Consider the following 121,896-nt stretch of genomic DNA (forward strand, 5'->3'; position numbering starts at 1 on the left):
GATCTAACAGAACTTTAAAAAAAGAGTTTTTATGGGTTTGTTTATCTTTTCATTCACACAGCATATTTTTATTTTCTTGAAATGACTGCTTGTGGAGTGAGGAGGGAAATTTGTCAGGGCAGTTTCAACACAAACAAGAAACCAGATGCACGTGTTTTATTGTCTTACACATTAATTTGCATATTTCCTTTTACGGAGAAAGTCATATTTAATTGGCAATTACCTTATTTGGCCAACATTGTAATATTTTATAATTTTGGACCTGGTGATTTATTTGCCATGAATAATAACGATTGCTGAATTGATTTGATGTCATATTGCTAGCCGTGCATTTTCCTATGGAACGTTGAAGATCAGTAATCTGTTGTTGCATGTCGGCTTATCATAACGTCATTTTAAGGGTATCTTGCACCTATGTTATAATGCGAACGCTATCTGAATAAAAACAGCCTTTACTAAGACATTTGATAATTTATGACACTTCACATAAATTAAAGAATCAACAATATACTAAAGATCTGAAAGCAAACTGACGTTGAACAGACGCAGGTATTTTTTTTTCAAATGGATAACTACCCGCTTCTATCTTATCCTTCTGTAATCTCATCAGTAACACGATACAGGCACTGGTATGGCTTTCATTGTTAGGCTGTAAAATAATCATCCTTACCTAATATCATAATCTAAGATTACCAAAGACTTTAATAGCTGATACGAGTTCCTCTGATTCCAGATATTACCTGGTTTGTTTTTGTGAAACCTTATAAGACTCTTTACAAGGAACATCATTTTCTTGAATTACACAGTCAGACAGATAAGATGATAGCGTTGAAGTGCTATCTATGAAGGTTGCTTCAGATTTCTAAAGGTACTCCTGGAGTGGACCACAAAGTAGGGTATCTATATTAAAGCACTCGAAACAAAATTTTATGTCTTAGTTACAGTTAATCAGTCTGTAAAATACATCTTCTTTTTCGAGACAAAAATCGCGTTGAATGCTACTGTTTAGTTTGTTAGTATGTGTGGGATGTAAAATGTTAGTATTGGTAAATGAATGTTTGGTCCGCACTGGAATTAAAGAAGCATTTGCATTTTGCAAACTGTAGTGTATTGGCAAGTCTACCACTGAATTTGTATCATACAAATCTGGGGACGCAGAAAATGTTTTCTGGAATGAAGTCAATTAAATTATTAGCCCACGACGCTGACATCATACTTTTAATAATAACGAGAAAGACGAAGGTTACGAATAACAACATCATCATAAAAAATAATAACAGGGAACAATGAAAATTAATAAATAGGACATTTATATGATCTCATTTATATTATATTAAAATTGGTTTTTAATTATTTTCTCTCATTCACATCACATTAGAATTGATCCTTCATTATGTGTTCTCACTCATATCATATTAGAATAGGTGTTTTGTACTTCAATGAGTTCTCTTTTACCATAATTGCTGTGGCTTAGATGATCAATAACGGATCATTGGAATATTTGAATTAGAACTCTTTGCGACAATATAATTCAAAATAGAGATTTATTTACGCGAGATTACATTGCTGGCTTGACGCAGAATCATATTCTTACAACGTATATATATATATTATTAATACATATATATATATATATATATATATTATATATATATATATATATATATATATATATCTATTATAAATTCATAAACGTGACGAAAGAAGCAACGATGCTCTTGACCTAACAAGGTCACTGATACTTACTGTAGTACTTTGTAAACGGGCAGTACCTGTTGTATCTCTTGATAGCTTTGCATACCAAGCAGATAATGACGATGAGCAGAAATGTAGTGCAAGCCGTTATTATGCCAAGCCTTTCTCCATAAGTCAGATTCAACATACCTTTATTACTGGAAAATAAGTGAGACACAAAAAATAAGTCTCGTTGGATAGCATGGGACAGTAATCATATGATCACTGTATCTACTTGTTTCTAAATATGTGTGTATGCATATACACACGTACGTGCATCCGTCCATCCATCAATCCGTCCATCCATCCATCGATCCATCCACCCGTCACCCATCCATCCATCCATTCATCCATCCATCAATCCATCCATCCATCCATCCATCTATCCGTCCATCCATCCATCTATCCATCCATCCATCCATCCATCCATCTATCCACCCATCCACCCATCCATCCATCAATCCATCCATCCATCCATCCATCAATCCATCCATCCATCCATCCATCTATCTATCAATCTATCCATCCATCCATCCATCCATCCATCAATCCATCCATCCATCCATCCATCTATCTATCAATCTATCCATCCATCCATCCATCCATCCATCAACCCATCCATCTATCTATCCATCAATCATCCATCCATCCATCCACCCATCCATCCATCCATCCATCCATCAATCCATCCATCCATCCATCCATCCATCAATCCATCCATCCATCCATCCATCCATCTATCTATACATCAATCCATCCATCCATCCATCCATCCACCCACCCACCCACCCATCCATCCATCCATCCATCCATCCATCCATCCATCCATCCATCCACCCACCCATCCATCCATCCATCCATCCATCCATCTATCCATCCATCCATCCATCCATCCATCCATCCATCCATCCATCCATCAATCCATCCATCCATCCATCCATCTATCTATACATCATCCATCCATCCATCCATCCATCCACCCACCCACCCACCCATCCATCCCCATCCATCCACCACCAACCCACCAACCCATCCATCCATCCATCCACCCACCCACCCACCCATCCACCCACCCACCCACCCACCCACCCACCCTCCCTCCCATCCATCCATGCAGAGAAACAGACAGACAGACAGACAGACAGACTTTGTTTCACATACGTTTGAATGCACGGGGGAACTGACAATGACACGTAGGTGGACAAAAGAAAATGACATTTTACTGTTTTTGCTCGGCGTTGGAGCCATGTAAATAACCGTATCATTACAAAGAGTGTAACAGTTATTTTTTATCAATTACTGGAAATATATTTGTCACAGTCTTTCTTTTGTTCCAAAATCTGCCACCAGCAGACTGCATTATTTGGGTTGGCTGCAATATGTATGGGATCAAAATACACAACATAGTTAAAGTTAGAGGGTCGTCGGAACTGCGCATGTGCAATTTTCTTGTTTACAAACAACGTATTGTATGCGTGATATCTAGGATGCATCACGTCAACATAGCTGCAACATTACAATTTTACGAGACTCATTTTTAACAAACATCTTTCAACTTTCATCAATCACCAATGTACCCTAGATACAGTTTTTACGTCGGTCTTAGGGGTCCCTGGCAACCTTTGAGCAGAGTTCCGACGACCCCTTCCCTTAATATATGTGGCAAGGTGTTTCATAGTTGTATTGATGCTAAAATTTGCAGTGAATGATTTGCGTCTGAGAATTCGTCTGAGGAACAATGGATATACCATGAGGGTCTCATCCATAGCTGTATGAATTACTTAGCCCCTTATATTTATGTTGATTTGTAACGTTATTCAGTGTGGGCCCAGTGTCCTGCAGTCCTGTCCTCTTGGTTTGAACCATTCTGAACGGGGATTTTAAATATCCGATCGATTGGACTTCAATTATAATTTCATCGAGTTTAAACAACTGCCGATGAGGTGAAACGGAAGGTCATTGATTTTTTTTATAAAACATCTGCAATATCGCCATCTGTAGATTAGTTGCTACACTGTACACGATTACCTGAACGCAAGCTGAATAGGAAATGTTATTAAAAGCGAGCTTGTTTCACCTCGACTAGTATAATTTCCCATATGAAGATCACTAAATATGTGTAACACGTTCTTTTAAATTGTGAATTATTGATATATTGGCAATGAGTTCGTGCATGTGTCGTGTTTTATATCAGCAACTGATATCATGGATGTTGCTTCTGTCAACGTTGACCTCGGTGTCATGTATGTCATCGAGGGGTCATACGCAAAACGAACATGTGATGTTAGGTTGCGGATAAAATGTTACGCGGCACAAGACATCAAGAAATGCAGAAGTTAATATCATAGTTCTTTGTTTATTCATTGGAAAATGCGACCATTCAATCAAAGTTTGCCGCCAGCAATAGATATGTGGTCGCATATACCTAGGAAACTAATTGGGATCTAAAATATCATAATTCTGTGCCCGTCTAAAGCTGTTGTAGACTCTCTACGAAGACTGCAGAGACGTCTTTGTAAAAAGTAGAAATTCCATATTTCCGTAGAACTAACGTAGAGAATGATAGCTATTTTGAATAACTGGTAATGATACGAAAAGGAAAAAAAATATTACGCCGTCCAGTGGCCCCGATTTTATTCTTGACTAAGGATGTGAAAGACGGTTTAAAGTTTCCGTGGGCACAGCAGGAACAAAACTTTCGCTTTTGAGTTGAGTTCAACATGCGAGCTTCCTGATCTAATTTTTACTTTATGTTCACAGCGAATGTAAGAATCAAGAAAACACACATTAAGCATCGTGTAACAACGAAATTGAATCCTCTATGTATATCCGTCTTGTAATTTATATGAAATATGTTTTCCTATGATTTTACGTCTTGCCATCAATATATTCTGGACTAATCTGCAGACTTTTACAAAAATTATTGCATCATTATATTAATTTACCTATAAATTTTCAGCTTTTGCTTTATGGCCAATACTAGCGTTATATTGCGTTTTTATAGTCAGTTAACAGAATTTGCATATTATTTATTAAAAATTGTTATTCTCTGTTTGAACATCCACATAGAAGTTTTCAAGAATTATTGTCAGAACACTTTTCTTTGAATGCTCAGAGTGTATGATGAATACTGAAGAAGCAGCTGTCAAAAAATAAAACAGGAAACATCATTTTAGGATTTCTTCATTGCATGGTGTAATCCCTTGAAATTTATAATATTACACCTCGGCACATTTTGATGCAAACTGCGTCAAATTTCAACAGTTCGGAAATGGCATTCACAGATTCCTTTAGAGTCTGTTAATGCGAACTGACACGAAATTCCTCTGAGACCGAGATGAAATGCAAACGCGGTATATCATTATTACTTCAGGGAGTCATAACCATGACAACGCTGATTGACCCGAAGACGGAAAATTCTGATAACAGCATAACTGTTGCAAATGCTACCAACAAGGCTGACAAAGATTGAATGGAAGCCATATTTTGATTTTAAATTGAAATTAAGTAATTTTGGATCTGGAAAATAATTATGTGAACCCATTTGCAGCTCTTTGAATCGCTTTTCTAGACTCTTCTTACAACTAGAATGTCTTGCAGTCTTCAAGTGTTTCTAAAAATGCTCTCTGGCCTAGCTACATACCTGCATATGGACGCTAAGATGAAACAACTTCCTAGGATGGGTTACAATGCTGGATGAAAGTAACGTCTAAAAAGGTGATCGAATCAATATGCATTGCATGCATATGTTGATATAGCATTCGACTTCTGACCGCAGTGGTGACGATCACCATGCGATGGTATTATCTGGCGTCGCTATCAAAGGAATCTCGTCACTGTCTGATCTCACAGAGACAAGGCTACACGGTGAAACGATGTGAATTCAGACATCAGTGTTTGTTAAAGTTCACTTCTCGCCCCGAGCGGTTGGCTCCTCCATATCGGTTGTCACGTCTGTGCCTTGATAAAGTCTACGTTTGTCACGAATCGCAGCTGGCAAGGATATATCTCGCGCTTGAAATCCTCAAAGAACACAACTTCCGCTCAGAAGACTTCTCAGTCGACCCTGGTCAAGACAAATTGACGTCGTACCAGAAGATTCAAGTTTTTTTTTTGCGAGAACAACGAAACAGCTGACGCAGTTATCGGTTAAATATAGCGATTGAAAGGAAAGCATACCCCGGGAGAACCATAAATATTCAAGAGACCCCGGCGCAACAATTATCAGCCGAATGCGGTTGATTCATTAGGGGGCCAACTGACAATTCTACAGTTGAAAATACATAGCATACGAATGCCTTTCTGATCCCCGTAGTACAGGTACGGTCGACTACTGCACGTGAATCTAAATATTTGGAATATTCATAGGCCGGTGATATGGTGATTGCATGCTTTTCAATGATTAGCTACTGCAATCACAGGAAACGGATCTAGCACACTCGATTGAGCGGAGAGTCATTCGAACAGATAATTAATAGCACGCTCTGCAAATGCATGATTAAACGAATTGAAGTATTTAGATAAAAAAAAAAAACGTTTGTAGGTATACATTGCGTATGAGTCATCCCTACTTCGCATTAATATACATCTGTTGCTTTTACAATATCACGTGATTAAAGGGCATAACCGGACTGGCTTAGAGAAAAACAGGGAACAGATGTTTCAAATAGGTTTATTGAGACAAGCTTGCTTAAAATGAAAGCTACATTGTCTATATATTTTCTTCAATATCTTACTAAATGCGTCTCCTTTCTTGCACTGCCGTGTACGGAGAAATTATGGACATGATTATATACGAAAAGTGCCTGTAGTATTGATTATTCTGTTGCAACGGTATATTTCCTTCTAAATAGAACCTGTCAAGGATTCTACACTGCGTTTAAATCCTATCCGTTGAGATGTCAAGATATCATCTTAACCCTTGTATCTTCTCAAGAACACCGCCGACGAGAGAACGCACGCCGTTTCCTCAGTGGCAGTGGTATCATCCTGGCGATCATGATATAACTAATTACTTTAACAGACAAATTTATCAGTGGAAATATGAAAAACCGCTCATTATAGGTACATTAGAGATTTTTTCATTAGAATTGGCAATAATATAATATCAAATATATCAACCATTTCGCTTCAGTTATCCAAACCAATATTATAGTGACCGTGTAAGCCAACATATTAATTATTCATGATTTGCTTTTAACTGAAACCTATCCCTTGATGCCCTTCTAGATATGCTAATCAAATAGACCATTCAAACATAAACAATTCAAGACACATGTCTACAATTATCATGGGAAATAACCAACCAGTGCAGAATATTTGATCACTTTCCTTAGGACCTCGGAAATATGTGTGAACAACGTTAACTAGAATTTGCTAAGGACATTTGGTGTATTAGTATTTTGAAATATATATTTCAACGCTCGACGCTTTACCCTTTGACGTACAGACGTTCAAGTAATACGGTAATGCTCAACACTGAAACCAAATATTTCAAAAATAATATATACTTGGATTTAAACCAGGTAATTGAATCCGAAAATCCCTTTTTGTGTGCTGTGTATGCATGTATGTATATGTGAGTGTATGTATGTGTGTATGTCAGTATGTATGTCAGCATGTCTGTCTTTCTGTCTGTGTCTGTCTGTCTGTCTGTCTGTATGATGTATATATGTATGTATGTATGTATGTATGTATGTATGTATGTATGTATGTATGTATGTATCTTTGTATCTAAGTACAGAAAAATAACTTTAAAACAGAAAAATCAGGCAGAGGCCAAATGGTTTTTTATAACATGCAGAGTGTATTTGAAAGGTTGCTCTATCTTTAAGGCATCATGAGATGACAGCAATTCGCAGACGTGACTTCTAGTTTATTTTAAGGTCATCAGAAAAGAAAAATTGTGCTGAGAGACATGTGTCCGATAACTCAAACCAGGGAGATTATGAAATGAAATGTGACCAATATATCGCATGTCTTAAACCCGAGATCAATCTCTTGACAACGGGCTGTGAAGTCCATTAGTAGTCAGGTCTACGCCACAAGTACTTTTTTTGTGTCGGGAATTTTCGACAAGTACATTATCTCGACTTTGTACGTTCGAATTTCATTATAAAGCTTGGCTGTTTACCCATACGCCGTCCACGTGCCTTCAATTGGCGGGCGCACTCCCCTGGGACCGACCGTTTAACATTTCCGGGGTACCTTTGGCGATGTCAGCGGCAGAGATATTTATAGCATTCTTGGAAAAAATACAAAACAGAAAGTGCGTTTAGAAAGTGCAAAACACCTAGATGTGTGAAAATACTTGCATTTTCAAGCTCAGTCGTATCTCTTGTATATCTATATAGCTCTATATAGCTCATAGAAATGTAATAAGAGAGAGAGAGAGAGAGAGAGAGAGAGAGAGAGAGAGAGAGAGAGAGAGAGAGAGAGAGAGAGAGAGAGAGAGAGAGAGAGATCATATGTCGATGCAGTACAGAGACTTTGTAAACATTATATGTCACCAAGAACAAATAGATCTGTTTACCAGTCCATCGAGTCATGAGTGTTTTTTTCGACTTTCATAAGAGCGTGAGAAGATAAGTGCTGTTCATTCAGGCGTCCGATGGAATATTGATTCCCATTGGAATGATAAGGAATTGCCTTTAATCAACTCCAACGCTGATACATGTAAAAACACTGAGCCAACTGTTCCGAATAATCCGAATGGTGTCGAATTTCTGCATTGTGTAAGCATCGAATTTTTCAAAGCTTCCTGTCTTTTTTTTTCACTGTCATCTTACAGAGAGAAGCATGGTACCATGGCAACATTATTGGACATGATAGACAAGCGCTTTCATCAAATTGAATGCCCGATACGATTAACCAGTTCCATTAACATCTCAAGGTTATAAACCATGATCGGCACGAGTCTTCATTTCATTACCTTCACAATGACTAGACTGTATTACCCTCTGCTCAATGTACTCTTTTTCAAAATTCTTGCGCCTTCATTTTGGAACATTCTGTCACTGCAACTGAACTTGCAAATTAACTTTCGATCTCTTATTAGGTTGATATAATATTCTCAGCTCTCACAGATCTTCGCAATGTTATGGGAAAACCACCCTATCGTTAATAATCAGCAAATGAATGCAAAGCAGTATATACTTTAATTGCAAAAATTTAAATTTCTAAATTTAAAACGTCGCCTGCACATCTTGACAATTGGACAATATCGATCAGCTACATTGGTTTCACTCTGTTTTTGTTCATTCAAAATCAGCGAAGGCCATCAGAGTTCAATGCCATATAGTTTCCAGTCACGTATTAAGTCACGAGTGAAAATTAAATTTTATCACATATATAATGAAATGAATTATTGAATCCATGTGATATAAAGAGAGATAGAGAATGAAATACTGAGCCAACGACCTCAATCATAAAACTCACACGCTACAGCGATTTGCATCTTGCATGCAAAAGGAACCCATCGAAATTAAGGATTCACATTAACCTGCAGCAGGGCCAGTCAAATAACCCAGATGACTTGGGTTCAGAAGTTCATGGTCATGACCGAGATGAGATGGAATCCGGGAGTAAACACACTCCGTTGTTTGACCTTATTTTGAAAGGTCAACCACAGTTCCTGTACAGTACAGCAATAATTACATCACCTGCTGATGTGTGTTTCTACTTGGAAAAGCTGCCTACATCGCCTTAGATATTTGACGGTAATTGCAAAACTGAAATAGACTTGGTTGACTTTAGAAAGCCATCAGAGGCAGTTACGTCAATAGTTCAATTTATCAATGCAGATATTGTGACGTAAGAATCATTAATGAAAGTGTTTCATTGTTCCAGAGATTATAAATATGTAACCGGGTAAAATTGCTTGCCTGTCGTATGCAACGACTATTCCTTAGAGAAGCCGACATATTTTCAGGAATGCAGCTTTCATTATGTAGCAATTTGTTCTGAAACTTGTAAGTCAGTAATAGTCAATGTGGCAACCTCTATGCGCCCACAAAAGCTAAAAGCCATAGTAATGTGACCCTTAACAATTCCTTTCAAGATTTCTATTCTACAGTTCCTTCGAAATTTTCTTTTTTGATTGGTTCCCCAGAGCGAAATACCCGGTATTTTTGTGTGCCACCGGCAATGAATATCCATTTGGTGCGTCATTTATGTGGACAAATTGAATTTCTGTGCGGTTTTGAATACACTGTGAAAATTCAATGCATTTGGCGGGTATGCCCATTGCTTTGATAACCTAATAGAAAATGGAGTTAAACATTCGTCGGGCAATACATAAGAGGATAGTGAATACAAGAAAGAAAATCGAATAATCTGTAAAACCTGACCATCATAACTAAAATGTCTGCTCTTGATTTTTTTTGCCTTTAGTGCTCATAAACGTTCTAATGGCTGACGAAAGCACAGCAAAATAGCGCATCATTATCAATCAACATCACATTTGTCAGACGAGATGTTGCTACAAGTTGATTTGGATGGTTCATATGATTGTTAGTTCGTCCTGATTTCACTGAATCATTTCAACTGTATTTTTTCCAAAATTTAGTGAATTGTTCGCTCTATTTCGCTCGAAGGACAATTTACAGATGAATCGTCTGACGTTTTCTGTTACATTGGTCTATAGCTAGGCAGCTATTTAGTTATTGCGTCAGCAATAAATTCAGGGTCAACTCTATGGCCATTACAGTAACAAACTGGTCGTGTTGTAGTCATCAATGGGTAATTATTTCAATCTTCACTGATATGCAAATGTTCAGAGATATCATGCTGCTGTGAGCTTCGCATAGTTTGTACGATTACTGAAATGAATTACAACTGCTTGTCCCTTGTGGCGGAGCTTATGTAACTTCATTATTTTAATCTGTAGCTTGTCAATTTCATCGTCACCGTCGCCAGGACAACAATCACGATGACATCATTCATCAACTAACGGAAATGATCTTTTACAGATATGCAAATATTGAGTTTGTCATTGACATTCACTTTGTCCGGTAACTGACATGGTTGAATTGCGTATGACGTAATCTTACCCGGATGTCAATTATCTTATCACACACTACGCCATTTTTATCTTTTGATATAATAGGCCCTCTTGAGTTGAAAAATATTTCTTCGCTTTTAAAAGTTCTTGTTCAGCTGTAAGGCTATTAAACTGCGTAATTTAATATGGCGAAATGTGATGAAATTATTTTCTTGTAAACAGAGGAAACATTGTAATGGCTATGACAGCTTTTGCTCATCGCATAATCCTTATGGCAGCCCATGAAAAAGTTTCATCTAAACAGAATGCACTCTTGGTAATTATTAGAGGCTACCTGTACTTCAGATAAAAGGGATTCCAAATGTTATTTTCGCTTACAAATAAATAACAGTGCACACGCCAGTGAAGCATGCAACAACAGTGAGAGGCAGAGAATATGTAGTAATTATGTTCATACTATAGGTATATGGTTCGTATGTCGAGCTTACCGTAGTACCGACTCTGCTATTCGTATTGTAACATCCCTTCGGGGTCTAATACTATAATCGCTTTAGGTTTTCCGTCTAGAAAATGTATCTTCTCTCTCGGCTGCCGGGCATCATTAGCCAGTGTTCATTACTGCATAGACAACAGTTGGAGACAACGCCTGTCCGAAGTCTATATAATTACACACTCGCGTCCTCAGTAAATACAATGAAATAACAACGTCGACGAAACACTGTTGCAACATTCAAACTTTGTCGTTCTTATCAATCGGAAGATGGTCACCATGGCAACTATATTTGAGGTAATTCCCTCTTGTCAAATCATTTATCATTGAGTACAATGAAGACGAGGCTGAAAGGAGCACATTGCACAATGTGTATCGAGGAATGCCGTAAAACGATACACACTCAACACGTCAGTTCGTCGTAAATGACCTAATGGTATCCTGGTAAAGATTCCATCTCTAACTTTGTAAGATATATATATATATATATATATATATATATATATATATATATATATATATATATATATATATATATATATATATATATATATATATATATATATATATATATATATATAAAAAATAAATTAAACGTTCCTGTCCACTAACCTATCTCATACTATGTTTAACATATATATATATCTTATATAAACATAAATATAAGTTTCGAAAAGCGATAATCGGATATATACACGTCTGATAGCACTTTGGATGCCTTGCCTGCATGAAAAGCGCCATCGCGCTGAAAGTATCTTTAGCACCGTGACAAAATGCATTCCAATTTCAGTACTGGGAGTCTCCCGGATGTAAGTCTGCAAATACAGTTACATATATCTCTGACTATAATTTTACTTATTGGTCGAAATATGAAGATTATTCCACAACCGCATGCAACTCAGAAGCCTCGTAGTAGGTGGTCTACTTTTACATGTAATTCGTGGTTAATCAAGCAAGAAGTAATCTATTTTTGTGTGTAATGATGCAAGAAAAATATCAGCAATTTGGCGCTATCAAGTTTGTTTTAAAGCGTAATGAGGAGCGGGCCACTGTTGTTTTTCTCACAAACTTGAAACTGGGATTGACATTTAAGGTTTTTATCAGAGAAAAGCAGCCGAGAAATATATTAAGCAATTCGTCGAATGACACATTTATAAATGAAAGATTTCGTGAAAAAAGTCAAAGACGGAGTGTATTATTATATTTCATAACTCTCTTGCTGTTATATGTTGGTAACACGTTACTGTTAAAGGCTACATAAAAAGGTTAAAAATATATTTAGATTACCTAATTACGTTTCACACGTCTTTGTGCACAACATTTGTGTGTTGATTTTCCACGCTATCAAAACACTTTATGGGATATGGCAAAAACATGATAATTTCAGTTTCATGGTGGCGCTTAGTATACGTTGTAATGTTCTTAGTTAAGATTTAATCTGCGAATAAATTATAATTTGTATCTTCGATATTACTTCGAACATTCTCCGAGTTGCAGGCTTGTCTCCCAGGTTAGACTCGCGCGTGTTTGAAGAACTGCGGTCCAAAACAAGTACACATACCTTCTGATTTTGTTTTGAATATCAAAATGTTGGCATTCATCATTCTGAAATACTGGAGTCATTTTTCTTTTTCATTTTGTCCACGGCATTTGAATTTAGTAAAGGTCACAAGTATTCCCATTTTTTTAAGTCAACATTTTTAAATGTCTTCCAAATACCCATTTATTTTCTGTGATTCGTAATTCGATTTTGATCTATATAGAAAGGAAACCCTTTCTTTAAAGTTCGTAACATTTAAAAATGCACATTTTGTCGGGAATTTAATTGAAAACTGCCGTGGGGTATATCATTTTAGCTGAGAAATATTCTGTTATAGAACCTTATTTTTAGTACATTTATGATCAAAGAATATTGTAGTGAATTATATATCACTATCATAAAATTTGTCAATGCTGTTTTGAAAACACCACTTAAATGTCACAGTATTATGTGTGTACGTCGTATAAGACGACGGGAGAAAAAGAAAGAAAGCAAGATCTTGCTCAAATTATGTATACACCCACATGTGCTAAAGGTAACCGGTATCAGTTCCTTGATATTTGCGGTGAAGACTCGGAGAAGACTCTGCTCTCTAGAAGCGTGCTAATGGCGCTTCGCACCTTGCAGTAGATTTGATCGGTTGCCGAGATACCACGGTAAATTCATTGCTCAATCTCAGAGATGGCGACGCCTGTGTAACAGAGTCACCGTGTTTATCAGTTAGTCCACGGCAAATTCAGTCTTTAGTCATCATTATCAATTACCAGGCTATTGTCAATACATCAATAGAGTCAAGTCGTTTTTTCCGCTCTCTGTTGAATTGTATTGTTACCCTGTGGAGTTGACTAGCTTACCGGATGTACAAGGACATTTTAGACATGTAACAAGTGTATTAGATATGAACCCAATGAGAGGGAATTCTATTTTGAGAATGAAGAAGTTTATATTCATAAGGATCCAATTCAGCGTGTAATGTATAGATATTCGTTGTTGATATGACATCTAATAACCTGACTTTTGTCCACAGAATGTAACTCAATGATCTTAGCAAATAAAACAATCAATTTTTGAAGTAAGATATCCCGTTCTTAAACTACCTTCCAATTTGTACAAGTGCACACGTTTGTTCGGATATTTTTTCCGTTGAGCGGAACACCGGCGAGCAATATTAGACATACTACAGTGTCTATCGCGCTTTGGATGGTGTATCAATATATAGCCAAGAACCATCATAATCGGATTGCGAATACCAACATACTGTAATTAGCTGCGCAGAAATAATAGCGGAAAAATTAAAATATATGGAAAGTTTAATGACCTGAGCAGCACTCGTTTGAATAACCACCTGTTAATACTTTACACGCGCGACAAGATTGCCTCTCGTTGTTGAAACATTAAAGAGTACTGGACAGATGATAAACTGAAGTTTTTAAGATTCCTATTGTGGGCGTACAATAATGAAAATATTCCCAGTCAATCATCCAATACTTCCATGCAGGTCGGAATAGGGCCTTGTGTTCGTCATATGTACCTTAATTGCTGAAAATTGTTTTGCAAAACGAACGATTAACTAAAACTTCTTCCCTAATCTATAATTTTACGAGGCAATTGTACATAGACGATATCTTCGATGCATTGAGAGTCAAGGGATCGCAATTTTAGCCAATCAAAAAAAACCTGATGACGTGGCATGATGCATTTGAGCCATACAAGCGTACGAATGTGCCAAATAGCAAATCAGCGCCCGAAACCGCCATCTATTATAACTTCAAAATGAGAAGTGTGAAGAGGTTTTGCGCACACATAATGTGTGACTAGAGCTGTGAATGTGTAGATCTTCCTGTTATAAGGATTGAATCGATGATATTTGATTTTATGTTGTTTTTTTTAGATATCCCGATCGGCTCCATGAGAATGCTAAATAATGGGCTTTGATACTAAGCCCTGCCATTGTAATCAATGCGGCATGCCTGCGGTCCTATCTTGATCACGTGACACGGCTTAAGATTTATGTTTCAATAATTTACATGCAGCTGACGATACCGTGTTTACTGCAGGACTACGTCAGATGACTGTTTTCTGCCGATTTTGCAGTTTTTCAATTTTCATACAGAAAATTTTACAATAAGGCAATGTCGCGGCTATAAAAAATGCTTTCTTCGGTTCAACACAAGTAACATGCAAAATTAATTTAAATCAGAAATAGAGAATGGTGCTCTTAAAATTTATATTAATACAAAATCAATACATTCAAATCGGACATCTAACCAGTGTATTGCATGTTAAAATCCTTGAGTCAAGCAATTCGGGAAAATTGGAAGTTCCTAAAATGAATATCGCTTGTTACTGAACATACAGGTAAATTGGAGCCATTGTCAATTTTGTTTCAATGATATACTTCATATTGTGTAACGGACAAAATCGGCATGGCCATAACTGACAAACTGGTTGTTGCTATAGCTACTCGTTCGAGAAAAGCTGGAATTAGACATCATCGATTTTCAATAGTTACGGAAATTGTTGTAATTGATGATTCCAAAATCGTCTCATCCATATTTCTAATGATTTTATGTCTGAGAGTGGATGGTTTGCGCACATATACGATCTCCCAAGGGACGACGATGGCAACAATTGGTAAAGGCATGCGAGTTGAACCTGACAGATGTCGAAGATGGCACCTTCGACGATGACAGATATTCAGAGGATGGAAAGGTGTCAAAAAACAGATAATGAAACTGGTTACATAATCACAGATAAATCACTTATATATCACCATCTCAATTAATTTGCCGCTAGGTGTAACAGCGTGTTAATCCCGCTTCGAATGCGACCATATGGCTTGTGGCACGTACGTTCATGGTTGTACTTGCCTATCTGTTTAATGATCACGACGATATTCGCACAGGTTGATTGAAAAACAATCTCCTTATGATTTTCTCATCATGAATGCTAATAGGATGGATAGATTAAGCATAGCCACCTTGAACGAGGTCATTTTCGCTATGTACTACATTATCAGGAAAAATTTCATCAAATTTCATTTCAATAAAATCGTCACAAGTACCTGCTTCCTGCTAGCTATGCATCTTATGGCATGTATAATACAAGAACTTCATCAGCAGGGAATAGTTGTAATGCAACGGTGTGTCAGAACATCAAAGCAAGGAATGCACTGCCTTCGCCTGCGTAAAGGCTTAACGTGTAACAGCTGTTCGTCTCTGCACACATTCGACATTCTGTCGAGTCCCGCAGTGCAAGTCAAGAATATTTCGCGCGCAAAACTGTGCAGTTAACGTGTCATTCGTTTTTCGCTCGGTTTGCAGAATCACTTGTCCTCCTAACCGAATATACGAAGGAGGCACATTCTTGATCGACCGTCGCGCTTTTCAAGAAGGCGGGAAAATTTGATTAGGCGCGCAAAAAATGAGGTGCTACTGTGAAATATGCATGCCGTTAAGAACTTACCCTGGGCTTGATTTTGAATTTCTGACTATACCCATGGTTCGTGCGATGTAAGCGAGCTCAACCTTGCGCTTAGGCTGTCATTAGCTTTCTCTGGACTGTCGTCTGTTCTTTCGCGCCAGAAAATCGCAGCTTCTTCTCAACAGGCACTGCCGTCTGTTTACAATCTCCCGTGCTTCTCAGTAATTTTATTGACCCAGATGCAAGGTCAGAGTGCCGCTAAAATTTAAATATTAAAATTACGTGAGAAAAAAGTGGTTCGCCACAAAAGCCGATCGGACCCTTTAGGTTTCTGTTCTTTGTATCTTGTCGATTACCAAACAAGAGCTCTTTATGTATGGAAATTTTATTCAGAATATTGCTCATGTGTTTCAGGTATATGACACTATTACGAAAGTAACATAAAGAGACATTAATGCTTACATGAGGACATTCTATTTAAAATTTTAAGACAGACCATTGCATAAAAACGTTATGATCGGATATCGTAATAACGCTTTATCACTTTTCATTCGTCACAACTGGTGAGCGATGTTGCTCTTAACGTTAAGTAACAGGCCTGGTATAAATAGATAGTTTGGTAAATACCTCAAAACGTATTCATGAAAAATGTAAGTGTCGTCTGTAAAATGAAAATAATATACCAGAAACAGATCCTGAAGTTTTTAAGCATGGATGATTTCATTTTAGTGGTTATCCCTACGACTTCCATAGCACTGTATATGGTTAGCATTTTCAGTTCAATCACGTACGTTTACTTGAGGACTAGCGTAAGTGAGAAAAATTTTCAGACTGACATTTCCCGCAAGACCATTGTATGCGAAGAACGAAAATAAAAATAATAAACTTAATTTTCTACCCTGGGTAGGTAACACTGCTGGTGGACAGAATTGTCCCCGAGGTTATCGTTCGCCCAGTTAAAGCGATGAAATTCGTTTCTTCGCTTCGATAAAGTGTGTATGTGCGATGTATGATAGTGAGCATGCGTGCGTGAGTGCTTCACGAACTCTACAACGTGTTGAGCGGCCTCAGTCAGAAAAATGTAACAACTTAGCCGGCTATTGAACCACTCTTTTTTGGGAGTGGAGATTTAGCCGACTGGTTCTGTCTGTGGCCTTTCAGCTAGGCGACTGATGCCGTATGTTGTGGGTTCGAATCCGACTGAAAACTATCCGAATTTTCTACCCTGGGTAGGTAACACTGCTGGTGGACAGAATTGTCCCCGAGGTTATCGTTCGCCCAGTTAAAGCGATGAAATTCGTTTCTTCGCTTCGATAAAGTGTGTATGTGCGATGTATGATAGTGAGCATGCGTGCGTGAGTGCTTCACGAACTCTACAACGTGTTGAGCGGCCTCAGTCAGAAAAATGTAACAACTTAGCCGGCTATTTAACCACTCTTTTTTGGGAGTGGAGATTTAGCCGACTGGTTCTGTCTGTGGCCTTTCAGCTAGGCGACTGATGCCGTATGTTGTGGGTTCGAATCCGACTGAAAACTATCCGAATTTTCTAACCATAAAACATATAATGATGATGATATATATATATATATATATATATATATATATATATATATACTTCCCGGTGTATTCTTTCAGTGCATATCATAAGGAAATCCTAACATTGACTTTTTCAGGTCCCAAATATAAGTTTACAGTAATTCTCTTCCTCGATAAATAATAATTCATTGTTGCTTGATGCTTCCACTATATTATTATTTCCTATTCCATATTACTGGAATTACATTTATGTACTATGGTTTTATTGTGACGTTCTCATCTTGACTGATTTAGTATCAATTTTTTATATGTTATTTCAATTTTTATTTTATAATTCCAGTCATAATATTAGATTGGCCGTCAGGATTTCTGTCACTGTGTATAGTGAATATTATATTACCATGCCCTGCCCGTCGCATTTTGATTGGTCGAGCTGAACCACGTGACTGACCACAACTACACAGTAATGGTTTGTTTACATGCACGTGAATATGAATAATAAGATTAACAACTCAAAGTATCGTAACTTTACAGCTCAAACGTAAATCATAATCAATCACAAAATAAAATGGAGCACTTGTAGGTCAAGTTGAGATACTTTTTTCTGGAAACATCTCCGGATTTGCCAATTTTTTTACAGCGCGCGTGACAGTGCGTCGCGTATTACTCAGTTTCTGGGGCCCAGTTGTCGTTCGCTCCTGAAATTTTCGGAAATTTTGACGGTTTTCTTGGGTTCGCTGATAATATAATGGAAATAACAGACTCCGCTCTGACCATTAACGTTTATTTGTGGGCGCAGGCTCGAGGAAAGCCAAATTAACGGGCTCGGCAAGCCTCGCCCGTTAATTTTTGGCTTTCTTCTCGCCCTTGCCCACAAATAAACGTTAATGGTCAGCGCGTCGCCCGTTATTTCTATAGTATCTTTTTGTTTTGTCTTGTTTGAAACACTAATATATTATTTTCAAGATTTTCGCTTGTTTCCTTGGTGATTCTTTGGTTCAAACATTATTTAGAACATACTAGCTTTTTGTGGGAAATATTGTAGAGGGACTAACTGGCTGTATACATATAGGACATTTGTTTTGTCCAAAATTCGAATGGACTTTGCTTTAAATACGCTTGTCACCTGATAGCTGTGTCAACTATATTGTACATCAGAGATCTCATAGTTCTCAAAAATGTTGCCAAACATACATATCTGTAGGAGAAATGTGATATTGAAAATATCATCATATTTATATCTGGACCCTAACTTTCTATCAAAAGGACCCTACTTGTTTTCATGTCTGATACCGTGACGGCCCTCATCAGTTTACTCATATTTACGCATATCCTAGGGCCAAATCTTAAAGTTCTTCAGAAACCATTAAATTAATGTTTAAGTTCTCGCTTACTCATTTATATCAGAGAGCTTCAATCAATATCTAATCGCACAGGATAAGCCGTTGCGACACCCACCATGTATTAAATGCTTGCTGACCCTCTCCCTCTTACTGGACATGATATGATGGTGTTGAGAGAATATTGAAGAAACTTAATGAAATTAATAACATTCACAGTCTCAAATGAACGATAACAGTTAATTGTAGGAACACTTATATTGCATAACAAGTTGTTTGGGTTTGTAATCTAATTCAATAAAGCTGTATCTGACAATAGGAACATGCCACTTTCACGAGAACGGACGCTAAAAAATCGACTTCAAGTAACCCGTCGTCATCTCAGAACCTTCTTTCTTCGTTTGTCAACAGTCTCTCATGTAGTTACAGTGATTTAGACGCGCGAGTCCCTTGATATCATGGCATCCATACTAAAGGATCATTGGCGATTACGGCACGCCTGAAGTGAGTCACCATTACCTGTTTTGCAGGAACTTCAGAATTTTTGTCATGCTTAGTTACCAGACACGCTAATGACAATATCCCTGTTTGTATTCTCTTTAAATGTTTTCTTTCTGTTGAGCTGAAGGGAATGCTGTCTGAAGCACTATCTCCCCCCCCCAAAAAAAAAGTCAGGAGATCTAGAAAACCACGTTTGTGACATGTCAAATATTACAAGAATAGACAAAGAATTCTACCCTGATTGCCACGTTTCGAAAGCGCTTCAACACTGCATTGCAAGTAATGTTCTATGGCTCTTCTATTCATATTGAGATATCTTCTAGTTACTGTATTTGCTTTTCGTTGTCTTTAGATAGAACTACATTCTACAGATATGCCACTGTATCAAATAAGTATAGAAGTATACATAGGTCTATTCTATTCAGCTTTCATATACACTGCTGAAACAGCTTTTATTTATTTTATCCGTTCTAATTGCAGATTTAACCATTCAGTGTATTTTTCTGAGAAGATAAAAGGTAGTTTTTCTTTGTTCGTGCAACTGGGGGCAAGTGCTAATTATCTTGCAAACACCCACACAGTGTCCATGAATGACATATCGCAATCGACGCCCACGGGTGAAGATTTCGTGTAATGACGGACAGGAATGCAATTTCTATCGGTGAGGATCGTCGGTCTTTGCTTTTTTATTGTTATCGAGTCGTTCAAGTTCCTCTCGGGTTACGTATTGGCTCATGAGGTTGTATTTTATTTCGGGTGCTTCATCAGTCAAAAATATGTGAACGCAACAAAATGGTGTTATCAGACAAAGCTGCACCCACATGACTTGATTTTGTTGTCAACATAACGTTTAAAAGGAGTAGCATTTAATTACAATGAATCCTTTTCATTTCTGGGCATCAGACAATAAAGCATGCAGCTTTATTAACACACTAACCTACCATTTGGCAAGTGCGTCAATCAACAACCGGTTGACCATAACTTTGATAAACAATCCTGATTTATAATGAAATACATTTTGTCAAACTGTTGACGATTTTTACATTATCAGTAGTCACGCACAATGTCTGAAAAGTGGATTAATTGCTGTGGTACTGTTCATTTTCTTCGAAATGCATAATGACAATTATCGACTTGTATCGTATAACCCATTATCATAATTGATAATTCAGCAAGAAGAAGAAATCATAGACAGTATATTACGAGTATTGTATCTTCATAATTGCAATTCACGATACTTGCTTGTTATTGGGCTTCAACTGATGAGAAGTAAAAGGCCGTGGTCTCATTTTTTTGACCCTTCAACAGACAGCGGTATGATATTTCCAAAATCCATCAATCTGAAGATACGTTGCTATTGCAGGCTTCGTTTTTTAATCCTAAATAAATTGATACCTTAATCAAAAAATATAATTTCTTTTTGAAGGAAACATTAGAAGTGAAAATAATTTTACGAAATATTTCACAAAGAAAGTAAGGCCGCCATGGTGTCAATTATCTGTTACAATATCACGTTGTGGCTATTTGCAGGTCATCCGTGAGGGGATAAGTGACCGTTAAGATAAAAGCAGCTTGCGTCCCCCATGTGGCATTGGTAAACGTCCTACTTTTGACGGTCAGACCATCTGTCTCCAGTTGTCGCATCATTATATCCTCGTGTCAGGATATATTAATTGTCTATTCCATGACCGGATGTTTTTATCGCAATTTCAGGATGGCAACTAGTCAATTCCTAGTTGCATCTAAGATTGCTACAATACATTCGGTTTCACCTGTTAACTCTGATTTTTTGTAAACAGGACCACAATCGCTATTGATAACAATGGCTGTAGGTCAAACCAAGGGGGTGAAAGGACGACGTTCTTGACGGTATTTAGCAAGCACATAAGTCAAAGTGTCAATAAATGCAACTTTTCTCATCTCGAACAGAATAGTATTACCTGAAAGACACAAGCTCTACGTTTTTGGTGTGTTTTTTGCTCAAAAAATACCATCAAATTTTCCTCAAACATACTTTCAATTTCTCCCGACAAATCATTTATCTCTAAACGGCCTTGTATGTCATTCTTTTGACAACATTTCAGTCGAGTGACGACGGGATTGTGACACATGAGCGTTGAGATACTCCCTACCTCCATGCAGAGTCTCTTCCTACCTCCATAAACTGAGCGACAAGATCATGGAATCTTCAGATTCGTCACGAGTTGCTGCATCTGGATGACCGGAAACTAAACAGGAGGCACTGGTTGAACTTTTATGAGGTGACAACTCAAACTCGACAGTGGAAAAATGATACCGAGTGATCTGTTCAGCGTATTGTCGTTGTGTAAACATAATCCCTCGCAATGCAGTTACTTTCAAGGAGAGCTTTAGAGATGTGAAATACTTACTAGATAAGCCTTCGTGTGAACTTCGGAAAGGCGAAAAAAGTCGATCGAATTGGCTTTGGGGGGCCCATCCATCTGCAACTTTCACTTGCTTATAACTATCTACAGCGCGCAACTCTCGATGTCAGATATGGGTAGAACTTATCTCCAAGGTATGCAGATTGATTTTAAAAGTAGTTGTTTCGGCACGGCATAGACACTTTAAGTGAATTATGCAAACACGTAAAGATATGCGCATATATTAAAATTCAAGTGAGTTAAATTTCAAAAAATATAAACCAAGCGGGTCACTTGTATGCCTGTATAATTTTGCAAGGATATTTACAAGGGGCTCAATGACTTTAATACTTTTCAATTTAGGAGTTCGAAAAGTTCGGATAAGCGGAAAAAAGGTAATTGTATCTATTCTGAGACTCACGCCTATGTCCAGCTTTGCCTTCACCGTATATTCATCGATAGCACGCTTTTAAAGATTGCCACAAGGGAATATCAGATATCAAAATATGAGAATCAGAAATGAGGACTGTAGAGCCTGTGGAACATTCTAATTTCGTGATTCATGAACATCTTCCTTTAAGTCTTTCATTAGGGATTATCGGTGGCTGATTGTGTCTAGGATTTGATAAAACCAGGGACTGGCATTAACGAATGCCGCTATGTTGCATGTCTTGCGACACTCAGGATTGCCTGGATTGATGAAATCTGCAGACACTCATAATCTTTGTGTAATGATATCATTCGTAACTTTTAACCTTTCCATTACAATGGAATGTCCTCCACCCTTTATGTTTAAATTATTGTGAATGTGAACCTGTGTGCATGTAAATATGGGTGCGGAGATGTGAAAAGGTGAAACTCCCCTTGGGCCCTCAGACCACTTGTTATTCAATTTTACCTCGCCAACATTTTACGTCAGCTGGCACAAAGGCATAATCATTATTCAAATTACGTTTATGTTCGTTCATCTATTTCCGTTAAATATAGTTTTACTTCCTTTCTACTTGGAATAAGCTCTTCACTTACCAAGAAACTGCTCGACAACAATTGTTTTCTCAGTAGATGCAGTAGTTTTCTTCCACCCTACGTGTAATGTTAAATGATATTTGACAGTCCTGACCATTTTATAAATAGTTTGTCCGCCTATTGTTCTTCAGGTCCCCCCGGCAAACTGGACTCGGAATCAACCGAGAACCCCTTTAAAATACACTTAAATGTCAAAAACATGACACCTTATTGAAATGTTCTCTTTTCCGAGGGTCATGCCTTGATAGAATAGAAAACCAAGCAAACTACCTGCATATCTATCTTTAATAACAAAGCCATTGGGCTATCATGGCTTCATATTGAGTCATTGATTTTTCTCGATAATATCAACCGATGTATACATACGCAGACCTCTAGCTATGCTACTGACTCTAAACTTCATTCCCGTGATGCCAAATTCCTTTTTGAGCGGAGATATACCAACATATAGGCATCTTCTCACATGTCATAATCAATGCTTTGCGTGTGAAGAACCTGGTCTCGTTCTCAAAAGCCCAGGATAGAACTGAATCCCACTTTAGAGCGTCTTCTGTCCCAATCTTTTTGAGATTGGGGATTTATCCGAGCGGTTTTGTCTGTGGCTTCTCTGCTAGGTGACTAGGTACCGTACGTTGTGAGTTCGAACCCCAGTGAAACCACCATATTTTCTATCCTGGGTTGATAGCTCTGCTGGTGGACAGAATAGTCTTTGAGGCTATCTTTCGCTCAGTTTAAGCGATGTCTCATTGCTTTGCTTTGATAAAGTTTGTGTGTGATAGTGAGCGTACAAGCGTGAGTGCTTCACGGGCTCTACAGCGTGTGGAGGGGTCGCAGCCAGAAAAATTGTATAACATCTTTAGCTCGGTTATTAAACCAATCTTGTTGAGATTGGGGAGTTGGCCGAGCGATTTTGTCTGTGGCTTCTCTGCTTGGTGACTAGGTACCGTACGTTGTGAGTTCGAACCCCCGTGAAAGCACCATATGCGTAGAAGTTTTAAAACCAGTGAGCACTGACTATAGATACATGCTTCACTATCCAACATACGTTGATTATAAACAACAATTGGTCTAGCTTTGCTAAACGTTTACCTTTGTCGTCATGTAGGAAGGGCTTGACCTTATATTGTTTGATAGATTTTTTCTGGCCTATACTTCATAAGTATCCATGCATGAGTTTGTTAATACGTTTACATCTTCCAATATTCACACTGGTCTAAGTGCTGATTCAAAAGCACATATCTTTGGGCACATAGTCTTATTTTGGGCCTATAATATAATGTTAACCTTATCAATCTTAGACAAGATTGATAACGATTGGTATAGGTCGATCAATGGTGGTGAAGTGTTTGTGTTCTTGATGGTTCATTATGAGAGAAGTGAAAGTTTTAATGAACTATTTATAATCTTATTCATAATACCTCTTTATTTACACACTGTATTCTGGCAACCTGTGGAGATAAGCACGTAATATATGTCAAAATTTGTGTTATACCTGCAAGTTACAGAGCTTAGCATAGTCCTTCTTATAGCTTAAACTAATTCAGTCACCAGTATGGCTACAGAACTTTGAGGGTATTCACGAGAATTTAACAGACTCACTGAGAAAAAAATACAATTTCACCAAACATCAAAACGACAAAAGTTTATGGAATCGGTATTTAGGACTGTGAAACACACTTATCTCGCGATTCATAACCGGTATATTTACTGTATATCTGGTATATTGGTGATCATCGACTAGCATTGACTAATGGCTGTATTGTTATCGTTTTAAACATTTAGGATGGACTGATGTGAAGAAAAAACCTACGTTCGTTCATTATGCATAACTTATTAACTTTTTATCACGGTCTTTTGGCCTGCTCTGTCTGCATTTGAATGGGAGGGGGCGGGGGCGAAATCAGTTTAACCTCGAAAAAGGTCATAAGGCCATGTCTTATTGAATGGTACCTATCCATGTTTTTTTTTCCTCATTTAGCTACGAAAACACAATGACTCATATGTAAGTGCTCAGTGCTCTTTCATCAATTCCAGAATTTTTTTACTTTAATTTTATTTGAATAAGCTTTTCGTTTACCAAATTATTCAACAACAATTATTTTCCCGGTACAAAAACTAAGTTCTCTTCCACACTACGTGTAATATAAATGATATTCGACAGCCCTGGCCATTTTATAAACGATATGCCCGTTAATTATTAGTCTGACCTCCAGCAAATCAGAAGAACCGACCCCGGGATCCCTATACAATACACTTAAATGTCAAAAACGTGATACCATATTGAAATTTCCTCTTTTAGTGGATTCGAAGCTCTGCTAATAATACAATATAATGCTATGAGCTGATTTTTACTCAATAGCTCAAAAGGTTAATAGCAGAAAGTATCCTTAGTAATAAAGTAAGTGGGTTACCCTTTTTAGGCGTCCTCTCATGTGTCAGAATCAAAGTTTGCATGTAATTCTCCTGCCCTCATTCTCAACAACCTCGGATTGCAGGAATTGAGGTCAGGTAGAGGTCGTTCGTTGCAAACATCTGTTATTCCCACTTTTCTTTCAGCATGTATAATGATACTCAGAAGTTTTGAAAATCACATGACACGCCTGTCTTCGCATTTAAGCACTTTCGCCGACAAATTCTCACCCCGCACATCATGTTATGTCCTCATATATTGTCTCTTTTTGGATTCATTGACAAAAGCTTTTAATGCTTAGTTGCCTTCTAAACTCGCAGTTTTTTCTCCATCACGTAAACACAAATGTTACATAAAAATGGCTAGAATCTAGAAATCACCTAACGTGTTCACTACAGTACAGGGGTTTTCCTTTAAGACCATATGTTTCAAATATACAGTTATCGATATCTATCCACACATATGTAGTTTTAAGAAGGAAGCTTGTTTTCAGACAGAGTAACTATCAAAAAACTATGGCGTATCGCGTTAAGAACTCTTTATGATTGTATCATCTGCAAGTCTAGAAGGATATTATGACGTGTTGATATGGCGGTAAACGTGTTTTTGAAAAGGGAATTCTACCTAAACATTGTTTAGTGGTATCCTGCTTGAAGGGGTTCTGAAATGTTGATTTTGGAAATTCTTGACTTATGATGCTTCGCAATGAGCAGCTCAAGGAGTGCTTTGAGGACGACTGAACAGACTATCCCGAAGAGTAGCTAATGATGTGTTTGTAGCCGCGTTTGAAGAAACTCTAATACCAGAAATGCAAATTTCAAGAGTTATGGATCATATTCTACCAAAGTATTGTACTTGTCTCAGATTGTGATCGCCGACAGGTTTGTGCCTGTGGAGGGAATATGTCGTCCTGATATGAACACAGTAATTTGAAACTTGGGCTCCACGTGTTCCAGGATCATGTGCACAAGCTTCTACGCCCACTTTCTTCGTTTGATCGACCGGTAAATTCTCCTCACCCATTCATAGTTTGGGTGGAAAACTTAAGAGACTCGCCTTTAAGACTAAAGCAAGTGTAATAGGATCAGCATTTAGAGAGAATACGTCTCGAGGACAGATATTCGGACTCTCAAATTTTACAATTCTTTTCTGGTCTACAGTTTCGGGGGGGGGGGGAGTAGGGGCATTTTTAAGCTCTTGGATTAAGTTAACTTTTCGCGGTCTTAGTTTGTTGAAATCAAAAATTTAATTTTTCCTCATAGATTTCACACAGGGATGACGGCCATTTTGCATATCGAATTTCGGTAAATATTACAAGGTAATTTGTCTTCTAGTATCAAACTTTGCACAGTTAGGCCTACCTCTAATTATTATGCTCCATTTGACAAAAGAACGGTTGAAATCTTCGGAGGGGAAAGTTTGAGCAAATGCTTATAAGGCAAAATATCGAGAAACGTACTGCCTTAAAACGTTTTTGCAGGACGTTTTCTTCAAACGACACGTCATAACGAGGTCAAGAATGATGCTATTCTAATCTCGTCCATAATATGTTCTGCTGCATTTACGTCACGATTACCATTTAATACAAAAACATCTCCGACCATTATACAATAAGATCAAAGTATTTATACAAAACAGCACATTCAATTTGCGTTTTCTATCGACTTGTGATGTGAACTACCGTACAAATTTCTATTCAAACTTAAACATTTTACATGTGATAAAGTGAGAATCGCGATTATGTTACCAGTTGTGACAAGAGATTGGCAGGCTTACACAGCTAGAAAACTACAGGCAGATTTCAGGACATGCCTGTAACAGGGTCTGTGCAGTACCTGTAACAGGCCCTGAGAAACAACCTCTGTTACAGGACCTGAAAAACTGGTCAGATTTCAGGGCTGTGTGGACAGGTCTGATTCAGGTCTGGTAGTACAGGACTGTATACAGTGCGAAAATTTCTGACTGTATCCAGTACTGTGAACACAGCACTGAAACATGGATGTATGCACATGAATGTGCCCAGTGCTGAGTTCACAGGGCTGTTACAGGACCTGAAAATTCGCTAGATTTCAGAGATGTATCCACAGGTCTGAATCAGAACCGGTACTACATGACTGTATACAGAGCGAAAATTTCTGACTGTATCCAGTGCTGACTTTGACTTTGATAGTGGCCATTTCCAGTAGGTTTACATGGTTTGTTTATTTGAAAATTACCAAGATATTTATCGAAATTCCAATCAATATGATGTTCGTTTTTTAAACATTCTTCGGTTTGCCTGTACAGATAATGCAATCATGTTCAGTACAATGACCAATGTAAAAATAGATCATTTCATATGGAACTCCCAACACTCACATTTGCACTCATCACACATTTTGAATGTTAAAAAACATCGACCATCAAAGGTATTGGGAACAATAATAAATATTTATTAAAACGTTACAAATTACAAACTATAATCAAAATTAACATCAAACTGGAAGAACCTTTCCAGGTCAGTAACACTGGCGGCCAGACGCGCTCTCCAAAGGCTATATGAACTGAAAAACCCGTGGTGGCGTGGGCTTTCCTCTCTGACGAACTTGCGCTAGAAATGAGAATGAAATGGAAAATATTATGCAAACCACCAACAAAGGAAGGTCACATTGTTTCATGCATAATTGTAGAGATACCTAAAGGTAATAATCAGTGGTTATTACTGTGTGAACATGATGCGAAAGTTTATATACATTCATTAATTTTGTGGAATTTCCTGTTTAAAGATGGACAATCGGTGAAATTGAAAGTAATGTCATTTCTCTGAATCGTAATTATTATCAAAATGTGTAATAAAATTTGGGGTTGCCGTGTTTGTGAGATTCAAGACTATGAATTTTAACATTTATGAGAAAAAATGCCGAGTCAACTAATGCATTTTTCATGGACGAAATAATTCGATGCCGTTTATCTCAAAATCAAGCGCGGTGATCATATCATTTTATTTGATGACTATTATTTCTTTTTTTGATTGAGCTTTGTACAACATTTCATGAAAATGACAATAGGAGAAGTTGCTTTTCTAGGAATTTTCAATATAATCCTATGGAAAGGGACAAATTCCATGTGCGCGTAACGATCGTATATCCTTAATGCCTTTTAAAATACATTGTCTATAAACCTGACCGCAAGTTATGCCTTCATCAATTTAATCGTCAGTTATTTTTAGATTAATATCAATTTCAAGTGCATACAGAATATACAATCTGCAACAGTTTTACTTACCAATAATGCAATCTCAATTTCAGCATTTCTGTCTGCTTTTACAAATTTTTGTGCACACAAGTTCTTTGTTAGTTTTTTTGTTGTCATCTTCAGATACTTGGTGCGTCCTGCTTCCCCAAGAAGCTGCAATTGATAAGAAAAGAAGATTGTTATATGTCAAGCAATCATATGTCAGTCAGCTATAAAAACACCATTTCCATAATAACATGTACATATTGCCTTAGTCTTTACTTCTGCTGATTCTCTGTAAAGGTTGAGTTAAACAGACATATTTAATTGGCCCTAAACTAAATTCTGTGCAAACAGCTAGGCCTCACCAAGGGCACTGTCGAGTGATAGTGACCCAACCTACCAAAGATTAAACCCCAACCCCTTTTCCAACTCAAAATCAAACCTCGCAAGTTTTTGAAAAAATGTAAACCACAACTGATTTATGATATGTCGTGCAAATAATTCGTACAAAAATAAATGTACATGTACATTTTTGTGACATCATGGATATCACTTGCATAAAACTTACATTTGCATAAAACTCGTTGACCATTTTGGAAAATGCTGCATTTTTATCCGTTAATTAATTATTTTTAAATAATCAGTCATACGTTAAAAGCACGTTAGAGGAAACACAATAGTTTAGACCTTATAACCAACACGTGTTTCAATTCAAAATTGTGTCTCTTCTTGGATAACAATGTCCCATACAGTAATCCTACAACCTAGAAAGTTCAAACTGAAACGGTTAGTGTGTAGGGGCCAATTTCACACATTTAAGTGTTCCTGGAAATTGAAGGATTTCTCTTCGCTTGTATCATGATTTACATTAGGACCCCATAGTTCATAATGCCTTTCTTTGCACAATGTCCAACGATTTTAATCATTAAGACATATCCAAAGATTATATTGCTATATGGAATCATTGTACATGTTTTATGAGCTCTTTGTTTTACTTACTTTTCTGATTTCTTCCTGTCTCCAATCTCCCAATTTTCTGAGGCATAGGCTTGTCAAATATTGCATCTTTGACAATGATGCAGCTGCTGCAGGCATAATGCTCTGAATAATTCTCTGAAAGATGAGTGGCAGAGCAAAATAAAATTTATTTTATTTTTCACTAAATCTGTAACTTGTTTACATGTACTTAATGTTAACTATATGGTCACCGCGCTAAACTTTGAGATCAATGGCAGTGAATTATTTCGCCCATAGAAAATGCATTAGTGGAAAAATGGTGACTTGGCATTTTTTCTCATAAATGTCAAAATTCACAGTGTTGTATCTCAAAAACAAGTTTGGTGACACCCATATTTTATCACAAATTTTGATTATAATTACAGAGAAGAATCCAAAAATCAACAATTTTACCACGAATTCGGACGCATACGCGTTTTAGAACTTGTCTGTGCCGCAATGGATTATTTTGTAGTGCACATGTTTGACATCACCTGCCATTGTTGAAATTGCGCTTTTACCTAATTTTTGACCCAATCTCTTAGAAATACACGTGACCTATAACCTTGTCATATTTTTACCCCTTAGGAAACTGTTTTTTCTTAAATATGAGCGAAAAATGAAGACAAATTAATTCCTCTCTTGGAATTTCCCTCCCCGAATGACAACAAAACTTAAAGACTGCTTATTGATATAATTGAATGTCTACATTGTAAAATACCATGCGACCATGCCCTGTACATGCACAAAATAGAACAACGGAAGAGTTACCACTCTGAAGTACTCTTAAATGCCATGCTACCATACCCTGTGCATGCACAATAAAGACAATGGAAGGGTTATCACTCTCAAATGCCATCGCTGTACGTGGCCAATAAAGAACAATGGAAGAGTTACCACTCTGAAGTACTCTCAAATGCCATGCTACCATACCCTGTGCATACACAGATCAATGGAAGTGTCTTGAGAACGACAATTTTCAGAGAGTTGCAGCTCGACGCTCATGCGAATTTAAATCACACCTCATGTCCTGTTGTATGTTATCCAGCAGTATAACTTAGTATTCAGCATACATTGAGTACAAATGAGAGTAAATGGAACCCACAGTTTTGTTATCATTGAATCACTACAATTTGCCAACATTGGGTATTATTACCTGTATTTTTTGTCTAGAAATATCCCTCAATGTACTATGCACATACTCTTTTCCCAGAGCTCCCATGAGATGAACCTGAAGACAAAAAATAGATCTTGGTGAGATTAAATAATTGCATACAGTCACTCTCGGTTAATAGTTTTAAGTCCTGGTCACTAATTTTGGGCCTTTTTAAAAAGGTTTTTGTATCTTTTAGCAACTATAGTTTCTTGTTCAACTCCGAAAAGTATTTGGGTGGGGTGGGGCCCGGGCGGGGACAGGCTGGCCGCGGTCGCAACTTGAGTGAAGCATGGAATACTACTTGAGTACGTTAAAATATTCCTGATGTTTTCATGTTTTATTTTGATGCAGAGTAAAACAAAATATCGCCGTAGGATTGCAATTCCATCAACCTGAATTCAAGCGGGAGTACATCGCTACACCCGAGTTTAATCAAATTGCATACAACGTTCGACAAAGTCATCCATAATTTCGACAATACCATACTTGTATCTAAGTGTGGCGGGCTGACAAACCCACTGCATAAATATTTTTGCGTATTTCAACCAGGTTCAAATAGATAGTCGAGAAAGCGATTATCTATATGGTTCAACACAATAAGATCGGTATCCGTGAGAAATTACTGCGCATGTGTTACGGCGGATGTGGGAACCTTACAACTGAACTTTGGTATCCATTGTTATCCAGCTATTAATGTGCTCGAAAATGACGACAGCTTCGTGTCTAACCTGCGCGTCTGTCGACGTTATGGGATAGAAGTTGTTATAATAAAAGTTTGTCACCACCCTAGGGCGTACGTTTTATCGTAAGACAAGTTGAGACTTTATCTATCCTGAGACACTGAAAAAAATATTGACTTTGTATTATAAACCCTCTTTCTTCTAACATTCGCATTTGCATTGTTATAAATGTATTTGAACTTTACAATATCGAAAACCAGTCAACGGCCACAGATGCTTTGTGACTCACAATTGTTTTTAGGTAGGATTTTTATGTGCGCCCTATATGATAAAATGTGTGACATCGGGCCCTGGACTAAGGCAACACCGTACATTGTGTGTAGAGAAAATAATTCTCACTCTCACCTGGGACGAATATACCTAACATATTAGCGCTCCTCGTCAATGAGATAACACAAATTTTATTTTATTCGTTACCAACAATTTACATTTATTTTATTAAATTACTGAAACATTGCCGGTTACGATTTCAGATAAACCCTTTCAAAAACATGAATGAAAAAAGTTTGTGAAAAGGGTCGCCCACTTACGATTATTCCTTTGTGAATGTCAAGTCATTTGATCTACATGAGAAAAGGCGGGTCACGACCTACTTTTGCAAACTACCATTCGCTCCCAAGAGTTCTGAATATCAAATGAGATGTTGATTTTATGTTAATATATTCTCCTTATATGGTTTCAGGGCGGACCGGGATCCATCTAAAATTTAAACTGCGCAACCTCAGGGATCGTCATCCACATATTTGGTTCTCATTTGCATAACAATACCCGAGAGGCACATCTTCGTTCTATTCGCGTCGTTTCCGATCCCTGTTGGTATACTAGTCCCAGCTCTCACTAACTAATTTCGGGGAGAAAGCAGCTGCAGCCGCCCAGACAGGAAACGCTGGCTGGAAAAAATGCCGTCCCCCCTAATACACTCGACTGACAAAGCCAAAAAATATGTTTTATGCTTTCTATTTGTTTGTGACTGTCATGTTACACAAGCAGTATGGACAAACTTACTCGCATTGCGCTTGATTCTGTCGAAATCGAAGCAATCGCACACCACCAAAAATAACTGTCCTATTTTCGCGCTCCCCAAAATTTGTTTTTCACCGAAGTTTATCTTGTAAGTCTAGGGTGTAGGATAACGCAGGTCTTCATGATAAGTGCATTAGTTACTTACGTATTCTGGATCTTCTTTAGTCAATTTAAAGTCTTCAACGTAGTCTTTTTTTGTCGTTTTTTCGATTCTTCTTAGTCTTTCTTCCATCCGCTCTTGATTTTCTTTCATTTCATTTAACATGCTGATGATTTTTTCATTCTGCTTTTTCAGCTCTTCGGAGCATGTGCAACTTTCTGTATTCAGAGAAACAGGAATTGCGGGTTAATCAAGACATGCGGAAAACTACCGTATCTTTTTTTGGCCATGGTCAATCACTTTCTATAAGCTAAGTCTCGATAACCATTGAGTTTTCATGTCAAACTCTTTTCGGACAAGTCGAGAAATAAAATCTGTATGGCCTATCTACCAAAATATTATCAAATATAAAAGCATGGTGTTGACAAAATAGACAACATTTAAAAAGTAAAGTGCTCGAAAAGTTTGTTTGCAATCTGAGATAAGAGTTTTGCTGCCGCCATTTCGTAGGCCTAGATGGTATGACCGTATGTATTGCCAAGGGACGTGATAAACAGGGAAATAATTGATGAAAACGCTAATGCAAAATGCTAATAGCCTCTGCTACATACATTTAAATTTTGTCGAACCCCGGTCACATACAAAAACACACATCCTATTTTTTAAATATTTTAGGAAGATGCGAACAATTTTAAGTTTAGCTACGGTCGGGCGCTGTTTTATTTTCTAAATCATGGGTCGGGATACGTAAAACATAATTTAGGCCTACCACAAACAAGCCACGATAGGCAAAAAAAGAAATGTTTCAGGTCATTGACATGTGGCAAAAATGATACGGCGACGCGTTTTTTATTTTTCTGAAATTCTCAATGGAATTTGATATATTTTTTTCTTCTTTCCAAAAGGGCAAACTGTAAAAGGAAAAAAGGTTGACGCGCACACATTTAAGTGATGCGCGCGATGACTAGAAACAATTCTTTTTTGGCCCTTAGCCTATAGCTCTTAGCTAATGATTTGTTTGGTAAATTGTCCTACCTTTACCTGTCTGCTTAGCAGTCGGTCCGTGTTCGCCCTGTCGGCCTAATCTATTATTGGGAGGGGTTTTTGGAACGCGTTGCTCTCGCATTGGCGGAGTTTCGAAATCGTAAACGTTCAGGCTAGCAGGACTTTCACTACTTGGGCTGCTTTCATTACTGCCATACAGTTCTGGTGTTTCGGGAACGAAGGTGGTGTGTAGACTGGACGTCATGCCTTAGCTGTGCTGAGCTGTTGCTGAGTTGATGCGACTGAGTAAAATTTTGCAGACAATCTTTCCATCAGCTCGCAATTTATATTCCACTTCGGAAAAATGTTTCGATTGGATAATATTTCAAGCAATGTGGTCATCTAACCAATCAGGCATGGCGTTAGATGAATGCTGCCCGGGCATGTAGATTAGTCACTTCGACTTTCTTGGCGCGGACATAGATTCTGCAGACGACGTTTTCATAAACTTTTGTGACCTTCTGATTGGATTACGTCATGCACACTGCTAAAGTTAAACCAATCACAAGACTCAAACTGTCGACGATAAGAAGCTCCGACGACCGACCAAAGTTTGAGAGGAGACAACTTGTAAATTTTGCCCGTAGGCCTAGAACCGGAGGTAAGCCCTAAAGTTTTCTATCAGCCTACGCACCTATAGAGCTATTTCCCAGACATATTTCACACGTGCTTGCTTCATTTCAAATAATTTTCACTGAAACTGTATGTGGAATCACTCCCACTGGTCTTGGGTTCATAGTTGTGCTGGTTTGTCCGGTTTCCGCGTCTTGTAGCCTACGGTGTAGCCTACGGTAGGTTGCGCTACGTGCCGACAACTTTTCACTATCATTTCAGTTCTCATGTACAAAGCCGCCTACTCAAGACGAGCAAAAGTACATTTTAAAAAAGTAATACATACTTGTATTTCATGTCTCGTATTATGCGACTAAGCTCCGTAAGGAAATTTTATTGCTCTTTTTTTTACATTTTTCTGAAAGAACGACCAATATTGCTGCCTCCTTTGTGATGGCAAAATACGTCATATTGCACATGCGCATTCCCGAGCATCCTCAACGATGCAGGATGATGCAGGACATACCTCAGGACAGCTAGTAGTAGTACTTCTCGCTCATGACTGTCAGAGTAATTCCCAAGCGCCCCGCACACACGTCTCTGACCAGGGGCAGTGCATCCTTGTTTGTGTCATTCGCTGGGGAACTAAAGTATGTCGTCAGCGGTCACGACTGCAGTGGCTTATGCTAGCTCCGAGCATGGAGGTAGTCTCTACTACCTTCACTGCTCCGAGTTAGCGTCCTGCGAGGCGTCATCTTCGTCGGTGGCCCTGCGTGCACGTACGTACAGGTACGTGCCGGTCTGTGTGTTCCGGCAACTACAGACAAAGAGATTTTTGACAGTGTGATACTGTGACAGTGAAGGGACGAGGTAAGCCTATGCGTGAATCCACAGGGAACACACTCGTCTATGTTTTTGTTGATGACATCGATGGTGGCTCACAAAATCAAGCAACACATTACTTTGGTGTTAATTGTAACTAACATATAATTTATGTAGTATTCCAGTGCTTTCTCCCAAGTGGCATTGATTTATGTGGTTTGTCCATGTGACTCGGGAAGAGGAGGAGAAATACTGGTGTACTGGACTGAATTCTTACACCGGCCGGCCATGCCTCGTCCCTCCCACCATGGAAATATAACCCACACCACAGTCCTTTGGTTGAGGGACTGTGCCCACACACACAGGCGCTTAAACCGTCGCTACGCGAAGCCGGCCTGTATACCGGAGGAGACAGGCCGGCTTCGCGTAGCGACGGTTTAAGCGCCTGTGCCCACACATACTTCCATGTTCCCACGTACACGCACGTGTGGCTTTGAAGTGCTTAGACCGAAGCTTCCTTCTATTTACATAAGTTACATAGATATCCTGCTACTGTCTTTGGGATTCATAACTATGGCATTATAATGTTTCCATTTAAATTTTTCTAACACTTAACAGGTAAACATTGATTGTAATGACACGGACCATCCATGGATTCTTTCTGTGAAATTTGCGTGAAGAATTTCCCTACCCACAGACATCTAGTCAGACATCTTTTAAGTGTCACTCATCAGAGGCAACTGGAATTGACTGCATTGGATGATGTACCGTCACCTACCAGCTCTAATACTCTTTCCCAGAAGTCATTATCTCCAGATATTTGCACCGATAGCGAGATTTATTCTAGCAGTGTGATAAATCTGGTAAGATGATTGTGGTACAGTAATATTTTCCACGTTAGAAGATGTCAATCCACTGAAAGATAAATTATTTTGTCTCGCATTTGAATTTCATGAAGGAAACCTGCATAGTGAATAGCATACCTCACATGACTCATTGAAAAACACCTCATCAGATATTTTCTTAGTTGGCCTTGGACACATTATTTTGTTATTCTTATTACTGAACTCTTTGTTATTTGTATGTTTTGAAATCAATTCCTGCAGTGCATTCTGTTTGGTTAGGCATGTCCCACTGTGCCTATCCAAACCCCAAAACTTGAACGCATTTCTTTCTGTTCATTGCATGCTCAATCCCCCCATTCTCCCTAAAAATGTGCAAAGGGGAGGGTGGCAGTGTCAGTGCAGTGCTAGACTCTTACGTCACTTCTGCCTATAATCAATGGTTTTTAAATGGGTGCCATTGCACTATGAGTAAGTGAAAGTTAATAACAAAGACAGATTTCGCACCAGTTTTTCATAGATTTTTTATTGCTGAACACTTAATTGCTGGGTAACCTTACCCTTTAAGGGCAATAGCTTGTCCTGATTTTTCTGTTCTAAAAAGTTATTCTGTATTTTTAGGGCAGTTTTTTCCTAAAAAAAATCACTGTCCATTTGCATTGTAATTCAGCATAGTATTGGGAATATTTTCAATGTGATATTTAACAATGATATGATAATGTTGATATATTTTGGGGCAATATTCCCCATCCTTTCATTCAAAAAATATTTTAACTAAATTTTAGTGACTATTTTACATTGTTAATTTTAGAGACTACATTGTTAAATCTCCTTGAGGATAATGATTAAATCCCTCTGCTATGAAATATTCATTATATAATAGTATTTTTGACAATGTATTGCATTTCCCTCAAAAGCATTTTCTTACACAAAAACATTTCTGTAATGACAAAATTTCAGAATTGTGGAACAGCTAGTTTATGAGATATTTCACTGAAGACATCTCTGTGTACATCTAAGCAAGTGTAGGTTTTCATAATGGAAGGTGGTCTTACAGCCATTGCCCTTTGGGATACATTGAGTTACATAATACTAATTAACTGAACATAGGCTTCAAGATTTTTCTGTTATTCATATAATTAATTGCAGTGTTCTCCACAGCCCAGAAATCACAATGGGTGGTCGATTTGCATAACAATACACCATTAACATATTGCTTTGTTGTTTGGCTATTTACATATGACCATATTTCTCCAAAAATAGAGGGGTGGCCCACAACAACAGTAAATATCTTTTTTGATATTTTTTCCAGAATTTCATGCAGTACACTACATCATTAGTTTGTTATGAATTTCACGACACTTTTAGTTGTGAAATACTAGAAATTTACCAAAAAGTGCACTCCATAGTTATCATGATTTGATAAGGGGCTTAAATGTCAAAATAATAATGAAAACAATTTAGTGTCCAGACGTACTAGTTTTCCACATTCGCTCCCAACTACCCTTCTAGCCAAGATCACTTGGTTTGCCACTGATATCATGCTGAGATTATGCAACTGTTTTAATAAACCAGGCAATCATATATAATCATACTGCTAATAAACATAAGATCATATTCTGTGACTGCAGACTTCCATGCTATATCAGTTGCAAAGTCTCCTCCATAGCCAGGATATCTCTGGTATCACAGGTGCTTCCTCCGTTGCATAGGTCTGAGGCTAAAGGCTGAGGGTCAGTGCACTCTGACACTGAAGGCGGAACCTCGGTAGTAGTACTAGTAGGAAGGTCAGACTTGAAAATTGCAGAGACTTCGAAAACCAACAAAATACCCACCCATCCAAAAAAGACAGGCTGTTGGAAATATCATTGATACCTCAAATCTTTACTTTGGTTGCTACATTTAATATGTAAATGCCTTAACTCAGCGAAAATTCACTGACATCAGAATCTCTGCATTCATGTTGCCAAACTGCTGTTGTTGTCAAGTGTTGATGCCCAAAGGATTGCTTGTGTAAGAGGGAAAAAATATTGGAACTGACAAAATTTAATGATGTTGATCAATATTGTTCAAAATATTAAACAAAATTTGCCCCTTTCTTATGTATTATGAGGTTGACAGTTTGTACTGTGTTAACATCAACATTTTGCTTGTACATATATGTAGAAATTGATGGCTGAGTAATTTGTTTCACTTGTTTTTAATTCCGTGAGTTTACAAATGACAAATAATCTCAGAATGATCTTATCTTCTGCTAGACTCCTCAAGAGGATGACTATGTTGAAGAGAGAGACATAAACCAAGAAGGATGCTCAAGAGATCAATGTGGTTAGTGTGATTTTGTGGTTTATGGTATATACTCCAGTACATTTGGGAAAGTAATGTTACAAATTATGATGTACACTCCATCATCATGTACATCAGCATACTGATTTGACTCAAACCATGGTGGTGAAAGGGTTATTTGCCACTCTTGTGAAAGGATGGCTGCTGAAGTCACTGCCAGCACATTGTGCACACTGTTCCAATGTACAGTATGCTACCAACTGCTCTGATGTTTCTATCACACATACATTCATGTTTTAATAGCATAAAGACATTAGTTGATACAAATTTATACATAAATTGCGAACTTTTTCAAATATTTATTTTAATCCATTATCCAATGGGAGTATATCCCAATTACAGGGTGAGATACCCACCACTCCTGGGTAGGGGAGAAGCAATGACAGGAGAATTGCCTTGCTCAACATGTCAGGTCTCCACCCCACCATCCTCTGATAGACCACATCAAAATGAACTGTATGCTGTTCATTGACTAGTATCCACATAGTCATCAGTAGAAATTGCAATGTATTCACTTGCTTATCACGACTTTCTGCTTTGATTCTCTAAATACAGATGAATTGAAAGAACAGCTTGGTGGCCATTCAAAAACGAGGCTGAAGCTGAACTTGCTTTGTTGCTTCATGGACCCCATCCACTTGTGAGTAACATCCGCCTGTCCAAATATTACTTGGTCAAACCCCAAAAATATATGTGGTTCCAGAAACATACTTTTCAAAATGGGTAGGTTGAGATAAGTCTTTAACCCTTTGAGCGCCAAAGTCAATTTTTGCCACCTTATAAATACACACCAGTCAATTTTTTTTCAGATTTTTGCCAAAATTTTGATAAGAAACTGTAGTTGATGAAATGTGATGTCCATTTGATCCAAATGAAAAAAAAAAATCCAGAAAAATTCATAAAAATTGGTAAAATGTTGCACTAAAGTTTTGGTAGGAAAAATTACAGCACTCAAAGGGTTAAAAATATTTGGTTGCTTTTGCATGTTGCAAATTCATCTGATATGTTAATATAGTTGTGATCAGGTCCCACGTAACAACACTGAGTAGGATAATGATTGAAGGTCCGTTTACAAGGATGTTCCCTGAGTGCAGGGAATGCCCTCATCAGCGAACCTTCCATCTAGGTGATGATGTCATTGTAATACATCACAATCTCTTGATCTTGCTTGATTTTGTGATTTTATTTTGCTTTGAATCTCTCATAAATAATCTTATTTTTCATGTCTGCATAATGGCTATATTAAAAGTTAAGGTTTGGTAGGTTAAAGCTCCATGAGCTGCAATTTTTGGGATATTTTTCATGAAATTTATTTTCCAAAATAACATTAGCCTATACAGATGTACTCACTGAATGATGATAATGCAAGTATTATTAGCCACTAAATATGACTGCAAATGTAAGTTTTAACTTTATAAATAATAAAACAGTGCTGGACCCAAATATGGCCACCACCATATGATAAACAAAATAAGATGAAAACAGTGCATTTACCTTTGATTCTGTAGGAAGAAAACATTATCCCATCCCCTATAACACATGGAACTAAATATATAATTCTGAAACATTTCATTTTCTATTTTCATTGCAATATTTCACATGTTTTTAAATGGTGAGAAATTTCAAATGTATCGATATTTCCTTTTTAGCGTTTTGTCTCAAATAAGTGTTAACTTGATATAATATCATGCTATAGGTATAATATCATGTAATAGGTGGAGTAAAAAGCATATCCTAGATTATTATAGACATTTGAAGCTTCACAAATTTTATCGACTTACAGCTCATGGGGCTTTAAAATTACAGTTAGCTGGGTTATTGGAACCACAATTTTTTTGGTTTTATTACTGCCAGAGTGTTTTTGCACTTGTATTTGTGGTGACAGATACCACATTCACATTTATAATTTGGGAAGGTTTAAGTGGTAATGGTTGTGTTCTTTCAATTCCAAAGTTAACTAAGCCAACTTCTTTGCAAAATGAAATGTTTTATGATTAGTACTGACAGAATAATTCTTTAATTAAATTGTTAGCTTGTCTGATTTTGGGCACGGTTACTCTAACAAACGTTTTGTAGAGTAACCGTGTTTTGGGTTATCTGCTACAGCCTTTCACTCTACATTTGAAAGCGACATGTTTGAACTGATACATTCAAGACAGTTATAGTTAGAATTTTTGTACACATTGTAGGGTGAAAGTTTACAGAAGTATGTGTGGTACTTACTGAAAAAGAGAGACCCATCTGTTCCACCAAGGTATAAGATAAAAAATATTATTGATAGTTTACCAGGCTTTGAGAAACCTTACAAGGTAATGATATTAAAGGGACAAAGTCACCCATTTTTGACATAATTTTGCTCATTTTAGTTTCTTTTGAAATATTTGTAGCGTTCTTCTCACTGAAGTTGGCTCAATCTCTGGTAAAAACAGCTCAACTCACACCCTGTACATGAACATAGTGCATGAATACTGCCATCATTTAATTTTTAGTATGTACCAAAAAATGTATTGTAGAAGAATTCATGTATTATTATCATTTGCAGGGTGAGAGTTGACTTGTCACATCTTGTGATTGGGCAAATTTTCGTCAGTTTTGTAGAATGAATAACAAGAGAAACAAAAAATCAAAATAATGTCAAAAATGAGCAACTTTATCCATTTACCGTCTGATTTCTCAACTTTTATATTTTCACTTTTAGGTCACATTTGATTTGGTATTTCAATGTGGGCTTATAGTACAAGCGTAATTTGGTGGCATGTGTGTGTGTGTGTTTGTATGTATATCTGTCAATTCCAAAAAACACTGCACTTTCATCTTGATATTTGAAGTACATTCTGGACTATGTGATTGATAACCTGTCATCACCAAAATAATGCTGTGAATGGATGTGAGTGATGTAACTTTTCCGACCAAAATTTTAGTGCAACATTTAACCAGTTTTTGTGAATTTTTCTGTGAGTCTTTTGATAATTTTGGACAAAATGGACATCATGTTTTATTGGCTACATTTTTTCAAACTATCGGTAAAAATCTGAAAATAATTGACTTGGGTAAAATTTATAAAGGTGACAAAAATTGACTGTGGCGCTCAAAGGATTAAGTTCGAGCCCTGTGTTTGCTTTTGGGTAAGAAATCAGTGACAGTGTATGGGGATCACACTTTACCTTACTACACATGCAGTGAGAAATGCAATACCAGATATAAAACATCATATTAGGCTATCATTGCTTCAATTTGTGATAAAAACTATCTTATGAATTCATCCATTGATTTTGACATGTTTTCACCGTTCAACCACCAGATGGAAAATCCTGATGGAATTCCATACTACACTCACAGCATTATACAAAACATACGCTACAAATTGGCAGTGCCTTCTACAGCTTCAACTTTGAGAAGATTTCCTGAAATTAATACAGATGGTATGGTCAGGTAGGTACTTAACCCTTTTATCATAGTGGTCAACTTTTAACACCTTTCACAAAATTGTCTGCTTATGTGCATAAAATATGAAGAACAAGTTTAATAATTTTGACTTAAACATAAAATTGTGTCATGTTATTCATTTTGGGTTCAAAAGGGGAAACCAATGTCTGTTAAAAAATGTCAGAAAATATGAAAATGTCTGCAATTTTAATTTATAGATGATCACTTTCAGTGATGATATGACAAATACTTTTTATGCTTTTTTTCCCCTTAGCACTGAATTTAGAAATGTAATGCGACAAGTTTAACAAGTAAGAAGGTCCCAAAAGTGATTTGTAAAATGTGTGGCCTGTTTGATATGAATCGGAGAAATTTCATGATGTTGTAGACATGTTGCAAACAAATATCTTGAAGAAAATTGTGAAAAATTCCTTTTATAACTTTCATTTGTATCCCATTTTGATAAACATATCAATCAGTTGATCCTCAGTAATGGTGGTTTTGGCTTTAGAAGTGACATGGAAATTTTACAGTACCATATCACCTCTCTTCCAGGGAAATGTATCAAGCAAAGAAATGGCTAGATGATCCGAAGTTTTACTCACCTATGATAATCCTGAATGGAAGCTTTTATTATGTCAATGAATTTGTTGTTGCAGTGGTTGATGGTACAAGAAGTATCAGTTGCATACTAAAATTTGTAGGAAAGGTAACTATTAATATTGATATGTATTCTTTGAATTTCAAGTTTCATTCATAAATCATAAACATTACTGTACTTAGACATATACAAAGCTGTAACAAATTGTACAAGTCACTTTTATCAACCATTTTGAGAAGTACTTGACTTGTTACAACACACATTGATTACCAGTGTAATGCTTAAGACCTGTGCACCCTACACAAGGTCTAAGCATTAAACAACAAATTTTCTGGCAGAATTTGTTCACAAATATTAAAAGATCAATGCATGGCTTTGGCCCTGATTTGACAGATCAAAGGTATTTTAATATCTATGGTTACACTGAAAATGCAATACTTGACATCATTTATTGCACAGCGTATCAATAACAGATATTCCATATTTTGGTGACAACTATAGTATGCATGTATTCATTACTACAAATACAGATATAAATTCTGAAAAGAAAATGCTATTTATGTTAGAATGTGGTAAGTTCATGTGCAGATGAATGTTTCCTTGGATGTATATATACATAACACATCTCACCATTGATATACTTATTTCCATCAAAGTAAATTAAACTGCACTTCTTCTGTATATATTGACTGGACGGCACTTAGAATAATCACAAATATCACTTGTTCATTCTTTTCTCAAGGTGAATAACAGAGAATCACAGCTTCATGCTTTAGTTAGCATAGCCGAAGTAAGAGAAAAAAAGTCTGCTTTATTGGTAGAAGAGAGTTGATATCTGTTGATGCCATCATTGAACACTATCAAGGTGAAATCACAAGGGACAGAGTTGGTTGGACTGTGTGTGGTGATCGCTTAGTACGTGTACCTGAGAAGGTAATCGTTCAGCTTCATTTCTTCATACATAAAGTGGATAAACAATGCTTGCTCAATAGTTGCCACTTTGCACTGAATGTTTTTCCAAGCTCTGATCACCTATGAAAAACTTCATCACACAATCCAATACAATGTCTATACAGAATTGAATATCCCCTATACACATTTTGGTAACTTTAATGACTATCCAGCTAACGTTAGCATTTGTCTTGTGGATCAAATCAAAACTTCAAGTACTGCCTCCCCTTACGTTAATTTGTAACAAGTTTAGCAATTTACTGCAAGGAACCCACATGAACAGATGGCACCAGAGTCTATACAACTAATTTGGGATAGCATAAGAGAGACTATTGAGTGTACTCATATTTGCAAATGGATTCACAGAGGAAATTACTAATAATTGAGTATTTCTTCCCTTCACACACAGACTCTTCATCTGCTAACCTCAGAGCACCCTGTGAAGAAGAAGGCTGGAAATAGAAGAATTCTTAACTTGCCACTGCTGTTTTTTTCAGATGATGTTGGTGGAAATACCACAAATAAGTGGAATAGATTTGGTGTTTGGCTTTTCATGCTGGCTGGTCTTCCCCACAAAGAAAATAATAATTTGGAAAACATAGCCTTTGTGAATGCTTCAAATTCTGTCGGTGCATTAGACCTCTCAAAAGCAATATTATCAGAACTGGAGACACTCCAAGAAGGTGTGGTAATGTTTGACGCAGCAGAGGGAAAAGAAGTTATGGTTGTAGCTTCGGTTTTGTGCACTCTCGCTGACAATGTCCGAGCCTCTGAATTATGCAGTCATTTGGGATGCAGCAGCCTCCAATACTGCAGATTCTGTGATGTAAGTACATGTATTCATGGTCTTTTAATCGGGATTCATAGATTCTATTTAGCTAGGTATACAGAAATAATGTATTGTAAGATTTTGGCTGGAGAAGTCTAATTTTTCATGTCAGTTGCTTATTTATGAGATTCATGAGTCAATTTGGCAAACCATATCATGCCTGTCAAATGCTCAAACAATGATTTGTCATGCAGTAAATCCTTCCACCATGCACTGGTGCCTATTGACAGTAAGGCTAAAATCTAACTGTAAATTTGACTACTTTCATGTTGGTCATCAGTGAAAAGGGGAAAGTTGTTTTTGAGATACACGTTTGCATTTGAAGATTTTGCCATCAATGAATATCCTACAGCCTGGAAAAATTTCAATTTTGTTCTACAATGTAACACCTTTAGCAACAGTGGCTCTGTATAATTTTATGATGTCTAAAAAAAGAAGTATGTATTTCCTAAAAGTAGAAGTTACAGATTTCAAAACACCAGAGAAATGTGGATGAGGGGACACAGTTACCACCATATAGCATCCTGGATGAACTACTGAAGAACCCATTCTAATAAATTGAGCCCTGATGTATAACCTGTGAGCAGTTGCTCAAGTGTGTATGTGACACTGGCTTGATAATCTGTGTACACTACTGGCAGACTTTGTGAAGTTTGGTATGTTTTCACATTGTTCACAAATTGCAGTTTTGTACAAACTGTAAGTGGCTAAAAATGTAGCAGATTACTTCAGTGTTTATAAAATTTTGATTAAAATCAACCAACGTGGATTTTTCCTCCTGTTCAATTTGACTTGTGAAGTTTGAGTTGTTAGACAATAGGACGTCTTGAGTTCTTCCAGCAAAAGTCAACTTAATGCAATAATATTTCTAAAGTATTTTATATTGATTGCTAGATTGGAGCTTTGCAAGAAAAACTTATTTAATGTAAAATGTATCCATGTATGTGTATGGTTTCATTTCCCTAAATTTACATGTGTATTCCTTGATTATTTTCTTCATCAGACAACTCGAAGACAGGTGAAAGAAAATCCTCTTCAGATTGGTAAAAGAAGATCTACAGCATATACAATGAATGCCATCAAGAAAATCAGACTTGTACAAACAGAAAAGTAAGTTATTTTAATTAACCATGTCAGAATTGTTCGAATTAGCAAGTTATATGATACACATGTGAAACAAAAAGATGGTATGTTAAAACAAAACGATAGGTGAAGACTGTTTTGTCTAAAGTGAAATTTTATCAAAACCAGTGTATTAGTAATGAAAAATGACATACATTGCTGTTTAATTTGCTGTGTATCCTTTTGTGAAAAGTTGACTATCAGTGCTGGCAGAGTCATTTTTGAAGATGGTGCCAGAGATTATAGCAGCTGTAAAAACAAACTGCTCTCAGTTGCACTTGGAACACACAGGATAACTCTCACACCTCTGTAACAGTCACACTGGGCTGTTTACACGGTTCACTCTGCATGGAATATCCCATGATTCATTATGATGTGTATCCTCGGAGGTTCCTCACTGATGTCTGAAAAGTCTCCTATGTGCAGAGAAACTTCTAGACAAGTAAAAAAATTTGGAAACCGTACTTTTGAGGAAATGGCTGTGCTCAATGTCCAGTTTGAATGATTTGAAAAATAATGCTTGATTGAGAGAGGGGATATCAATTTTGTGAAATTGTCAAACAATTTTAGAGCCAATGATACACAATAATTTCTATGGAAAGTAAGGAGTCTTTTGGCACCTGTTTTGTCAAACAAAAGGATTTTGATTTCTTTCAAATAGATCTGCAAAAGAAATTAATGTTAACTTTTGCACTGAAAGTGACCACCTCAGTTGGTCATTACAAACTTCCCAAAAGTGTGTTATTTGTAGTCCCTGTAAACCATCAATTTTGTGGCCGTTTAATGGTGATGTTGAAATTTCTACTAAAAAATCGGACCGTACTTTTATTAGATATTATCAAATGGTCATTGTAATGACAAATGTCACTCTCAATATGCAGAACTGGAAAAGTTATGATTACATGAACCTTCGAGTGTACACATCATACAGACTTGTGGGTATATAATGTACTGTATTGTGCGGTTGTGGGCATATAGCTGTATCAGCCCGATGGAACAACACACCTTGTACCAACCTAGCAAAATTGTCACTGCTACAAGGGTGTCAGCATAATAGCAGGGTGTATTTCACAGCCATGTACCTCACAGCTGTGCACTGCTACATGTATGCTACACTGTTGAAAAAATATGGCTGCTTAAGGTGTGTGAACGACAACGTTGTCACTCACATTTCACTGACACACACAGTTACAGCTGTATTTCTCACACCCCTGTAGCAGGGATGTACAAATAGCTGCTTGCCAACCACGTAACTTTCCAGTGCGCATGAGTAGAGTTTGGATGGAAAGCTACGTAGTCTGGCTGGAGTTGTGTAGACAAAAATAGCATCCAATTAAATCGCTGAATCTATGTACATTCAAACATGTGATGCATTTTGTACAGCCCCACTACGGGCGGGAGAAGTTCAAAATAGAACCTGAGGTAGCAATTAAATCTCGCATTGGGGATTTCTCTACTTAGGTGAAGTGGTACCATGGTACATAGACAACATGTGCTAGTACTCAAGGGAAACAACATGTAAAGCACCTGGAATTGGGTGGAACACATGTATTCACTTTTGTTTGTTCTTGTCAGAAGGTTTTGTTCCATCAGACTGACTTGCTGCCATTACATATTAATATATGTTTAATATTTCAGTGCGAAAAGATCTTTATGTGTCATTTCAGAGAAAAACAAGAGTGTAGGAAGAAATCTGGGGTGTCTGAAAAGAATAACCCAATCATTGAGCATAAGATATTTGAGAACTGCAGGTACCTCCTTTCAAATGAATTTCAAGTAACAATGTACTGTCGTTTACAATTAAAGTCAGATAGCTAATGATCATCTGTGTAATTTAATTGGCAAATTTGGCAACTACTGGATCTGGTACTTGTGATTTACAGAACTTTGAGATATATAGTCATGCAATTTTTAGCTCACATTTGGTATACCAATGTATGAATAGACTTGTATGACACTTGTATACCAACAGGCAAAATGTGTCAATGCATGGACAAAGATTTTAAAGCATGCATTGTAAGGTATATTTGTTGCATCTATAAGTCTGACATGTATATTATGACATTTCTTTATAGGACGCCATATGAAAGGCTGCATTGCTTGTTGTTGGGGCCAGTGAAAGATTTAACAAGGAGAACTTTCTCCAATATGTCACCAGAAGCAAAGAAAAGTATACTCCTAAAAATCAAGGCAAGTTGATTCAGTGTTGGTAGACCAGTCTTGAAACTAAATTATTTCACTACCATGCACAGAGTTTTTTTTTCCTCTCTGCTTTTATATACATCAATGAAAGCCTACGGTATCAGGTCAGTCAGCATCTATCATCAATAAGTTTGTCTGCCTGTATATCTGGATGGATGTCTTGGTTCACAGTTGGATATCTGTATGTATTTCTGTACATTGCCACTTAAAAATATGAGTCATTCTGTGCCACCTTATTGTGTGGCATTTAGGTGTACCATAAACAGCAGATGGAAGGTGACATTGCACACACACTCAAAAATGGAAAAAATGGAAGTGCTGAATATCAAAAAAGTCTGAACTGTATGTACTGTTCTGGTTGCTTTAGTATGTAATTGTAGTTCTACCATAGACTTTTGAGAAACACTAGAAGGTATGTGGTTGCATGTAAGTAAGTTTATAACATGACTAAGCCAAAGGGTATTATGAAATATGTCCCAGCCGCGAATAATGGCCCATAGAGGGCACTGTATCCCCAAAATTAGATGGATGACCTCATATTTTTATTACATAAATAACACCTGTGGGTCATATTTCATCAGCACCATAAATTTGAAAATGAAGAAAACATTTAATTTTGAGGTGGGTACTACCTTAAAGCACTGAATAATTTTGTAGCAGGAAAGAATCCAGACTGTCCACAAAAGATTTTTAGTGTGAGAGTACAATGTAAGTATATATCAAATCTGATCCATTGACAGCATTTTTTCTGTTTGCTTTTACAGGCAATGAACTGGAAGCCAGGCAATTCTTTGGGAAATATTTCTTCAACTGCAACTCATTTTTGGGAAGAGACTTTAAAATATGGGCTCAGATGGCAGTATTTGTATTGAATGAACATATCCAGCCTCAAGAGAGACAGCTGTGGCTGTTATTATGCAAAGTGAGGTTTACATTGTTGCATATACATATAATTTTATCAGAATATTTTTAGCCATTTTGAGATATAGACTGAGGGGCATAGAAAAAGTGATCTGATTGCATTGTGCAAGATTTGTGACGCATCCATTTTGGGGCAACTTTAATCCAAACAATAACATACAATATAATTCGGATAGTTTTCAATCGGATTCGAACCCACAACATACGGCATCAGTCGCCTAGCTGAGAGGCCACAGACAGAACCACTCGGCTAAATCTCCACTCCCAAAAAAGAGTGGTTCAATAGCTGGCTAAGTTGTTACATTTTTCTGACTGAGACCGCTCAACACGTTGTAGAGTTCGTGAAGCACTCACGCACGCATGCTCACTATCATACATCGCACATACACACTTTATCGAAGCGAAGAAACGAATTTCATCGCTTTAACTGGGCGAACGATAACCTCGGGGACAATTCTGTCCACCAGCAGTGTTACCTACCCAGGGTAGAAAATTAGGATAGTTTTCAATCGGATTCGAACCCACAACATACGGCATCAGTCGCCTAGCTGAGAGGCCACAGACAGAACCACTCGGCTAAATCTCCACTCCAAAAAAAGAGTGGTTCAATAGCCGGCTAAGTTGTTACATTTTTCTGACTGAGACCGCTCAACACGTTGTAGAGTTTTGCCATTCTTTAAAGTACTAAATCTCATGAAATATGTATTCTTTTTTTTTTGTAAATTGCATTAGCTATATTCAAGGAGCTGTACTCATCCAACATCAATGCTGAATATATTGCCAAGGTCAAAACTTTGGTGAAGAGTTTTCTGTTGAAGGCAAAGGAAGTGATGCCAACTCTCCTTAATAAATCAAAAGTCCATATGTTACAACACCTACCAGAAGATTTAGTTGATTTTGGTCCAACAACTTGCTACAGTACAGAACGGTAAAACAGTAATTGCACATCAGTTTAGAAATAATAATGAGTCTAGTTAATACAAAGTTCAAAAACTTCAGAAGCTTGTAATATACTCATCCACACAGTTTTTACCTGTAGAAGCAATTTTGAGTAGCAAGTTTGTAAACATGGACTTTCCGGACAGTTTCTCTGACACCCATCTTACTGATTCACAGGTAGTTACAAAATTGGTTGATCAACACACACGGTGAGTTTTCTCATTGATAGACAACCAGACAAGAAATTTAGTTCTCTATAACATTATTCTGCATTTCCATCTTCCTCTAACAGGTGTGAAAGCTATATGGGCCATGTGCGTTTGGCATATCAATACACAAACAGGCACTCACCATCACAAGACCTTGCCCATCATTTTGCAAGAGTTGCGTATCTGAGATTTGTTTTCAGTGGTGGCTTCGTACATGAAAGAAGTTACATGTGAGTATTGTTTATATACTGTAAAATGGGAAATTTTTGCGATATCCACAAAGGTGACTATTTTGCGATGATTAATTTTCTTGTTCTCTCATTAGCTACTATAGACTACTATGGTCTATAGAAGCTCATGGGATCAAAACAAATTGATCACAGACTTAAGTTCTCATATCACATAATATCATTTTGTTGGCCATACTTTGAAAAGGGTACAATTTGGGGGAACATGCAATTTGTTGGTAAGGTTTTAGAATAATATTAAATATGCACTGAGTATCACCAAGAGGAGTAGGTATTGATCACTGTGCTACTTTCCTTGAGCGTGGGTTGGTGGTGCTGTCCCTACCCAAGAAATTGATGCAAAGTGACCATTTAATCAGCAGAAACCCAAAACTTTGATTGATTCTCAACCATAACTACTCAAAAGTGAGTTAGTGTGTGAGCTTTTCACTCCACTGGTTCTTCAGCGATATATCTGAACAGACTTCATTGTGTAGGTATAGGATTGTGTCTTTCCTCAGATCCCTTTGTTTAAAGAGAGATTGAATTTTTCTCACATTCTTGGCCACTGGGATTTTGAGATAGACAGTGTGAGATTGATTCAACCTTGCACTCTCACAGACATGAAACACAAGGGCTGATTTAGTTGGATATAAATTTTTATTTACAGAAGTGCGCAAAAAGTCATCCAATAGCGCGATGTGTTGTAAACAGACAAAACCTACAATGTGACCACACGACAGTCATACAGATTTTACACATTTTGTGGTCATGTGAGAAAAAGAATGTCAAACAAGGACCTTGGATAGTATTCATTGGGATATTTTGTATCCCACTTGCCTGTAGCTGGTGTGAAACAAAATATCACCAATGAGTGTGAGAAATATTATTCCAGGTCCTTTGCATTTTATTCTGATTGCTATTTTCTTGTTGATTATAACGTAGAAATATGCTGACAGACATGTTTTAGCTCACATTTGGTATACCAATATGAACTTTTATAGTTACTGTATAAGCTGAAGTTGGTGATGTGTGTGTGTCCCCCCATCCGTCAACAGCAAACACTTTCATGTACTTTACTAATTGTATTCATTCATTTTGACAGGTCATGTGGCCCAAGGCTGAAAGAATTAAATTCAGATCCTGAAGTTCAGCAGTATTTGTACTCTAGAAACAACCAGATCAAGCCACAAAAAGGAGAATTACGTTTAGTAAGTGTTCAGAGAAAGTTTCACATGGTTTATATTTGTTAGTTCACGAGATTATCTGAATATATTTTCATAAAGAAGTGGATTGCCTAAACAGGTATATGCCAAGTTGTGATTTCAGGTCAAGGCAAACCTGAAACAATGCTTTATGCGCCAATTTGAACTGTCAATACTGTAGTTAGCTATTACAACGTTTTTCAGAATTAGAGCGCGAAGCTACTGCAGTGAACTGCAATAAAACTGCTCACACTAATTAGTTTCAGCTGTAGGCAGCTGGCAAAGTCGACAACATTGTAAGTCCCATGCAGACAGTCTGTCTGGGGAAGTTGAAATAAAAAAGATTTGTACATGGACCAGTGCATGGTAATGTTACATTGTATCTTAATCTTGAACACAGGGTGCCAATCGTAAACTCTCATTTACAACTCGAGCCTCAGACAGAGCTAGTTTTGCCTTTGTACAAGCAGACTTTTTGGTCTTTATCAAGTAGCCTTGTTCAACACCAAAGTGGCCACGGCTACAGCTGAAACTAATTAGTGTAAGCAGTTTTATTGCAGTTCACTGCAGTGGCTTCGCGCTCTAATTCTGAAAAGCGTTGTATATAGGGAACTGTTGTTGTATACTGCTTGTATATTGTCTGTAGTTTTCATCTTTCATTATGTTCATTTTTTGTTTTGTGGTATGCTGCGCATAATAATAGATTTACTTACATGTGAAAACACATACGTATGATTGTAATTCTTGTAAATTTTGTTAAGATCAATTACTTTACAGGACAAACATTCTGTAAAGACATACCACATTTGCCACTAGCTGTCCACTGTATGATATAGGTATATTTTTATATGGTTATATTGTTTGGGGTTGAAACAATGACAAATATACATTGAGATTGAAGCATTTCTGTTTGTGGTTTGCTTCATCTTCAAATTTGATCTTTATACAGCTAAGGAAGCAGGCTACTCTAAAAGATGACCTATCTACAGCAGAAGAGCTTGATGTGTGCAGGTTAGTTATAATATCAATAAAATACAGTAAGTTTGCTGTGTAGTGCAGTTTCCATAATGTTCACTGGCACTTACCACAGATAAATCATAGGTAAATTCTCAACAAGTGAATGTTATGTTTGGATATAAAATTTTGTTTGGTAAGAGTTGATGAATATAAAGTGATAATTGATTATAGAAATAACGGGCGACGCGCTGACCATTAACGTTTATTTGTGGGCAAGGGCGAGAGGAAAGCCAAAAATTAACGGGCGAGGCTTGCCGAGCCCGCTAATTTGGCTTTCCTCGAACCCGCGCCCACAAATAAACGTTAATGGTCAGAGCGGAGTCTGTTATTTCCATTATATTATCAGCGAACCCAAGAAAACCGTCAAAATTTCCGAAAATTTCAGGAGCAAACGACAGCTGGGCCCGAGAAACTGAGCAATACGCGACGCACTGTCACGCGCGCTGTAAAAAATTGGCAAATCCAGAAATATTTTCAGAAAAAGGTATCTCAACTTGACCTACAAGTGCTCCATTTTATTTTGTGATTGATTATGATTTATGTTTGAGCCGTAAAGTTACGATACTTTGAGTTGTTAATCTTATTATTCATATTCACGTGCATGTAAACGAACCATTACTGTGTATTTGTGGTCAGTCACGTGGTTCAGCTCGACCAATCAAAATGCAACGGGCAGGTCATGGTAATATAATCCTCAATATTGCTGAGCAGTATAAGCAAATTTATGTGTGTTAAAGAGTAAGGCCATGGATTATTTTCTACTGAGAAGGTTTTACATGTTACACAGGGCCCCAGAGTAGTGCTTTCTACTATTGGTGTAATGCAATGTTTATTCTTTGTATTTGTGATGAGACAACTGCAATAAAATGCATCTATGTAATTAGAACTTAGAAGCCCTTGTGTGTGGTGTAAATAATAAAATCAAGTGGATTCAATGTGCAGAATTATTCATGAAATCTGAAAGACAGTGTGCCTGACAGGCTGTTTTGTAGTTTACATGTTAATTTCCAACAAACTTTGCGTGTGATAATTTCTGAAATTTTAAACTTCTTCCTATTTTCACAGAGACTTTGGAGAAAAACAGGCCACTTTTTATGGAGGCATTAGTGAATCTGATGGAGGTGGTGTAATCCATTGTGGAGAGTATGCCCAATTTGCAGACAAGGATGGAAAGGTGAGTCATTGCAAGTTATGTGTATGTAAAAATATATCCAAGAAATAGTCTCTCCAAACAAGAGAAAATAATTAATCACCAACTTGGAGATAAAAAAATCAGTGAAACACAAATGGTAAATAGTGCTATCACCAGCTGCAAATATTTAGAGGGGCAGCTCAGTAGAGTACATGGATAATAATAGGTCATGCAATAGGCCTTCAAAGGCAAATATTTTTTTGAAACCATCATACTTGTTGCCATTACTATCCCTATGTGCATTATAGGGCATGGCATAGTCTTTCTCCAGGCAGAGTTCTTCATGCTTGCTTCTGATAATAGAGCATGCAACAGGAAACTCCAAGCCTGGCTAACAGGGTACCAGCCCAAACATCAATATTTTCTTTCTTCTAATGTTTTAAGCTTAAAATTAAAAGCTCAAAATATTGACCTATATCTGCTTTGCAGTAGAAACCATAACCCCATTCCATAGCAGCCATGATACCTTATGTTGAGTGGTTGCTGTACGTATGTAAAGCACACCGGAGTAAAGTTCAACCCTCTAATAATGATGTATTTGGTGAGAGAATATTACACTTGTAGCAATCTGATCATTTAAATGCTTTATTGTGTCTGCACAACATTTCATCCCCAAAAGTAGGATTTTCTTGGGTGCTACAGAGCAAACATTTTCAATGCGGAGTTATATATAATTGTATTTATCACATGATAAGTAACATGTCTGAGTATATTACTGTGAAATGGTATTGTTCATATATTTGGTTGTGAAACTTGTGGTGGTTACCCCTATAGTTTGTTGCATGCACTGGGAAATCATAAGATCTCCTGATGATTTTACCAGTGCACGAAACAGACTGCATAGGTAGCACCACAGGTTCCACACCCAAATATATCTCTGCCCTACAGAAACATATTGAGCACTATGCGTTGCCTGAATTAACACCCAACTACATTATACATTATACAGGCTGTGTTTATAAGATGAATATTTTGACTGGCTTTGGGCAACAGAATAAGAACACCACTTGATACAAAAATAAAACTACTATAAACACACCAAAAGTTACATATACTGCCATTTAACCCTTTCACCACCATGGTTTGTCCCAAATCCATTGTTTTCTATGATAAAGTGGGACCTCTATACAGGGAACTGGGGGTGGAAGGGTTAAGGCCACTTGATTATCATACTGATGTAACAGGAATTTTGTGTACTTTCATTTCAGGATCTGTATGGAATACTTCTAAAAGTCTTCAAGATAGAAGATGACAGCTGGTGTCTCTTGAAAACCTTTCACCCAATACACAAATATGACAAATTTGGTTGCTCTATATTTAGATTGTGTGGTTCCAAACTGGTAGCAGCATCCACATTTGTGGAGGGTGCTACATTTCACCACTGCTGTGAAAAGACAATTTGCAGACAAATCAGGGAAAACGGACAGTTTGTTTCCAACATGACACAAGTTATCCGTACTATCGCTTGAATAATTTCATATTGTAGTGACACGTTGGAATGCCTTGACTGCATATTGCAGAAGATAACTGATACAGACTCTTTTGGACTGTTGATGAAAGTTGTATTTGATGAGGTTAGAATGACCAGTTTAAAAAGACTGACAATTAGATGCAATTCCACAAAGTTTATACAAGTAAACATAGCACCAGTTTCATGTAAATACTTGTAAGTGTATTTCTGTCTGAATAAAATTTCTACTGGGAATATATCTGTGTCGTTTGGTTTTTGGCTGATTAAAAGTATTCAGGCTTTTTTGACATCTTTAGTGAAAACATGTTAATTCCTGTTCAAAAACAATAAGAACATTAAGCATTCTGTGTACAACTCAAGTCATAATAACCACAGCATATTCAGACTCTGTTATACCACTGTGCAAACAACACCGTATACAGTCCTGTGGATACAGATGCTGTGATGGGCAAAACTTTCAGACCCTGCCACAGAGCTGTGTACACAGCACTGTATACAGTCCTGTGGGTACAGGTGCTGTGACAGGCAGAAATTTAAGGCCCTGTTACACTACTGTATACTCAGCACTGTATACAGTCCTGTGGGTACAGGTACTGTGACAGGCAAAAATTTCAGGTCCTGTTACACTACTGTGCACACAGCACTGTATACAGTCCTGTGGGTACAGGTGCTGTGACAGGCAGAAATTTCAGACCCTGCCACAGAGCTGTGCACACAGCACTGTATACAGTCCTGTGGGTACAGGTACTGTGACAGGCAAAAATTTCAGGTCCTGTTACACTACTGTGCACACAGCACTGTATACATCCTGTGGGTACAGGTGCTGTGACAGGCAGAAATTTCAGGTCCTGTTACACCACTGTGCACACAGCACTGTATACAGTCCTGTGGGTACAGGTACTGTGACAGGCAGAAATTTCAGGTCCTGTTACACCACTGTGCACACAGCACTGTATACAGTCCTGTTTATCAGATACTGTGACAGGCAGAAATTTCAGACCCTGCCACAGCACTGTGCACACAGCACTGTATACAGACCTGTACATCAGCCCCTGACACAGCAATGGGACGTCTTTGCTGACACAGTCCTGTGCCACAGGGTTGTGTCAGGGCCTGTGCAGGGCCTGGCACAGGGGCGAAATTTTTTTTGCTGTGTAGTGAAGTAGTTCCACAGCCGTCGGTAATTTAGGTCAAAAGTGTTATCTACCGATGTCAGAGAGACAGACAGAAGATAAAAAGGTCAGTGGATACGTCATGCTCTGCAAGCAAGGTTTTTCATAGTTCCGAAAAAAACCAGGCAGGTCGCCCTTTTTGGACGACACTCTCGTTGTATATTACCCGTTATCAAGGATCTACCTTCAAATGACTGGTAGAATATATTTTTGAATGACGTAATGAGCGACAATGGTGAATGAATGAATGAATGAATGAATGAATGAATGAATGAATGAATGAATGGAAGAATGAGCGAGCGAGTAGTTGAGGAATTGGATGGTGATTGATTAGATGGATATATGTATGGATGGATGGATGGATGGGTAGATGGATGGATGAATGATGATTGATTAGATGGATGTATTTATGTATGTATGAATGGATGGATGGATGGATGGATGGATGGATGAATGAACGAATGGATAGATGGATGGATTGGTGGATGGATGGATGAATGGATGGATGGATGAGCGAATGGATGAATGAATGAATGAATGAATGAATGAATGAATGAATGAATGAATGAATGAATGAATGAATGAATGAATGAATGAATAATCCTGGAATATGAAAGACCTAAACTTTTGCTCAAAATTTCCTAAAGGAATATTTCAACCATTCTCTTTCAAAATGGAAAATAAAAATCGGGGTCCACCGTGCAAATTTTGGTACTAGAGAAGCAAATTACCCAACATTTTGCGATATTTGAAATTCAAAATGACCGCCATCCCCGTGTTAACTCCATGGAGAAAAATGAAATTGTAGATTTTCGTAAAAGGAAGCCGGTGAAAAGTTTTCTTACACAAAGAGCTTTAAAATGAACCCTCACAAGTGGTAGATCAGAAAGAATTATGTAAAGTTTGAAAGTCCGAATATCTGTCACCGAGGCGCATCCAACGTATCAAGGCGTGCTGGGGACTTGCGATACTGGGATTTCGCTACATTCTTGTAACGCAGATTAACAATCTCGTTGTCACGAAGGTAAGAAGACAATCTAAATTTGGGATGGAATCGTGGTGTCAATATAGTTAATTTGTAAGAAGGTAAATATCTTCTAGACGGGAGTAAATCTTGTAATTGATACCATACGCAATTACGTCATTGTCACGTCATTTAGGTTTACTCTTCCCGTCTAATGTTACATGACCAACACGTTTCAGAAAAATCATTTGACCGGGTACGCCTTTAACGTGTCTTCCCCGTATTTGCATGGTGATAACATTTACAGTCAAAGCTACGGCTGATTGGCCGAGCTCTCTGTCCAGGAAAGTTATATACACATGGCATCAAGATTACATTAGTCCTAGTTCTCACAGAGGCACGCTCAGTTTGAACGAATTAACATTCTTTCTGCAAAGGTATTTACATCTGAAACTGACAAACAATTTGTTCTTCTCAAGCAAAGGCTGCTCGTGAGCGATTTCTCGGCGAGAGGGTACAAAATTATTTGAAGTAGAAATGGATGGGGAACGGGCGGGCAGGCATTTTTTTCCTAAGGGAAATGATATTCTCTTTCTCAGCAGGAAACTTAAAAAAGTCCGGCGATGGGTGGACGCCGGCAAAGAGTACGATTCCGTTGATTTTTTGGAGTTTGCCGATGGGGAGAGTGGACGTATTCTAAAGAGTGGCAGCTGGGGCTTTTTATGGGCGTAATGGAGTGGGAAGTTTTGAAATTGGGAATAGGATACAGGTCCTGGAGAAGAGGGAAATGGAGATAGGAAAAATTTAGAGGTCAGAAGTGGCGATGGGGTGCATTATGCGCGAGGGAGTTTTTTGGTGAAGTTTCAAATACCTATTATTTTCCCAACTTAATCTAAGTTGTTCGAAATCCGTTATAATAGAATATTGATATGTAAACACCTCTTGGTACAATTTCTCAAAATTGGCTCTTTGGCTGCCCCTGTGTATAGGACAGCTCTGTGTTTAACTCTCTTCAGCCAAAGAGTTTCCAGATTACAACAATTTAAATAGTTACTGGTGTCACTTACCTCTGAACGTCAGCGTTACGCTATCACGTTTTATAATTATTATTTCATTTTTGAAAGAATGCAACAACTATATAAAATCCATCCCAACAAATAAGTTCTTCACGAAGCCCAAATTTGACCAATTCAACGTATCATAATTCATACTGATCATGTGAAATATCGAAAATGTCGATTATACGCATGTGATAGCAACAATAATAGTACAAACATACATTGAAGACACCTTACGATCCAAGTGAACAAATACTGTGGATAATTACTACTCAGTGTGGCCAATTACTTCATGAGGTTCGTGTATGAGACTCTGTCGCACCCACGACTACTTAATGTGCAGCTATTTCTGTAAGGTTTCTCTATTACAAACATCCAGTTGAAAATTACAATCGTGACCTTTGATCTTTACGATGTAGCAATTCCAGCTGCATGATTGTCTTTCTTGATGTTTCTGTCATGAGAGCGAATGCGTAGTGGGGGACTGTGAGCTGAGAAGGACGTTGTGATAGCGCCAGCAACATCAGGAAGGTTGATTTATTCGTTTACAAAATTGCGTGATGTGTAAAATGGCAATTTTACCCTAGTATCTGAATCAGAGAGACAAAAATACGAAAAAAGTAGCATTGCCGGAGTGCCCCTCTTACTGTACATGACGATGAGGGCGCTGCGATTTCTCACCGGCTATCCATGCTTTCTTTCCCTTTCCAGAGCACTTTGGATGTCTACGTTATTTCTTACTTTCAAAAATATAATTTACGATACTTACTCAAAGAACACTACTTCTTCTAGTCAGGGTGATAAAATACAAAGGATGGGAAAGCTATAGGAAATAAGTTTCTACAATGTCTCAAAATGAAAAAGTATTTGGAGGATTAAAACTAGTACTAGCCCGGAATCTCTGAGCACTTGAAGCAATCTATGAATATTTACTAGTATTTTCTGTTTGCACATGAACACTTGATGAAGAACAATTATAAACTTTAACGATGGTTTAAAAATTCTATGAAGGATTGGCTGACCTAACGCTTTTTTGCTGAAGCGTTCTGTGTATTATTCATTTTTTAAAATACACTTCGTCATCCACTACTCCTAAAGTTAAGTATGTCAATACGCTTGACGTTTTACTTGTCTGTGTGTGGAAGCTCCAATGTTCTTGTCGACAACAGAACCTTAAGTAGTCCAGACTAACATATAGTTCAGAGAGAAACCACGCCCAGCGATTGCATACCACGAGATTTTGACCAGATAACGATTCGGACATATGTGCACGAGCATTAGTGAGTGCATAAATGGGGTGAACTGATCAAAATAGAGTGGTATACCCGTAGTTGAAGGATGTATTGCTTTTATAAAATAATATTAAATTGAAAGTCTGTCGTGAAACGTCAAAGTGAGATTATTTCTACCTGAGAGCTCGTGCCTTTTCCAACCGTGCTATATTGCGAATATAGCGCCGTTATTTTCACATCGCGACCAATCAGATCGCAGTATTTGCATCATCAATATACTGGTATGATATAATTGTCCATTATAGCATTGTATAGTGTACAGAATATGTTGTTTACCCCAGGCTGGTCCTTCGTATTCCGACATACCACAGTGAACGGTGTAAAATTATATGCCAGATTTGGGGACAAACGACGACATTTTCGCAAAAATTAAAGTTACAGATATTGTGCTATGGGAAATATGTGTTTTGTTAAATATAGGATGGAAAAGTGTCACAATTTGCAACAGGTTAGGATCGGACAGGAGTATTCGGATGTATAAAACGCTTTATCATATTTCATTGACATAAAAATACTTCATTATGTTTTTAAAGTTCGTGCATATCCAAGACAGCGTATATAGATCTTTTACAAATTTCTCCATCCAACGCTTGAAAGGTTATTCACGAGTAGCGCCCCCACTCGACCTCAACGATATACGCAGTGAGTGGGCGTCATCTAAAAATAACTGTGCTAAAATCAATAAAAGACAATACGAACCAATGAAAGGGGTATTGATTTATTTGGATCAATATGCCAAAACAATGCTTCCCGGTTGATGGCAGGTTTTCACTGTTAACTAAACTTTTCCGCTAGTTTGGTATTCTGATGCTCCGTGTTGTATGTTAAAATTAGCACGACCTGATTGATAAGTGTAGCAACCCAATGTGGAATTCTCCCGTTGCCATAGAGACGACCACATGAGGGCCTAGCTGTCTCCCGGTTATTCGTTTCACAACCTGTTCCGCCCGCATGCCGCATGGGGACATGAATTGATCAATTCTAGCAACGTATGTGGTACCAACATCCAAGGTAAGCAGGATACAACTACCTACACATCATCTGTTGCTTATAGGAATATTTGATGTGCACTTTCTATGTTTACGAGTGTGAAATATGGCTATCTGCGGTAAAGACTGTCGGAAATTCTGCTGATGATGTGGCGCGCAAATCATAGCTATAGAGTTTCAGTGTGTGACGCTATGATTGTGTCGCGCGACACAGTAACTAGGTCGACTGGACCCATATGTTACATGCTCAACAAGTGTCATTCTGTTGAATTCCAATCTGGAGTGAACTGTCTGCTTCGGAGATTTGAATCACAATGGTCCACAAAAATCTTGACTTGCCGGGTGTTTTTTATCGTGACCGCTGTTCGCCCAACAAAATGAATGCCTTACAATCTTTGCTTATCTGAGCGAACGTGGCAAACATGACGCGGTGAGTAAATACATACATGTTGTAAATATCACCAGCGAACACAAAGGGCGATGCAGACAGCAGCATATTTTAGTAGCGATGTAAGCGCTGGCAACAAAAAGGGCACTTTTGATATTTTGTTAATCCTATAATTCCTCTGTCGACAGTAGACAGACACATAACTGCTTCTAGGACGCTTTAAATGAATCCTTTGTTTGCCGTCATCGTGCTGGTAGGTTTTCAGATAAAATTAAGAAAACAAACACAGTACCATGTTAACACTATTACAAACAAAATTATTATTTTTCCAGAAGAAACCAAATAAAATGAGTTCATGTTATACACGTGTGTTTTTGCTGTGTTTATTATTTTTCTGGCTGGCTGGTAGGTTTTTCAAATATCCAAGGACGGCAGACAAAGAAATTCTTTAAATGGCCTAGTATTCTACACACATCTTATAGAGCTTTGAAATATTATTTTGTACACAATTATGTTTATTATCAAAGTATGAACCACCGCTATTGAAGACAAACTGTAAAAGGAATAATCATGGCCTGAGTCAGGCTCACAAAATTTTGCCGTGCATTTTCCTTGTAAACCTTTATTTTACTCGTCTTTTCCCGACAACCAATCATATTTCAAAAGCACTTGGTAAAAGTGTCTCGGCCTCCATCATGAATGCACCCGTTGACACACTATCTTACATAAGCCTGCGTGGCTGTAACATAGGCATCAAGTGATATCAAAGGCCTATAGACTAGAATGTATTAAATTATTAGACAACCGATAGGTCTGTAGATGCTGTTCTTCTGAATGAAACTCGTAGGTACCAATAAAATACAATAAATAAAACAATCGGGGACAAGAAAGAGATATGAAATTTATTTCTCGGTAAGATAACAGTACATTTCCCCGACGATAAATACGGTTCGTCGTTGCACGGATACCAACGGAAGGAAATACGCGCGAAATGTTGATAATAAAGTCTTAAGGCAAAATGAAAATGTATGTCTCTCATAACCCGACCGACCATATTTTCAAAAACAAATCGAGTAAATACAGTAAATTTAAATTTGCCGTGCTTAATGGTACTCAACCAAGCAAGCAAGCAACCAACAAACAAACAAAAAATCAGCGACCTACCTAGCCTAATTTTCGGAAGCATCTTACCGGAAACACACGTATTTTTTATTTGCTTTAACCACAAAATCTACTGAGACAACACGAGCACTGTGGCGATACTTTCTATATTGTCAAGAAGTATTGGGTCAAAGGTCAAGCACTGAACCAAATTTATGTTTTGGAGTAAGAAGATAGGCACTGAGAATTTGCAATGCAGAAGAAGTTATGAAATATTTTCAAGCACTTTTAAAAATTTAAATAGGCAAGCAAAAATAAAGGCGGCCTATGAGAGGAACAAATCTTTAATTTCCTCTTGCATAATTTAAACCACTGAAATATTTCGTTGTTGGTTTTTGAGATAAAAAGTTAAAAGTAATGCGTCCGAAATTAGGAATGAGCAACATAATAGGTCATTCACAAAATACCGGCATTTATGTCCGAATACGTTGTACAGCGGAGGGTTTGTCCGGAACGCGGAGCGTCTTAACAATACCGACGTGTACGATGCACGAAAAGTTAACTCCCCGTTATCTTGTGAAACCTTATCATTTTACACCTTTTCTAGTCGAATGTCAATGGAAAAGTAGCAGTATAGTTTTTTTTTGAGAATGTCCTGTCGTACAATGCGTTGCGCGATCACCGCGCCCGCGTAGCGGACACAACGAAACTGCTGAAAAACTGCTGGTCGAATTCGGCAATAAATACTGAAGTTAAGCCGACATTAAATATACCTATGAATTTTCACAGTCGAGCCGGGGGGGGGGGGGGGGGGGGGGGGTCAAGTTAGCACACAAAACCAGGGATGCCACAAAGAAAACCCAATTGTTTTCTCAATGCAGATTGGGGTCTAGTGAGCTTCAGATGCACGTCAAAGTCATGCACTCTTCGCTGGTCTACATCTCCTGGCGACCCATTTCTGAAGCCGCTAAGAATGAAAAAGACTGCCACGCATAAATTTATATTCACAGAGAATGGCGGCTAATTTGATTTTCAACTATCGGTAAAATGATGTGCGTTATTTCTCTACTCCATACATTTGAGCGGCAAACCCATACTTCACATGACAGAGACTGGTAACACGCCTTATACAGTCGTGTCATAGTCGTGTCTCGCGATACGTTTTGACTACATTCTAAAACTACCATATTAAAGAACAACTACTGTCTGTGCAATTGAGAGTAATTTGCAGATATACCGTCAATATTTTAATTTTGAGCCGTAATATTTCCTTTCTATCAACACTCATTTTAGTCATTGAGTTCTACATTTCACCGTGCAGGAGTGTTTGCGCATGCCTAAGACTCATTAATACTTTTTGGAATTGATATCCTTTCAAGTAAAGCATATTCAAACGGTATCTTAAAATGATGACTTTTTAAGATTAATAAAATTCTGCTGAAAAATCAGTCGACTAAAATCGACAGTATTAGTTAACGTCCAATGATCGTACGTCTTAGGCAGCCATTAACCACCCATATCACACCCTCAAATCAATTTACCCATCCATCCTTTAACTCGTCCTTCCATCCTTCCATCCATCCATCTATCCATCATCCATCCATCCATCTATCCATCATCCATCCATCCATCCATCCATCCATCCATCCATCCTTCCCGTGCTTACTTCCTCCGGCCGTACATAGACTCATATACATACGTAAACATGTATGTACGCACATACATACATGCATACATACATAAAAAACATATATAAAAACATACATAAAAACATGCATACATACATATACATACATACATACATACATACATACATACATACATACATACATACATACATATATACATACATACATACATACATACATACATACATACATACATACATACATACATACTTACACATATAAATAGCGGATATTTCGATGAATATTTTCGATAGACGTCGATTAAACACCATGATCTGGTGTCATCTATTTAATTTACAGCAGGTTTTGACGGTGACATTTATTTAATAATATTAGGTCAAAGATTTAGCGTCGATAGAGAGCAACGACCGAATGGCCTTTGTGGTGTAAACGTTCGTTGCATTCTGAGGTTTTGTTGCTTGTTTGTCTTTGTACTGGCGCAGCAATCATCAAATCGAATAATTCGATGATAGTGAAAATAAAAATATGTAAATTAAAATCCTTGAGATAAACTAAATTGCTATTTTCAATCTTTCGAAATAGTGATTATCAACGTGCAGTGTTTCAAAATTACGAAATTGAGAACATTAACCAGATGTTCATAATTCAAAGTGAATAGCTCTAATTTTGTTCGATACCATAGCAACAGGATTGCGCTTGCTGTAATTACACTATGCTAATTTTTAACAGCCTCGGGTGTTTTATATTATTTTAGATCGTAAATAACGCGAAATATTAAAAAGAATAATATATTGTAATTCCAATTGTATACACACGTGATTTTATGGTTTCGGTTACTGCGACGATTAATCTAAAAGTGACAATCAGAAAGCAGGTAAAGCCGTCAATCTTTGTTAAAGGTCCGACACAGTGATCCATGCGTACGCACATTGCGCCCTCTGGAGACAATTGCTAACTTGTGAGTCACACAAATGATTTCACGTTCAGTGAGTGACACTTAACAGTGTATCAGAGAGTTCAAGACACGGACATTATCGATAGATTTGCAACAGCTCATTCCCATTAGCTTGTATATCACTAATTGCTGGACGCATTACACACCTTGGGTAACCTTATCTCCAAAGGTTTGACGTCAGAACTGAAAGAGTCACGCGGAATCGACGGCTGGTTGATAAAGGTGAGAGAGATATATATACCTATCACTTCATTTAGGAGGCTCAACACTCAAAATTCACGAAGAATCTAAAGTGTCTTTCTGTTTTCAGAGCTAGTTCTACAGGCTAAACCATTCCCCACTCCGATTACACATCATACGTTAAAACTTAATGACATGTATCAGAAGCAAGACTCAAAAGCCGCGGCGCGGTGACACATACCTGTTTGAATCATTATCACGTGTCGTTCTCTTTGAGTACACATTGGAAGACGCGATAGACTGTTTTATCAATCAAAACCACTTTATCATGTTCCATCATCTTTATCATGTTATAGTATTTTAGTGTAGATCCAGTTGTCGCTGAAATACAAACACATAACGTACCGTCAAAAATGAAAATACGCTCTGATATACAATATTTATACGTACTATATCTACTGACCTGCCTGCGTACGTACATACATACATACATACATACATACATACATACATACATACATACATACATACATACATACATACATACATACACTGGACGCAACAACAAGAAACATTTGTATCGATATGTTTGCAGTTCACACAATCTCAGTACAGTGCCCCATTCCTTTCAGTTCATTGTTTCGTCGTTCCTGACAATTTCTATTTATTCTGTATCTCAGCGAAAGACATCTAATCACTCATGCGTTGTGTGAACCGCTCCCATGGCAACAATCACTCGAGCGCTCAAATGGGAACAATAACAATGTCACATCTCTCGCGGCAATTTGTATCTACCTTGGAAAACTGAAGCGTCAAAATAAGTATTTTCCAGACCTAGCAACTACAGATGTTGCACACTGTCTCACATGTCTGTGTTTTTCCCTTTACATTTCAATGAACAAAGACGAATGTACGACAACAGATAAGTCATAGACATGACTTGAGAAGTCTAGTCTTATTCTGACGTCACTTCGGTATTTTTATAAAAAAAATTCTTAAGACTAAAACGACTAAGGGTTGACCTCGACCAGATAGGCCTAAGATACACATGTTATTATGATATTTTTTCCCGCGGTACGTGTTGGGAGGCGGGAGATTCACGGCCATTCATCATTTGAGCCCCAAACCCTAGTTGATGCAGAAAATGAAAAGAAAAAACTAACACCATGATAATTAGGTATAGATCTGGCGCTCACAGAAAACTAAACAAAATGAAATTTTTGTGACATCGATTCGCTATTTTAGTCAATTTATGTCTCGGTACTGAAATGGTTTGGATAAGACAAATTTTGCAAAAGTGACGATTTATGTGCAAAATAACGCAGGAAGGTAGCTGTTTGTGTTCTTGGCTTTTACGTCGCTATATACTTGTTCTATTGAAACAGGAATTTCTCTTTTTCCAACGGTAGGGTTATACCAATTTATCCCTTCGCTATATATGTGGCTGGACTTAAGTACACATATTTCGTCAAGACATCGAAATAACGATGAGTATGTGTTTGAGGAACGGGTCGAATTTACACTGTAACATGATAAACAACACATTAATAAACGCAATGAATATTGCTCCTGATCATATGAAGTATTGATTAGCTGTACTGACACGTCACCTTTTAAAATGTAAGGTAGAATACCCCTCGGGGGCAGAAAATCGTAATCCCAAATTTCTACATTTCTCCAGTGCCGGCCTGCAGATAGTGATGATTCATTTTGAAGTATTTTGAGACTCAACTTGAAACCCCTGGAGTAAATGAAGCTTGATTTTTACCAGTTTGGTTTTGACAAAATCGAAAACTTATTGTTGCTACACAGATAACATACATATCAGAGGCCATTTTTAATGTCAAATTTCGGTAAATTTTACGTAATGTGTTTCTCTGGTATCAAAATCGGCAAAGTCATCCCTGAAAGAGATCGTTTAAATCTAACGTGGGGAAAGTTTAGCAAAAGCTTAAATCTGTCACTTTCGTGGCGCTTGCTACCATACGGAGAACAAAGTCTCCATCCTTTGTATACAAAGAAAGATAAGCTGCCGCGGATTAAAATGACACTGATTTCTATCATATAGAGGATGTGGTCTAGCTTTTGTCAAGAGTGTGTAAGAACTTGTCTATATGAATGATTTTTGACACACATCAATCTTCACGCCCTTCAATTCCCATCGCACTGACTGTCCTTGGAAATGACGCAGATTTCGTAAATTTAATTGGCTTGCGTGGAGAATAGCGAGATAATGCAAGTGTAAAGTTTGTAACTCCGTAGAGAGTAGACTCCAAAGGTAAAATGTGCACGAAAATGGTGTCACTTTGGTGAGGATAAAGATAAAAAGAGATATTTTATTTTTCTCGCCACACATCCTGTGAGAAATTTTAACGTGGTGATTCAAAGCGATGACTCAACGTATTTTTCAATATTTTGATAAAAACAGGTCAGAGAATAACTGCGTGACGTTCTTTCCCCTGGATGGTACTATTTTCGTCGAGAATGTTTTCGAGATTGACATTTTTAGGAAAAAGGGATATTCCATTCTTGTCACCGTTAAGCTTGCTTGAACGTCATGCTGATGTAAACTGTGATATAAGGTGTAAAAAATTATAAATAGAGGATATTTACTTAAACGATCACTTTTTTTCCTTAGTTACCCTTACTCAAAATTGTGTACGTCTAAACATTGGACGAAAACACTAGTTCCTTTCCACATGTGTCGAGTTTTAAATATTCATAATCATTAAAACTAAAAATTCTTCATGTTTGACGTTGTGAAATGCTGGATTTATTCACCGATAGCGAATGCTCTTGACTCTGAGTGGTGAAACAGATGTGACGATAGCTTGATTACCGACACTCTGTCTTGTTGTATTTGAAACAATCCTTCAAAAAAAGACCACAGACGGTACAAAATGACACAAAAGCCACTTCGCAAGGGATCTGCAATTCTAGTCACTAATAGTGTAGCTTCGCTTGTCAGGAGATCTCATCTTGAGAATATTCAGTGGTTTATTGTCACAACTGACATCATCTTCCAATGGTCCATACATCAAAGACAACCTTGTCAAAGATTCTGAAGTAGGCATATCTTTAAGTCGTAAAGACGTCTGGACACACCTGCGCAGAGACGCAGAGGTCATATCCCATTAAGATGCGACCATCTAGTACTGCAATGTATGTATGTATGTATGTATGTATGTATGTATGTATGTATGTATGTATGTATGTAGGTAGGTAGGTATTCGTGCAGTTTTCGTGATAGTAACAGAGACACAGATGCAAACTGATTTGATCATCAACATCGTCACATCTATTATGACTCGTGAATTAGACTGCAGTGGCTCATACTTGATTTCACGAGTCCTCTTAAAATAATGTGTCAAGGTAGAGATGTAGTGTAGTCGCACGTTTTACATCCATGTGACTTTGCGGTTATTGTATGTCAATTTGTACTTGAAATACTCTCTCATTATTGAATGATTTTGCATGGCTATCTAATGGGCATTTCAATCTGGAACTATATTTGCAATAGTGCCGTAGTTAAGAATGTAATTGCTATAATTGTACCTTCATATGAGAATTTATTGATTTCCACTTCATGGTACGCAAAATCAATTTGTCTTCCAGGGGAAGGTTGGAATGCACTTTTTAATGTGTTATGGTACATTAATTTTAAACGATTTCTTATTGTTGATATTCTTTTTATTGGTCGTTTCTGTATAATTACCAACAACACCAATTTCTACTAAGTTAGCAAGACATAAACGTAGACTTCATCCCTTTCATCGTAAAAATCAGAGGAACACAGTTTGAGAGGATAAAAATGACAAGCCTTGCTTGTCGCTGTACTTAAAAGACATTTCTTATTGTTGCCCATAGAGCACATAGCTGCAGCCAAATGATAGTTTTTTATAGGGTTACCTATTTTATAACACTCGACCTGATTTCAATGTTGTCTGTATTGAGTTTCAAGTATAACTATGTGATAAAGGTCAATACCTAAAAAGATAGTCTCAAACACTTAGTTTTTTTCCTGCTTATGTCTTAATGTAAAGTTGAATTTAAAAAGTGTGTGTTACTTAAAGTCATTTTCTGTTTGTACCGTTCTGCCAAGACATTAGGAAACCACAAAATGTTTATTCCAATTTCTGTCTGACGATTGCAAAATTCATGAAACTCAAGTAACGGAATCATTGTTTTGTAGTTATCTATCCAAATATATATATATATATATATATATATATATATATATATATATATATATATATATATTATATATATATATATATATATATATAATATACACACACAAACAATAATTCCAAAACATGCATGAGACATTACATATCACTTCGGAAATGGTAAAGGTTTAATATTAATAAGCATCTTATAACCATTAGATTGCGTGAAACTCGACAAATGAAATTCGACTGTAAAATGTTATTTTTCAGATTATTTGTTTTTCTTGATTCGGAACCTCATACATTTATATGCCAACTGCTTTCGACACGTCCGACCCAACGACAATTATACCGGCCAGATTCAAATTAATTTGATAAATCTTGTAAATAAAGCCCTCAAAGTGTGTCGTGGAATTAGGCGTCAATGTCTGTACATTGACAAGTCCGCCACTCCACTTGAAGTGACGCTATGCTGACCCCTGCTTTGAAATCATATAAAACAAACCACATGGGAATAGCAGGTGCGTATTGATTAAATCATCAAAAAACGCTAAAGTGGGGCACATAAATATCTATGGAACACAGTGATTCAATATAATGCAGGAAATTTGATTTCGCCCGGTAGTAATATCAAAACATACACTCAACTTCGTTGTTTCCAATTGGTTAGAATATAATAGGCCTCTCGAGATATCGCTCCTGAAATAGCTGCTATATTTCAATCAATTCATTCCTTTCTGGGTTGAAAGGAATTCACCCTTTCGTTACTTGACAAGTGTAATTCACACATTAATCCAGTATTCGGGTTTAGTTCCATATAATAATAAAATCAATCAGTTCATTATACTCTGCATAAAAAGTGAATGTCTTGTAATATATATGGTGTGCTTGAAAAAGTGTACATGTAGATTATTGTTAAGGGGTTACAAGTACTTTAATATACAAGTTTCCTCAAAAACACTGAGGTCTTTCAGCTCTTTGCAAACTCGAAATAGTATATACTTTAATATAGAAGTTTCCTCAAAGATATTTAGGCTTTCAGATCAGCTCTTTGCAAACCCGGAATATCATTTAAGTAACATGATTACTTATACTGTGTTAATGCCATTTTGCTTTCGCATCTGTTTTCACAAGATTAGGTTACTTGTCTTGAATCACACATTTTCACCACCTTTCAATGTTACAATATGCGCATAGTGACCTGGTAATGCTATGCGTTTTAAACATTTCTGGCAAAATATTTTCTCTGTAACATGTCACCGTGTCCGACATTAAACATTTAACAGCTTATTGAAATGCCTGTGTCTAGAATATAATCTGCACCGTCATGAATTCGTAAAATGCTGGGTTATCGGTATCTTCAGCTTATTTTGTAGAGAATGAAAAAGTCTTTTCATTTTGCCGTTTGGATGCCGCTAACGTAACGCTTGATTTGTAACACGATGGCATGAGCCATGAGGAACCGAGATTAACTTGCAGGAGATTTCGACGGATTTCTAGCTACTTTTTTAATCAATCCTCAACAAAAATGACTCCCTAGGTTACCATTAATTAATGAAAAGCAGTGTCCCTGCATTGATTCAGTGATATAGATTTCAAGTAGTAATATACCCTAGTGTGGACAACATTCCAAAATACATTTGTCAGTAGAATAAAATTTGTCAGGGAAACAACCGACGCTAATCTGTTGCATTAGAAATTGCAAGATGGGAATTAGTGGACACACAAAAGGTTTCATGTTAATTACTAACGACTTGGGGCATCTTTAAGGTTCATGGTACAATGTACAGATTATGAAACCCTATTAGCACATGAAAGGTTTTTGACTTTCAAACGAATCTTTACAAGTGACACATAGGCATATGTGTATTTCGCCTCAAGTGGGAAAGCATTAATATTCTCGACAGAAATTCATTAAAAAACCGTTTTGGTTAGTAAACACTGTATGATGGCCAGTGACATATCCATCAGACGGAACACGTTGTTACCTGTATTGTAAAGTGCTAAGTTCAGTTAAGCCTACTTCTGCCCTGGTTAGCTTCAGGGCATACCACGATATACTGAATTCCCAGAAACAGAATCAGGTTACTTTAATGTTTATAATGAAAGCATGCCCTCGGAGAGAAATCTACTCTTGGCGTATCGATTAGCACTCCAGATATAACACAAAAGAACAGCTAGTACAACATCAAGTGCGCTTAATTCGTCGGGACAGTATGACTGAAATCTGAGCTATAGCGAAATATGAGGCATGAAATGGGGAAAAATAGTAAATAATCTATACATGGATTTCCCTTGTTACAATCAAAAGAATTATTATATGTCAACATCTTTGTCCTTAGCATCAGCATCGTCGTCATGGTAGAAGCAGTAGGTCCCTTCCTCCTTCTCCTCCTCCCCCTCCTCTCCTCCTCCTCCTCCTCTCATCATCATCATCATCATCATCATCATCATCATCATTATCATCATCATCATCATCATCATCATATGAGCTCAATCTGCCTTAATAGTGATTGGAGCTTCTGAAATGTATTTCCATAGCAACAGCTAATACGTGGAGAACACCGAAATGAGCTGAGATGAACAAAGTGCCGTACACATCAATAGGTCTGCCAGGCAGTCCATAAAAAATGTTAAATAGTCTCCTTGGTGGTTTCCTATCTTGAAATCCGCACTATCGATTCGGATGATCGGCAAGTATCCTATGAAGGTTTCTACGTGACTGCGACGGGCTGTCACTTTGATTTTCTTCAACTTGAAAACCAACTGCGAATACAACTTGAAGGCTAAGTATTACGGCAATGTTTTATTCTGAAGTTTAAAGTTGACCTTTGGAGAGTCTTACATGGAGATAATCAATACCTTATACCTGCAGAGCACTTACCTACCCCTTTCGTGCTGCCCATATCAGACATCAAGAGTAGGCATTGTTACTCAGGTCAAACTAAATGTCTGCGTTTAAGCCATGGCATCAAAAATCAACTTCTGGTTATTTTTGGGTCGTCTATGTTGTTTTAATCATGAAAGTCCAAAAATTGCAATGTGAAAATGCCAATGTGTTAGGGTTAACAAAATATAATTTTTTCTTTGGAAACACAATTTAAGTAATTTTAACGAGATACGAAACAGTATTACTGTTGCAATATCTTGCTGGTATAAACCGTAATTTACATATTCAAATTCACGTATGAAGATAGCGGAAAGCAGTCTCCATCGCTAATAAACACTATCTCGCTTTATGCTTCAAGCAAAGAAGAAGCACGGCCAACTTCGTAAAAGATATTGCGATGACGTCACGTTCATCCTTGTTTGGTTACTTGGTAACTGCGGAACAGCGAATATCTTAAACGCTATTACCGAGATGACCGGCTTTGAAGGCGATAAGGCAATTCTCACTCACCAGGAGTAAAGTACAGTAATGACAGGAACTCAACACCGGATACTGATAATCTTCTTTTTCTAGGTCCATCCTTGTAGCTTGTTTACGTGAAGTCTTCCGTTTCGTAAGTTGGAGGGGATTTTACACTTTCACCTTGCCTGTTGAAGGTCTGTCGTTTCAGAGCCTTAAAAGACACTTTGATAAAGTAGTTTTACCTTTACGTTTTGGGCAAATGTAATTTCATTTAATGTTACACCCAGCAGTTTGCTTTTAATGATCCCCTTCTTCAATTATTGTTGACTTACTCGATGTTTTCAGAGGGTCAGAATAGACTCTTCCTTTGATATTTACCATTGCCGTATCAGATGGAATGAGATTTACCATGATCAGCATGTTGCATTACTGAGTGTCCAAAACACGGACACATACACCCTAAACCGCTAGAAAACTTTGAGACATATTGCCTTCTACTCTGCGGGCAAAACTTGAACAGTTCGTCTTCGTAAGGTTTGTTCAGAACCATCCGTTGAATGTATTTGCATGAGAGAGAGAGAGAGAGAGAGAGAGAGAGAGAGAGAGAGAGAGAGAGAGAGAGAGGATTGTTTCTAGGAGACAGGAGAGGATGGACGAACAGACAAACATCACTGACTCACAACCTTATCGTAGTATGGTATTTCAATACTAGTAAGACATATTTTTTAAAGTTTGGTTTTCGAACGACATATTATTCAATCGAGATATATATGCTGTAAACTCCACTTAGATAAGCTATGACTCTAGGGAAGTACCGTACGTTGCATAGCAATTACGCCTTTTCGCGTGATATCACATAGATGAGAATAAAACATGAACTGCGTGTATGGACACGAGTAGTTGTGCACAAACAATCATAAATAAATTAACAAGGCGGTGTTTTCCCCCTTATACTGGCTCGAGTGAATTAATGGAATACATTCATACTAAAATCCAAAGCCTAACCTGTAAGCGTTCTAAGTAAATTTGCAAAGACATTTTCGTATAAATTCTGCACTTTTACCTGCGAGATATATGATAAAGGTGGCATACATGTAGTGGAACACAACATACATAATGCGTTGCTAAGTGCTTTACAGACAATGTAAGTTCAGATGGCTATGCAACAGGGTCGATCAATTGACGATCAAAGCACTACACAAGCGCCGATCTTTTTCATGATACCGTGTTTGTCGTAAACACTTTCACGCTGTAGATACTAAAGATAGAGACAGTAATGCAATATGTTGTGCTGGCAGACATTAAACAACTTGCGATGGCAACTTTAGCCACAAAACTTCCGTAAAAGCTGCATTCAAAAGTATAAAATTTTACATTTGTATACCTATGTGTACAGACTTGGTGGCGTTGACGCACCAGGTACAATGAAAACCAACATCTGTCGGAAATGGCGCTATTGTTGCGCGAAAACGTTTTTGGCATATACTATACTTTTCCTGCATGTAAAGCCAAGTTTTTGACTCGCACACAAATACATCCCCCCATACAGTGAAGAATTTTGATGAATTCATATAGTGGTCTCTTGAAGGCAAACGAACATTGCGGTAATGGCAGACGATTAACGGGCTGGTAGGCAGTTGTCCCAGTCAGCACAAACAGCGACTGCTGATCCACAACCACCGAAAAATGTTATACTGGGACACCTGTGCTTTTGAAATAAGTGTAGAAGTATATTTTGCTCTATTTTTTTACATTCGATTCACCTCATATTTAAATTTTAGGGTAGTATCCCAATGGCATGACTAGTAGTAATGTTATTTTTTTGATAAGATTTGATATATGTCCACAAAAAAAATGAAACAGTACAAAATCCCTGAGTCTTAACTATAGAACAGTAATGATGTACACTATTTCATAAACTTTTATCTTATTGTTCTGAAATATCGTTGACAGGTCTATACCTATCACTACTTTCACATGTATCGCTCTTTACAGAAATGCTGATTGCTTGAGATGGGTTTCATCGCATGAATACCACTCTTTTGTACTTTTCAGAATACATGCAGTATATCATGTTCTACGAAGAATAGCACTGTGCTATTACCTATATCGAAAAATCGATTTCTTTGAAATAGCATAGTGGAGCTACTGGTAAGGTTGATATCCAATCTATCATAATACCCTATTATAAAGAAATGAGCACCTTGGATACAGACAAAATTAATTAACCATACTAGGTACCAGACGATATTTCCCGTGAGAAATATCTTCATGAACACCTCCTGTGCGCGATCACGTAATTAAGGAACGAGAGATTATTATTAAAATCATTACAAAAAACGTAATTTCCACGGATTACCAACAAATCGATAACGCCTATCCATGGCAACAGGAAACTCTAGCCTGCCGTGGAAGCTTTGCAGGAGGCAGTCCATTGATGTCCGAAGTTGTACGTGTCATGTTGCAGCACATTTGCGGTCCATGTAAACAACACTCGTGGATTAAAGTAATATTAAAATGTGCATTGTTTAGGCACACAAAAATTCGTACACTCCCTAAAAATCTACAATTTTTCGCCCAAATATAAAAGTTGTTTCTATCTATTTATCTATCTATCTATCTATCTATCTATCTATCTATCTATCTATCTATCTATCTATCTATCTATCTATCTATCTATCTGTCTGTCTGTCTGTCTGTTAGTCTATCCGTGTTACATTTGATAACTATGTACATTATATAAAATACATAATATGTATATATGTAAAATATTATATATATATATATATATATATATATATATATATATACACATAAATTGTGTAATGTATTCATTTATATAAGGTATTACAATATTCAATATTACTTTAGATATAAGTAAATACATCTTTAAATATATAACAACTATAATATTTATTATTCATAATCACGAAGAATATTATATCTTTGACTCTACATGAAAAAGAGTATTACATTGAATTAACACAGAAAAGTGTTTCGTAAAAGGTGTTAATATCCATGTTTTACACACAAAACTTGTACGTTGTATTTCATTCAAGAGAACAAAAACATACCTCCATACTTTTTTCAGTTTCATAGAAAATTGTATAGTCCCAAACGTCTACTTCATCGTGAGATAGTGCAAAAACATGTAAGTGATGCTTGATGGTATTAAAGGTACAACGAAAGTGCGGGGCATTTCCTTGTACCTATATAGCATATAGGGTACTTATAAAGTTATATTTAAGGAACATTTGTATGTATGGCGAAACTTCCCTAACTTCCTAATTGTCAAATATTAAAAAGACAATTGTTCGAAGTATGAGCTTTACCGATAATGATATTCGAAGTTTGGGTGCATTTTTGGCAGAAGGTAGATGTATTCCTGGTTTATCGTAAATTTGCTTAAAACTTCGTTCTGAATAATTATGCAACTTTACGGGTTTAATCAGACAACTGACACAACGACATAAAAACGAATAGTATAGGGAAAAACCGACATCTACAATTGAAATTGTCTTTTCTAGTAAGCGCTTCTACGCATGCGTGCGAGCGCGTATGTTGATTGGTTTAATGATAGGGTTCATGGCCTCGTGTTGAATACTTCGTCCAGGGAGATTCATCAAGTGCCCCTGATGTAGTATGGTTCAAAACTCCAGTTGATTTACAACGAGTTGTTGATTTGAATCTCGGTAAAGATCACAGAGGGCAAGAAACATCAGATGAAGACTTCAACTCAAGCAAAAACTGATTGAACTGTTGCTCTCGTCGATAACAGCTGAAGTTAATTTGCATTTTGAATAATATTCTCAGTAAACTGCCGTACTATTGGGATGCATTGCTTTCATTATGCTGCTTTTTCGATTTCATGTGTCAATTATCAACACGCCATCAACAAAGAACATTGACCCAAACGAAATGGCAAATGGAGACATCGAAGACCTTTAAATAAATACGTAACCCGGCTTCTTAGTCAGGAAATTTGGGAACAAAATGTTTACACAGAATTCATGACAATTAATTTCACCACGGAGGAATTACTGCATTTAATTAGAAGAAAGTAATAGTCTGACGAGAAATTACTAATCGTTTTCCTGCCAATTGCCTTGTAATAGTCATCTTCTTAAATTGCTTGAATTTTCAGTCCTTAAGCGGCGAGATCGTTATCAGATTACAGCGAGTCGTGTCGCATTGTCAGAGTAACGGCTGTGTTAATATAACGGAACGCCGCCACGTTTTACGTTTATCACTTAAAACCAGTGACAATAAATTGGCTGGCGCGCTCGCAGGAATTTTAATCAAACAGTAAGCCAGAAGTATTGAAGCTGTTGCCAGTTCTGGCATACAAACCATCGTAACGAGTCTACGGGGATCACACAAAATGAAGTGACCGAATAGGCTATTAATTTTACATGTCCCGATCAGATGATGTATTTGGACTAGGCCGAAAATCCCGCCTTTCTTCAATTTAATTTCATTTAAATAATTAATTGTTTTGATAATGACAGTTTTTTTGTTTCAGGTTATTTTCCGCGAAGTGGTAAAAAAGATATTATTTATTTTAATTATTTATACATAACTAAATTTGTTACTCACGTTTGCAATTATTAAAAAAGCTATTTCCGCATAAAGGAATGCACGAATGACGTAAATGCCTTCATCATCGACACATGTCCTAAATTGAATTCAATTTCTCCTATAATTTGAGTTTTTCTTTTGACCTGGCCGTGAACTTGACGAGATGAGGAAGCATGAACCCACATTGCAAAAAACAACATGCATGGTTTCATTTTGTATCGTTTATATTTCAACTTCTCCTTTCTCTTGCCTTCTTGATATGAAATCCCTAGTTATACCTCTGTTAGCTGAGATCTTAAATTTATTTTGCAGAATTTCTATTCTTTTTCATAAAATATAGTTTCTTATTTTCATCTCAAAGTCATGTCAAAATTCTTAGTATTGAACTTGTCATCCCGGCCTCTATGTGTGTCATGCCAGGTGGCAGGATGCATTTGGTGTTGGTGATGTATTTATGTATGATTTATGTATTTATGTAACAGACTAGACGCGTTTTCTTTGCAGAGCCAATACTATTTATTTTAACGTACATTAAGGAGATTAGTAAAACAGTAATTTCTTTAATAAAACACTATGATGAAAACATTTGTCAGGCTGCAATATTGTCCCTTTTCGCTTGTGTACATTTAATTAGTCCTAAAAAGCTTAATAAACATTAACAACACGATATTTCAGTTTTGCAAAAACTGCAAGACAATAAGCGTAGATCTCTGGCGTATGTATAATTTGATAACATGTATAACGCTTCCTTTTCTAACGAGTTCATACAAAGAGAATCAAAAGTTGCTGTAAAATGAGCCCAGGGAAGTTTGTCTGTCTTTAAACACTACATTTCTCATTTTATTACTATACACCAGTGCAGTAACCCTGACCCGGTGGCGCAGCGCTAGAATAACCAACCATTCAACCCTAAAGAGCCCCGCTTTCCTTCGACCTTTCATCTTTAAATCGATCCGGCTACCGTGGCGGCAAAGGGGTTTATGAGAGATGTACCCCAACCGGCACAACTTCAAAATTTCATTTAAGTTTACTCGAAGTGGTGGCTAAAAAGCTCACCACCCAACCCAAAATTTAGATTTCTATTGTTGATAAGCCCTGTTTGAAAGGTGCCAAACTAGAGGTCTCGGCGACTACAGCCGGCAAGGTATTCAAGAGACAAACTGTATTTGGGGAAAAACTATATTTATAAGTATCAATTGCAATTTTCAGTTAATTTTTCAGTTGTTTGTTGTTTCGTTTTAAAGTAGGGCAAACGTTCTAACACGGCTGTGAGAAAATCGCATGTAAATTTCACTGTGTTGAGGTACCAGTTACCTTTCAAGGATAGCGAGCTACGGCCATTCAACTGTCAATGGTGCATCTTAAGTGTACGGAGAGTTCGTGCTTTTAACAGTCTTATCGTACGAAATTTCTTTGCCTCCGGCAGTGCGCCTCGCAAAATCTCACGACTCACGGTCTCTTTTTGTGAACGGCTTTTATCTCCATTTCTATTGCATTCTACAGCTGCTGATTGCACTGCGCATGTCCCGATAACCGTTTCGCCTAATAGTTAAACTTGTCCTAGTTCCGACACTGGTCGTCAATGCAATATGTGGATCCATGGATGTAAAAAGTATGTGAGCTATTAACTATTGATGGCGCAAATATAGCGATCTGATTGGTCGAGACGAGAAAAGAACCGTGGTATATTGGCGATATACCATGGCTGGCATACGTGCGAGCTCTCAGCTTGAGCAAAAATCCGTTTTGACATTCCACGCCAGAATTTCAAAATACTGTTATGATATAATAAATACAGTTCATTTCAGTTTACAGTTCATTTCATATATGCACTCGCTATAATCGCTTGTGCATATATGTCGTGTACTGGTCAAAATCCCATGGTATACCGTCGCTGGGTGTGCTTAAATATTTACACATGCAATTGGAACTCCAAACTAGTAGGATAGATGTATGCATGCACCTTCGAGCAAATTTCTGAAACAAAGTCACTGCCTTAGTCATTAAAGGTCTATCGTTGATGGTTTGTTCATTTTATGATCAATTAAATTGAAAGAAATATGAGTGTCCCTGTCCCCGATTATAGTTTAAATATACATCGTTCACTTGACAACCGGTAGAGTATCCGGGTAATACATAACATTGCGAGCATGTTTTCACTTGATTACATTTTGTATACTTTCATTTCCATGGTTTTTAGTACATGACGTCAGCTTTCATATTAAGTGAGACACATTTTAAAGGAAGATTTCGAAAAATCCGGCATGAAAAGAAAGTCGAGACCTTGAAAAAACATTGATTAAACATAGAGTTTTATGTGTTGAAAAACATGTTTGCTTTCAGCATATGTCAACAAATCTAAACGAAAGGCGTTACCTTTTTGTTCATCTTGATTTCTGCTATATTGAAACTACTTTTTTCATCTTTTCAATGTGCATTTTCGATTCGTTAGAAGACATCTACCTACCTACCTACCTGCTCGCTCTCTCGCTCTCTCTCTCTCTCTCTCTCTCTCTCTCTCTCTCTATTAGGTAGGTAGGTAGGTAGATAGATAGATAGATAGATAGATAGATAGATAGATTTCCTCAGATCCTGTCATTAGCAGGCGTCCTAATTGGATCGCTTTAAGTTTGTGAAGTTAAACGTCGGGAATAAATAATAAAGCTTCAGACAAATAGCTTTTGGGCTGAAGTTCAGTACAAGAAATGGAACGGATTGTCTGTGAAATTCACTGTAGTATTCTATGCAGGTAGACGTTGATGGTACATTGCGGGCATCTTACACAAATCATTCAGGTTTTTACGGAATCGAAGCATCCATCTGAATGCACATGAATAATCAATATATAAAAAAGTTGAGTCTATGCCGACGGTATGAGTTAAACTGTGTTATTTTAAATAAATAAGGGCTGTATTTCAATGTTAATCCTCCATGATTTTTTCTCAACACTGTAAGTAACATACATTGCCATCTTGCTGATTTATCCATACTGTTACAGAAGATTTATCAGAAAAAATAACTTCTTGTTGTTCAAGTTCTTGACGACGATGATCATCGCTTTGGCATGAACAAATGTAATTTTTTTAAATCACATCTATATTAAAGCATTCACAGTACTATTTAATTTGTACAAAATTTAGTATCAGGGAATTTTCAATTGTATTCACTTCTACGTTTACAATGAGAATCAGTTAATTTTTGGTTTGACCGATTTCTTCGAATTGTTTAATTATGTAGTTAGATGGAGAGATGTGAATAATAGGCATGTACTTTCTCTTTATGGGGAACACTTCTTTGCAGTCGCATGAGCTGGATAGGCTGATATTCCCATCAGAGGCAAACTCCAGTCAAATTTGCCGGTTCACTGCCTCTGAGTGGAAACCAATCACGGCCTGTAGGAAAATGGTGGTGTGTATGAAAAATGTAACATTTGCCAGTGACTAGCTGTGAACTATAACCTTTTTACCACCATCGTTTAGCCAAAACCCTGTGTTATTGATGGTGACCATGGACCTTATCAAAGGAAACTTGTGTCCATTAAAGTGAGGCCAATGAATTATTAAAACCATAGGAAACTTCCAGTAATAGCAGGTTTTGCTTTAGGCCATATCTTACATATATTCAAATTGTATTTATTGACTGAATGTTCTAAGACACTCCACGTATTACCTTGTCTTAAAGGAGGCACAGTCTCACTACAGAATCACATCACTTGATATTTTACGAAAAAAATGTGATCTTTGTCCAGTAACGAAGGGACATGACGTAGCGGTTAGGAGTTTTGAGCGAGACATATTTTTATTATTTAGTCTATGATCACATTTCTTATCGTGTGTATGTAAATTTTAATCAAAGTTATTGAGATCGATTGGTAGTATCTCTTCGTGGGAAACCAAGGCTAATACATCTTGATTCTTGATTCTTGACAAGAATCACAAATATGGCAGACCTTGGAAAACTCTATGGGTATTACCTGACAAAATTACGTGATATAGTTTTCCCTGTCAATTGAAGGTTTCAATAAGCATAGCAATTTTTCGAGTAATTTCTTTGCGATGTTGCCGTGAAGTGTGTGGGGGTTCGAATCCCGTTTGGGTTATAGTAAAAAATTTATTTCTTTGCCACCTACAAAACTGCTCACTTCTTAAGTATGGTGGTAAGAACATTATTGTCAACTTGAAAAGTCACCGAGATTGATAGCTGTAAAGCGATATTATAGCATACAAAATCATATATGATCTAACAAAGCCTTCCAGGTGAGAAAAATTATTGGATTTGAAAACAGTCCTTTTAAAACCAGATGGGTGAGTCTCATAACATGCATCACATTAGTGGACCAAAAGACCTGAATAAAAATTATGGAATAATTTTATTTGTTTCTGCGGAAGAATACTTGGTACTAGTATAGAATACATATATTGTATCATAATAGCAGATTTTGCACTTTCGCTAACGTTTCGATGCCTTTGAAAGGTAAACAGTTTATCACGACCTTCGAAATCACATGCCCAGCCTCGCGTTGCTCTGGCAACAGACCGTTCCATTCTCAAAGCGAAAGTACCGATAATCACCAAGTGCCAAAGCATAGTAAGCAAACAAGGAGTGATAATTGTCTGTCGGAGTACAATAAGCATTAAAACCATATATTAGCCATATTTTGTGTCAGGTGTTGGGAGCCAGTGTTGAACAGAAAGGAATTTTACATCCGAGGTCGTTCGCGTGTGTAGCAATCGTACTGTCGCCAGTAATCTGAATTGACGTTTATAACAAATTGAAAAGTAGTGCGTCCTGCCTCGATATAGTGCAACGTCGCTGAAGGCACAACCGATGTACTGCGGGAGATTGGACTCCTTGTCGACTCTGTGTACTACCCGAGCAGTAAACTCTAGGTGTACGTATTGTTGAGGACGAAACGTTAGGAGTATCTATAGTTGGATTCGTTCAATCAGACTTCGAGAGCAGCACGCACAAATTTTGTGAACTGCGAAGAAATAGCCGTATTGCACGAAGGTAAACACATCTCTTGTATCTTGGGACTAAAATTGTAATGACATTATACTCCATGGGTTCTGTCCCTTTTAGAACCGAAATTCTGAAATCGGCATTTGATTCAGATCTCAGATGGGACTAAATGAAGAATACTGATTTGGCAATATACGTATCTGAGTTATCCAATAGTGTTTTAGGTACTAGGCATGAAAGGTAGTTCAGGACTATCCTTTAGCATTAATAGGTTAACAACTTTAATAGTCACAATTTATTTGTTTTAAGCAGGTTTCTAAAACCACTTTCACGATATCATAGAGAACGGGTAAATGGCATTTAGCAAAATCATATTTGCCTACAGTTTAGTGGTTTCTAATGTAAATAGTTTGTAGAGACGCAAACCCTGGCAGGATAAGTACGTTACTGTGTATGAGTTAAGTACAAAACTGTGTAGGGCTGTCCACTCAACTGTGAGAGAATTATTCCAACTGGAAATGACTTGACATCACAAATTTCAACTTGCGATGATACAAACATTATAACCTGTATAGGAAACGCTCTGGTGGATTTTCTGTGAAGAATATCAAGGGGTTGTTAGAGGGAAGAGCCTTCACACAAATCTCCCTTCATGTAGACATGACATTTTTGAGAAGAATTTATCTGAAATCGATGGTACAGCATCGAAATTGGCAAAATTGGGAGAACTTGCAAATCACCATTGTTCGCTGTACTCGTTCGATTGGGTATAGTTTGTGAGAAATATGTCTTCTAACGATGTAGGCACTAGTATCCTTAGTTCAAGATTGTCTTCACTGTTACTAGTGGTATTCCATAGATTTAACCCTTATGATTTTTGTTGTAAATAAGTTACATTCGTACATTTTTTAATCTCGCCAGAAATCTCAAATTTGAAAGTCACATTGGTGCTTTTTCCATCTTACGTAGACTAGTTACAGTCGTCAGCACTTATCCACGATAACCGGTATTATCAGTGTATCCCAATCTGTCACATGACCTTCGCCGTCGGTATGAAAGTATGTAAAGATCTTTCCTTATCATGTGAAAAGCTTCTTCTTTGCGTCACCCACATTTTTCGGATAGTGTGTATTGACCTGACGATTCAATTCTACTCCACGCATGTACAATTCGTCTCGCAGACACTTCACGAAGACACCTATAGCATTCCAGCTATCGAACAGCAGAGCCAAGGTGCGTCGTCATGGCAACAGCATTGCAAAAAAGGTGGCAAAAATGTAATGTCGTCTGACTTAAAACTACTTCCCTGCATTTGTTGAAATTGTTGAAACGGTTACAGACTTTTGCCAAAGCGGTCGTCTATCGAAAATCTGTAAAACACGACGATAATAATCTCTTCTGATAACGCATCTTAGGTTATTATAAAAAAGTGCACTTTGAGCTGAACGAAATATGGGAATGACAAGGTTTTCTAACGGCGACAAGTCATATCTGTCATCTTTTCAACAAAATCAATCGATAACATAAGAATTGTCAACGCATTCGCATACATTTGCGGCGTAAATGATGTGTTTGTATTGTACATGTGACAAGGACATATATTCAGTCTTGTTTGTGAGTCACATCCCCAGCCAATGGGTTGTCGTTTTACATTTCAGTATATCTCCTGGCCAATAGGGTAGCGCCATTATGAAACTCAGAACGCCGAGATTGGTGAATTGTTTGATCGATTTGTTTGTGTGTGCTGGAAAATTCTCACATAAAGCCGAGTGTGCACGTGAAAATGATTTCAAATCCCTGACATGGAAGCATTGCAAAGCCTGTCAGTGCGGTTATCATTAAGCAAAAGTGTATGAAACACAGCATGCCTAAGACTTCAGATAATTGCAGATTGTGGCGTGACTTTGCATATATGACTGCGTGTTACCTTTTGAAGCATTTTTGCAAATCTTGTACGGTCATAACATTTATATCTCATATATGTGCAATGTATTAAGTGAAGGATTATTCATTTCCGTCAGACGACAAAATCAAGCCATTGTTCCCATTGTTTCGCGCCTTTTTTATCATAATTATGTCCCAAGGATAGGAAAAACATGATATGTGGACAGTGGACCAGCATCAGAGTCAGTAGCTTTTATTGTATTGATTGATAATAAATTCATATTATTCTGTAGTATCATAACCATAAAAACTCATAAATAATTTCAAACAGTATAGTTAATCAATATTTCAAATTATATAAATATGCAAGATGAAATTCCTGTTTCATAAGTCATATTTTATTCTTGAAATGAAACAGTTCAATTACACTAAATCGTCGCTGGCTTTACAGCTGAAAATGATAGCGAGGTAGTCAAGACTTTAACACTTCCAGTGTTTGCTCACTGAATTTCTTGAAGACGTATGTCACTAATCGTCAGTTGAAAAACGGCCAAAATCAGAAGCATTTATTCTTCTTTTTCAAACGCATATATTATAGGCAAAACAGTTCTTTATCTGAGGAAAAAATTGAGAATAATGCCCGCTTCCGACTCACTTTTCATATATGTTGCATGTTTCTTAAAATGTGTCTCACCCGTTCGCTTAACGTTACGCTATTGTGTGACGAATATAACCCTTGAAAAGAAGCATGAAATTGACTACGATTGAAATTTTGTCATTTTTATGCCCAAATTTCTAAAACAGTACCCATGAGTGAAGGTTTACTGCTAAATAATCCAGTAACGATATCAGATCATATCTTTTAATAAAGGACTGCCAAGTCAGCATTTTTTAAAATATTCAAATTGCAAAGTATTTTTGATTAAACAAAACAATATTTCATCTATTTTACTCAGAATAAAAGCATGATGACACCAATTATTGAATATATTTTTGAAAACGTATTATCTTACAAAGTTTTAAGTGAAAGTTTCAAGAAAATGTCTTCCGAAAACGATATGTCTTCAATTTATACATGACTTCAGTCAACCAGCTAACGTTGGTGTAGGCCATTAAAATTCACTATATGCGCCAGAGACGTAAACATAGTCTGAGCCTACGAGTACTTCAATAATATTTTATAAGGCAAAAAGTGTAAACCACACCTATGTCTTGAGATCCCCAGCTAAGGCTTCTAGGGTTTACGGTCTAATGCACGAAACATTAAAATTCACAGAAGGAAATGTGGACGACAATCGCATATGCCTCTCGTAGGACTCGGTGCTTTTGCCCATTGATACACGTCTTCAGTGGAGATGTGATGTCCTCGTGGTTAAAATGCATAATTTAACAGTTCTGCCCTCAAGCTTACCGACATTCCGAACATTTGTCAATGACGATTTCGAGGCAACCATTAAATGTTTCAGCTTCTGGATGGCAACATACCCAGAATGCTTGGAAAATGACAATTGGGTACATATTTGTTGGATTACCCACAATGCGTAAGAAAATAAGTGACAGATCACAGGCAAATTGGACCTTTGAACTCTCAATCGAGGCTTCGACAACCTGCACAGATATATCAATCCTGCAAATCATTTGATGAGTATTACTACATGTATTTTTACAATAATATTACATAATAGGCCTATAGTATCATTAATTTTACATAATACTCTGAATTATCAATTTCTTCTTTCTCGTTCTGTAATGATATTTTTTATCTTCTTGAAGGCAATCTCCTTGCAACGTAACAATATCTGATAACAATACATAAACTGGAAAAATGAACAGAAATTTCTGACGGTAACGTTATCACTTGTCTGATGGAAAAAATATATGAGTCAGCGGTACCACTGAGTGAAGTGTGGACATTGTCTGTCTACCTCTGATATTTAGATAGTTTTGTACAGGTAGAGCGACAACATGGCAATTTCACAGAAGTGTGTCTCTCGCGTGTTTTTATCTTCAATATCGTGATATCTACACCAGGCTCCCATATGGAGATACTTATCATGCCTCAATGCCAGGATCTCAGCATTCTATGCTGCGTTATCTTTCAGTCCAAATACGCCTGCTTTCATCTCCATTCAGTACGTTATCGCTGTCAACCGTACCATCGATCACGCCTTCGCATACCCAGCATGACTACTCATTCGAATTAGGGCACTCACAAAGCCTTTTCAAATTGACTCCAACTGCTACAGTCCACGTTGCCAAATTTTCGTCTAGATATTCTCAGTACAGGATGAAACTTGTGCCCTACTGATTTTTGGGGAAAATGGGCACGGCTATTGTTTCCCTAGCTACAGTGTCGTCGGAAGAATCACATTACTGCTTTAAAATACTTATAAATCTTCTTTACCGTTACAGCAATATTTACGTGTTTACTTTGGTTTAAGGCACTAAGCAACTGTACATTATTTATACGTGAACAAACATTTTGAAATTACGAATTTAATGGCCTTTCAATAGCAGTCTCATATTTATCTTTAGCACAGGAAACGCTACCAGTAGATTCAGACCAATCTGAGTTGGAAGTAAACACATTAAGACTGAAATACCAGGTATTATCGAAAAGGTTATGCAGCTCACGGGAGAAGACCATGATCTAGGTGCTATATGTCTGCATGGTAAAATGCTAATAAACCTTAACCATAAAATTTTGTGCCAGGCCGGTGAGTGACCTACCGGCCGTGCATAGCAGGAGCACATCACTGGTCTTGTCTGACCTTGGCAAGCTTGTCAAGGAAAAAAATCATCCTGTCACCACTTATTCAGATTTACTGGTGATTTATTCATTCTCTGGTCGCCTTCCCTGAACGCTTTCGATTAGCCGATAACTCACATTAGCTGTAAATTTATTAACATAAAGTCTCTTGCCAACATATCATTTGTGAGTAGCCTGCGGGGCTAATGCAAATGTCATCTTTAATTTTTAAAAATAGCAAAGTTGAAGCTCGATAGCCCAATAAACCACTCATTCAATTATACAATAAAACTTTAATTTCTCTGAGAAGAGCTCGTCATGTAAATTCCACATTTATATGGTTTCATTGCGCATGCGTGGGTTTAAACAGTTTAATGTTGGCGGCCATATTTAATTGTAGGAAGTTTCGTCGTATTTGTTGGCCATCGTATTCGATTTATATGCACTTCTTATTTGATTTACGCAACACTGTAGATGACTTCTTTTCATTGTGACTGACAAAATGTTAAGTAAGAGTAATCAAATGACTCTAGGGGTTATGCATTTAGCTCCAACCAAAGAGGAAGTCACGTGTTTGATGGAGGTACGTTACACGCCACAGAGTATATTTCGCGCATGTGATGTTACGACATCAAGGTTTTGAACTATCGATGAAGAACGATGGCAAAGATTTCTTGAGTCCTTCTATTGACTTCTTTATTTGTATCACAGCCCGTGTGGTTTACACATATTTTTAAAATAAACAATATATGATCAATTTTTATTAAACATCACACCTGGAATCTTTTCCTACGTGAAAAAGCCGTGCTCTTTACCTCAAGATACGGACCTCCACAAATCCAATTTAATTATTTCTAAATCAAACTCACCCGCAAGCACCGATCTTAAAAGGTGCGAAATCAAACATAGCACAGCACTTAATTTATTCTCAAAACGTCTTTATCAATGTCGATCGTTTCAATGATTGTTTCCGCTTGTACTAGCACCTGCCTTCATACAAATTTGCCGAAGGCCGCAGGATATTTTTTGTAATTTCAGTAAATTGTTGTTTACTGGACAGGTTTAATCCCGAAGGAAAACACATGCGCATACACACTTATTGTACATGCATGGTGTAAATATAGGCCGTTCTATTGGAACACTATCATTAGGAACTATGACAGATATACTGTCTCACAACGTCGTGATGCGATTATTTCTGGGAATCACCTTCTTTCATTAGCAGCCCTACTGAATTCACATAAGAAAAAGTGAGGCGAAACGTTAATAAACGTGCTACATCCCATATTATACACGGAAAACACCCCAGCTAAAAAGAAAAACAGTTATATTATCAAATTACCAACTTAGCCTATAAAATCAAAATGCACATTTTCAGTTTGTTTCATACGTGGATTGTTAAACGCTTGCTTCATATTCGACTAAATTTGGCATAAACGACGGGTGCCTGACAACCTAAGAAGATTTATCACTCTTTAATAAAGTGGTCAAAGAAGCTGGCAGATTAATATCGAAAACATCAATCATTCGAAGACACTGATAATATAAGTTCCAGGCTTTGTGACAACGTCCTTGTAATTCATTCGTGGAGGTCGGTTTGTTTATTAAACTGTACGGGTTTCTCAAAATATCGCATCGCGCCAAGCACACATCAGTATCAAAACAGCGACTTCATCAGAAATTTATAATCCTATCGCTTAATTGATTCTATGGGCTTTGCTAGTAATTGAAAGAATAACACTTAGTTCATTTATACTTTTCCACCCCAAATTCGATTCGGCAGCAGTCACTTTTCTTTCCGGCCACCATGTGTGCATAAATGGTATTATTGTTCCAAATTATGAATTATTTCATTAAGTTTGCGAATAACATAATTTCAAAACAGCACGCACCGAAAATTGTATTTATTCTCTTCAATACTTTCCATGCTCACAATACTCGTAAATGTTGAATTGCAATACAATTATGATATTCTATAGAGTTGTCCAATAAAGTGTTAATTTCTATTAGGTGTTGCGTTGCTTGAATAATGGAATTATTCTTACAAGTACTTAATTTGTTCAGGTTTTGCAAACCCGTTTTAATGCTCTACGCAGCAATACAATGTTTATACTCACAATGAAGAACATTAATAACCTATAACTATTCGTATGTATGTATGTATGTATGTATGTATGTTGGTAGGTAGGTAGGTAGGTAGGTAGGTAGGTAGGTATGCATGCATGCATGCATGTATATATGTATGTATGTATGTATGCATGTATAAGTATATATCGTATGTATGTATGTATGTATGTATGTATGTATGTATGTATGTATGTATGTATGTATGTATGTATGTATGTATGTATGTATGCATGCATGCATGCATGCATGCATGCATGCATGCATGCATGTATGTATGTATGTATGTATGTATGTATGTATGTATGTATGTATGTATGTATGTATGTATGTATGTATGTATGTATGTATGTATGTATGTATGTATGTATGTGTGTGTGTGTGTATGTATGTATGTATGTATGTATGTATGTATGTATGTATGTATGTATGTATGTATGTATGTATGTATGTATTTATGTATGTATGTATGTATGTCTGTACCGGTATGTATGTATTCGTTTCCTAACACAATGTGCTTTGGTTAAAGATTCCCACACATCCGCATCTTGTAATCTATTTCAAATCTGACATCATTAGCTGTACACGAAGATACACGAGAACAGTACCCTGTATCCACGAATAAATCAAGTTTGACACATTTGTTTAACATTCTCTAAAACGTGTCATTTATAAGGGCGCATCAGAGGGCATTCGTTTGAAAATTGACACAAAAGTCATTGTTTGACGTCATTTTGATGTATTTCTACATGGCTTGCTCTGCATGTTATACTAGGCATTGAAGCATGAAGAGTTGCCAGTCGTAATGGCGATTTTCAAGACATGCACAGTTATTCTGTCTTGAGAAAGCCATGGTGTTTTGTTCATGTTTTGATGAATGCAAGAGGCACAGCATTGATAATGTAGTTTTCAAATAATAGTGGCAGATATTTATTCCTTCATGCGATTCCATATCTATTTCTGACGATATCACTGTAAAACACTCTATCAGTTCGTAGACTCAGTGAAATGTCAAACTGAGAAACGTATATGCGTTCTGCATCAAGAATTGCCGTTAAGATAGTACTGTGATGTCGATAGCTCGGAATCAGATATGAAGACGTCAGTTCACGCAAGTGAATTAGGTGAGTCCCTCTTGGGACATCACGCTATTTATAGAATGACCTCTCCGTGTCTTGGTACATGCAATAGTTATTAATGTGTGTCTTACCAAGAATACGATTTAAACGCTGATTCATGTTTATTACTGGCGGCATAACAAGCATCGAGACAGATATAAGTATGATAGATAGATAGATAGATAGATAGATAGATAGATAGATAGATAGAAGCTGTTTACTTAATTCAAATATTGCAATTAAAAAGCCAAAAATGCAAAATATTGTGGCCTTCAAGTAACCCAATTAAATCTCCACATATACGTTTTTATAATTTGCCGCCCAACTAGTTTGTATGGTTTGTCATCAGAAGCAACTGGAAGTTTCCACGCCCAGACTAGCACCTAAGTCTGACCTCAAAGAAGGAGAATACTTCGGATTAGAAGAAAGTAAAAATTGATCTTTGCTTTTTGTAAGTGTTATATATATGAGGACTACATCTTACTAAACTCGTTCATGCTGAGAATTCTTAGCTCAGTTGAAACTGGGTGTATCCAAGTTTGAAAAATTAAGCTTCTACTAAGGCTAGCATTCGGTATATCCTTTTGTTCTGACAATCACACACAACTCTGTAGGATTAGATATACTTTAGACGTATGCCACATATTTCAAGAACAGGCAACCTACGGATGTGAGTCATACGTTTGCAACGGAAGTCATTTGTGTATGGTAAAACCGCAAGAGACAGCGAAGTCCAAATTTGTCTTCGTTGAAATAATGATCAGGAACGACAATGCTTTTCTATCTGAACGTGACCTGCTTTCGACAACCTCATTTAGCTAATAACTTCGAAATTCGATTTCCTTACTAATATAAAGGTGAATGCGAATTGTCATAATTCTTTTTCCCGAATGAATACTCTTTTCTTTTCCATGTATAGTAAATGGGAGAGTACAATGCTTAATCTTTCGCTTGGGGTAGTATTTTGAGGAAAACATTTCCGGGAAAAGCTGTAATACCTAAAAGGAATAAGGTCCCTGGGAAGCCATCTACATCACATACTCTGATTCTCTGTGCCATCCATACAAGACAAAATCTGAAGTGGCGTATTACAGTATTTTGTTTTCAATAAAGGCAGAGATGCCGATTCCTGGACAGTGCCTTATCACAGTTTATATATTACAGGGCGCAGAACTCAGTACTGGTTTTGCTTCCGGAAACACTGGTTTTGAAGTATTTACAAACAAAATGGCAATTCTAAACGTATAATATGTAGATTCCACATTTTCTGATCACAGCACATATAGTAATTTCTTGTGCCAATCCTCCTTTTCAATAAAAGTTTGATACTGTAATGGCAGTTTTTAAGCATCGAGATTACTAATTTATGAAATCATACAAGTTCAATATATGTAGTATGCGCATTAGTAGTTTGAATGAAAGATATCACCATGACCTTTTCTTTTCAATGTAGGGAGGAAATAATAACACTGGCGGGTTTTCAATGGTATAAAGGATGTACTTCAAGTTCATGAAATATATCAATTTGGATCACAAGATAGTTTGAATGTGATGAAAATGAATCTATTGTAACGTGTTAGATGGTCCTTGACAATATAAATGCCATAATTGCAATCAGTATTTTACTTTGTTTTGTGTTGGTTTGATTTTTTAAAATCTTATTAATTTTTTTAACGAAACTTTCTATACTTGTAATAGTATTCAATTTTTGTGATATTGTAAAGATTAGTAAATTTCACATGATAATATTAATCTGTGGTGTGATAATTAGATAAACTATAAATGTTTCGTTAACGACTTCTAATGTAACTATGCCGTTCTGTTTGATGTGGTTTTATTTTCAGTTTGGTGCAAACGATTCATCTATGTCCCCATTGTGATTATCACTGAGTAAATGCTACGCTTTGTGATTCTGCGCAGAAGCCACAATGCGATACAGCTACTTTACCCTAGTCGCATATAATGCGCTGTACCAAATTCACTCCAATACTTCAACATCTCATACAAAGAGTATGCACAATGGAGATTTTGTAAATCGCTCAAGTGGCATACAAACCAACTATCTTTCAAATCATTGGTGCATCCGCAATTAATCAACATAATCGCCATCTGACGATGACTGCCAACATGTATGTGAAGTAGGGAATATGTACCTGTGACCTTCCGCCGTATACATTAATATCGTTTACGTTTCTCCTAATTTTCTAAATGTAAAATATTTATCCCAACCATCAAGGGTTTCCTGACTCTTCTATGCCGCATTTATTATTATCTGAAGATATGCAGTCTCCTATGACTTGTGTGTTTCTTATAGAAGGCAGCAAATATCATTTAATTTTAAATTTCTGCTAAACGCACTAGGAAATTATAGAATATAGAACTCAATAGATTTATCATCCCAGTGTAAACATATTAAGTATTAACGTGTTTTTTCCTGTGCTAAAAAAGTGGACTGCGGTTTCGTGACTAATATGTCTCCATCATCTGTACTGCATTCGTGAACAGCTTGATGACGTATACAGCTGACAGTGCAAAATTTAACATGTCAAGGGCAATGCGACCCTTCCCTGATACACGTTAATATACAGCGGTGTCAAAATGGATGAAAATTTATCGTTTATATCACCTTGGCTCAAACATGTAGACGGTGCTGCAACTAACTCAAATTGGTTCATATCAGATACAAATATGAGATCAAAAATTTGATATCTACAATAAAGACATGGCATGAAAGATGTATAATATTCTTTTGGCAAATATAGTGTACGTTTGAGTGAAAGGCTACTCCTTTCAGGGCGCGTTAATTTAATTTGGTCCAACAACAGACACAAGTTAATGTATCAATGGATCAACACATCAATCTCCATCCTGTGGAACCAATATACAAGATTGCTCTGAGCTGTCCTAGATGATCAGTTTTTCACCTCTGAATTAAAAGATGCAAGTGAAAATATTATATGACGTTCATGTATGAGTCTGAAAGTGCAAAGGAGATCTTGTGAATTAAGATTGCACAAATATTCAGACAACTTTGATAGTGAAGCATTGCTTATTATAATATATATATATATATATATATATATATATATATATATATATATTATATATATATATATATATATATACATATATATATATTAATATGTTATATACATTATATGCATAGTGTAGAAGTTATATTATATATAATATATAAATGATAAGTATTCGGAATACATTTCATTGTTTTAAATCAAGGCAAAGGAAATATCCTTCGTAAATTTACTACTGCTTCTAGTACTGCAAAAAGACGCTATTAAAATCTTATTCTAAATAACGTTAAGCGTTGCGAGGGGGATTGTTCGTAAAAGTACCCAAAACAGTCATTACTGTGGTTTCGTGGCGAATCTTGAGCAGTAATGGAGGGTTACCCAATCTTAGATAATCAAAGATATTTCTCAGGCTTAAAGCTTTAGATCTCGTTGAAATTATTTTGCCAGCAAGCTGCCGTTGCGATGTAACATAAATTGTTGTCCGATAATTCTGTTAATTATTTAAAAAATGTAATGCAGGACTCGGAAGCACTGCAAATATCATCAATCATGCTTTGCCAGCACGGGTCTTAAAATTACAGTTGAATCATTTATTAAATTCAGCATACTCTCCAGGTATGACATGTTCTGCTAGATAGTTGTGAATTATTTTCACACCGCACATATCGTATAAAAATCTAAACAAAAAAAAACTTTAACGAGTTCAACGACTCTTGAAAACATTGAAATCAACGGAAGTGATGTAGACGACAAGGGAATATAAGCTTTGTTTGTGTCAATGGGCAATTATTCGCAGAGCGTATCTTAACGTGTATTCTGTCTAACGTCCAAAACATCACCCGTAACTAAACTGCCATACCCGTAGCAGAGATTAATTGAAGAGCATGCGCAGAAAGTGTTCATCGTCCCCATTTCAGTTCGCCAGCAATATCATTTACTTTATGTAGCGATGGTGCAAAAATGGAAAAATTAATGATGTTTGACGTTTGTATCACCATGACTAAACGGAAGTACATTGTTTTTTTTAACACGAACAGATGTATTTTTTACATCAAAAGATTTACAACAATAATATACCGTATTTCTTCTTTGTTTGACGAAGTATTGGAGGTATAAATATTTTGCGTACATGATTATGTTTCCATTCAGCAAAATGTGGTCGTCCCCATCTTCATCACGGAAGAATATGCTTCTGGCACTTGAGGTAACTTGTTAATGAATTATATTATGTTATAATATAAGAGGTGAGGCAACTATTCTGCAATTAATAGTCTAAACACGTAAGCAATAATTTGAACAGCAATGACACCAAATATCACCGGTCATGTTAATATTAATTGTTAATACTGTTCGGCTATTTCATATTTTTTCAAAATCTCCAATTATTAAAGAAATCAAATAAAAAACATGAGTTTCTACCCGATAACTTTGTGGGAAATAATTGGTTTTATTGTAATATGCCAAACCAAGAACAGTAAGGATTGTTAACACTTAATTTATTGGCCGCTATATATTTGTATGGGACTGCCCATTTTCTTTGATGAGTCCGGTAATATCAGTGGCGACGTTGATCAAATATTTCTGATACTTGCGGGACAGGCCTAATCGATGTACTTGCGGAAACGAAAATTATGCCTGACAGAGTCACGGGAGAGGACAAGATAATTTACAAGTAAACTGACCAGTTTCCGGGCACAGATGATCAAAGAAAACCAGAGGTTTTTCTGATTTTTTGAAGTGCTGCATATCCAATCATGGCAGTAGGCGTTTAAACTACCTGAACATGCCCGATTGAATATTCAGCAACAGGGAATATAATTATTTGTGTCATCGTTGAGATGTGGCGTGGCGATTTGAATGACGAACTACAAAAAACATGAAAAAAAATTTTCCTGTTATCAGTAATATGCTCTGTTGTCATGGCAACTATATCAGGCGCTCCCGTAAACATACGTCTCCTTGAAGACACGAGGAAATTATGAAGGCCGTAGGGATTATGCATCCGGTTTTTTTGTGTTGTTTCTCAATAAATATATCTAGGCGTTGCCCTGTAATATATATTTTTTTGCAAATATGGTTCACTCTGCGGAATACGGGTTGTCATTTTTCAAGAAAAAACTGTACATTTTTCATATATACACAGGTTCGTCATCATGAGTAACACTTCTCATTTATTTTTCAACGGCTTCCCTTTAACGAAGTAATAGTTATTGATGACACGCCCCTTTTGATGCTTCCAAACTGAATGAAATTGAGCAAACCATATTGAAATGAACATCAGACTGAAGATATGACAGTGAATTGGTTTCCTGTGTTGCCGCTCTTTGTTACAAAGGCAAGGCGACACTGAATTTTCCCCGGCCCAATTAGAGGTCAATGTAGGGTGACTGACAGATGGCAGATTGGGTGTTGACAGTTTGGGATTTAAGATTTGAGATGAAAGAAACATCCAGCAATTTTTAATGAAGTAAATATTGTGATCATATACTAATATCAATATCCGTTTGTCTGTTTGCGATGTTTTTTATCCATATTGCATTTTCTGTTGGAAAAGTCTGAATAAAATTGTCGATGATTGATTATATTAGTCAAGAGATATGTAGCAAAGTTCTAGAGCAATCGCAGCAAGATATCGATCCCATGTTCCTGCAATATTAGTCCAGACGCGACAAAGAAAAAAGACCCAGTGTATTTGGCGCAGTTTGGCATCGACTATAAGATAATTATGTGTATGTTGAACGCCCATACCCTAGGGAACTGCCCTCTAGCTCTGATTTAATCGGACCCAGTATGCCTCAATTATAGTTGTGAGATGATATCATCATCAGAAAGGCTGTAAAGTTATGGTTATACTTCATAATAAATTATCGCACACATATACACGACAACAAGGGTTCTACGACGACCAAACCTTAGAGACAGTGAAGTTGTTGTAATCTATCGTTAATGTGTGTAATCACTGATACTAAGTGTTGTTTATTACTGCCACCACATCGCAATAATATCACTCAAGACACGTACTCGTGATAGATGTCGACTGGCACTTGATAAATTGGCGACCCTGGAACCGTACTTGATCGCGTCCTAAATTAAATTAGCACGTATGAACAGCATTACTGAATGCTGTTCTTTACCTATGATTAAACGAATCTGTTTACCAATGCAGACGTCATGACTTCGTCTTTATAAATATACTTGGACCATATGCCCTAGTCTCATCAACGGTAATAATACAAAAAGGTTTTGTAGATGTTATTTTGGTTTGTAATATTTTTTTCAAAATTCTTACGTTGCTAAATATTTTTAACAATATTTTCTCTGGTGTCATGCCTTTGTTTATTCTCGTCCTTATCTTTTGTTGTTTCGCGTTCTCTCCCTATACATGACAAGACAATACTACTATTCTTCCTCAATATTCCATTTTAAACCGTGTTTCCGTCAAGCTGGGCGTAGCACGTTTTGACAACTCTCGTCAATATGCGATATACCTTGTCTGTCGTGACATAATTGCAATACGCAAAGGTCGTAAAGTGGTTGTCCTAACGATCAGACCGGCTTATATCCGTCTGAGGACAACCCTTTAAAAGACAATCCGGGGAGTTTTGAATGGGATTGTAGCTCGTATGTGACTTGGCACAAAAGAGGCTAGCTAAAATTACGATTTCTTCATGTCGCCATTCATCACAAATATTCAGTTGTAGTACAAACTATTGTGATGCGTCTACACTACTGATATAATGTAGTGTGAGTGAGCTTTAAGTTTTGAGGCTCCTATATAATGCTGGATTATATATGACCCTGAAAAACTGAAGGGTTTAACTGACTGCCATATGGATGTTACATGACAGTTCGTATTTAAAGATAGCAAATATGCATAATAACATTCTTCCATATAAGTGACTGACAATTTTTATCATTTGAGCATATACTTTTACCGATTTTGATGTCCCTAAATGTGTGCCTATTTGACACATTTTAATGCACACCTATGGAAATATCATGCAGTTATATTGTACATGTAATGGCCCTTATGCGATTTACTTTTCTTTGAGCAATGTTCTACTAAAGTAAACACATTTGCAATGTGATCGATTGTACATGTGCGAGATATATCTACATACTAAAACACCCAAATCATAAAACTATGATCTGTCATGTTTGTAAACTTAGAGTTTGTGAATTGTTTGTGCTTTATCTGATATGGTTCCCTTGTACCTCCTTTTGGAATGAAATGGTTTCCCTTTTGCCAGAAACGAGGGCAATGTGTCGCTGAGGCAACGCTCCCTGAAAGCTTCGAACAAATATTTTATGCTCGTGTTACGAGCAATGCAATTAGCGTGCGTGCGCACCTAGGGACAAGTTTGTCCTAAATGTCAAGTGCACGTCATATCAAATTACAGAAGATTCACAAGGTGATCATAAAGTGGGTTAATTAATCGTGTAATTCAGGACACGGTGAAGATCGGAAAGGCTAGCGATAATGGACATATACTATTTGATTTATGTTCGAAACTCTCTCAATATGAGCTAGCGCAGACAAAATTTGTATTTACGGACGACTCTGCGAGAAAAAATTATGACATGGGTTTGAATTTCCGCAATCTACTTCGATGAATAATGTTGAAGTACTTACATTGATGTCCGCTGTCGAGCCAGCAGAGCGTAAGCATGTCGACTTTATCCTAAATCTCGTGTTCAAGAAAAGGTCACTATATAAGTTTCGTAAAACTTGTTCATTCTTATAGCTAATCTCGGGAATGGAAGTACGGTAACATTTGTACATAAATTGAATTCTTAGCCTTTGATAGCCGTTCATTGGCAAAAATAAAAGCATACTCCTACGCCCGGATAGCATACTCATTAATATATGCTAGGGTACATTACATAGCGTAACACTGCTCAGAAAGTGTCAGAGTCAAACCAAGTTTAAAAGTAAATCTTTTTGAAAGCAGAAAATACAATTACAAACAAGTACAAATACAAAATACATCTCTCAGATACAAAGTCGCTACCTACATGTATGCTACTAAAAGTACAAAAGTAAGCTTTCTACCACTAGTGACACCAATAACCACTCTGCAACTATCCTATTCCAATATCCCCAATATCTTATGATAATGTCACGTTTTCAGTGTGATCTTCTCACAAAGGGGTGATTGTTAGAAGTGAACTGTAAGGACTGTTTTCCATCGGCATGCAAGAAATTGTTGCAAAGATATACGAGTCCCTATAGTGTGTGCGATATCGTCTGCTGGACAAGAAATTATTCATACACCTAATAGATCAACTTATTTCCAACGTCCTGTCCAGAAGGTATATTTACTGATCGAAATGCTCATACCTATATCTCGTATCTGGCTTGTGTTGAATGATCAATCATACCCACATTTACACAAGGCACAGTTATCCATCAATCAAATTACAATCGAATGACAGCCATACCTAGACGTTAACTTATCCAAAGTTATGAGAAGGCCTAGATGGATTACAGTAGGTGTAAACACCGAGGGGCAATTGCAATACATGACATAGATTCAAGGATGCAGTTGCTCTTGTAGACACCTGCTGTCTCTGTGTATTGTTTCAAATGTTATTCTTTTCAGGGCTCGAAATATTAGCGGTAGTCCCGCGTCCACAGACTACTAACTTTTCTCCTGGGCTACCGAAATCCATGAAATGGTAGACCACACGGACTACCAAAGCCTGGGACCTGAAACTCAGTCAGTACTTGGCATGCCATGTCTGGTCCGTCACTTTGGGACGAGCTAGATAAATGCGGTCAAACCCAGCTGGGCACAGAAATTGGCCATAATATGACTTTATTATGGCAATTACGAAGACGACCGACCGTACGTGCGCGGTGGAACTTTGCAACAAAGTTTCAATATCTGAACTGACGTACTTGAATGACAGGCACAAGAACGATGGCCAATAAAAACGCATTCTCTTTGCATTTTGATCAATTATGTATCAATCACAATGACACGAAAATTATGCCTCCTCCCTACAGAAGGGCCATGGTCTATTTGTAGTCTGTCTTAGTGCTGAAAAGGCCGTGTTGTTGTCATTTTGTCATGGCGACTTTTAAAATTTGCATACAACTCTGAGAGTGAAACGGGTTGTTATTAGGTCACAAAATTTTTGAGTCCCAATATCGCCCATTATACCTGTTTCCTTGGGTATTAAAGGTGTGCAAGTATACACATCAAAAGACTAGAAAATTCACTTCATTGGCAGAATCTTGTAAAATAGCCTTTTCTTGTCTGGTTAACGAAAAAAGATACCCATGATCTAAAATATGCATGGGCTACCAGCCACTGTCACCGGGCTGCCAACTTCAGAAAATGGTAGCCCAAGTAGACTACCAGGGAAAAAAGTTAATTTCGAGCCCTGCTTTGATCTGTTAATACTGCTTGGCACTATTTACATGAACACTATTCGAGATCATTAATATCGACTTTTTACGTGAAATTAGCAAGAGGTAGACAAGATGCGTTTTTATTCAAAGTGAGTCATAATTTTCAAAACAGGAATGGCAACATGAAAAATTGTGCGTTTCTTGTGATATATTCTCTTCACGGAATGAAGACCCCCATATACTCTTTCCCTCTTTGTTGGAACTGTTATCCTTCTATTGCTGAAGTATATCCATGGGGTCTCTCAAAGGGGGAGAGACAGCAGATTGGCATTTTGCTTTTGGCAGAAAGCTGACAGACATTACGTGGATCACGATTTCCCAGACTACAAAAAATGCTGAAACAAAGCAAGAGCTGTTACCAGGAATACTCATGACACGTTATGCCATACCAAGAATTATGGAAATCTTTGTCCTCCTTACATTCATTTTCCAGGAAAACATAAAACCCCGAGTTCTCGGGTACCTTATGGTAAATATAAAAAGCAGTGCAGGTGATTAGGTGATATTTAAAACAGTTGGTGGATTGTTTGATGTCTCTCGTGTTAGGCGGCATTAGTGTTACCGGGAAGCAAATGTGCAATCACAGGTGTTTACATCACAGCATATTCAGAGGAGTATGTAAACTGTCACAGAATAGCACGGCGTGATTATCGAAATTACCACATGTCGTACTGGCCTTTTATTCAATTGAAGTTTAAAAAGGACTTAGTATTCTTGACATCAGTTTGAAATGCACTTGTCGATGTCTTCTTGTCAGCCACATCCGGGTTTCCTTTTGACTTGGTAGTTTTTTTATAAGCCTAAGTAGTTGTCGACATGTCTAATCAAATTGGAACATACTCTAAGCAAGGCGTGGGTGTATGTAATTTCAATTCCCTGATCTGCCAAATTCCTCCCAAGCCAGTACGCTCAGTGGCTTTTAATGAATAACCTTCACATTCAAACTCAAAAATATTCAGCCACGTATGTCAAAGCGACCTCTAACGCGTTAGCAAGCCATCCATTGCAAGATGTGACAACTGATGGATGTTGACGGAAAAATATTTGCTACTTGTTCAATGGCCAGCAGATGGCACATTCGTTTGATGATATTGAGTGAGGGTATTAAATACTTAGTGACGTCGGCTTGGATCGAGAAAAAGCGTGAATCGCAGGATAAAGATATGAGACAGAATTTAAGCAGATTTGGCGGAAAAATTCATTTTGCATCAGTCCAACTTTGTAATTCTTAACTTTCTGTTACGTGATGAGACGCACTCGAAGACTTGACCATCATATCAATAATGTATTGTTAGTCAGAGAAAACGCATTGGGAAGATTTGTCCACACTGTCAGCGATATGAAAATTAAAATGATTTCCCAGACGCGACCAGCTGGCATCTGAAGCCTGTCAATTAAAGCACAGGATTGATATATCTATCAGCCATGAAGCATGTACAAAGTAGCTGGACCACTGCCCTTGTTTGGGTAAAATAATTATTTTAATGCAACGTGATAAATGGTACGCCGTATAAATGTCACATGCTTGGTTTACATTTTGTCAGTAATTCGCCAAGCTTGATTAATCCATTACATTATCAATTAGTTTACCAGACGGTAAAGTTAATTGTAATATCTATTTTGTCACATTATTTATTCGTGCTAAACTGCCGGGTGCTACAGTACAAACTAGACGACCCTGCCGAATTTGACGTCTTCCACCATGAGAGGGAAAAAAGGCTGCATCGATAATTTCAGCTCTGTTAAGATTATGTAATTACATTGTACCACGCGGTTATGTTTCTGGACAGGATAATGCACGATTTCGACGTCACCATGCTTTTCAGCACAGCAATACAAAATTTAGATATGTTGTTGTCATGCTGTTAGAGCAGTATACAGCAGCACACTAATCCACTGTATGGTTATGCATTCTTGCAAAAATATACATAATGTTGCAGAATTCGTCTCGCGGCTTTGTAAAAATATTCATATTCGCGTATTGAATACAATTCTGCCATTTGCCCCTCATTGTGTGATCGCTATTCTTCATTTCAAATTGCATGGACCTTTCTAAACCCTTTTTCGCACTAATACCTGTTGCGTTATTCCTCGAAAGGAGACTAAACCTTCAATTATTTAAATGTCGATCTTTAATTCCGAGAATCGAGATGAATGATGGATTAGTGATCCTCAGATGACCTGATAAAGTCCTTGCCAGAGAGATTTTACGGCTACAAATACGAGCCCAAAGTAGCATTATATACGATAATTTCTTTCATATGTTCAATTTGTTATGTCTTTAAGTGAATTCCCGTTAACTTATGCAACGAGATTGAAGATAGAATCAGCGAAAGTTGTCAGCAAAATCGTTTCGGCAAAATCAGAGCCGACAGCTATATAATGTCTTTTGTTAACTTTTGGTTAGGACATCTTTTTTGTTATTATGTACACAAATCGCATCATCCTGCATTTCCTTGCGCCATCTGTATGTGTATTATGAAAATTTCGCTTTAAACTAATGCGTATTGCACCTGCGCCATACCAATCCAAAATGTTTTGTAAATTAATGAATAACAATAAAGCGGAAAGGGGGCATCTGAGTACCGACAGAAATGTCATGTCAGGATTGTTAACTTTTCAAAACATACAACTCAGACACAATACATTGATCTTTCCTTGAGCAACGAGGAAACGCAAAACCACTCGTCTGCAACAGTGACGTCATTTCGATTACAAATGCACACCACGCATGAGTGAAGCCATGGTAAGATATAGGACTAGTTGCACATATCACAACGTTGAATTATCGATGACCTTAAACACGAGAGTTCGTACATAACGGGACGTGTAGAGTCTAGAGACGAATTGAAACCAAGAGAGACTTGTTTATCTTAGTTTATCTTTAACTTTAATTTCTCTCTATACCAAATGTATATGGTAGAATTAATGGCACCAAATTTTCCAGTTTCTCGGCAAGATTTGACATTGATCGATCGATCAATTATAGTTCCCAAACAGGCGATCTGCCACCCTATTTGACATAATAACTTATATATATATATATATATATATATATATATATATATATATATATATATATATATATATATATATATATATATATATATATATATATTTTCGTGCATGCTTGCCTGCGGCAAACACACACATGAACACACTTATGTATGTATGTATGTATGTATGTATGTATGTATGTATGTATGTATGTATGTATGTATGTATGTATGTATGTATGTATGTATGTATGTATGTATGTACGTACATACGTATGTATGTATGTATGTATGTATGTATGTATGTTTTGCATGTATGTTTTGATTAGTCTGAATTTTAATTCATAATCAATGTTAGAATGACTTACGTCACAATCACATCCCGTAAACCTGGTAACAATAAATGCTAATGATTGATGACATTTGTTAAAAGCAACGACGGAAATTTTACTTTTGAATTACTTTAATCTTTCGATTCTCTTTCTTTTTATGGGGTCAGTCATGACGTATTTGTGTCAATTATCTACAATGACGGCAGCTAGTTTGTGTTTTAGGAATGACAAGGATGTCTTTGATTTGATGTAGGTGTTTGTATTGTCGCCGGTGCGCACAATCATACTGTACATACAGTCAAAAGCGAGAACAAAAAATCGCTACCAATAATCATCTCACTATAAATCATGGCCCATCATAAAAGCCTTTAATTACGTAATTTGACTATGGATCATGTGACAATTTCTTGGTCACATGGTTGGCTATATATGCTTCATATATGCCTCCAGTGTCGGTTACCCAGAGTGCTCTGCGGGTTTCTCATTTGGCCTTCCCTACAGAATCTGGAAAATCCTATTAAAAAAGATGGCGCAATACGGACAAGAGCGATGCATACTTGGAGCAACTGATCTATTATATAATTATTATGTTTGACACAAAGTCACGCGAAATATAGCTTCTATGTTATGTATAAGTGGCTTTCGAAATCCTTTCTTAGTATGGTAATGACTGTGAACTACAACTTTTATAATTCGGATCAGTTTATGAACGAGTGCGATACAACTGCCAAGATTTCCCCTGACGTGTAGGGGCGGCCGGATGACAGCCCGGCAGTGCATTCTGGGTAACCGAGACTAATATGCCTCATAAACGTTTCAATCGCCATTGTATAAATGCAATCTCTTTCCTTTTAAATTCGGTCAAATTTAATTCCGGATAATTGATAAAAAGTATGCGTATAATTATAACAATATCAGTGGTGCTTTTGTTTCCTTAATAGCAGTTTAGCTTCAATACCTAAGGTCACGGTTGAAATGAAATGAATGCAAACTGGTTCATTAGATTTTATTTGGCTTGTATAAGAAAACCGAAATCTGCAATATCATCCAAAACTTGACCATGCATTTCCTCCTGTGCAGTGCCACCCTTTGATCACCTTCTATGACGTAACGTTAATTTCACATTTATGTTTTTTATTCCTGTGTAATCAACAATTGGATGAGCATAGACTTTTTCCGGGAAAAATACTGTTTTATTTCAGCTATCAAGAAATGAATATGGCTGTGCCTGATCAACGGCTAACTTCTAAGTGTCATTAACCTCTGACAGACTAGCAATATGCCGCACATTTTACACGTTTTGTTTTACGTCAATACCCTGATTGCAAAATAATGTCGTGAAACACTTTTGTCTCCAAAGACAACCAAAATGTCACTGGAAACCCGCGTCTATTATAATGGACGTCACCATTGCCTTGCAACCAATCAAAACAAGACATTTGCAACAATATTGCTGCCTTTCATTACGGAAAATTGATGCCGCCGATAGTCCTGAAGGATTCTTCTGTCACGACAAAGCCGTAAAGTGAAAAAAAAACAATCTGCTGTTCAGTGTGCGATTTCATGTAATATATTCTCACGGGGTGAATGCCCTGTCGGTTGGTTGTGTCTATCTGATCTGTACTTTATCACAATCACTAACCCCTTTCACAGAGTGCTGAATGCGAGACATAGCTAAATATATGATATTACTTCAAGGGCAAAGTAATAATATCTCTTACGTAAGTTTCATGCATCATGCAATCGCCAGACAAATATGTAGCCTCTCCTTGTCTTTGATTGTTTTATAAGGCTGGGATCTACTCTACGGTTACAAGTCGTTTTGAAATTCGATTAAAATAATATGCTTTGGTTTCAGAGTTTCACCACCAAAACAAAAATTATTTCAGAGTGCTCAACAATAATGATGCACCTTAATCTTTAAAAAGAACAAAAATAGAAAAAAGAGGCTAATTACAAAATATATATATATATATATATATATATATATATATATATATATATATATATATACAACATACATACATACATACATACATACATACATACATACACACATACATACACACATACATACATATATTATATATATGTACATACATACATATATTATATATACATATACATATATACATTTGTGTATATATATATATATATATATATATATATATATATATATATATATATATATATATATACATATATACACATACATACAAAACATACATACAGCGGCAAATGGAGATAGAATCCGACGGAGAAAAAAGAGTAACATGAATACTAAGATTATGACTGTGAAGACAATCAAGAAAAAAAGAGTGAAGGAGAGATCATGTTGAAAGCAATTTTTTATTTCATTCGCTGTCATCTCGAATATAGAAATTAAATCTCTGTCTCTGAATCTTGGCGGCAGGTTTATTTCATCGCTGTCTGTTCGAGACAGCCAGGATTCTCTGGTAGCTGAATTAATTGACGATCTTGCCATGGTTACGCGCGTCTTCAAAAGCCAAATAGCAATATTTCGACCGGTTACCACGGAAACAGCATCTCATGGTCTGGTCGTTGAAAATTACTGACGCAGACCGGTGATTTGCGGTGGACAGAAGTGAAAGCCAGTCATTTCTGAAATACTCTTTTCTCTCCGTTCTCCGTTTCTTGCGTGGCAAGCCGTTCACTTTTCAAAAGCGACACTTTCAGAAACACTTCAGCGTTTTACGGTTAGACCAAAATCAAAGTATTTTTGTAAGCTTTTAGGCAGACCCTTAATGGAGCCACAATTACTCCATTGAGTTTATCTGCAAACTCTTGTAAAATTTATTTGTTGCGAGCCACACAAGTGGATAACTTGACATTAAAAGCCCATTGGAGCACGCCAGCAGGTAAAGGTAAATTAGGTAATGCAGTAAAATTCAGTCGTTCTGGTTTTCTACAGATTATGTCATAAACAAAGCACAGACTGAAATCATTGTTAAGTGAGGCATACTGATTGATGGCTAATAAAAATGCTCTCCGTTGATTACACTATGACAAATGAACAATTCAGTCTATGTTTACGTTGCGTTGCAATGGTTTCCATGGTGACAACATGATGAGAAAGGGGAGCCAAGCCGCGTTATTTTTAATTCATTAACATTTTGTGCAGCCACGTCAGCTTCTCAACTGACACCCCTCAAGCCTTCATTCTTTCTTCTCTCTCCAATTTCCCGTTACATTAAGGTGTGTCTAGAACACAACTTGGAGGAAAATCCGCCAGCCTGTAAGCGGATTCTGCCACACTTTCCACAACTGGTTCAGTTCATTTGTCTGTGGACAATTCATTATCACAGCGGGGGTGTGCGCCCTCCCTCAATGAGAGATCCGTTGGCCAGGAAACGCTGTCACGATATTGCCAAATAACTTCAAACGCGTCACGTCGTCAAAATTATACAGCACACTACATCTTGTAAGACTTGGGGGTAACAAACTCCGAGACTATCGTAAACTATTTTAATTTGGCTAATTCAGTTTTCAACGACGACTGTCCCCATTAACCGGTTTTTGTAGTCTGCGATTCTGTCACTAATATAATATCGTACCTTACTGAAAAATCACGAACATAGTTAAAATGATTTTTTCACCTATAAATGCAATGAGGGCACTTTAATTGACAGTTTTCAAAATAACCTCATTCACTCAAAATCACTTGAATTAACACATTGACGTAAGATGGCGAAAGATGGTTGCTGGCCTGGGTGAGTCTTGGTTGGACTAGTTTTGTATGCAAATACATCCACTTCTCTTTGAGTATCTAATCACCATACACTCTCTCTCTCCTTGTCAATAACTTGACGACGACCATGTACAACTTACTGGTTCAATACGTGATTTGAAAACGCCATTTGCCAAATGAATTTTAATTTTTTGTTCAGGAAAGATCAAATAAAGTGTGCATGGTTTTACGTTTGTTTTTTTTTTTGTTTTTGGTCAATGTCGACTTTTGTGAATACATCACTAATTGCATTGCTTCGTGCGCTAAATATAGAACGGACAACGAGAAGGTATCTAAAAGCAATGGTAAATTGGGATAATTTCCTCACTGAGAACTATGTACTGTCAGTCCCTTGGAGATGTTTCCGTATTCAGCCTAGATGTGGTGAATGATGTCGGAGACTGTATTGTAAATCCAAAGGGTCTTCTTAAGAGTCTCTGAGCTGTTTTTATTAACTAGTCTCTAAAATTTACAACATTTACATTGAGGGCACGGAGCAAGGAGTGAAACGATCCAAGCACACAGATGAAACGATTGATACACAAACTCAGATCAAATGCGACAAATGCTATAACAAAGGAGAAAAATACATCTTTTCATAGATACATAGATACATAGATACATAAATACATACATAGATACACACAGAGATACATACATACATACATACATACATACATACATACATACATACATACATACATACATACATACACGACAGACTGACAGACAGACCGATAATATCAAACAGATACAGACAAAGAATTTTGGGTAGATGGATATGTAGCAGAAATTCAAATGTCTGTACATTTATTCTAGATAGAAGCAAAATAGCGCGCATTCAGGTTGTGTTGCTGGCGTAACGTAATATTACATTAACAATCTAATGAAGCATATTGTCCTCATACAACAGGCCGGTCAACCTAAAATTGTAAAAAAAATATTTGCTTTTCTCACTGTCGAACAAATATCTGGTATTCCATTATGTATAGTACATGTCTATCCGTGACTCATCGCCGAATATTTTAAAGTTTGATATTGTCAAACCGAAAGCGAAATTTCGACCTAAATCATCTTGTGCCCTCCGGTAGGAATTCAATAATTTTTGAATTGGAAATACTTGTGCACAAACCATTAAAATTAAGACGAGAACATCAGTGTTATTTCCTGAACTACATTATTCGTTCGCCTGCACTGTGATTTGTGATTGAATTTCTTCAAGTGACCTGGAAGGAGATGATAGCATTAAACAGAGTATAATAAATTATACGGACGAAGGAAAGGCGAGTACATTGAGATTTAGTAAGTCAACGGAACGAAATTATTTGAGTCAGCTAAGAGTGAAACATAAGTATTTTTCGACATGGCCGTTATGAGTAAATTTGCTGTTGGTTAGACTTCCGCCTCTGATGTTTTTACAATTGTATTTTCACAGTTCGGTATGACGGTTATCCTTGGAATCGTCGTCGGTGTCTGTGTCTGCGTGGTCGTTGTCACAGCGTACGGCTTCAGACGGAAATCCGGCGAGGGCTCACTGCCGTTCTACGAGGACGTGAGCTGCTGTGCGTGCTGCCACGGCTGTTGCAGGGATGGCACCGAACCGGAGCATCCAAACAAGCTTTTAGTGACGCAGTCGAGCCAGGTAAGAACTGACAACAGCTTTTTTGTTGCGAAACCAGTCTAGTTGTGGGCTTGCACAAGTAAAATACTCAATCGAATGCATTGTGACTTAAATTAACATTTCTGCGTTGACTAAATTTACGGCAATTTCTATAGAATATTTGTTATGCGTAGTTCTTTCAAAAATCGCCGTCACGGTTTAATCGACTCCGCCTTGTCTCTTCACTATTATGTAAAAAATTTGTAAAAACTATTTTACCATGGTAAGTAATATCTGAAACAAAATGATCCGGTAAAGACAGTCACGTGATACTTCGTGTGCGATTGGAGACCAGAGGTAATCCAGGCCATCACAAATTCACACCGCCTCACAACACGGACCCTAGTCTTGTGTGATCACGCATTTGCCGGCGTGTTTTACATGATATTATACACTCCCAGGCATTGCCGACCACTCAACGTTTGCCGTCAAATTGAAACATGCACGCTCTTTAGATCATCGACTGTCATCGACCATTTTAATGTGACGCGCATACAACCGGGAATTATAGGCGTTTTTGGATGTTGCAAATAAGTCTTTGATATGAAGCCTTACTCGGAACGCCATACATTTGAAACGAAAAAAAAATGTTCATCTTTGCAGAGAGTTGCCATTCCAAAGACAGTCACTCAGAACGTCTTCTGACTGACCTGTATGCAGCGTTACAACATTGCAGTGCCCATTTTAAGAGCCTCAGGTATTTTCCAGATATTCGACAAGACATTGGTAATGACAATCAACGGTCTGCGGGCAAATATTGGCGTCAGAGCAATGGGTTGCCTACACTTTGTCGATATTTGAAATTTAAAATGGTAGCTATGATCCGTGTTTACTATATTTCCACAACATCAAGATGTTGAGAATATCGCTTCCTCCACATCTTTCAAAATGAGTTCACTCAGGCTTCAGATAAGAATGTGTTGACTATCTCCCAAAGTGTCACCAAGGCGCATTTTACCTCAAGGATTATACTGTATGCTGATCCCATACATACGATGAATTGACTTTACGAAAAAAAGAGTTTCAGATTGTCCCTTCAATGAAGGTCGCACCAAGAATAGTCAATCGAAACTACAGTTATGTGTCATTCAGTCAGAGTGAAGGTCAGTGGTCTCCTGAATTGACTGCAAATTGCATTGCCACTGGGAGTGACTTCATTGTTGTCAGTAGATAGGTTCAGTGGCGAGATGTTAGCGTGTTTACTGCAGTAATTATAGCTATGACTGCGCGACCGTTCATAATTGGGAAAATCTCCCCCGTGAAATCACAGCGTCATCAAAATCGTGCAAGTGATTGCCCCGTTTGTACTTGCCAAGGACATGAACGTCCGTGGCTTTTCATGTCATGAATGCACTCTCCGTTGAGTTTCTGAGCACAATTAGGACAAAATTAGATTTATTTCACTGTATTTCATTGCCTAATATCTTTCTGTGTCGTTTAATTTTTAATATCGCATGGTAATTTCGAAGGCGTAAAACGAAACTACGCTATAAGAAAAAAACAAAATCATATCCTTTATTTTTTTATGTTTACTAAAGCGTCAGGTCCGAAAAAGACCAAGAAATTCACCGTAGAAACTATAGTTTTACGTAGAACGAAAATATGAGACGATGACAAACAGAATGCAATTAAAATCAACATTCTTCTATAACTCAATAACATCATTGAATTGACGTCGATGTTTCTATGATAAGCCTTAATCGTTTAAACTATGTGTGACTTCCTCCTTCTTGGCCAGCATATCCTTTAAGGCTTTATTTTAGGTTAGTGTCTGCTTCAAGTTCCTTACGCCTTCGTCACGAAATCATACTGATTTAAGTATCACATTCCAATTAGTATACATCTACAGGAAATTAAACAATCATACAAGAATCTCTACAACACGACATAGAATTCAAATAATCTTTATCCGCAATTGACTGTGATATTTTTACGACGTGACGTAAAAAGTGATAAGCTGGAAGCAGGAGGTTCGTTTGCCACAGTGTGCCCCTTAGTTTAACCATCTTTGTTTGTTTGTTTGTTTGTGTTTTTGTTTCTCAAGCTCCTCGCGTACTTGACGCCATATTTCTCCTGGCCACACTGTTGCCACTGTTACTGTATTAGTGCTATTACATAAAGGCAAAAAATAATAAAAGATCACATTCTATTTGTAAACAACACAACCTTCAATGTACATTCTATAAATAAAAGATATATTGTGTGAAATGCTATGTTTATTTGTAAGGTTCCCTTAGGTTCCCCTAGCAGAAATTTATTTTGAAGGACCCCTAGCTGTGCTTCAAACGTCCTTTTAGCATAGCAAGCCTGTAGGAGTGGACTTCCTGTGTCAGCTTGAAAATTATTACCATTTATTCCGATCCCTGTAAAAGTTTTCCATGGATTTCAGTATTGATCTTGGTGTTCGATAAATTTTAAAATGTATAATATTTTGCCGCCGGTATTGACAACAAATTTGATGCAGTTCATAAAAAATATTTGATTGTCATTATGAAATTCCTGAAAAGAGCCATGCCAATATCTTTTGCGATTTTGATCCAGTATGATTGTCTAAAGTTTATTGTCTTGCTAGTTCCACAGTATTAAATGTTGATGTGATGTCTCATATTACTTTCAACCGAACATATTTCTAGTGTTTAAGTCGTAGTATTATTTGTAAAACTAAGCAAAGTTCATAGCAACGCTTTCCCAGTACACGGATAAACGAATCTGGAATCGAGCCAAGGTGTTTGATTTTTCCAATGATCGGAACCATGAAAATCGTTGTCGTTAGCCTCACTTTGAGTTTACATACCTTCAAATTAAATTACCCATCCTCACCTGCCGAGCTTTCAAAAATAATTACTTAAAAAGAGGAAAGATTGTCAAAATGTCCATCCATGTTTTATCTCGAGTGAATGGTATTGTCCGTTGAGTTGATGTAAACTCGTGCATGTGTGTGTTTGTTTTGAGATTTCCCCTTTCCATTAAGAAAATTGCTATTAATCGGCGTGAGTAGGCTTGGTTCGTGTCCTGGCTACAGACAGCTATAAATAAATTAGCCGATGACAGCATTTTGCCTCCAATCGGTAATTGTATTTTTTCTAATGCAATGTAATTCTTAATTCTCCATGCATGAAGCAATGTTGTACAGGAAAGTAATACGCTACACAGATGTATATTTTGGCCGATAGCCAAATACAACTTAACTCTTCGAACATACGACAGAAGGTTATTTAAGGACATTTTCCGTGGCTTTTACATTATGTCTATGTGGCAGTATTTAGATGGCGCAGTTTTAAAAATGTATGAAGAATTTTTATTAAAATTCAAACATATTAATGCAATTTCTCTGCTAAAAAACGTATAGTTAATGATCAATGCACGAAGCTCTAAGATATAATTTGAGTCCAGGTTAAGTCTTGCTGTCACCGTATTTGCCCTTTGTCTAATTCTTTTTCTGTCTTTCTGCCTGCCAGTCTATCTGTCTGTCTGTCTGTCTGTCTGTCTGTCTGTGTCTACTTCGCTGCTCATTCGTGCGCAAACAAAATAAAAACCCACTGCAGATCATGTTAAAGTATGATATTTCCGGTTTTTACGTTTCACCATACTGTATCCGTCTGTTGCATGTCTGTCTGTCATCTGTCTGTCCATCTGCTGTCTGCCCATCAGTACTGTTACGGGGGAAGCCATTAACAGTAAAGTACACGTCACCAAAGTGAATTATTTCCGGCGTTGTTATTTGACATTATTAAATATGTGCATGAATACGGCACAGTAAATTTTCGTCTGAAATCAGGCAAATGTCGTAAATAATAACCCGTACCGAGACTCCTCTGAAGGAAAACGACTTTTTAACATCAGGACCATACTTCTGTCTTAATAATTTCCTGATCATATTGAAGATTATAGACATGATAATGTTTCACAGTTCGCTTCGGCGGATATAAACATTCTCCAGCAAACTTGAACTTTTGCCTTATTCTCTCACTGTACTCTCAAGCGATTCATAAATCACTTATATTCCCAGTGATCGATAGCAGAGACTATTACGTTTAATCAGAAAACATTGGTTGGGATCTACCGTCTTGCGTCTATCAAGTTACGTAAATTGTCTTACAATTTTCTTAAATTTCTGCTCGAAGAAAGTGGGTCGATGCGACATGGAGAAAATGCAATACCAATTTAAAAGACAACAAACCTTAATAGCGTTTTAGAGCGCGTATGTCGATCTATCTGTCTAGGATTTAATGTTTAATGCACTATCAATAATTAATAAGAGAAGATATTTTTATTCCTTCTGAATTGAAATGGGAATTAAAGAAGACGCCAAAGACGGTTAACGCCCATGGCTTTCTCTGTGTCCCTTTCTTTCCATATGTCGTGAAGATATTTTGCAGTAAGCGGAAATCTTGAATATCACAGAACATCGATTATGATTTGTTTCAACGTCATATTTTGTTGTCTTTCGTTGATACAAAGGTCAACACATATTTAATGGAAGGGTGTGGACTAGTCGTGGCATCTGCAGTCATCATGCGCAGTCGCTACGAGGCCTGTGGACAAGCGTTTATTTGTCAGTTGGCGCATGCCATTGAGTTATAGTTAATGAAATTTCGGGTTATTCTTCGGGCGACAGACGTCTAGATTTTGTCCGGCCGACCCGGATGCGCATAATCCTGGCAAGCCGGATTCTACCAGATCATTAGTATGCATGTAATTCTCACGAATCGACACCTTAACTAAGAGTATCCTCCGACCAACTGTGCTGCTCAAAAGGAAATTATTTGACAATAATAACAATATTTTAGCCCCAAAAGCGGATTGGACATAATCTAGCGGTAGCTCCTTTCATTGACCTTTGCCCCACCAAACCACTGGGGGTATGAGCATACAGTGAGGTACTTCATGGGTGTAAAAAAAGAAATCTGCGACATGGGTTAAACAAGCTATGTGTTTATCTAAGTATATTAAGTCTACAAACGCCTTGACAGGGACTCCCCTCACAGACAAATGCTTCACCTGTTTTCCCCATTTCACTTTATCTTTTAATTCCTGTCGTTTGCAGGAATTCTACATCCCGAAGGAGAAAGTCAAAATACAGCCACCGAACAAGAATGCTAATCCGCCCTCACCGGCAGCATCAAACGCTGGTTCGGATTCAGAGCAAGGCAGCGTGAGCAGCGAATCAACGAACGGTCTCTTCGAATCAGAAATAGGTTCTGTAAAACCCGACTTGTACGCCAAGAGTAATGATATTGTTGTTATGCAAAATGAAAAACAAGGAAAAGTGAAGAAACTTGGCAAGCTACACTTCAAACTCAAGTACGACTTTGACAAATCAGATTTAAACGTTGACGTACTTCAAGGTAAGTGCATTCTGGAAAGCCAGTCGAGACTGTCTGTTCGTCCGTCTGTCTGCTCGTCTGTCTGTCTATGTTAATGATATCCGTTGGCCTGTCTATTTGTCAGTTCAAATCCTTTACATATATTTACCTGCCGATTTGCATTAAGATTTCCGAGAAATGTAATCCGTACACTGATCTGATAATTGCTGACAGTCACTAGTCATTAGTGTTATTACGTCACTCTTTGGTTATTGAAAAAATTGTACGTATTTATCTACATGAAATTATACTGTACAAATATGCCATATTTCAGAAGCAAAAGGGAGGAATATACTAGAACTGCGCATCATTCCTCGAACAATTAACAATGTCAGCTTTACATCTCTATAAACACTCTGAGTCACGAAAATGAATTGACTGTATATATATATATATATATATATATATATATATATATATATATATATATATATATATATATAGTCAATTCATTTTCGTGACTTAGAGTGTATATATATCTGTTTTTCAAAAAGACTGAGGAAGAAGAAAAAGTTAACCCGACGTGCCACTCTAATAATTAAGACATCTTTTGCAACCTTTGTTAACCCCGTATTATCTCTAACGATAGCTATCGCTGACAAGTCATATAATGCCAAACAGACATTTCAATTTTTGATGAGTTTACTGGATACCAGAGCGCATTGTTGTTGTAGCCTTAAGTCGCCATCTTGCCGATATTCAATGCTAGAAATCTTAATTTTTCCTTTAGCTGAAAACTTACCCAAGATGGATTTTGGAGGATCGAGCGACCCCTACGTCAAAGTGTTCCTTATTCCTGATGAAGACCGAAAGTTACGTCAGACCCAAGTACAGGTGTGTACCCGTGAACTTGAATGCCAACCGTGATCCATGACAGCTTTGTGCGAATAAGTGACTTTGATACTTTTATAATTTCAAAGCGGCGTTATTATGAGTCGCATCATGTGTATGTAAAATGGGTTACTAGGAAATTCACAAAGTGAATGTTGAAAGTCATATGAACAAAAAAACGCGGGCATTTAATGTATCTTCAAACTACTCCCGTGATACGAATATAACAGAACTTGCAACCTTGTTTTAAATACTAAGAAAAACAAGTCATCGTGATGACACAGTCCCCACTTGTTAATGGGTATTTTGATTACAGGTCCTCAGAGAGGATAGAGTCCTCTTCATTAGGTCTGTGATAAAATACTTTTGAATGAATTCGCTTGATACATGTCTGAGTTATGGTTCAGGACATGAAAAAAATCGTAACAAAATGGCCGCACAGTGGCCATATTGGATCGCATCACAAAACAAATTGATGTGCATAGTTACATGTATGCCATTGGTCAATTTCCTTGTACCAACTTTGATTAAAATTGGTTGAAACATGCGGATATGCCTTACAAATGGCTCTGTACATGAAAAAATCGTAATAAAATGGCCGCCTGGCGGTTATATTGGATAGTATCACAAAACAGATTGACGTGCATATGTATGACATAGGTCAATGTCCTTGTACCAACTTTGAATGAAATCGGTTGAGATATGCCTGAGTTATGGCTCTGTACATGAAAAAATCGTAACAAAATAGCCGCACAGCAGCCATTTTGGATCGTATCACAAAACAAATTGATGTGCATAGCTATGTAATTTGTCAATGTCCTTGTACCAACTTTGAATAAAATCGGTTGAAACATACCTGAGTAATGGCTCTGTACATGAAAAAATCGTAATAAAATGGCCGCCTGGCGGCCATATTGGATTGTATCACAAAACAAATTGACGTGCATATCTATGACATTTGTCAATGTCCTTGTACCAACTTTGAAAAAAAATCGGTTGGAACATGCCTGAGTTATGGCCTTTACATGAAAAAATTGTAATAAAATGGCCGCCTGGCGGCCATATTGGATTGTATCACAAAACAAATTGACGTGCATATCTATGACATTGGTCAATGTCCTTGTACCAACTTTGAATAAAATCGGTTGAAACATGCCTGAGTTATGGCTCTGTACATGAAAAAATCGTAATAAAATGGCCGCCTGGCGGCCATATTGGATCGTATCACAAAACAAATTGACGTGCATCTGTATGACATATGAAGTAATCCTTGTACCAAGTTTGAATGAAATCGCTCCAGGCATCTCTGAGATATCTGCGTGAACGGACGCACGCACGCACGCACGCACGCACGCACGCCCGCCCGCCCGGACAGACCAAACCTATAAGTCCCCCGGACGGTGTCCGTGGGACTAATTAGCAATAAACACGATTGGACCTAATTTCAATTGGATCTTCATATTTTAAAAGTTTCTCAAGAGTGTTAGGAACCCTATAGCTGAATGTTGCAATATTAAAAATTACGAAAAGTAGATGAGCTTACATTTGCAGATTAAATTCACATTACTTCACAATCCAATTATCCCAAATTAGTTCCAGTCGTGTTTTATATCTCCCATAGCAACAGGCAGAATATGCGTCAAAGGCGATGACGTCATATTGTCTCCTAAGAAGACGTAAATTTTGAAACAAAGGTGTCCGAAACAATTTTTAAAACGCAGTATTACTTTTGTTGATGTAATAATTTGAGCAAGTATTTATTTTGATATCCAAACAGAGGCGAACACTCAACCCCGTGTGGAACGAAACCTTCAAATTTCCAACAACTTACGACGAGCTGCAGACCAAAACCCTGTATTTCACCGTCTACGACTTCGACAAGTTTTCCCGCCATGACGTCATCGGAGAAGTCAAAGTTATTCTCAGAGAGATTGACGTCTCGCGAGAAGTTGACGTATGGTGTGACCTTCAGCCCTGCACTGTGGTAGGTACAATGACATGCGTTTGGTAAATCAGTGAAAAAGTTGTAAAATGATAATATCTCTACCAAACGAACATCCAGCTTTCTCAATTTATAACCAAAACTTCGATAGTAATGTATTCAAGAAGCCAGGATTGTTCTTTTCGTCCGTGAAGAAAATATTTAAGCAATAAAGCAAACCCAGCGACGGTATACCACGAGATTTTGACCAATTCACGACATGTATGCACGAGCGATGGCGAGTGCAACTTTTCAAAACCGAGTGGTATATACCGTCGCTGGGTTTGCTTTATGGCTATTATATCATAACAGTACATTGAAAGTCTGGCGTGGAACGTCAAAAAAGTTCCTTTGCTGTTGCCGAGAGCTCGGCCCGTATGCCAACGGTGCTATATCGCAAATATGCCACGGTTCTGTTTACGTCTCGACCAATCAGGTCACTGTATTTTAGCCACCAATATACTGGTATAGTAAACTTCATTTTGTCATACCAGTATACCGATGGCGCAAATGCAGCGATAAATATTAATAGTATATTGATATTACACAGTTGGAACAAACAAGAGCTCTCACATAGAGAAATATCGCCTTTTTAACAGCCCTATGCCTGAATTTCAATCTATTGCCGTGATGTAGTAGCAATAAAACATCTCAACAATAGGTATTCCACATGCCTTTCATCAGTTCACCTCATATGCAACATTCACTCGCACGTATATGTCATGATAAATTCATACTCTTGCGGTATACCCGTCAATGAGGTGGATTATTGTATATAGAAAATACCAACCTCTTTGATACCAAGATTACAGTAACCATGAGTACTGTATCCAATGCAATCGTTGGCTAATAAATTCTCATCCGGATTAAAATTAAAATTCAGTTATCATCGATAAAATTGGACAACCATTTATTAAAAGCTTATCCACTGTATTGACAAGTTGAATACTAGACTATAATTTTGACATGATTTTTTTTCCTGTAGAACAAAAAAAAAGAATTAATAAAAAAGATAGGAAAATAATATAACAGACATCATAGGTTAAAATTATTGGAAGTTGATGCTTTCACTTTGCGACAATATATAATAACTTGTTACACGGTCTTTTTTAATGTTACTGGCCAGGTATGGCCGGTAGATTTTGTCCGGGCTGATATGTCATAAAAAATGAATAAGCATGACGTCACTGTGCAAATATTACAAACTTATTACCGCCTTGATTAAAGCCTTCTCTGGCCAGCTGTCTCATCTCCTGGGACAATCCATACACAACAAAAGACCTGGCAATGTCATTCTGATGTTAGTTTTTTTACCTTCAGCATAGAATCGGACAAAATCCACCAGTTGAGTGGAAATTGATTCTTCGCGGGTTATGCAAATTTAGTTTCAGAGACTGATGTCAAAACTTTGGAGCACGATGCAAAATAATTTGCGACGACAAACAACTTTACGAATTTACACAACCTCCAGAAAGAGAAGTGATTAAAGACAGAAACTGAAGTGTGCTGTCGCCATATCATACAAAATAAATGCGTTCTTTATGTACACAGTTTCAATAACGACATACAGGTAACTGTGGCGACACAAAACCATTAAACCGTCTTCTCCTTCCGAATGTCAGCATGTTATCAATATAAACTGAAAACCGCCTCCGGGCATTATGTCTGTGTAGGAGGCGTATCGTTGGTTGGTGCTTGCGGTATTTCCTGTAGCTTTATTGATTCCAAATCCTCTTTTATTCTCTCTCCTTGATAGAAACAAGCTGAATTGGGTGATTTGTTATTTTCTCTGAGTTATCTGCCCACGGCTGAGAGACTCACTGTCGTTATAATGAAGGCTAGAAATTTGAAAGCCATGGATATCAACGGCAGCTCAGGTAATGATCGTTTGAAAGTATTGTTTTGCCACAGCGCCTATCATTGGGTAACTAATTAACTTCCTCCTACACATGAGACGACTCCCCTAATTGGTTCAAACATGTGGCGCTTGGTATTATCTACCTCCGCCTATTCTTGTTGATTTCCTTGCCTATATGTACATCCTCTTTGAAACTGTCACGATTCCCGAATGTCGTTTCCTTTGGTTATACAAGCTGATCCACGTAACTTTGTCCGTTTAAAATTCTTTAGTCATCATATTTCTGAGAACGGGAAGGATGATAGTTGCGGCGGATCTCTACTCATCCCGATAATTATGGGTTGACATTTGTGCATTGAAATTGTTGACATTTTACTCAACGCCGTTCAAAACTTTACACTTTCCCGAACAAAATTCAACTAGTTTTCGGTGGATCTTATTTATCATTCGTCAGTTTTCTGGACTCTATTATCCCACACGTCTATTTTCACACGTTTACGAAAATGAGATTTGTAGACACGGCTAACATTTCGTATTAGTCACTAGTTACCTAGTGAGTCGTCATTGTTAAAATTAGGGATAGAGTGCATTGCAAGACCCCCTAGGGAAACTTTTTAGTTCCTATCAAACTGTTCGTAATCTTCACTCCATTGTTCAAAAATATTTGTATTTCCCGATCAAAGATCACAATATCTTCCTTATTGGTTGTAAGGCAATGTTAATTATTGATACTATGCCATCGTACTGTTCCTGCACAGATCCGTATGTCAAAGTCTCCCTGCTCCAGAGTGGCAAGAGAATAAAAAGAAGAAAACTGCAGTGCGCAAGAACAATCGAAATCCTGTGTGGAACGAAGGCGCTGGTCTTCAATATACCGACAGAGAGTTTAAAACACACAAGTTTAGAGGTGAGACACGCCTGAATTCATGACGGTATCTGCAAGATTGTCGCGGATTCATTTATTCAATATACAGTACACAGGCCTCGCTACCCGTAATGGCGCTACACACATGTCGTCTCGATAGCTGCAGGAATACTCTATAAACATTCATAAACTGTTTTTAAGGTAGAATGCGCCTCGGGGACAGATATTCGGACTCTCAAACTTTTACAATTCTTTTCTTATCTACCACTTGTGGGGGTTCAGTTTAAAGCTTTTGGTGTTAGAACACTTTTTATTATTTTAGTTTTTCGAAAGATCGAAAATTTTATTTTTCCCCAGAGAGTTTACCCCGAGATGGTGACCATTTTGAATTTCAAATATCGGGAAATCTTAGTACTTTCTCTCTCTAGTACCAACTTTTGCACGGTGACCCCTGATTTTTATTTTAGATTTGGTAAAAGAATGGTCGAAATTGTCATTAAAGAAAAATTGGGCAAAGTTCAAGTCTTTCAATTTCGAGGTGCAAAGTACCGTAGTATCTAATCCCAGTAATAATTAAAAAGAAGTAATTTAAAATTAAAATCGGGTATGCCTACAGTTTTAGAGAATAAATTTTTCAGCTAAGGAAGACAAATTGTTGGCCTATGGCTTGCAGGTGTTTACCCAAGTTTCCATCCAGTTTGAAAAGTCGATCGATTCGTGGCTTGTCACGAGCTAGCCATCATTAAAAAGGATTAATTGGATGCTAAAAATGATTAAAATCAATTTTTAGCCCACAAAAGATTTTCCTGTGACTTTCATAGCTGTTAACCCATTCTTCGTGTGGGTGTCTGTGTTCTGTAACAACAGTCGACCCGAGGCGAGGCCTCAACACTGGCATAACTTTTTGTAGTTTTCATCCGAGTCTTCATTAGCAAGGTATTACATTTCAACCTTGAATGCTTAAAACGGACAAAATAAGTTTTTCGCCCACAAAGAAAGATTGACTCAAGGCTTGCAGATGTCCCCTCTTTGTCTGTGAGTGTCTGCTGTCAGTCGTGACCCAAGTCTTAATATGTCCATTGGCAAAACTTTTCAAGTTTATATTTAATCCTATTGATCATTAAAAGGTATTACATTTACGTCTTAAGTGCTCCAAATGTCACTTGGGTAGTTTTTCAGCCAACAAAGGAAGACTATTGACCGATTGCTCGCAGACGCTGACCCCCATACTTAATGTCATGTGGGCGTACAGTTTACCATCCCCTTTGTGACGATGGAGTACCAATTCTTTGTATGGCAAGTGTAGGAAAGGGCGATTATTGGATTTTTTTATATCTTGCCATCTTGAACAAGTGTAAGAAAATTCACAAACATGGAAATCTGAATGACTAAGAAATATCTTTTGTTTGTACAGCCAGCCTCCAAGATCAATTTTTCTTCTTAAAGTATTTCCAAAAGATATTCCAAAATTGTCTAGCCTAACTGCAGCGATAGAGTCACGTTTCCATTTTACGGTTTTACTCGCCTCAAAATTAAAAAAAAAAAAACTTCAAAATTGGCTTAAATTTTCCTTACTTTTAACCATTCTCTAAACAAAGCAAGAATAAAAGTCAGGGATCACCGTGCACATTTTCGTGGTCGAGAAAATATTAACATTTACCGATATTTGAAATTCAAAATGGCTGCCATCCTTGTGTTATCTCTATGGTGAAAAATATTTTTTGACTTTATAGAACTGAGACAGAGAAAACTTTACTTACTCCAAGAGCTTCAAAATGAGCTCCATCAAGCGGCAGACGAGAAAAAAAATGTGAAAATTTAAGATTGTTCATGTCTGTCTCCGAGACACTTTTTCTAGTACCTCAAGCGTTTTGCAATTATAATCCCCTTGTGATGCTGAAACGGTGACAGCGAGAATGAACAAATGTGTTGCCATGACATTGCTTCATTTTTTAACTTTGGTAAATATTTCATTCGATTGAACAATGATTAAGCATAAGGTTGGAGTCTAGGATGCTGGAATTATCACCAAAGGTGTTTTTCTTCATTCTGTAAAGTTAAAGAAGTTGGTCACTCATTTTATTCAAGTTGGCCAATGGTTTGCAGATATTTTCTTTGCATTTTAAGTTAGTATGCGTCTCGAAAGTGAATAACTTTGAGGAAAACTTTTCCTTAAATTTCCCTCAATGAAACGTTCAACTATTCTCTTTCAAAATAAAAAATAAAAAAATCAGGGGTCACCACCACCGTGCAAAGTTTGGTACCTCGATGAGAAAACGGATTACATGACATTTACCGATATTTGAAATTCAAAATGGCCGCCATCTCTGTGTTAACTCTAAAAATACAATGTTCGATTTTCGACAAAAAACTTAGACGGTGAAATTTTATCTTACCCAAAACCGTTTAAATGAGCTCCAACAAGTGGTAGATCAGAAAAGCATTATAAAAATTTGAGAGCCCGAATATCCGTCCCTGAGGCATCCGTCCCTGAGGTGCATGCTACCTTAACGTGAGTTTCTTGTTTTGCTTTTCCAACAGCAATAAATAATATTCCGCAATTTCGTTTATAAATAATGAATTAAATAATATTATACGATTTCAATAATTAATAATGTCATCGTCTCACTTCCTTTATATTGATTAAATAAATATTCTTACGCCTTCTGTAGGTTACCGTGGTTGACTACGATCTGCTCGGACACAGTGAGATTATCGGAAAATGTGATGTTGGCCCACACTTTGATGGCACTGGTGTCGAACACTGGAATGACATGTTGCAGGCACAGAGAAAACCGACAGCAATGTGGCACACATTGCGCGAGTGAACTGGCCACTGTCTTTGACGAGACGAAGTTGTCATAATTAGACTGGTTTAAGACTCACATGAGTTAGTCAGTCGTTGCTTAGCGGTCCACAATCGTAGGCAGAAAGCTATTCTCCATCAGGTCTCCTTGAAGATATGGATGGCCTTTCGCAGTTGCGCCCTCTGTGACGACCCTTTAGAATCTTAGATCAACGGGAGGAGTCATGAAAGCTCATTTATGTGAAATGGATTGATATCAATAGAACACGCAGCAGAATGAATGGTATTGTATAGGGAAGGTTATTTCCTAAACTTACTTCCTAAGTGCATTGCTTGGATATAGTGTCTAGTTTTATGAATGGAGTTCAATGTCACACTTAACTGTTTACCCCGAGCGTGGTTTTCCACCTATTACGGAGTGGTCAGTTTTTAAAAGCATAACGTATGGTCGATGCTTGTCCAGTTATCGACATACAATACTATCACACATGAAAACAAGTTTAGGACTGTATACTGAACCTATTAAAGTAATCGAGATTTTTAAGACCTGTAGTTTAGCGTTATCCTATGAACTGGATATCCATGACGTGATATATTTTCAGAAACACATTTACATTTTGAAATTTGTCAACAAACAAGGAATTTGGCTTACATATTTACTTCGCAATCTGAAAAATGTAGTCCTCGTTGGTGTTAGAGGTTTCGGAACAGATCTACCGATATTTGTGTTCACAAGGAAAGGAAAATTTCACATAGGACCAATAGTTGACACGAATGCACACTGA

The 121,896-nt window shown here is 37.2% G+C and overlaps 6 protein-coding genes and 1 long non-coding RNA gene across 12 annotated transcripts in view; 5 read left to right on the forward strand and 2 right to left on the reverse strand.

Annotated features, from left to right (window-relative positions):
• Nucleotides 1-16,366, reverse strand: part of LOC139115410 (synaptotagmin-1-like) — a 32,392-nt gene extending 16,026 nt beyond the window's left edge. Inside the window, exons 1-2 of one of the 2 annotated variants that reach the window (XM_070677516.1) lie at nucleotides 5,378-5,835; nucleotides 1,747-1,892 (exon numbers count right to left, since the gene is read on the reverse strand). In XM_070677516.1, the coding sequence (XP_070533617.1) occupies nucleotides 1,747-1,882 (136 nt within the window). In that variant the 5' untranslated portion in view covers nucleotides 1,883-1,892; nucleotides 5,378-5,835. Of the gene's footprint in view, nucleotides 1-1,746; nucleotides 1,893-5,377; nucleotides 5,836-16,230 lie in introns of those variants that run through there. The other variant, XM_070677508.1, reaches the window with a different exon arrangement.
• The window catches only part of LOC139115441 (metallophosphoesterase domain-containing protein 1-like), a 178,849-nt gene extending 160,208 nt beyond the window's left edge, over nucleotides 1-18,641 (forward strand). The window contains exon 9 of the transcript XR_011548126.1: nucleotides 18,110-18,641. The gene's annotated coding sequence lies outside the window, so the exon portion shown is untranslated. The remainder of the gene's footprint in view (nucleotides 1-18,109) is intronic.
• Nucleotides 18,642-27,804: 9,163 nt separating this feature from the next.
• LOC139115459 (uncharacterized) lies at nucleotides 27,805-33,258 on the reverse strand. Its single transcript, XM_070677572.1, has 5 exons — nucleotides 32,662-33,258; nucleotides 30,754-30,828; nucleotides 29,601-29,714; nucleotides 28,650-28,772; nucleotides 27,805-27,975 (listed from the first exon to the last, which is right to left on the reverse strand). Exons 1-5 carry the CDS (start codon nucleotides 32,779-32,781, stop codon nucleotides 27,835-27,837), a joined length of 573 nt encoding a protein of 190 aa, XP_070533673.1. The 5' UTR covers nucleotides 32,782-33,258; the 3' UTR covers nucleotides 27,805-27,834.
• A 1,371-nt stretch (nucleotides 33,259-34,629) lies between these two features.
• LOC139115473 (uncharacterized) lies at nucleotides 34,630-43,900 on the forward strand. 3 transcript variants are annotated; one of them, XR_011548133.1, is made up of 9 exons: nucleotides 34,630-35,001; nucleotides 35,653-35,897; nucleotides 38,135-38,204; nucleotides 38,778-38,862; nucleotides 40,412-40,531; nucleotides 41,524-41,654; nucleotides 42,204-42,357; nucleotides 42,992-43,182; nucleotides 43,610-43,900. XR_011548133.1 is itself a non-coding variant. In XM_070677606.1 (5 exons), the coding sequence occupies exons 2-5, from the start codon at nucleotides 35,685-35,687 to the stop codon at nucleotides 40,446-40,448; spliced, it is 405 nt and encodes a 134-aa protein (XP_070533707.1). In that variant the 5' UTR covers nucleotides 34,634-35,082; nucleotides 35,653-35,684; the 3' UTR covers nucleotides 40,449-40,535. The 3 variants fall into 3 exon arrangements, 1 of the variants encoding a protein (XP_070533707.1); XR_011548132.1 differs by having other exon boundaries at nucleotides 34,637-35,082; XM_070677606.1 differs by lacking the exons at nucleotides 41,524-41,654; nucleotides 42,204-42,357; nucleotides 42,992-43,182; nucleotides 43,610-43,900 and having other exon boundaries at nucleotides 34,634-35,082; nucleotides 40,412-40,535.
• Nucleotides 43,901-44,035: 135 nt separating this feature from the next.
• LOC139115481 (uncharacterized) lies at nucleotides 44,036-47,262 on the forward strand. The gene is made up of 4 exons (XR_011548134.1): nucleotides 44,036-44,685; nucleotides 45,033-45,139; nucleotides 46,799-46,902; nucleotides 47,227-47,262. It is a non-coding gene; the product is annotated as an uncharacterized lncRNA (long non-coding RNA).
• An 896-nt stretch (nucleotides 47,263-48,158) lies between these two features.
• LOC139115466 (uncharacterized) lies at nucleotides 48,159-54,636 on the forward strand. Its single transcript, XM_070677583.1, has 7 exons — nucleotides 48,159-48,275; nucleotides 49,018-49,202; nucleotides 49,506-49,652; nucleotides 50,755-50,860; nucleotides 51,804-51,865; nucleotides 52,937-53,045; nucleotides 54,272-54,636. Exons 1-7 carry the CDS (start codon nucleotides 48,207-48,209, stop codon nucleotides 54,530-54,532), a joined length of 939 nt encoding a protein of 312 aa, XP_070533684.1. The 5' UTR covers nucleotides 48,159-48,206; the 3' UTR covers nucleotides 54,533-54,636.
• A 5,143-nt stretch (nucleotides 54,637-59,779) lies between these two features.
• On the forward strand, nucleotides 59,780-121,516 carry LOC139147239 (synaptotagmin-10-like). 3 transcript variants are annotated; one of them, XM_070718263.1, is made up of 8 exons: nucleotides 59,780-60,031; nucleotides 107,180-107,386; nucleotides 112,452-112,752; nucleotides 113,501-113,604; nucleotides 115,379-115,585; nucleotides 117,339-117,459; nucleotides 118,199-118,347; nucleotides 120,978-121,516. In XM_070718263.1, the coding sequence occupies exons 2-8, from the start codon at nucleotides 107,186-107,188 to the stop codon at nucleotides 121,131-121,133; spliced, it is 1,239 nt and encodes a 412-aa protein (XP_070574364.1). In that variant the 5' UTR covers nucleotides 59,780-60,031; nucleotides 107,180-107,185; the 3' UTR covers nucleotides 121,134-121,516. The 3 variants fall into 3 exon arrangements, with proteins under 3 accessions (XP_070574364.1, XP_070574377.1, XP_070574371.1); XM_070718276.1 differs by lacking the exon at nucleotides 59,780-60,031 and adding an exon at nucleotides 64,129-64,324; XM_070718270.1 differs by lacking the exon at nucleotides 59,780-60,031 and adding an exon at nucleotides 81,071-81,391.
• Nucleotides 121,517-121,896: the final 380 nt, after the last annotated feature.

Source organism: Ptychodera flava, chromosome 2 (genome assembly GCF_041260155.1).
Source record: "Ptychodera flava strain L36383 chromosome 2, AS_Pfla_20210202, whole genome shotgun sequence".
NCBI classification, from domain to species: Eukaryota; Metazoa; Hemichordata; class Enteropneusta; family Ptychoderidae; genus Ptychodera; species Ptychodera flava.

Excerpts from the sequence above, each read along its gene's own strand:
- LOC139115459 (XM_070677572.1), bottom strand. The coding sequence starts at position 32,781 with ATGTTAAATGAAATGAAAGAAAATCAAGAGCGGATGGAAGAAAGACTA. Across the intron at positions 29,715-30,753 it reads TTTCTAGACAAAAAATACAG|AGAATTATTCAGAGCATTAT; the intron begins GTAATAATACCC and ends CTCATCTTTCAG. Across the intron at positions 28,773-29,600 it reads GACAGGAAGAAATCAGAAAA|CTTCTTGGGGAAGCAGGACG; the intron begins GTAAGTAAAACA and ends TATCAATTGCAG.
- LOC139115473 (XM_070677606.1), top strand. The coding sequence starts at position 35,685 with ATGGATTCTTTCTGTGAAATTTGCGTGAAGAATTTCCCTACCCACAGA. Across the intron at positions 38,205-38,777 it reads ATGCTCAAGAGATCAATGTG|ATGAATTGAAAGAACAGCTT; the intron begins GTTAGTGTGATT and ends CTCTAAATACAG. Across the intron at positions 38,863-40,411 it reads TTCATGGACCCCATCCACTT|GGTGAAAGTTTACAGAAGTA; the intron begins GTGAGTAACATC and ends TACACATTGTAG.
- LOC139115466 (XM_070677583.1), top strand. The coding sequence starts at position 48,207 with ATGGCAGTATTTGTATTGAATGAACATATCCAGCCTCAAGAGAGACAG. Across the intron at positions 49,203-49,505 it reads ACTTGCTACAGTACAGAACG|GTGTGAAAGCTATATGGGCC; the intron begins GTAAAACAGTAA and ends TTCCTCTAACAG. Across the intron at positions 51,866-52,936 it reads GAAGAGCTTGATGTGTGCAG|AGACTTTGGAGAAAAACAGG; the intron begins GTTAGTTATAAT and ends CTATTTTCACAG.
- LOC139147239 (XM_070718263.1), top strand. The coding sequence starts at position 107,186 with ATGACGGTTATCCTTGGAATCGTCGTCGGTGTCTGTGTCTGCGTGGTC. Across the intron at positions 115,586-117,338 it reads ACCTTCAGCCCTGCACTGTG|AAACAAGCTGAATTGGGTGA; the intron begins GTAGGTACAATG and ends TCTCCTTGATAG. Across the intron at positions 118,348-120,977 it reads TAAAACACACAAGTTTAGAG|GTTACCGTGGTTGACTACGA; the intron begins GTGAGACACGCC and ends CGCCTTCTGTAG.